Source organism: Trachypithecus francoisi, unplaced genomic scaffold, assembly GCF_009764315.1.
Source record: "Trachypithecus francoisi isolate TF-2019V2 unplaced genomic scaffold, Tfra_2.0 Lachesis_group12, whole genome shotgun sequence".
In the NCBI taxonomy this organism is placed as follows: domain Eukaryota; kingdom Metazoa; phylum Chordata; class Mammalia; order Primates; family Cercopithecidae; genus Trachypithecus; species Trachypithecus francoisi.
In genome coordinates, this window is record NW_022681457.1 from 41,527,943 (window position 1) to 41,672,121 (window position 144,179).

Consider the following 144,179-nt stretch of genomic DNA (forward strand, 5'->3'; position numbering starts at 1 on the left):
TTCTTAATTTTTTTTTTTTTTAATTTTTCTGAGACCGGTTCTCATTGTGTTGCTCAGGGTGGAGTGCAGTGGCATGATCATGACTGACTGCAGCCTTGACCTCCCAGGCTCAAGTGATCCTCCCAAGAAGTTGGGACTACAGGCATGCAGCCCCACACTACCTAATTATTTTAATTTTTTAATTTTGTAGACATGAGATATCGCTACGTTGCCTAGGCTGGTCTTTAACTCTCAGGATTAAGCAGTCTTCTTAAAGTATTGAGATTACATGTGTGAGCCACCACACTCAAACTTGACCTTCTTTAATTCTCCTATTTTGTAGTTATTAGATGTTGTCTCCCTAAGATAAATTTAATATTTTAAAATTAATAGAATCATTAAATTTACATATTGAATGTTACATTTATTCATGTTAGTCATATTTTAAATATAATTAATTAACATATACTTAAAATATAATTATATTGTGTTATAAATATTAGATTTGTTTATTAAATATTAAATTTATAAGTTAATATTACATTAACAAAATATTTTCATTTAACCCTTGTAAACTCAAAAATGTGTCTTCTCCATTACTCTCCATTCATTTTTTATTCATTATCATTTCTCTTCTTTCTTTCTTTCACCATTTATCTGTTTCAGAATTTTTAGAAGAGCTTGTAGAATTTTCACATAAGTCATAAGGTTTGCAAAATCACACTTAACTTAGTAGAAGTGTTGGTCTAAACCCAGACAGTCCTGCTGCCTATACTCACACTTCTTCACTCTTAACTACATTAAGAAAAATTCATGGACTCTTTTTGCTTAGAATTGTACTTCTTCCAGTAGGGAGGAAGCTGATAAAAGGTTCCTACTCATTGCTCATAAATTCCATATTTGCAAAATTTGTCTACTAGCTAAAATTCATTTGTAACCTCAAGATCAAAACTCAAGGCACATTATAAGTCATTTGTAGACATGCACAGGGCAGAGGAAAAATGAGTTATTCAATGTGCATATTCCCAGCTGAGGTCAAATAAGGAGACATTTTGCTTTCTTGTTCTAACTGTCATACTGTAAATGAGTGTCTTTTTCTTTGTCTCTTTGTCACTTATTTTTTATTTGTGCTTATTGTTGTTAATTTTTCTGTTTAAAATGGCCCCCATCACGCTGAAATGCTGTCTAGTGTTCTAAGTGCAAGAAGGCTGTGATGGTTCTCACGGAGAAAATTCATGTTAGGTAAGCTTCATTCAGGAAGAGTTACAATGCTGTTGGCTGTGAGTTTAACATATTAACAACATATATTACATAAGGTATCTCAAGTCTGTAATCCCAGCACTTTGGGAGGCGGAGACGGGCGGATCACGAGGTCAGAGATTGAGACCATCCTGGCTAACACGGTGAAACCCCGTCTCTACTAAAAAAATACAAAAAACTAGCCAGGCGAGGTGGCGGGCGTCTTTATTCCCAGCTACTCGGGAGGCTGAAGCAGGAGAATGGCGTAAATCCGGGAGGCGGAGCTTGCAGTGAGCTGAGATCAGCCACTGCACTCCAGCCTGGGTGACAGAGCGAGACTCTGTCTCAAAAACAAAAAACAAACAAAAAAAGAAAACAGAAACACACATAATACAAAGTTATATATTGGTCAGTTGATGAAAATATGCCCAGAGGCTCACAGGAACCTAACTTGTATTTCCCCTAGGAACAATAGCTCAGCTTTCACTAATTTAGTTTTCACGGAGACTTTATAGAGTGTGATTAAAGTGAGTAATGAGAGTAGACTGTATTCTAACAAATAAATAACTAAGGAAGCACTTGTATAAATACAATACATAGGAAGACAATGAAAGCATGAAAACGTATTTACATATGGAACTGAACTCTTCCGCTTGACAGTATACACACACACACACACACTAATCAATCAAGCAAAAGAAATTTGTACATTATTAGCTTGAAAAACGAAAATTAGAAGAATGAAAAGTTTCTAGGTAGCCTGGGGTAATCAATGGAAATTAATTTCACAATGCATACTTTTTTACTGTTTTATGGAAAATAAATGCTATTGATAGTCTTGTTATGCTGTCTGTATTGAATTATCTTAGCAAATACAAAGTCATGTTTACATGTGCTTTTATAACTTGCCTTAAGTATATTCTCTTAGCAATAAACAACTTGGTGCACATTCTAAAATGAATATTTTCAAAAGCAAAGTGTACACGTTCATGTTTGTATTGCTGTCATTCAGTACTCTACACTTCAGTACATAAATTAGAGGGTAGTTCATCACTCAAATACACCTCTTTAAGAACATAAAGTTTATAGTATTATTCCCCTTATTGATAAGGCATACATTCCAAGACCCTCAGTGGGTTCCTGAAACCATGGATAGTAACAAAACCTACTTAAAATGCTTTTTTCCTATACACAAATATTTACAATCAAGTTTAATTTGTAAATTAGGCACAGTAAGAGATTAACAATAATAACTAATTATAAAATCAAACAGTTATAACAATACTCTGCAATAAAAGTTATATGTGAATATGATCTCACTCTTTTTCTCAGAATATCTTACTGTACTATATTCATCCTTCTCATGATGATGGGGGGTGATGAAATGTATATATAATGAGGTGAAAGACATAGACGTTGTGACATAGTGTTGTTACTATTGTCCTTCTAATGACAGGTCAGAGGGAGGATCATCTGCTTTGGGTGATCCCAGATCATGGATCCATGTCCATGTCCATGTCCATGGTTGGATGTCAGGAGTAGATGATGTCTATGAATAAATGGCAGGTAGTGTATATAATGTGGATACACTACACAAAGAGATGATTCATGTTTTTAGTGGGACAGAACAGAGAAGTGCAAGATTTCATCACACTACTTGGAGTAGCACAATGTAAAATTTATGAATTGATTTTTTCTGTAATTTTTCATTTAATATTTTTAGATCCTGGTTCACTGCAGGTAACTGAAACCAGGAGAGAGAAACTGCAGATAAAGGAGACAACTGTATTCATTATATTATTTACTTGAAAATATATTGCCATGAAAATCTTTTTTAAAAAAGAAAAATTTTGAATCTAGTTAGGATATTTCTTAATCTCCTCACTTTTGCTTTTCATTGTGTCTTTTTAAGGAAAACAACCTATTATATGCATTCAATTTTGACTTGGTTCTTTGTGGCACTTTAAATATTCTCTTAAAAAGTGACATTTGTTTAACCAAATCTCTAATTTATTCAACTAAATCCAATTTTCTTAACTAGACCTCTGAAGGGTAGTTAATAGATAATTACAGGTTATCCCATTACCCCTGACTTGATGGTTTTAACTAAAATTCAAACAGGTAAAATGAAAAGGCAGTCAATTAATAGTGTTCTGTTTTTTGTTTTAGTTTTTGTATTTCTCCAGTGATCTTCATAGACTTAGATACTATATTAGTAAAACACTTTCTAATAGGATGAATACAGAGCAAGAACACTTGCCTATCACTTGGCTCTGTTTTGAATATTTGAAATACAAATGAAATAATTTCTCCCTAGCTCGAATAAGTATTTGTGGCCTTTTCCCAATGGTGTACCTACTACACTTCTCTGTTCAAGGTTAGATTTAATAGGCTCATTGCATTTTTCAACTTTGTATAGCTTTTATTGACTAATATTTATAAAATTCTTTTGTAGAAATATATTTCCCCTTAATTTACTCATAGTGATGGGAGTAACACTTTGGTATAGTATCTATTTAGAGTGGTAAATAGAGACCACTCTTAAGTGAATAGGTGCCATTTCATCACCATGGCATTTAATCTTTTGTCCTTGTCACAATTAAAATGCTAAATAACTATTATGGTATTCACTCTAACCTGTTTTCTGAATCTAATCTATAAATAATTATGGGTTGCAGCAATGTTAGATGAAATTTCGTTATAAATTTTTAGTATCTAAGCATCAAAGTCACTACGAAATACATGCTCATTTTGGGGAGGGAGGGGAAGTCTCCCAAGCTGTAGTACTTTTGTAATATTTATGCCAATGGGATAGAAACAGAGTTGACTCTAGAGACCCATATTAGCAAACATAAACTTCAGTATCATGAATTTCATAACTTAAGTAATATAATTGATAGTCTGCACTCCAAATAAATGTTTAGAGTTACAGCATTTTGCTCTAGTGATTTTTGTTTCTCAAATGTGTTAAGTCATATTCTAACTCTTTGCAAATGCACATCCACTTTGAGCATAATGTGGCATTTTTCAGAACTATGAATTACCATCAGGTGTGAGCAGAAGGTATGAGGGAATCTCAGATCAGGCAAATGAAAAGAAAAATCAGAGAAGGGGAACAGAAATCCAAAATATTTTAGAAGGGCAAGGCTATCAAAAATGGAAATAGGCCATGCTGAATCAGAATGAAATTGAAAAGAGTGAACTACATAAAAATAACCCAAAATATGTTTTCATATAAATGTTCTTTCATAACTCCTCCCGTTATCTTTGATTATTTATGCTGATAGTTAAATCCTTGAGTACCAAGGGGAAATCTATTTCCCAAAAATATCCACTGGCCACCTTTTTTAAGGTACAACTTTTCTCTTACAACTTGAAGTACACCTACTCCTAACTTACTCCATCAACTATTCTATCTCTCATTGGTGTTTTTGAAACATTATCATTCTGTTAACTTCTTTCAATAGTTATTTTATCATATTCATATCACTTCAGTGATTCAAAACAACCTCACCTCCCTTCAACCGTATATCCCCCTTAATTATTCGTTCTGTGTTTTTCCTCACAGATAATATCTGTAGTTATCTTTAGCACATTACTTTCCTGTTTTCACTTAACAATACTTTTCTCATTTTCAGAAACTTGCTATTCGGCCTCTGCCTCCATCAGCTCTATTTCTGCAGTTACTCAGTTTACCAGTGACTACTGTGACACTAATCTATGGGATGCTTTTCAATATATAGTTGTCCTGACTTCTTCTACATTCTTTCTTCTCTTGAAATTCTTAAATGGCTCCTGGAACAAAATTTTCCCTGTTTTTTTGCTTGTTTTGTTTTCTCTTCCCTTGTATGCTCATCCATGCCAAGCTACTTAGAGCTTTAAATAAATTACTTTCTCTTTTACCTTTAGGTGAGTTAAATGTTGCATGGCTATCCATTTGGGTGTTCTGTTGCCCTTTTTCCAGTTGCAAGGATATTCCAAGTCTGACTATTCCAGTTACTTCTGTTCTCTTCTTGAAAGCACATGAAGTATTTGGTTACTATCCAAGTATCAGAAGCATGGGGGTAATTATAAAAGGCCACTGTTACCCTCTTGTTTCCTAGTCGTTTTTCACTGTGTCACACCGTGCACAGAACATTGCAAGACTGGGTGAGGCTTGCCATTACCTTACAAAGAATTGCACAAGTTCACTGCGATTTCAGATTCTTCAAAACCCATTTTTGCTATGCTGTAATTTTTACCTTGTCCCAAGACTCTACCTGGAGATCAGGAGCAAGAAATAAGTGTCTTTCTGAATGCCCTTTCACCTGAGATTCTTTTTACTAACTATCGTTTTTCTTTACTTCTTGAGCTCCAGAATTCTTAATTTTCACTGACTGTTGCATTGTCTCACATCATTCCAGTATTGTTCAGTCATTCTGCTGTAACAGCACTTCCTTGAGACACGCCGTACTGCGAGATGAACTTGATAGATTTCACCTCACCCTGTGGGTAGGGCTTTATAGGTGGGGTGATAGTTAGATCTCTTATCATCTTTTTATCCTTGTAGATATTTTGTGCTTAACTTCTCCAGTCACACAGATTTTGGATTTTTCTCGCCTTTTGCAGCAACATAACAACATTGGATTGTTTGTAAGAGACACTGGAAAACACCTTGACTATTTTTTGAGAAATCTGATGGTAGACGCTTGGGCTCCAGTTTTCAGAACTATGTTCTTTCCATCCTTTAAAGGAAAATGTCAGTGAAGCGGTAGATATTCTCAGTTTGTAAATAGTGACACTTTGCCAATTACCAAAAATAAAGTATTCTTAATACCTCATAAATTTTTTTAAGTATACTATAAGAGTGGGAAAAATTTGAAATTTGGTCAAACCTAAGGAGGTAGATGTCAGTGTGGCTAGAGAATTATGAAACATGGCAGAAACTATAGAAGACATGACCATGTCTTTTAGGGTCTGTTGGCTTCACCTACAGATGAAGTTAAATGAATCCCATGTAGAGGAGCATGAAATTCCAATGTTGGAGACTCTCTAGCCTGGACATATTGATGGTTTAGGCTGCCCATATTATCACATTCTTTCACAAAAACTCCATCCTCCTTGTGTCAGTGGATTCTTTATGCGGTATCTGTCATCCAGTTTCTTTACCCAAGAACATTAAAAATCCTTGATTACAATAAAATAGTTCAGTAGGTTTGAAATGTTTACAATGTCATGATAAACATTTACTTTGTTTGATTTTTTTCCTAAATGAAAACTTTCTGATGATGGGTCTTTGACCTGGCTGCAACAAACTTTTCTGCTTTTCAGTTACAAAGCTGCATAAGAAACAGGTCATTTCATATGCTAATGAAGTACTTACTATCTCTTTCACATAAGGGTGGTTCCAAGGAAGGGACGTTTTAGACAGGGCTGTGGAGGTGCTGGTTTTCAGTGTTATTGTACAGTAAAAAATATTTTTGTCTTGGTTTGCGCTTACCACCTCCTTTCACTATCTTTTTTTCCCTTCCTATGTTTCTGACACTAATGTAGTTTTAATTTAAGATGATGAATGATCCAAGAGATACAACATGAATCACTAGAGGAACATAGAAGACAGACTCTGCTTACTTTAATTCTTTATTTAAACTTTATTTTATTGGTTTACCATTGTCAATTATGAATATTATTATAATGTGTCTACAGTCTAGCTCTGTGGAGGAGAAAGTTACTTCCAGAAGGAGAAAAACAACAGTTGCAAACAATATATACAATGTACATTAAAGGTGGTAAGGAAACAAGTATCTAAGATGAACTCTTTGCTCCATTTGGGGGACATGAATTCCAGCAAGCAAACTGGCTCACGGAAATAAGAAAATGCATGAAAATATCACAGAATCTGTAGTTTATATGACATAAAAGGGGCCAAACACACAGGCAGCCTGTAGGTTGTCTTGGGATTCATGTACTTTTCCATGCTTGAGGGAAAGTAATAATCTCTCTCTGCCAAGTCAGTCCCAGTATTGGTGTCAAGGAGAGTCTTCCCATGTTTGTGGAGATTGTTCAGGTCTGGCTCATATGCTGAAAGGGATGTACTGGCACCTTTACAAATATGAAAGCCAAAAGAAAAATCAGCAGAAAATGCTGAAATGTTGGTATGAGAATTTAGCCTGCTTAGGGAAGAAGTCTGGGCTTATGCCAAGGAGGACAACAAAATACTGCACTACAGTGACAGCAATTTGCAGATTATTTGGGAAAATATCCTTCAAAATGTCTACTTGGGTATAAAGGGGGATGGAGACAACTTTCTGTTTCCTTTACTGAATCAAATGTGAGGTTAATTGAGGAGGGAATTAATCCTTAAAAAAAACAAAAAACAAAAAAACTCCAGTTATATGTGACCCGGTCAAAACTTGATTCAGCTACACAAAATTATCTGTTGTGTTTTATAACACACTCACTTGGAATTAGGTGAGTAATATCTAATTCGCAAATATATAGGTTAAAGTCACTTAACAAGGAACACTTCCAAAATATGTAGCTGTGCTAGAACATCTATTTCTTTTATAGAGAGAAAATGAAGGGCCAGTGAGAGGAAATCTGTACCCTAGAATATATTTTCCCATTCTTTCTATATTATTTCTAGTTCTAGAAACATTTCTAATAACAAAGTGTAAAATTAAAATGCAATGCAGTATAGTTCTTAAGACTATGGGCTTTTGAGTTAAATAGAGCTAAATACAAATTCTAGTTTTGTCATTTACCAATTGAATGAATCTTGGAAAGCTATCGAACTAGCCAATCCTCACATTTCCATTAGTATAATGGGAATAATACAAACTTTATAGTTTCAAGAGGATAAAATGAGAGAATATATGTTAAAATAACAAAGTGACTGGCATTTAATAAATTCTGAAAGATTATTTCATTTACCTGAGTATTCAAAAACATTTATTGATCATTTATGATATGCTAGACAATGGTTCTAGGGATATAACAGTCTTTGATATCAGGAAGTCAGATGAAAAGAAACTTAATAAACACAGAAACAATATGTCAGAAGAAGTGTGGTCTGTGATAAAAAATATAAAGTGCTAAATTGTAGTGACTGATGGGCTGGAGAAATGATTTTTTTATTTTTATTTTCAATTTTCATTTACTTCATTTGTTTACATAAAATGTTATCCTTTTATGACTGGTTTATTTCATTTAGCGTAAAGTTTTCAAGGTTCATCCCTGTTGTAGTATATACCAGAATTTTCTTCTTTTGTTTTTCAGCTTTACTGAAGTATTATTGAAAAATAAAAATTGTAAAAACAGGTATTCAAGGCATACAAGATGACATTTTGATATAAATATATATTGTGAAATCATTACCCCAATTGAGGTAAATAACCTATTCATCATCTCAAATACTTACCTTTCCATTTTTGAGATCTACTCTCTTGGCAAGTTTCAAGTATACAATACATTGTTATTACCCATAGTAACTATGAGGTACCGTATATATCTTACAAAAATTATTCATCTTACAACTGCAAATTTGTACCCTCTGACCAACCTCTGCCCATCTCACCCATATCCTGACCTCTGGTAACCACACTCTGTTTCTACGAGTTTCATTTTTTAGACTCCACATGTAGGTGAGATCATTCAGCATTTTTCTATTTCTGGCTTATGTCACTTAGCATATCTTCCAGCTTCCTCTATATTATTGCAATGGCAGGATTTCCTTCTTTTTTAGAGTCTGAAATATTCCTCTATGTGTGTTTGTGTGTGTGTGTGTGTGTGTGTGTGTGTGTATCACAAGTTTTCTCCATTCACCCATTGATTTGATGGACATTTAGATTGTTTCTATACTTAACTATTGCGAATAATGCTGAAATGAATGTGGGGCTGCAGATATCTCTTCACATTAGTTATTTCATTAGTTATTTTGTTTCTGTTGGATATATAGTCAGAAATAGGCTTGCTGAATCATATGATAATTCTCTTTTTAATTTTTTGATAAATCTCCATACCACCTTCCATTATGGCTGCACCAATTTACATTCCCACCAACAATGTACATGAGTTTCCTGTCCTCTAAATCCTCACCAACATTTACTATATTTTGACTTTTTTAAAATCGTAAGCATCCTAAAAGGTGTGAAGTGATACTTCATTGAGTTCTGATTTGCATTTCCATAATGATTAGTGATGTTGAGCACCTTTTCATGTACCTACTGACTATTTATATGTCTTCTTTGGAAAAATGTCTTTTAGATCCTGTGCTCCATTTTATATAGTGTTATTATTATTTGCTGTTAAGTTACATAAGTTTCTTATATATTTTGGATATTAATTATTTGCCTTATTGAATTTTCTATTGTTTATAATAGAATATCTAAAACAGCAATTTATTTTAAAATATAAATTTATTTCTTATAGTTAAGCAGAGATGAAGAAGTCCAAGGCCAAGGGGCTGCATCTGGCGAGAACCTTCCTGCTGGCAAGGACTCTCTGGAGTGCCAAGGTCATGCAGGGCATCATGTGGAAAAGGCACAGAGCATGTTAGCCCAGGTCTCTCTTCCTCTTCTATTTTGTATTGTTTTAATTTTTTTTAATGTTTTGAGGCAGGATCTTGCTCTGTCACTCAGACTGGGGTGCAGTGATGCAATCACAGATCACTGCAGCCTTGACCTCCCAGGTTAAAGTGATCCTCCCAGCTCAACTTTCTGAGTAGTTGGGACTACAGGTACACACTACCATGCCTGGCCAATCTTTGTGTTTTTTGTAGATATGGGTTTTTTGCCATGTTTCCCAGGCTGATTTCAAACACCTGAGCTCAAGAGATGTGCCTCCTTTGGCCTCCCAAAGTCCTGGGCTTACAGGTGTGAGCCACCATGCCTGGCCTACTTCCTCTTCTTATAAACCAATCAGTCTCACTCTCATGAAAATCCATTAATCCATTAACTGAATAATCTGTGAATGAATTAATTCAATCATGAGGGCTGATCCTTCATGATCCACTCACCTCTTAAAAGCCCTGCTTCTCAATACTGTAAAATTAGAGATTACATTTCAACATGAATTTTGGAGGAAACAAATATTCAAACAACAACATTTTGCACCTAGCCACATAAAACTCATGTCCTTCTCACATACAGATACATCCATTCTGTCTCCATAGCCCCAGAGTCTTAACTTGCATCAGTACCAGTTCAAAAGTCCACAGTCCTGAGTTTTATCTGTGAGCCTGCAAAATCAATACATCTACTTCCATGATGAGATGGTGGTATAGAAATAAGACATTCTTATTCCAAAGGGGAAAAATGGATGAAATAGAAGGAGTAGCAGATCTCTAGCAAGTCAAAAACCCAGAGACATTAAATCTTAAAAAAGCAAATAATCTCTTTTGACTCCATGTGCTACTTCTTGGGCACACTGAGACAATAGTTGAGTCTTTAAGTCCTGGGGCAGCTCTGTCCCCATGTCTTTGCTGGCCACATGGAGCCCACATGGCTACTTGTACAGGCTAGGGTTGAATACTTGAAACTTTCTCAGGCAGGTATTCCAAGCTGCTGGTGACTCCACAGTTCTGGAGTCCCACTGGTCGTCTAGCTGCCATGGCTCCACAGGCATTGTCCTGGTAGGGACTCTCTATAACAGCCTCAACTCCACAGTTTTTGTTTTTCTTCTTTGCTCAGCATTGCCCTAGAAGGGGCTATTGGTGGTGACTCTGCTCTAGGACAATGGTCCCTAGACTTTTGATGATATCTTTTGAAATTTGGGTGGAGACTGTCAAGCCTCTACAGCTCTTGCTTTCTGCAAACCTTTAGAATTAGCACCATGTGGATGTTGCCAGTACAATTTGTACCTTATGGAGCTGCGGCAAAAACCACAGCTGGGGCCACTTGAGCCAGGGCTGGAGTGGACATGGAGTGGTGCACTGGGGTGCAATAAGCAGATTCCAAGGTGGCCCTGGGAAATGAACCCCTGGAGAGCATCCAGGGCCTTCCTCATAAAACTATTTGGCCTCCAAGATCTCTGGGCTTGTGATGGAAAGGGCAGCCTTGAAAATCTCTGAAATGCTTTTGGGAGTCTTTCTTCCACTGTCAAGGAATAGCACCTGACTCCCTTCTATCTATGCTAATCTCTTTAGCAAATTGTCACTGGGCTACACCCAGGACAAAGTATGTTTTACTGAACACACTTTTTTCATTCTTTCTATGGTGGGGCTGAGAATTTTCCAAATCTTTCTGCCCTGCTTCTCTTTTAATTTTAATTTCTGTCTTTAAATTATTCCTTTTCTCCAGAATCTCAGCATAAGTTGCCAAAAGTAACCCTGCAAATTCTTCCATATTTTGCATAGAAATTTCTTCTGCCAGATACCCTAGTTCATCACTCTCAAGTTCAATCTTTCACAAAGCCCTAAGGCATGGACATAATTCAGCCAAATTCTTTGCCAATTTATGACAAGAATTTTTTTGTTTGTTTGTTTTCAGTTCCCAATACCTTGTTCATCAGTTCCAACTGAAATCTCAGCAGAATAGCCTTTAATCTGCATTTGTTTATCAGCATCACAACCACTTAATCAATCTCTAATGAGTTCCAAACCTTCCCTAGTCATCTTGTCTTCTAAGCCTTCACAAGATTCTAGGCTTTTTATAGTCTACCCCCCTAAGTTCTTCCAGCCTCTGCCCATTACCTAGTTCCAAAGCCACTTCTGCATTTTCTGGTATTTATTATCAGCAATATGCCATTTGTTGGTACCAATTTTCTGTCTTAGTCAATTTTCTGCTACTTATTAAAAATACCTGAAACTAGCTATCTTACAAATATAAAAGTACATTTCTTTAATTTTTGGAGGCTGAGAAGACCAAGATCAAAGAATGACAGGTTAGGTCTCACTAAGGTAGGCCTCCATAACTACTGTTTGAATACTGACTGAGCAGTTAAATTAAATATTAAAAGCTAAAAAAGGCCAGTGCTCTTATTCAAAGACTGGAAGGTAACAAAAGTCCACCAAGAATTTTTCTCTACAACTTTCCTGGACCTTAAAGCATAAAATAATGGAGGGATTCTTAATAAGACCCATTTAAGATTAAACAAGTTTTATTGGAGGTCTGAAGAAACTCCCCAGGCCTCCACAAACAAATTTATTGGGGGTCTGAAGGAACTCTCCAAACCTCCCTAATTTAGCAGAAGACAAGATAAGGGTAATCACCCCAGCACCTGGACCAATTTAGATAAGTAAATTTACTGAGGCTCCAGAAGGTCTTCAGGACTCAGACCTTAATTATAAATTAAAAGAAGTTAATCACTTATGTCTTTAGATGAATGCACACTTACACGTAGTCATATAGCTTAGAAGGTATATGCACTCTGGAAAACTGTAATTTTGAGTTGGTCTGGTGGTAATTTCCAGGCCTTCTCCCTGTAACCAGTTGCAGAAATAAAAACTCTTTTCCTACTCAGTTCATTTGCATCTCGTTATTGGGCATGAGAAATAGCAGCCCGATCCTCAGTTTGGTCAGGAACAAAAGGGCCTCATCTTCTGAGGGCCTTCTTGTTGGCAAGACTCTCCATGGAGTCCTGAGGCAGTTCAGAATGTAAATGCAATAGGTTCGTTGCCAGATGTGCACAGTAAGTCAATACGACAAGACACCAATTTGCAGCAGGGAAAAAGTATTAATCATGGGGCTGCCGATTGAGCAGATGGGAGAAACTTCAAATCTGTGTTCCAGAAGAGTTAGAGACCAGGGATTTTAAGGGGTTTGGAGTGGGCCAAAGTTTAGAGATCATCAATTGGCCAATGTGGGCAGGGTGAAGTTACGGGCCAGGGACATGAAGAAGCTGTATTCTCATGCTGATTTTTGTTCCTCTGTTGAGGTCTTCGGACTGGGTGATTTCAGCTATTACACTGAAATTTAGGATGTGAAAAACATATTAAGCAATAATTAAGCAAAAGCCTTATGATTCTAAAATCAGAGATCCTATCTGTAAGAACAGTGAGGATGCAAATTAATTGTTAAAAGCCTTATGATTCTAATGTCAGAAATCCTATCTAAAGGAATAATGGAGATGCAAATGGTATCTAGTGCTACTTGACTTTCACTTACAAGGAAGTGGTCCAAAGTGCAACCTGATATTGCTTAATTATAACTCTATTGCTATCCAGAATTTTGCTTAACTTAGTGAGGATGGCCTCAAGAGCTTTGCAATTGCTATGCATGCTAGCTTGGATCTTTCTTCCTTTTCTTTAAAACCACTAGTTCCACTTCAATGCTAACCCGTTAATCATTAAATCATTAATCCATTAATCCATAAATGGGTCCCAGTCACCTCTTAAAGACCCCACTTCTCATTATTGCCACACTGGAAATTAAATTTGAAAATATGAGTTTTGAAGGGGACAAATACTCAAAGGATAGCATCCCTTATTTGGTATATGGTTTGCAAATATATTTTTCCCATTATATAGGTCACCTTTATATTTTGTTGATTGTTTTGTTTGCTGTAAAGAGATTTAATTTTGATGTAATCCCACTTGCTTTGTTTGTTTGCTTGCCTTTTATGCATGTGCTTTCAATATCATATCCAAAAATCATTGCCAAGACCAAGACCGTTGTAAAGGAGATTCTCCTCCATGATTTATTCTAGGAGTTTTGTAATTTTAGATTTTACATTTAAATTATTAATACATTTTGAGCTGAATATTGTGTATGGTGAAAGCTAAAAATCCAACTTCCTTTTGTCACAAGTCAATATACTGTTTTCCCAAGTTGACATACAGTTTTCCCAGCACCACTTATTGTGTGTATTCTTGGCACCTTTGTCAAAGAATTGACCATGTATATGTGGGTTTGTTTTTGGGCTTTTTACTCCTTTCCATTGGGATGTCTCTTTTTATGCTAATACCATATCATTTTGATTACTAGGGCTTTGTAATATTAACTTAGAATCAGGAAATATGATGAATCCATCTTTGATTTTCCTACTCAAGCTTACTGTAGCTGTTCAGGATCTTTTGTGGTTCCATATGAATTTTATAATTGATTTTTCTATTACTGTAAAAATGTCATTGGAATTTTAATAGGGATTGCATTGAATCTGTAGATCTCTTTGGATAGTATGTGCATTTTGCCAATATTGAGTCTCCTGATTCATAAACATGGTATATCTTTCAATTTATTATTATCTTCTTCAATTGATTTTATCAATGTTTTATTTTATTTTTTTGGTGTATAATCTTTCCCCTCCTTGGTTAAATTTGTTTTCATGTATTTTACTCTTGATGATGTGATTATAAAAGGATTGTTTTCTTAATTTGGGGTGGGGGAGATAGTTCTTTGTAGGTGTATAGAATTGCAACTGATTTTTGTATATTAATTTGTATCCTGTATCTTTACCAAATTTGTTTTTTATTTCTAACAGTTTTTTGACGTCTTTAGGTTTTTCTGTATATAAGATCATGTCATCTGCAACAGGGCAATTTTACTTTTTACTTCTTTATTTGAATGTTATTTATTTATTTACTGTCTAATTGCTCTGGCTAGGTCTTCTACTGTGTTGAATAGAAGTGGTGAGAATGGATATTCTTGTCTTAATCCTGATCTTAGAGAAAAAGTTTTCAGCTTTTCATCGAGTATGATATTAGCTGGAGGCTTGTGATATATGGCCTTTTTTGTGTTGAGGAACACTTATTTATTTGTTTTTATTTATTTATTTATTTATTTTGAGTCAAAGTCTCTTTCTCCCAGGCTGGAGTCAATGGCGTGGTTTTGCTCACTGAAGCCTCCGCCTTCCAAGTTCAAGGATTCTCCTGCCTCAACCTCCAAATTAGCTAGGAATATAGGTGTGTGCCAAAACACCCAGTTAATTTTTGTATTCTCAGTAGAGACAGAGTTTCATCACATTGGTCAGCCTGGTCTTGAACTCCTGACCTCAAATGATCTACCCACTTTGGCCTCCCAAAGTGCTGGAATTGTAGGCGTTAACCACTGCATCCAGCCTTGAGGTGCATTTATTCTGTATCTAATTTTATGAGTGTTTTCATCAGGAAATAATATTGAATTTTATCAAATGCTTTTGTGCATTTTTCAGATGATTATCTTTTTACTTTTCAGTTTGTTAATATCGTTTACCACATTTATTGATTTGCATATGTTCATCCATCCTTGCATCCCAGGAATAAATTTTGCTTGGTCATGGTGAATGATCTTTTTAATGTACTATTAAATTCAGTTAGCCAGTATTTTTTTGAGAATTTTTCTATCTATGTTCATCAGGTATATTGACTTGTAATTTTCTTTTCTGGTAGTCTTCTGGTCTGGCTTTTGTATTGGGTGATGCTGGCCTTTTAAAATGAGTTTAGAGGTATTTCATTCTCCTCAAGTTTTTGGAAGAGTTTGAAAAGGATAGGTGATATTTTGGCTTTTCTTTTAAATAATTGATAGAATTTACCAGTGAAAGTATCTGGTCTTTGTGACATTTTTGGTTACTGATTCAATTTCCTTGTTACCAGTCTGTTCAGAGATCCTATTTCTTCCTATGTCAGCCTTGGGAAGTTGTATGTTTGTAAGAATGTGTCCTTTTTTGTTTTTCTAGTTTATCAACTTCGGGGCATACAGTTTTTCTTAGTAGTCTATGGTCTTTTTGTATTTCTGTAGTATCAGTTGTAATGTCTCCTTATTTATTTCTGATTTTATTTGATTCTGCTCTTTTTTTCTTAGTAAAGTTAAAAATTTGTTAATTTCATTTATCTTTAAAAAAAACTCCTACTGTCCTGTTGTGTTTCTAGTCTTTATATAATTTATTTCTGCTTTCATTTTTGTTATTTTCTTCCTTCTATTAATTTTGGTCTTAGTTTGTTTTCTTTTTTTCTTTTTCTACTTTCCAGAGATGTAAAGTTATATTGTTTACTTGAGATCTTTTTTCTTCATTAAACCGTTATTACTATAAACTTCCCTCTTTTAACTGCTTTTGTTGCATCTTGTAAGATTTACTAAGCTGTATTCTCCATTTTCATTTGTCTCAAGATATTTTTTAATTGTCCCTTTGAATTCTTTTTTGACCAATTGATTGTTCAGGACTATGTTGTTAATTAACATGTATTTATGAATTTTTCAGTGTTCCTCTTGCTGTTGGTTTCTAGTTTTGTACCATCTTGGTCAGAGAAAATATTTGATATATTAACTTTCTTGAATTGGTTAAGACTTGTTTTGTTGCCTAGCATATTATCTATTCTGGAGAATGTTTGGTGAGCAGGGTGCTAACTGGGTGGGATGCAGCTGTTCTGGCTCCAGTGAAGATGTGGCAGCATAGTCTCTGCATAGCTTCATCAGTTGAAGTCAGCGTCAGTGAAGGTTTCAAGAGTCCTCAGCAGCTGAGCCAGTCAGTGTATGCAGTGGTGGTGAGGGCTGCTAGGGTCTTTGGTGGCAAAGGTTATTGGGGTCTTCCTAGTCTCTTTTCTTTTCTCATGAGGAAAGCCTTGGTCAAGGGTATCTCTCTTGGTGTGGGTTCTGGCTCACAGTTGTGCTCACAGTGGCGTTGGCACTGGTGTCTGATATGCAGTGCTGCAGTGTTTGCGGTGTTAACTGCCGAGCCCGTGTCTTGATCTTGAGCATACACAAAACAGGTATGGCTCCAGGATTTTTGGTAAGTATTGGTTTGGGGGGATGGCAACACTGGTCATGTGGCAGCACTACAGTAGTTCCTTCTTGGATGTGGAGGGGCAAAGCAGCATCTTCTTCTCTGGGGGAACTGCAACAGCAGTGGCTGTTGGTTACTTCAGTGGGGAAAGCTGCAGGTGTCCTTTGTGGAGTAGGCTGCTAGGGTCCGTGTCAATAAAAGCTAAGGGAACTTTTGCTGTAAAAGTGAGGAATCCACATATGCTGCATAGGCTGTTGAGATTCTCTGTAACAAAGGTTGCTACAGCCTTCTGCAGAGTAGGCCACCAGGAACCATGGTAGCACCCACTGTATAGCTGATACTGATAGTCCTTACCTTTCTTTGTTTCTAGCTGTTTCCAGATGTGTCAGGTGTGCCTGGTGATCCCTTCTGTTTGCTTTCTCTGTTTTCTGCTCCAATGTTTTGCTAGCCGCTCTTAATTGGACTCTTGAGCCTACCCAAGGTTATTACTATTTGCAGATTAAGTCATTGTTTATTGTAGGATGACAAAGACTGCCAAGATGATGCTAACATCACTCTCTGATTTTTATTTTAGAAGAAATAGTTAGGCAATACTTTTATGAAAATAGGATATTTGGCCATATACCTAATATATTTGAAGAAAGGAGAAATGCACTTTGGGAGACAGTAAATATAATTGTTCTCAGGCAGTAGTGATATATTAGTGTCATTCTTTTATTAATAATTCCTCTATATTGATGGACAAGCAGGCTATATATATGCACCTAAACACATGCTATACTTTTGGACTGGAACACTCTTTCTGGTCATTTACCATTTTTACTAGTTAATTTCTTTTAATTATTTAGATCTAAATTTAAATGTTTCCTCCTACTCCCTTACTCTCGTAGGTAGATCACGTCCTCCTATATTCTCACATCACCACATACTTTTCATTTTTAATATGGTTGATTTTACATTCACTTTTGTATGTATTTGAATAAACTTGGTTTCTGGCAGGAAACTCTGTGTTCCAAGAGGAAAGGATACATGCCAATTTAAAATTGTCACTGTGACTTAGTGACCAAAGTATTGCTGAGAACAGAATAAAGTTTCAATAAATTTTTATTGAATACGAGGGTAACAAAGCAATGAGTGCATAAAGAGAGATAAGCATTTGAAAACTGGGACACACTTCTACATGGAATGTGAAGTAATAACTTATTTGGAAAAAATGAAATAAAAGGTAATGAAATATTTATTTTTTTAATAGAACAAAATGTTTCACTGATTTGTACATGTAACTGCAGTTAACTATATTTCCAGTGTGATCTACAACCTAATAGTTAATGAATAAGAACTAGAGAGCTCAGAAGAAATCTGTTAGCCTCCCCAGAAAATAGTATAAAGTGGATGTGCTTTGGATGGTAGACTGTTAAGAAACCATGCTCAAATACTTAAAATAGCATATTCATTTGCCTAAAATCATTTCTTTGTATGAAATAAGTAATTAATGTTAAGCACTAACAATATTTTAAGTGGTTCATATTAACCATGGCTACTTCCATACCGTAGACCCTACTACTGAGAAAATATAGTAAACCTCCATATTTAAAAAAAGAAGAAAAAAACAGTATTTTATTTCACTATAGATGCACCAAACATTTTTGTCCTGGAGGAAAATCACTATTAAAAAAGGAAGAGAAGAGAAAGTTATTTATTATTTATTTATTTCACCATTGGTAGATAAACCACATAGAATTAGGCTCATTGCATCTCAATATGTTTCTTTGGCAAAACACATTGTATTGATCCCTAAGTAATTTCCTATTAAATGTTTAGACATTTCATGGATCACCAGAAAATTATTAAATGAACTAATTTAATTATTTTACATGGTATTTCTGCATCAGAGCTATTTAAATTACATATATATTTGCATTTAAATGCAAATTGCAAAACATATATATTTATATATTTTTTAATTCATTCATACCCATTGATATACAAAATATGTACACATGAATAGAGAATATACCTAGCATTAATGAATATAAACAATTTTATATTTGCCTCAAAAATTTATTTTTAAATTGCAAATATAGCCGGGCGCGGTGGCTCAAGCCTGTAATCCCAGCACTTTGGGAGGCCGAGACGGGCGGATCCCGAGGTCAGGAGATCGAGACCATCCTGGCTAACACAGTGAAACCCCGTCTCTACTAAAAATACAAAAAACTAGCCGGGTGAGGTGGCGAGCGCCTGTAGTCCCAGCTACTCGGGAGGCTGAGGCCGGAGAATGGCGTAAACCCGGGAGGCGGAGCTTGCAGTGAGCTGAGATCCGGCCACTGCACTCCAGCCTGGGCGACAGAGCGAGACTCCGTCTCAAAAAAAAAAAAAAAAAAAAATTGCAAATATAATACAGATATGCAAATTACTTCTTGCAGTCTCCTTTCTGTTGTATTCTTGTCAGAGGCAACCAAGCTGCTTACATGAATTTGGCATGCATGTAATCTTTAGTGTTTTTGTTTTAGAATTTCACTCAGATACTAGCATACAGAATGCATTATTCTTCAATTATTTTAAAAAAAATTTTGTGATTTGAATATTTAGCTATATATCTAGGTCAATATTTAATTACTTCTGAGGTTATAGGCTATGAATATTCCATGTTTTATTTATCCATTTCACTATAAATAGGTAGTTTGGGATTTTGTTTTTTTGTTTGTTTTTAGTATGATAAAAGGCTCTACCTGACCTGAGCCACTGACACTTCTTTGATTACATTGGCTACAATTCTGTCATTTTCTCATTTTGTTCTTGCCTCCTTAAAATTCTTCAAAAGTTTGATAAGTGATTATAGTTTTAAGTCACTAAGTTTCAAGGTAGTTTGCTATTTAGCAATAAATAACCAAGCAACATGCTCTTTCAAAATCTTTAACATCTTTGTTTACATCAAAACCTTAGATTTAGTTGCTCTTGTGAATGGACTGTGCTAGCATGCTATACCTGGTATCTAGAAATGCTACTGATTTTTCTTTATTAGCCTTGTGTTAGGTAATCTTGCTAAAGTATCTTCTTTTTTCAAATAGATTGTGATTGTTCTTGGGTTTTCTATATAAACAAGTAAATATATCTCTGCAAATAATAGAATTTTCCCTTTTTCCATTCTTTGTATCTCCTATTTACTTTTCTTTACTTATTGCACTAATTTAAACTTAAGTATCATATTGAATGCCAGCAGTGATAACAAGCATTCTTGTCGTACTCTTGAGTTTAATGGGAAACTTCTTAATTTTAGCATCAAGTGCCTATTAAATTTTGGTAGATTTTCTTTATCATGTTGTGGGCCATCCAAAACCTCAAATTATTAATAATCCTAGTGAAGAAAGCTGATGATTCTCAGTCACGAACAAAGAGCCTATTTTCTGAGCCTCTTCAATAAAAGAGGTTATTGGGGCCACCTAGTGAGCCTCTGTGACAAATAAGGAAGCTGTGGACATTTAGGTCGCATCCACCTGTGTTATGTATTTTTAATTTCTTGTGGATTCTTTACATTGTTGGTTGGTTGAAGTGGGAATAAAACAAAATGAAAGTAACCATAGAAGAGAGTAAGTTCTCATTCTGTCCAGCACTGTATCTAGATGAGCATTAGGATCTAGCCTAGCTCACAGGTTAAAAATGATGCTTTCTCTTTCTAGTTTGCCAAGCATCTGCTTTAAATTATTACTAAATTTTGTACAATATTATATCTGCATCTTTTCTGATACTTTTACTTTAATAAACAAGTGAATACTTTTTGCATTACTGAGTTAGTTGTGAATTTACAGCTGATGGAGGGAAATGCCTATATTTCTATATCTATTCTTTAATTTTTATAGCTAAAAATAGGCTGAAGAGCCATCTGAATTTTTGAAAAGAATAAGAATACAGATGCTCCCCAATTTATCATGGCTTGACTTAAGATATTTTTACTTTATGATTGTGCAAAAGCAGCATGCACATCAATAAGTTACCTAAAATATTCAATACTTCATTGTAAAATAAGCTTTGCATTGAACGATTTTGATCAACTGTAGACTAATGTGAGTGTTTTGAGCACATTTATGGTAGGCTAGGCTAGGCAAAGATGTTCAGAAGGTTGAGAGTACTGAATGTATTTTTTACTTCTAATATTTTCAACCTACAATGGATTTGTTAGGAAGTAACTCTGTCAGGAGTGAAGGAGCATCTGTACATGATTTGGAAGAAACTGAAGATAAAATAATTTACTTTTTTACTTCCCGCATGATTTCCTTTGTAGCAACTCCGATTTTCAATCATTTACCCCCAGTTGGAAGTTCTCCACTCACAAAATGGTTATTATTTAAATAAACACATGGGAATTGTAGGCACCTATAATGATTAAGTTCTTTATTGTATTAGGATAAACTATGCTTTGCTTACATTCAATTAACTCAGTCTTCTGAAGTTGTTCAGGATAAGTCTAATCTCTCAACTAAATGCTAGTTTATCAGGTTTCAGAGACAGCTATCAAAAATAGCTATCAAAGGCTCTTAAATTGTGTCTTTTCCAGTCTAAACACATAAGTTTACTATATATCACTGTTTCCAGACATAACTACCCTAGTCACCCTTCTAGACACTCTCATATTGTGAGGCCAGAATGAAGTTCAGTGGTGTCTGCACACTTGGACCAGAAATAATAGCACATTATTATATCAGTCTTTACCTTCACTAGTAAAACTGTAAGGTGTATTATTTATTTTGGTAGTCATGTAATACTGTTGATTCTTATATCACATAGCATTTACAAATTGCTTTTGTCGAGGTCACCAATAATTTTCATGTTTTTAAAACCAGTGGTACTAATTAACATTTTCTTGTTTGGCCTCTGTTATTGGCTGAACTGTATCCTCTAGAAGAAAGGTTGAAATCCCAGCCTCTGAATGTCATCTTATTTGAAAATAGAGTCTTTGAAAATGTAATCAAGTTAAGATAAAATCATACTTGATTAGAGTGGGACCTAATCTGATATCATTGGTGTTCTTATAAGAAGTGGAGACGTGACCCAGATATACACATAAAGAGAGCATCATTTGATGATGAAGGCAGAGATGGCAGGGATACATCTAAAAGTTAAGGAACACCAAGGATTATAGTGTTCACCAGAAGCTAAGAAAAAGGCACAGAAAAGATTTTCCCCTAGAGCCTTAAACATGATCATGGCGCTGCCAATACCTTGATTTTGGACTTGTGGCTTCCAAACCTATGAGGCAATACATTTCTGTTGTTTTAAGACACATCATTTGTGGTAATTTGCTATGACAGCCATAGCAAACTACTATAAATTTTTTTTTTTGTACTGCAAAATGGTGGGGTGTCACTGTAATAAATACCTAAAAATGTGGAAGAGGCTTTAGGATCAGGTGATAAGTAGAAGCTGGAAGAATCTTGAGGTAAGCAGAAAAAGCCTAGATTGCCTTGAAGAGATTATTGATACAAATACAAATACTAGAGTTACTTCTTGTGAAGTCTTAGATAAAAATGAGAAACATGATTTTGGAAACTCCTTTAGAAAGGTGCCTTATTATAAAGTGCACAAAACTTGACTTAATTGTGTTCTTCTGTTGGATGAAAAAGTGGAACTTGTAGGTGACATACTTGCATATTTAATTTGAGGATTTCCAAGTACAGTGTGGATGTTGCAGCCTGGTTTCTCCTTGCTGCTTATAGCAAAATATTAAAACAAAGAAAGAAAAAGGAGGAAGCTGTGAGGCAAATACGAACTAGAACGTGAACATTTGAAAAATTCTCAGTATATCCATATTGCAAATAAATGATAAAGCACACCCTAGAAAGAACACTAAGGACACTAAGGGTGCCAAGGGACTAACTTTTGCTGGAGAGATTAGACTTGTGACTCATGAGTCCACTCAACCATCTCAGTAGAAGCTCTGCCATCTTGGACGGAAAGAAACAGAGATTAGACAAAATGTAAGAAGACAGTCTGATTTCTGGAATTCCTGGGTAGGAAATGGGCTGATAGGACTACTTGACAATGAATACATACCATTTTTCAAGAAAAGGAAAGCCTGATTTTGAGAGTAACTCAGACCAGCAGGGCTGCGGAAGATCTGCCTACACACTGATTCTGGATTTCTAGCCTTCAGAGCTCTGAGATAGTAAATTTCTGAGTTTACACAACCTAGTCTGTGCTAACTTGTTATGGCAGCACCATGAAACAATGAAACCTCTCGGCATCTTTTGATAGTGCTTAATACTGTCTTAAAAGTCCCTTTTACCTTAACTTCTATTACACCAAGACTTTGAGTTTGTTACTATTACTACCTGTTTTTAATGCATTTTCCATGTTGCAACCAGAGTGTTCCTTTAATTGCTTGTATAACAGTTTATTTCCAGTTATTCGGGTCACATGAAACTCCTGCATGGCTATCTTTTTTTTTTTTAGACAGTCTCACTCTGTCACCCAGGCTGGAGTGTGACGGCACGATCTCAGCTCACTGCAACCTCTGCCTCCCAGGTTCAAGCAATTCTCCTGCCTCTGCCTCCTGAGTATCTGGGATTACAGGAGTGCACCACCACACCTGCCTAATATTTTGGTAAGGACAGGGTTTCACCATTATGGCCAGGCTGATCTTGAAGTCCTGACCTCAGGTGATCCACCCGCCTTGGCCTCCCAAAGTGCTGGGATTACAGGTGTAAGCCACTGTGCCTGGCCACATGGCTGTCTTCACAGCAATGATTCAGAGACCCAGGTTCCTGGCATCTTGTTGTTCCACCATTATATAGAACCACAGAGAAAGATGTATTGATGGAGAGGGAATAATAAGTGAGAATGAGGGATCATGTATTGGAGATTTTAATGGGTGAACCTGACCTAGAAGCAATGCACATATATCTCCTCACATTTCATTGATTAGAATTCAGTGGCATTACCACACCTAGATAAAAAAAGAAAAAAAAAAGCCCAGAAAATACAATCTAATTATGTGAGCTGAAGGAAGAAGATATGTGAGCCGAAGGAAGAAGATAAAGATTGTGTGACACAGGTGCCTTCACTACAGTCCATTTTACTCTTCATTAAAGATTCATTTAACTCATTTCACTCATTCACACCCACTTAAAGCACTTAATGACTCCCAAGCAATATAAAGTGTTTCCAGCCACAATATCTAACTCAAAGTTCAGATGACCAGTTACCCAGAAGGTGAACTGTCCTCTCTATCAGATTCAGTTATGGCTCTTCCAGATACGGGAATCTATGCATAAAAAAGACAGGTTATCCACATTCCCAACATACATATTCATTATTATATACTATAGAAGCTGGGACACAGTAACTTCAGTAATTACTTCCATGTAAAATGGGAAGCATAGGAGATATCCTGATGGCTAGACCTTATTAAGATCTTTTACCCTAAGTGTGGGTAAATATTTTGATTAGAAAATGATCCCCATGTTGTCTGGGAATAAACTTTTCCCTCATCTTCTGGGTACTTGATTTATTTTATTTATTTTTTATTTATTTTTATATTTTAAATTGAGACAAAGCCTTGCTCTGTGGCCTACGCTGGAGTGCAGTGGCACGATCACAGCTCACTGTAACCTTGCCTCCTGGGTTCAAGTGATCCTCTTGCTTCAGCTTCCTGAATAGCTGGGATTACAGGCACACACCACCACATCCAGCTAATTTTTGTATTTTTAGTAGAGAGAGAGTTTCACCATGTTGGCCAGTCTGATCTTGAACTCCTGACCTCAAGTGATCTGCCCAGCTCGGACTCCCAAAGTGCAGGGGTTACAGGCATATGCCACCATGCTCAGCCAAGTCTATACTTTAGAAGGTTCTCCCGTCCGTTTTTCTTCATAGTTATATCACTAGGGGGTGTTGGGAAAACATCTTCATTGAGGCTGAAGAAAGTTTGCACATTGCTTTCAAATGGTAAAAATTTAAAGTTTCAAATGAGAGTTCAAGACATGAACAAAGATTTTTAATACAGGCTCATGGTTTCTTTGGCAATAGATTTCTCTTAAAAACTTAGCCAAACATGAAAGAAACTGAAATGCATGTTACTAAAAGACAGCAATCTTAAGAGGCTACATACTATATGAATCCAACTATATGACATGCTCGAAAACTATGGAGATAGTAAAAAGATCAGTGGTTGTCAGGTGTTAGGGGGCAGAGAGGGGTGAATAGGTGGCACACAAGAGGATTTTCCAGGGAGTGAAAATATTCTGTATATTCCTATATAATGGTGTATACCTCTTAGTATATATTTGTCCAAACCCATAGAATATGAAACACAGTACTGAACCCTAATATAAACTATGGACTTTGGGTGATAATAAGGTGTGAATAAATGTAGGTTAATTAATTGTAATACATTTATCACTATGTTGAATGATGTTGAAAATGGGTGAGAATGTGTATGCATGGGAGTAGGGTGTATGGGGGATATTGCTGTACTTTCCTTTCAATTTTGCCATGAGCCTAAAAATTCTGTTAAAAAATAAAAAAGTTAAAAAGAAATCACACAACCCAGCTGGCATAAATCTATTTCATTCTACTTCATATACCAATAACTATGTTCCAAGTTTTTCTTAGACCACGTTCCCAAGCCTGATTCACTTATCTGCTTCCATTCTTTTTTGGTACCTCTCCGATTAATTCTGGCTGTCTTGAGGATGCCTGAGACAGTTTTGCTGTGAAAATAAAATGCTTAATTTGATCATTTTTTAAAATAAAAAATCTTAGGAATATTGTCACTGAAAACATCTCTGGTCTTTTTCTTTACTACCAAGATTTTGAAATTTGCTTTTTCAGTACCTTGGGGCACCCCATTCCTGGACTTTCTGTATTAGCTTACATTTATACCTGAAATAAGTCTTATGTTTTCTTTGTTTTCCTTATGTTTTCTTATGTTTATGTTTTCCTTATGTTTTCTTATGTTTTTCTCACATTTGTCAGTGCAGCAAATGATATTCTATACACATTGTAATTCTGACTCCTTCTAACTACTTGCTATAGAGCTACAACTTAATAAATGTTTGATTATGTCATCAGTTAGTTATTGGTGACTCCTTTACCAAATATTTTTCCTTGAAATAGCAGAATTCTCCATCCCTCCAGGCTGCTATGCTTAATTTCTCATTGTCTTACCAAGAACTGTAAATTAATGTTGCATATATTAAATTTTATTTTATTTTTATACCATGCATTCACCAGTACCCCCGCACCATTTTTAATATCAAATACTATGTCAGCCAGGATTCAGTTAGAAAAACAGAAAGGAATTTAATTCAGAAAATTATGTAATTATACAACTCTCTATGAAATTAAAATCAGGGAAGACTGTACATCAATCAAAAGTCTATGAGATTTTAGGGATTCCAGAAGTTTGTAAGAAGCACAGGAAACTGCCAGCAATGATTATAGTTACCCCCACCTCAAAATGGGTGGGTGGAAAAAAAGTCTGAAAGGCCACTGTGAAATCTCACCTCTGACAAAATCCACATGTCTGCTAGAAGTAAAAATAATAATGGCTTCTGTTTCTTTTCTACCTTTCAAAACTTACACAATTGCTGCTCAGTGATGGATCTAATCCAGATCCTTACTGTAGAAATTCTGGGAAATATAATGCCCAGATATCCAGCCCCTGAAATACAATGGTAAGGGGCTATGGTTCTCAGTTGCTAAAAGCCTGTGTTTCAGCTACCAACACATTCTGAAATCTTAAATTCATTTTCAACGCTCTCTGAGCTCCTGCTCTGCGAACTTCTCACATGCTCTATCCCTGATTTGCTAAGCCTCAGCCATTCTGGATTTATTAACTGAAACACACCATGTTCTCCCTCAGATAGAGGTTTTTCACATATTGTTTTCTTCCTGGAATATTCTCTCTCATTCACATTTTCATTATTTGGCTAATACCTACTCATTCTTCAAATCTCACACTAGGCATCAACTCCCCAGAGTCTCTTTTGGAATCCCTAATACAGCTTAAATCACATTATTGCATGTTTCTACTGCACCATGTTCCTTAAATGTCTTAGTTTTTAATGTGCATCAAACTTGGTAGATTATTTAGCATCAGTTCCCACACTAGATGTTTATCTCCATTAAGTTATAGAGCATATTTATCTTATTTACTACCATTTTCTTAGCAGCATTATCTAGGATAACTCAACCTATTTCAAATTTAGTTAACTTTATGTTATGTGAGAATATTATTAAAATATTTTCCAATGCTTTGCTTAAATTCATATTATATCCGTTTCATCTCTGAAAAGGAGAAAGTAAAGTTAGTGTAACATGACTTGTGAGTAAATATTGTTTTAAAAAAATCAATTTAGAATTAACTATATAAGCACTTACATTATGGATACTTTAGTAAAAGTTATCCAGGAACAGAATGAACAATTGAGTCAGATTAAATAGCATTTATCAAATATATGTTATGATAAAGAGTATCTTACTCATTGCTGCAAAAAAGGCAAAGATTATGAAAAAATCTTGTTTCTTTAAAGAGTTAAAATTTATTTTATGAATTCATTGAAGTAGGGGTACAAAGAATAAAATGACATCAACAACTACAACATTAAACACAATCATTTTATCCAGCTACCATTTGGGACTGATTTTTAAGAGACATTTTGTCAAATGCATTATATTGGAATCCACATGTTTTGCATGAAATTTGTGTGTGTGTGTGTGTGGACAAGGAAGTATCTTTTCCTTCGTGGGCGTTGGGGAGAGGCACAAGTCAACTAACTAAAAGGGTCCACCTTGAATTAGCAAAATAAATATTAGGAATTCAGAACTTCTAAACTGACAGTAGAGCAGTTCTTTCCAGAAGCTAATTTGAGACTTTTTTTTTTTGAGAGAGGCTGTCTTTTGGATAGGTTGATTACCTTTTCCTCCAGATTGTCTAAAGCTCTATCTGTTTTGGGTATTTAGGAATAATATATTTGGATTTCATTATCTCAGCACCGCATAGAAAGGACTGCACTGAATTTCTTTTAATGTTAAAACCAAACCTTTTATAGTTGAACAATGTCCATGTTTTTCATAAGATTGTGTGAAGGCATCAACCATCCATTATATTCTTCAATGTTTTTAACATAAGAAACCACATGTTAAAGTCTCCATTCAGTTTAGAGCCAAGAAAATGTTTATGTATGCAGGCAACCTTGGGAGAAACACATTTTTCCTTTTTGCCTTGGCTGCCAAGATGAACACACATAAATTCGGTGTTTATCTGCAGTGATTGACTCATCACAGGTGCCTGATAACAGCAATTCTTCTGTTTCCTTAAAGTGCTTTTTTTCTTGGCAGGCCCTGGAAGAATGTTTAACAGAGTTGCGTTATACTGCGTTGAAACTGATTCAAGTTCTTTTAAAAAATAGTAAAACAAAAAGCACTAAATATAAATAGTAAATAATCAAATAAACATAATAATTACATAATCCTGATCGCCAATGAATAATGCATTATCAGTAAAGGCTAACCTTGAGTTTTATAAAATGAAGGCAGGTACTTCATTTTATATTTTCTTTTCATTATGACAAGAAAAAAATTCATGTTAGTGTCCTGAATTTTTTCTTCAAGAACAATATTGATTGATTCATTTAATTTTTTTTACATATCTATTCATCAATTCAAAAGTACATTTCAAGCATTTATCATGTATTACTTAGCATAGCAGACATTACTTATAATAGGAAGAGTGGTATCAAATCTAAGAGATTAAAAAAATAGCAAAAAATAATTTGGGTGGGAATTATTACACATCACTTCTTCACCAAATAGACCAAAATTTCTCAGAAAAAATACTGTGACTCAAATAGTAGGCTAGACAATAATATATTATTATAGCAATGGATAGAAAGTAAATATGTAAAATTTAGGGGGTTAATATATATAACTACATTCTTATGAAATAGTAACTGTATCATGTCAGGCATGGATATTTCTGCAGAACTGTTTGGGGCTTTCACTACCTATCACTAATCACAAGAATTTTTAGATCCTTATAAAATTTTTTTTTACAATTGCAAAATCCACAGAATCTTGATCATTTTTAAATAATTAGACAATCAATAAAATGTATCACTTAAAATAAGCAAATTTAAAAACAGTAAAAATAATTATTGGAATACTGTATGTTTGGATGAGCGGAGGCAAGATGGTGCACTTCCGGGTTCTTCATCTCCCCCCCACCCCCAACTTTTCCCGCGCGCGAAAATGCAGCCCGCGATCCGGGAAGGTGCAAACCAACTAGGCATGCGCCAGGTGATGTCAATCCGAAGAGACCAACATATACCTGGTCGCACCTGTGGAACGCCCCCCGACAGGCCTGTGCCCCGCCTATTGCCCTCCCATTTCTAGAAAAGCCGCTCCAGAGGGACGCCACGCGCAGCCTTCCTCAGTCCTTCACTCCTGTGGGGATGTCAGGACTCCAGGAACGCCGTCCCAGAGCCCCACGGGGGGACTCTGTCGGCCTTCTTTGCCGGAGGCCGACAGACCTCTTCCCCACACCTTAGGTGACCAAAATAAACTTGCAGTTTTGCTCCTACACTTGCCTAGTCGCTGGTTCTTTTGTGCCCGCTCTGGTGGTCTTAGAAAAACAAGTCAGTTGGTGCCGAACCCGGGAGGAGACCCCTCCTCAGGGTCCCCAGGGTCTGGGGAGCCTCCTCCTCCTCCTCGTTCCACGCAGCAGACGGACCAGGACCTGAGACCCGCTTCCCTCACTCTCACGGCCTCTCTGGGGTAAGTGCCTTGTCTCCTCTTTACCTCCCTAGGCCAAAATCCTGTGTAGGTCAGAGGTCCATTTGGAGCCACCAAGTGGCTCGGGAGACCCGTTCAGGACGGAGACGTCCGCCTGAAGGTAATCTCCACTTTGGCTCAATGAGCCTCCAGTCTGTCTCTGCTGGTTCCAGAGGACGCTTTGAAGCCAGGCAGGGATCCATTTCCATTTCCATTGTGTCCATTGTGTAAGTAAAGAGGAAACAAACGGGAAACCCCCCCAGTCCAAATTTCCAAAGAGCACCGGCCTCTCTGGGGTAAGTGCCCTTGTCTCCTCTTTACCTCCCTCGGCCAGAAATCCTGTGCAGGTCCGAGGTCCATTTGGAGCCACCAAGTGGCTCGGGAGACCCGTTCAGGACGGAGACGTCCGCCTGAAGGTAATCTCCACTTTGGCTACATGAGCCTCCAGTCTGTCTCTGCTGGTTCCAAAGGATGCTTGGAAGCCAGGCAGGGATCCATTTCCATTTCCATTGTGTCCATTGTGTTGGTAAAGAAGAAACAAACGGGAAACCCCCCAGTCCAAATTTCCAAAGAGCACCCCCTTAGGGTGCCTCCTAGCCAATTTAAAAACCTTACAGCTCGAACAAGACCTTAGGAGGAAGCGGTTAATTTTCTTTTCCACTGTGGCGTGATCGACCTCAGCAATTTCTGCCAGTGGCTAGGCAAGTGGTCTGAAATTAATTACATACAAGGCTTTTGGGCCTTACGCTCTCGTCCCGACCTGCCCAATACTCCTCCTTCTCTCCCCGCTCTCTCCACCCCCTCCCTTCCTGCCCAGACTCCTTCTTCCTCCTCCTTATCTACTAGTAATCCACTCGGTCCCATGCCTCCTTCCGGGCCCCAACTGGCTGTCTTGAGTCCCCTATCTCTGCCCACACCCTCCTACAGTGTTAGCACCTTTGCGAGAGGTGGCTGGGGCGGAGGGGGTAGTCAGAGTACATGTCCCCTTTTCACTGGCAGATCTTTCCAAAATTGAGAAGCGTTTAGGTGATTTCTCAGCTAATCCTACCATATACATAAAGGAATTTAGATACTTTTGTCAGGCCTATGACTTAACTTGGCATAACCTCCAGGTTATCCTAACCTCTACCCTAAACTGACTGAGGTTCTAACCCAATATACCCGGTTGGATCCTTCCTCCCCCACAGGGGCCACCATTTTGGCGTCTTATTTCATTTCTCAATCAGCTCCTGACATTTGTAAGAAACTTCAAAAGGTAGAGGATGGTCCACAGGCACCAATACAAGACCTGGTTAAATTAGCCTTTAAGGTCTGTAACTCCAGAGAGGAGACGGCAAGCTCTCCTTGAACAGAAGTTACAGCTCCTAGCAGCAGCTTTACAGCCCAGTCGTAACCCCAGGCCAGAGAGTACACACTCTGCAGACTCCAAGGCTACGAAAGGAGCCTGCTATAAGTGCGGCAAGGCAGGACACTATGCCAACAGGTGTCCGCAAGGTCCCCGAGCCCCAACGCAGCCTTGCTATAAGTGCAAGGCATCAGGACATTGGGCCAGTAAATGTCCTAACCCTCGTCCACCAGCAACCCCCTGCCCTGCTTGCTAGCAAGGAGGACACTGGAAGTCTGATTGCCCCACCCTGAGAACAGGTGCTGCGTCTCCACGTGACCCCCTTTCCCAGGATCCTGGGAGCTCCTTCCAGCTCCTACATCTGGACGACAACTACAACTGAAAGTGCCGAGACTTGGGGACCCCCATCACCCTCGCCGAGCCGCGGGTAACTCTCCTGGTAGCGGGTAAGACAATCAATTTTTTAATCAACAGCGAGGCTACCTATTCTGTTTTGCCGTCCTTCTCTGGACCTAGCCTTCCACCCAATATCTCTGTAGTAGGAGTAAGCGGAAAGCCATCCACTCCACAAAAACTCCACTCCTTAATTGCTGCCTGGCCAACAACTACTCTGCACACTCGTTCCTCATTCCCAGCTAAAAAGGGCCCCTACCGAAAGCAATCAGTGGAAATCAGTTTGGCTTTTCCCCACTCGCCTCAAACTTACTAAATTTTCTTAACTATCTCATACTCCTCAACCTTGCTGGGACCTTCCTTCTGGGTTTTTCCCCTATTCCAACAAATGCTTCCATTCCTCGTTCCTATACTAATACTGTGCCTTATTTTATTTTTCATCCGTGCGTCCAAATGCCAACCATGGGCCCCGACCTTGACGCCCCTTAACAGCAGGAAGTAGCCAGACAGACCAGGGCGCCCCTTATCACTATTACCAATAAAAGGTTGGAATGTTTGGATGAGCGGAGGCAAGATGGTGCACTTCCGGGTTCTTCATCCCCCCCCCAACTTTTCCCGCGCGCGCGAAAATGCAGCTGGCGACCCGGGAAGGTGCAGACCAACTAGGCATGCGCCAGGTGATGTCAATCCGAAGAGACCAACATTTACCTGGTCGCACCTGTGGAACGCCCCCCGACACGCCCGTGCCCCGCCTATTGCCCTCCCACTCCTAGAAAAGCCGCTCCGGAGGGACGCCACGCGCGGCCTTCCTCAGTCCTTCACTCCTCTCGGGATGTCAGGACTCCAGGAACGCCCTCCGAGAGCCCCACGGGGGGACTCTGTCGGCCTTCTTTGCTGGAGGCCGACAGACCTCTTCCCCACACCTTAGGTGACCAAAATAAACTTGCAGTTTTGCTCCTACACTTGCCTAGTCGCTGGTTCTTTTGTGCCCGCTCTGGTGGTCTTAGAAAAACAAGTCACTGTATTGACATAAAAACATCAGATAATATCTTAATTATTGGTTATGATTTTTAAAAAATAAATATAGACTATAAGGTGACATTTTTGACATTTTTCACTTGGCTTTTTGTTTGCTTACCTGCTTTGGAATAACAGCATAGTGTGATAGACCAGATTAAAAATTATTTTCTGGTCTTTCTTCAAGTAGTAAAATAATAAAAAGGAACATTTTCTTAATATATTATTCTTATATGAATGCTTTTGCAAATTGAGTAATGTTGTGAATTCATATATCAATAAATACTATATATGCCTTGTTTATTGAAGTAAAAGCAAAGATTAAGGAATTATAGCTCCGATCATTTTAGGAGAAAGAATTTTCCTGTTGCTAATTCCCATTAGCTAACATTTATCTCACTTCTGAGCTAGATATTAATGTAAATCTATTCTTCTGCAGTCTAACATTTGAAAGCCTAGGTATTACCAGAGGAAATATTGAATGGCCAATCCAATAATCGTCACTCACGATTTTTATATAGCCTAGTTTCCACTGTGTTTACCTGAAATTTAGTTTTTCAGCCATGGATGTATCAGTGTAAAAAAAGATATATCATCTGTATTAGTCTGTTTTCACACTGCTATAAAGAACTGTCCAAGACTGAGTAATTTATAAAGGAGAGGTTTAATTGACTCACAGTTCAGCATGGCTGGAGAGGCCTCAGGAAACTTACAATCATGGAGGAAGGAGAGGGGAAAGCAAGGCACCGTTTTCACAAAGCAGCACAAAGAAGTGCCAAGTGAAGTGGGAAGAGCTCCTTAGAAAACTATCAGATCTCTTGAGAACTCACTCACTGTCACGAGAACAACATGGGGGAAACAAACCCCATGTTCAGTCACCTTCACCTGGTTCCTCCCTTGACACATGGGGATTATGGGGATTACTGGAATTACAATTCAAGATAAGATGTGGGTGGGAACACAGAGCCTGATATCATTCTGCCACTGTTCCCTCCCAAATCTCATGTCCCTTTCACATTTCAAAACCAATAATGCCTTCCCAAGAGTCCCCCAAAGTCTTAATTCATTGCAGCATTAATCCATAAGTTCAAGTCCAAAGTCTCATCTGAAACAAGGCAAGTCACTTCCACCCATGAGCCTGTAAAATCAAAAACAAGTTAGTTCCTTCCTAAATACAGTGTGTGAGCAAGCTTTGGGAAATACACTTGTTCTAAATGGGAGAAATTGGCCAAATCAAAGGGGCTTCAGGCCCCATTCAAGTCCAAAACCCAGCAGGGCTGTCAAATCTTAAAGCTCCAAATGATCTCCTTTGACTCAGTGTCTCACAGTCAGGTCATACTGATGGGCTCCCATAACCTTGGACGGCTCTTCCCCTGTGGCTTTGAAGGGTACAGCCTCCCTCCTGGCTGTTTTCATAGGATTGTGTTGAGTACCTATATTTTCCAGTCACACAGTGCAAGCTGTGGGTGGATCTTGTGGGGTCTGGCAAATGGAGACTCTCTTCTCACAGCTCACTAGGTGATGCCCCAGTGGGGACTCTGTGTGGGGGCTCCAATCCCACATTTTCCTTCTGCACTGCCTTAGCAGAAGTTCTCAATGAGAGCTCTACCCCTGCAGAAAACTTCTGCTTGGACATCTAGGTGTATGCATACATACTCTGAAATCTAGCTGGAGGTTCCCAAACCTCAATTCTTGACTTCTGTGCACCCATAGGTCCAACACCATGTGTAAGCCACCAAGACTTGGGGCTTGCATCCTCTGAAGCAATGGCCTGACCTGTACATTGGCCCTTTGGCCATGACCGGGACACAGAGCACCAAGTTCTGATACTGTACTAAACATCAAGTCCCTGTGCCCAGCCCACAAAACCAATTTTTTTTTCTCTTTGCCCTCCGGGCCTGTAATGGGAAAGGCTACTGTGAAGACTTATGACATGCCCTGCAGACATTTTCCCCATTATCTTGGTGATTAACATTTGACTCCTTGTTATTTATGCAAATTTTTGCAGTCAGCTTGAATTTCTCCTCAGAAAATGGGTTTTTCTTTTCTATTGCATTATCAGGCCACAAATTTTCTAAACTTTTATGCTCTGCTTCCCTTTTAAACATAGGTTTTAATTCCAGATAGTGTATTTATGAATGTATAAAACTGAATGCTTTTAAGAGTACGCAGGTCACTTCTTAAATGCTTTGCCTCTTAGAAATTTCTTCCACCAGATACCCTAAATTATCTCTCTCAAGTTCAACATTCCACAGATCTCTAGCGCAGGAACAAAATGACACCAGTCTCTTTGCTAAAGCTTAGCAAGAGTCGCATTTATTCCAATTCCTAACAAGTTCCTCATCTTCATCTGAGACCACCTCAGCCTGCAGTTCATTATCCGTATTACTATCAGCATTTTGGTCAAAACCATTTAACAAGCCTCTAGGAAGTTCCAAACTCTTCCACACCTTTCTGTCTTCTGAGCCCTCCAAACTGTTCCAACCTCTGTCCATTACTCAGTCCCAAAGTTGCTTCCACATTTTCTGCTATCTTTATAGCAGCACCCCACTCTCTGCAGTACCAACTTAATTTATTAGTCTGCTTTCACACTGCCATAAAGAACTGCCTAGGACTAGGTAATTTATAAAGGAAAGAGGTTTAATTGACTCACAGTTCAGCATGGCTGGAGAGACCTCAGCACACTTAACAATCAGAGGAAGGTGAAGGGGAAGCAAGACACCTTCTCAAAGCATCAGGAAGGACTAGTGCTGAGTGAAAGGGGAAGAGCACCTTGTAAAACCATCAGATCTTGTGAGAACTCACTATCAAGAGAACAGCAAGGGGGAAACTGAACCCATGATTGAATTATCTCCACCTGATCTTTCTCTGACGTGAGGATTATGGGAATTATCAGGGTTACAATTCAAGATGAGGTTTGGGTGGGGACACAAAGCCTAATCATATTGTCATCAGACAATTTTAAAATTCAGAAGCAGATATGGTAATACTAGACAAAGTAAACATCACAGAAAAAAAAAAAATAGCCAGGATAGAATGATACTGTATAATAATAAAAGGGTCATTATGCCAAGAATACATAGTAATTCCAAATGTTTGTGAACCAAACAACAGAACTGCAAAATATGTAAAACCAAAACTAATATAATTGAAAAGACAAGTAGACAAATGTATAAAGTCAGGGACACCAATACACTTTTTTGAATCATTGATAAAATCACTGAATCTGAAATTAGCAAGAATATAGAGGAACTCAATAGTATCATCAACTATCAACAACAGAATCTGATTGATATTTATAGAATATTATATCCAACCACAATGGAATATGCATTCTTTTTATGTGTCCATGAAATGTGTACTAAGACAGCTGTATCCTGGTTGAGTCATGAAACAAACTTCAACAATTAAAATTATACAAATTGTTCCCTTATGAAAATTGAATTAAACTAGAAATCAAAACTAAAAAGATAACATGAAAATCCCTAAATATTCAGGAATTTAAAAACATACAAACAACTCATTCATCAAATAGGAATTCTCAATGAAAAATTTAAAAAGCATAAGCATTAAACTAAAAATTAAAATAAAACACATCTATATTTGTGGAACACAAAGCAATATCAAGAAGGAAATGTATACTACAGATGCATACATTAGGAAAGAATTTGTTTCAAATCAATTATTTTTCACTTCAAGAACTTAAAAGAAGAACAAAATAAACCACATCAAGTAGAAGGAAGGAAATAATAAAAATAACAGTAGATATCAATGAAACTGAAAACAGAAAACAGTAGAGAAAATACCATAAAACAAAGAGCTGATTGTTTAAATATATTAATAAAACTGACAAATCTCTATCATGACTTACAATAAAAAAGACACAAATTACCAATGTAAGAAATGAAACAAGAGATATCACTACAGCTTCAAGAGACACCAAAAATATAGTAAGAAAATATTATAACAACTCTAAACACAAAAATCTGACCACTTAAATAGACCCACTCAGGTATCACAACTCACCAAATATACTATAAAAAGGTACTTTGAATATCCTTTTAATTACTAAGTGAGTTGAATTACTAATTTAAACTTCCCCAAACAGAAATCTCCAGTTCAAAGTAGTTTCACTGGAGAATATACTAAAATGTTAAAGAACAATGAACAACAATTCTGTGAATCTCTTTCAGAAAATAAAAGACTTGCTTCTCAATTCATTTTGTGAAACTAGTCTTACCCTAATATCAAAACCAGACAGGTGGAATATAAGACAAACACAAATATAATCATGAATATGACACAAAAATTCTTAATAAATTATTCTCCAACAGAATTTATCAATATACACAAACAATTATACATTATGATTAAGTGGATTTATCTCAGAAATTTAAAGGTGGCTTAAGATTGTAAACTTATCATATAATATACTAATGAGCTGAGGAAGGAAAATCATATGCTCTATTAATCAATGCATAGAATGTTTTATAAAAACTTCTAGAACAATAGGAATAGAGGGAAACTTATTCAGTGTGATAACAGCATCTACAAACAATATAAAGCTAACACTAGATTTAATTGGGTAAGACTGAATGCTTTATTTGTATAATTAGAAACAACACAGGGTTTACTTTCTTATAATTCTTACTCAACAGAACACCATGCTATAAATTCTAGCAAGTGCAATAAGGCAAGAAAAATAATAAAGGCACACAAATTGTAAAGGAAGTAATAAAAATGTTCCTATTCATATTTGCAAAGGAAATGATGGTCTACATAGAAAATCCCAAGGAATCTACAAAAACATTCTTAGTACAAATAAGTAAATTCATCACAGTCACAACAATGAATGTACAAACACCAAAATTAAAATCCAGGATCCTTCACAATCAAAAAAAAAAAAAAAAAACTTCGATGTTAAGCTATCAAAACATGTACAGGAGTTGTAAACTGAAACTACAAAATTCTGATAAAAGAAATCAAAGATCTAAATACATGGAGAGACATACTGTGCACATGAATTGGAAAACTCAATGTATAAAATATATAAGTTCCAAAATTGATGTAAAGGTATAATGAAATTGCTATTATATATAAAATATATACACATACATATAAATATGTGTATATTTTACATAAAATATAGTTTTATATATTGTGTATATATAGAGAGATATATGGAGATATATTTCTATCTGTCTATAGATAAATGGTTGGATGGATAGGTAGATTTATCCAAAAATGCATGTGGAAAGAAAGGAATTCAAGCAGCTAGAAAAGAATGGGCTCTGTGACTCCTGCCTGTAATCCTTGTTCTTTGGGTGGCTGAAGAGGGAGGATAACTTGAGATCAGGAGTTTGAGATCAGCCTGGGCAACATAGTGAGACCCTATCTCTACAAAAAAATTAAAAAGTTAGCCAGGTACAGTGGCACATGCCTGTATCTCAGCGACTTGGGAGGCTGAGTCAGGAAGATCACTTAAAGAGCCCAGGAGTTCCAAGCGGCAGTGAGCCATTGCAATCTAGCGTGAGCGAAAGAGCAAGACATTGTATTAATAATAATAATAATAATAATAGTTAAAACACTTTTGAAAACAAAGAATAAAATGTGAGGAATCAGTCTACCTGAAACCAAGACGTTATATAGCTACAATAATCAAGAGTGTATAGTTTTGGACAAGGGATAAACACAAAGATCAATGGAACAGAATAGAAAACCAAGAAGTAGACCCACAGAAATATACTCAACAGATTCTTGAGAAAGGTGCAATAGTAGTTTAATAGTGAAAAGATAACATTTTCAGCAATAGTACTTCAATAATGGAATATTCACAGGCAAGCAATAAATAAATAAATGAGATTCAGCCTAATTATCTCAAGTTATACAAAAATTGATGTGAAAATGGACCATGAAATTAAATGTAGTATATAAAATTATAAAATTTTCAGTGAAACATTTAAGAGAATCTTTGAGATCTAGAATTGGGCAAAGTGTTCTTAGACTTGATTCCAAAAGTAAAATCAATAAAAAGAAAGATTGATAAACTAGACAAAATCAAAATTAAAAACCTTTTATGAAAAGCATTGTTAAGATAATGAAAGCTATAGACAGTGAGAAAATATTTGCAAGCATCATATCTTACAAAAGATTACTATTAGAATATATACAAAGTACTTGCAAAGGTCATAAAAAGTTCTATTAGAAAAAGGGGAAAGACACGTAGAAGCATTTTATTGAAGAAGATATCAGATGACAAATAAGCACATGAAAATATTTTCCTCATCACTAGCCATTAAGCAAAGGCTAAATTAAAGCCACAGTGATAAATCACCATATATCTATCATAATAGCTAAAATAAAAACATGTGACAATAACATCAATTGCTGGTGAAGATGTATAAAAGATATTCACTCATACATTGATGCTGGTTGTGTTAAATGTTATGATTACTTTGGAAAACATTTAGACATGTTCTTTAAAAACTAAAAATGCAACTATCATTCAATCTAGCAAATATACTCCCCACAAAGTTAAAACTTAGGTTCACACACACACAAATCTATACATTAATGTCGATAGCAACGTTATTTACAATAGTCCAAAACTGTAAACTCAGATGTCCTTAAATGGGTAAATGGTTAAACATACAGTGATATCCATTTATACCATGGATTACTACTCTATAATAAAAAGGAACAAGCTATTGATACATGTAATAAAACTGGATGACTCTCTAGAGATTGATGTTGGGTGAATAAAATCAATCCCCAGAAATCACATACCATATGATTCCATTTGAAATGACAAAATTTTAGGAATGAAGAACAGATTCATAGTTACCAGAGTTTGAGAAGGAGGTAAGAGTGGGAGGCAAGTTAAGTGGGTATGTCTATAAAAGAACAACATGAGGAATTCTGATGACCAGGAGAGAATGGAAACCAATGGGTGAAATGGAGAAATTCAAAAGAGAATTAGGAAAGGTAGAAAGAATCAGATAAAAAAATCTAAAATTAAAAAAAAATCTGAAATTAAGAATTCATTAGATGTCTTTAAGAGGAGATTAGATATTGCAGAAAAGTATACTAACAAACTGGAAGTCAGGACAATAAATAATAACCAAAGTGTAGCACAGAGAGCAAAAGTAACTGAGAATATAGCATGCAGCATAAGGGATACGTGCAATACAGTGGGGAAGGTACAATATATGTCTAGTTAGAGTCCCAGAAAGAAAGAGGAATAAAGAATAAGAAAGAAGAAAAATCTAGAGAGATAATAGCTGATATTTCTAACTGATATAAGCCATTTATGCATAGATTGAAGAAGTTCAGAAAATCTGTAAATGCATAATTTATAATAAATACAATACAAAGTAAATTTTATTAGGCACATCATAGTCAAACTGATGAAGAGAAAAATCTGAAAAACAGCTTATTCAAAAACAACAGTGAGACTTAGAACTGACTGATGACAGACATGGAAGACAGAAGAAAATGAAATGCCGTATTTAGAGTAGTGAAAGCTTCATTTCTATGCCTATTGAAAATATCCCCTAAAGATGGAAGCAAATATGTGCTGTTTCAGACAAAGTACTACTGACTGAGATAAAGTATTATTAGTGAATCTGCACAAATAAAATTCTGAATGGTCAAAATATACATAATGGTATAAAATACTGTAAGTTATAATCACTGGAAAATTTGAAAGTAGCAATATATTTTGCTCTGAAAATGGCAGCATCTGCCTTAATTGCTTTTGACTGTGGTTTTGAGTGCTTTTGCGTTTAGATTAAAAAGTTAAGTAAAAATACAAAAACACCTTATTCATAATATGAGTATAAAATTAAAACTATATACAAGTCAAAGAAATTATGCATAATGAGAAACAAGAAGTTTGTTTACTGAAAGCTGTTACTCTTATATCTCTCATAGCATTTGTCCTTTTATCCACAAAAATCTACTACCAAACTATACAAGGCTTGAAAATATACAACTATGCCTAGCACAAAGTGAGTAACCAATAAATGTTTTCTGAACATATTTTTTTGAAATGTAAACATGGTGATTTCATCAGTACAGTTCTAATTAATACCATATAATCAGTTTATCAAACTGAAAATGGATGAAAATGCACAAATATCAAAAGCATACAGAAGTGTCAGAAAGTTTGCCTTGAAAAGTGAATTGAAATTCAACCAAGGCCCAGTCTAGTGGCATTTAGCATTTCTATCACCCGTAAACAACTGCTATATGTGACATAATTATCATCAGTATTTACCCTGGAAACAGTTAATCTATTACTTAATATGTATTTGGAATTGAGTCAAGGAAAATGTCAGCCAGAAAGAAAGAAGTTCCGTGGTGATTTGCAGTCTTTGTCAGTAGCTCATGCTTGTAAACCCAGCTGTATGATTGCCTACATTTAATCTGTCTTTTTCATTTTTAAAAAGCCACCGGTTATCTTGAAAATAAAATAAAATAAGCCTTTTTTTCAAAGATGGAAAATTGTATCTTCGTGTAACGGTAACATAATGCACTGATGCTGATAACAAAATGGAATAAAGAAAAATTAAAGGCATTTAGAGCCTGGCTCTTACAAGATGCATTCACATTCCTTTATCTGACTTTATATAAATGAACACAAAAGAAATAATACACTCCAAAAGGCAAGAAAAGAATACAGCAGGAGGGCTGAGATAGGAAAAATATGTGGAAGGAGGATGGTGGTGCTGGACCAAAGACAGGAAAGTCATAAGCTGGCAAGAATGATCAGAACAAAATGAGCATATAAGGAAGAAACAGTGTGACTCTGGCACTAGCAGGCCATCTCAGATGCTGCATTTGGTGCTTAGGTTATGTTCAGTTAGCTGTTTGTGGGCTTGCAAAATGAGAAGAACATGAAAAGTTCCCATCCGAATGGATATGTGAGAGGTGAGAAACAGATTTTCAGGCTTCTATCCCACATTTGTCTTTAAAATTTGCGACATACAAATTATAAGTAAAAAGAAGAGTATGAAATATGTTGCAGGGTACAAAAGAACCATGTGTCGTCGTCATGCTTTCCAGGACCTCAGAACTGGGTCCCTCTGCAAATTCTTCCCGCGGTGACACAGAATACGATACAGACATGTATTGTTTTCCAAAGTTATGTCTTAGGGTGGAATCAAGTATTGTTTCTCACATTACAATAATCTGAATTAAGAATCAGGGTCATATTTTTATTACTGTTAAATATACATTTTGTCCCAAGAATCATTATGCTGCTTTCGTTGCTTTTATACAAATGTAAGCACACCCACACCACCTCCCCCCCTACACACACACACACAAATTAAACAGTCCAAATGGTAGAAATACTACAGCAGGAACTCTTTTATGGAACTAGGCAAGAAGTAATGCATTACAAAGAGGATCACATTACTTCCCTGCTAAAAACTCTCTTCGATTCCTAGTTAATAGCCTTAGAATAAATCCCAAATTCTTTAGCAAGGCACATGAATGCTTCACAGTCTGGATCTTGCTTATGCAAATCTCCCTCCTCTCACTCTGAGGTATATACGTAATAATACATTAATAATAAAATGTTAAAAGAGCTAACACCTATGGAGTGCTCTCTGCCAACAATCTTTCTAAATAGTAGACATATTAACTCATTTAATTCTTAAGTCATATTAAGATATATGTATCATTATTATTCCTATTTTAATATATTCCATTATTATTCCTATTTATAATTTTGTCTGTAAAATTTCTATTTTATAGATGAGTTAATTGACCTAGAGAGAGGTTGAGTAATTTGTCCTATTTTGTGGCAAAGCCAGGATTCAAACCCAGATCCTTGAAATTCCCCAAGTGTGGTGTGCCTTCTCTGACCTCTGAGGCTTGAACATGAAACTGTCCTCCTCCTACGTGTACCTAAAGCCCATCCTAGGCTTACTCTCATTATGTAAAATACTTGTACCTTAGTGATATTTCCTGCTTATTTTTCTGCTCACAAAAATAAAACAGTACATTGAATACGGCTTTGTCTTTTTCATCACTGCCTCCTCCTATTGGTTAGAGTAAAGGCTCACATTCAAGTTCCCCACCACATTTGATAGATGCAGATTGGGGAGAAATTTCTCAGTAAATTGTAGCTTCCATTTTCTTATCCACAACCACTTGGTAATGATTTCAACTATAGTTCACAGGGTCTAGGTGAATGCTGTTTATAAATATACATGACTGTATTTTAATTCAAGCCTAAAATTAGCCTAGAGAAGAAAAGTGTGCTATCTAAAATTGTGCTTGTTTTATGTTTGAAGCTAAATACATGTTTTTTTTAAGTGAATGAAGAATGCTCATATTGATTACTTACTCTGTTCCACACATACTGTTAGATTATTAGTAGGACTCCATGAATAATGGTGACAAAATTAATAAATGAGTGAATTAATTGAGTGGACAGGTCACTTGCAAGTGTGATGTGACCAGAAATGAACTAAAGCCACGAATTACAATTTCTGATGATTTTTAGTGATGCTTAGAATTTCCATCATTCAATTAATTACTTTAAGTTAAAGACTGTTTCCAAAGATAACTCAATTGGGGATACTGGATCAATCTTTTAGTATTCATTATTTCATCATTTAGTTCTTTGTCTGTCTCCATCCTTCTGCTTCCCCAGTCTCCTTGCTTTTACTGCTCAAGTTGGAAACACCTTTCTGTGTTAGTTTAAAATGCAAGTATTCTGCAAACAACAACAACAACAACAAAATATACATTCCTGTTTCCAGTTTTAGGAATTACAGGATTATTTAAGCATAATGCTGGGTTAAATGCCTTGTCATCTCACATCTATTGGGAGGTAATACATTCTTGCAGAGATGGGCTTTTTCGTGAACTAGAAGGCCTAATCATAGAGCATTTTCAAGGCATATAGATCCAGGATGGGGCACGTTGGAAGTACTGGGTCGACAGAGGAAAAGATGATGTCATGTGAGACACTAAAATGAAACAGAGAATGCCTGTATTAGAGGTGTGCCAAATACTCCTATTGACATCAGAAAAGGCCCAAATTAAAGCTCCTCGCCAGATGTGACAGACTCAGATTTGGAAGAAATTCCTTAATAAATTGGAGCTTCTATTCTTCTATCCACGATCACTCTGTAATGATTTTAACTATAGTTCATAAGGTCTGGGTGAATGTCATTTATAAATATAGATGATTGTATATTAAGTGAAGCCTAAAATAACCCCAGGAAAAGAGAAAAAGGTGTTATCTAAAAAGGCAAACCAGGCTGTGGGGGCTGAGGCCATGTAGGGACAGTGAATGTGAAAGATAATACTAAGAGACAATCACCTGAAAGATGGGGATTCTGGCTTGCAGAGAAGATGAGTGGGAAACCTACGCAGAAGGATGGGGAAGAGCAATACTACAATGATGTTCAACAGAGGGCTTGGTTCATCAGGTCCTGACACAGGATTTGCCATACTGCATCTAAATGAGGATATCAAAATATCAACTAAGCTACTTAAAAAAAAAACAAAAACAAAAAAGAGCTTCACACATTCCCTCTGCCTCAGAAGTCCTAGAGGAGCCCACCTACATTCCCCTTCTCTGCCCTTGAACAACCCAGAGCTGTGATGGCTGATGAAAACAGCCATGGTCATCTCCCTCCTTCCAGGCAAGAATCAGCAAACCAGGAGACTTATGCATTTTCTGTTCATTTTGATCTGGAGCCTATTTGCCACTTGAGTCTCCCTAGCCATATTCATAGACTTGCTGTTTTCAAACATGCCATGGTCTTCCATCCCTCTGTATCGTTTTATAAACGTCACCATCTCCCTAAAATGTCCTCTCTTTCCTAGTCTATTTGCTTAATACTTCCATCTTATAAAGTTTTAGCTTTAAAGTCATTTTCCCTTTGAAGTCCATTTTGATATTTTCCATAAGGTAGATTTGCCTGTTCCCTATTATATGCCCCTTCAAAACCAAATATCCTGTTCTTTGAGCTTAGCACATATAACATCTCATTGTACTTATTTATGTGTATGTCAAACTCCTCTCCAAGCAATGTACTTTAAACAACTTGAGGAGTTTAACAACATTTAGCAAATAATGGGGACTTAACTAAATATTTGACTTAATAATGAATAAATTCATTAATCATATAAAATAATATTTTCTGCCTTTACAATTTTCTCTTAGATGAGCTTGCAGTCAGAACATCTGGTGCATACAAAGGACTCAATATTTCATAAAATGTGGAAAAAAGCTTCTACTAAGAAATAAGGAAGAACGTTTGGATATATTTCCTTTTACAGCAATTAGTCCAGAACCAATTATTTCTGGTATCTGAGAATTATTTAAGCTTTCAAAACATAAACAGTGTCATCAATGGAATGAGCGTAACTAGCAATAGCTTATATATTAATGGAAATGATGGGAATTAAAGAATGTTACTCTATATTACTTACTCTGTGAATTTCTTTTCCCAAGATGACAAGTTTTCTTTGTGTCTTCTAGTATGTTAATTGGGATTTGCCCTGGCTAATATTTGGAGAATAAACAAACACTGCAGACTCAGAATGTAAAAACATAACTGCCATTCAGAAAAAGTGCATTGCAAAGGGAAAAGAGAAGGTAACAAGACCATAGCTTAACACATCAAAATGTCAGGCTGTCTTTTCTCCTTGTGTTAAACCAAAATCCTGTCTGAGATTGTCAGAGAAGGAAGAGCTGTTTGGGGACATTGAGGCAGGGTAGGTTAGATCTGATGCTTAAACAGAAGAAGGAAAGGAAACCGTATATTCTTAGGTTACTTCAGGAGTACTGATAATATTCATCTGAAAGGGAACATAATGTCTAACTGGAAAAAAATAATTCAGATCAATAAAAAGCTTACAAGATTTCTCCAGGATGGTAAATAAGATTCACAAGGATATCAGTGTTTGACATGGGTGGGAAGTTCAGCAGGGAGTAGACGGGTAGGCGAGTGTTTAAAACATTAACTGTTCTTTGAGTTGAGATGTTAAACTCTTATAATATTTGGCATGAAATCCTATTGATTGTGTAAAGGCTAATTTCCTTGTCATTGAATATAAGAGAAAAATATATATTTTACAGTGCCATAGTCAAGACAGAACGCTTATTTTCTTGTCTTGTATGAGAAATACAGATTAAGGACTAATAACGTACACAAATAATTATCAGATTAGATTGGGATAAGGCCCTATCATAGAAAGATTTCATGATAATTTTATTTAAGCCTGTTTTTTATACTTAAAAGTTTATTTCTAGAAAGTCTCTTTTGCGATTTTCTACACATAGTAATTGTTCATTTATTTATGTCAGTTTTAGTGTTATTTTCATAAGCATTAAAAAAAAGCACGTCAAAATTTGGTAGGTGCTACTTGGGGGAAAATACTTTCCCATTTTCGTTTATCATTTTATTTGGTTTATTTATTTTTTAGAATGTACAGAGAGAACATTTTCATAATATTTGAAAATATACTGCTATTTCTGTGTAATTTGAATAATATTTAAAATATTGATTTTTCTTTCTTTTTTTTTTTTTTTTTTTTTTTTTTTGAGGCGGAGTCTCGCTCTGTTGCCCGGACTGGAGTGCAGTGGCCGGATCTCAGCTCACTGCAAGCTCCGCCTCCCGGGTTCCCGCCATTCTCCTGCCTCAGCCTCCCGAGTAGCTGGGACTACAGGCGCCCGCCATCTCGCCCGGCTAGTTTTTGTATTTTTAGTAGAGACGGGGTTTCACCCTGTTAGCCAGGATGGTCTCAATCTCCTGACCTCGTGATCCGCCCGTCTCGGCCTCCCAAAGTGCTGGGATTACAGGCTTGAGCCACCGCGCCCGGCCAAAATATTGATTTTTCCTTGTTCTTATCCAAGGACTGTGGTAAGGTTACCTCTGTTTCTATTTTTTCCTCTTTTTCTTTTATAGCTAATTTATCCATCTGGAGTTTAGTTTTATCGAGCCAATCATCCTTAGGCAACTTAAAAATAATCATTTCTTTGCTTACCTTTTTGAAAAAAAAAAACACTTGAATAAATATTAAATAATGAATTATTATTATTAAATATAATAAACAAGAGTATAAAGCATGTGTCTTGTCCAGTCACCATATGATTATGAGAATTAGCTTTATCCACCTGGCTTTGATAAGATGAACATGTAGCAGGAAACTACCCTTTATTCTATCTGGATGGTACTTCACCAGTTTTTGTGTCTATTTAAGACCAACAGATTATCAAATCAAATGAAATTTCAATCACTTCTTTACTGAGAATAATCATTCCAAGACGATAGTGTGTATGACTGTGGTAGTAGTTGTGATAATGGCTTCTGATCCAGGTGAATCATTCCGCTGTTCAGACTGGAGTAGCATTTCATACCCCAGAATTTTAGGGGTGCTCCCTGTGCTTTCAATGAGTCCAACACACCAACTCTCATGTAGAACTCTCTGTTTGCTCCTCAATTTCTGCAGCCCTGTGCTCCTTTTGTACCTACTTTTTCTTCTTTTCCTGGGATTTCCCATTCTTTACAAAAATGACCAACTCCCAGTTCCTGCCTGGGCTGAAGTGACAGTTTTATTACTTTTTCTTTCACCTTGTGATTCTACAAAGGGAAGAAATGAGCCCTGGTTTAAGGCTTGCAGATCCATTGGTGAGATGGGGAGAAGAATATTCTTTTATCCACAGGAAAAACAGTTGAGGGGGGTTCCTTCTTGTACTGGTCTGCTAGGACTGCCACAATAAAATACCACAGACTGAGTGACTTGAACAGCAGAAATTTATTTCTCAGAGTTCTGGAGGTTGGAAGTCCAAGATCAGGGAGCCTCAATGTCTTTGTTTTTCTTAGAGCCTCTCGCCTTGACTTTCAGATGACTGTATTTTCACTGTGTCCTCACATGGCTGTTTCTCTGTGCACATCCCTCCCCAGCCCCCTGGCTCCTCTTCTTCTTCTAAGGATAACAGACCTATAGGATTAGGGCTCTACCCTTACGACCTCATTTAACCTTATCTCTTTAAAGGTTTTAGCTCCGAATTGACACAATGGAGGTTAGAGGTTAGGACTTCAACATATGATTTTGGGCAGGGGGCAATTCAGTCCATAACACTTCACTTTTGGCAGTTGGAGTCTTCCATATATATATATATATATACATATATATACACACACACACACACACACACACATATATATGTATATTTTACACTTCTAAGATTAGAACTTTAGAGGGGTCTTGATACTTGTTATATTGGATTCATGTTCTTCCTATTAATGTAATTTTTACTTTATAATTTCTGAATGTATATCTTTGATCATATTAGACTTCGTTTCAGTTATTCAAAAGTGATTTTTATTTTTCTCACCTTCATTATGGTGCAATACATATCCAGGACATAACTAACTTTTAAAAAGAAAACCAAAATGTCCAGGGAACTAATTATATTTTTCATACGACATCATTTTGATATTGATGTAGTAACCTTTTCTTCTTTCACTGAATGTGGTACTCAGAAAGCCTGTCCAGCTCTTATTGGTGTCATTACATACATGGAAAATCTTACCTTTTAGTATTAAAACAGAGTAATACTATCATACATTCTGAACAGCTAGGATGCATTTCAAATTGATAAAAGAAATATTCTTACATATTTCTTTTCCTTGAAAATATATGACAAATATCTCAAACTGGTAGTTAAGCAACCAAACTCCATACACAAATTTGTTTTGTTTCTTGCATTTTTTTGTTTTGTTTTTGTTTCTAATGACATAGAAAGCTTTTCACCATAGTAAGCATTATTTCCTTCCACTTCTCCACATCACTTGCCTACCTATAGAGTCATATGATGCTTACATTCTCTGATATAAAAGATAGAAAATATATGATATAGAGATATTTACAAAACATCATTTTTTTCCTACTATTAGGGACTCAGAAACATCAGGGTGGATGATTGGGGATGAGTAATTTTAGGTGAAAACTAATTTTTATAAATACCTTCCATTTTCTAATGTGAATAGATAAATTATCATTTGCATATTTTAAGTAATTATATACAAAATCATGGCCTACTAAGATTTGGCCTAGATGATGTATTTTATTAAATAATAAATAATATGCTTTGCCAGAAATTCAAATTTAGAAGAATTCATATTAAAATTCATATTATTATCTAAAGACCAGAAAAATGAAATTATTGTCTGCATTCCCACAATCAGTATAGCAGAGTGTTGATGTTCCCTGTGGTCAGTCACGTGTTCTTTTATTCACACAGGCCCAGCTCATCCCTATGGTTTTATAACATTCTCAGTTTCTCACTCCTTTTATTTGTGTGATGGTCCTAGTCCCAACAGCTTTTGAGTATGTGACTACTACTTTATGTTCTTACTTAACTTGATGACAAATGAAAAGAATCAAATTAAACAAGATTAAGCAATACAAAAGGAGTTTATTGGCTCAAATAACTAAAAAGTCCAAGGATGAAGCTATCTTGAGGCACAAATCTGGGGACCCAAATAGTTTTGTTATGGCTTTGATTTCTTCATTAGGTTCTGCTTTTCTCTTTGACTTAATTCTTAGTTTAAACATGACTTAAACTAAATTGTTTGTATAGGTAGAAGTTTTAGAGCCAAGAAGGCACTTCTTGCTAATATCTTCAACAAATATCAGGGTTAACCTTCATTGGCTTAGACGAAGTCATTGTTTGCTTTCTTAATGAATATTGTGACTAGTGCTAGGAGTTATCCAATTAGGGTTTGGTCATGTGCCCAACCTAGATTTCATACTTCACTGGGACAATATATATTGATGGGGAGCTTGGCATGTAGAGATTCAGATCAGACAGAACTAATTGCAGATATTCCCCAATCGCTTGCTTCCCAGCATTCACATTTTTTATTCAATACAGAACAATTTTAAAACACCTATACCTAACTTGGTGCAGCGATTTTTCCCATCAATTTTCTCTCAATCTACTCCTTGGGATGGTTACCAAAGGCAAATATCTAAAAGCTTTTAATCTGTATTCCAGCATAGGTGCTGGGCTCTAAGTGGTTTCTGTCTGGGTTTTCACATCTAAAACAATACGATTAATCTACCCCTACCTCAGAGTGAAACTCAATTAACTGCTTATTTTTTTGTGGTGGACTTAATTTTTACCATTTTTAAACAGTTTGTGTAAATCTGAAGATACTAGGGAGGTATCCATGGCCAAATTCTGTCTCTGTCTTGGAACTTATTCTCTTTTGTTTTCAGCTTCCTTCCTTTAGTGCAGGGCTTGGAATGGGACTTGTAAGCAATAAAATGTACATGACTATCATACTGTCAGATATCTGAAAATGATGAAAACTGGGTATATTAATCTGTTCTCATGCTGCTAATAAAGACATACCCAAGACTGGATAATTTATAAAGAAAAGAAGTTTAATAGACTCACAGTTTCACATGGCTAGGGAGGCCTCACAATCATGGCTGAAGGTGAAAGAGAAGCAAAGTCACATCTTACATGGTGGCAGACAAGACAACTTGTATAGGAGAACTCCTCTTTATAAAACTATCAGGTCTCGTGAGGCTTATTCACTGTCATGAGAACAGCATGGGAAATATCTGCCCCCCATGATTCACTTACCTCCCACTGAGTCCCTCTCATGACACATGGGAATTATGGCAGCTACAATTTAAGATGAGATTTGGGTGGGGACACAGCCAAACCATATCACTGGGGGAAAATTCTTTTCTCTATGTTAAGGTGTGTGTGTGTGTGTGTGGTGTGTGTGTGTGTGTGTTTTCCAATGTTCTGTTCAGATCAGATTCTATCTCATTTGAAGGAATTTACTTAAAGTCATGAGTAATCAACTGATTTACATATCGTTTTATTTTTATATTAATTCTCTTAAAGTTCCAGCCAAAATAAACAGTTGGCCTGAGTCACAGTATCCAACAGCTAAAAATTTATCATGTGAAAATCATTGGCTCCTTATAACCTGAGGTATATCATCCACCATCTCAGTCTCTGTAATTGAACATTTGAGGATATTTCATTTGCAAAACACTTTTCTTCAATATTTGTGATACTATATGTGAATCATTGTTTCTATTTGACAGGGTTTTAAAATTTTCACCAAAAAATTAACTTTTAATTTTTCTTTCCTATTTGGCACATAAAATATTGCAAGGTTACTTCTCACAAATGAGAGCATTTAAAAATTGATAGTATTGTAGCAATCAAAACTCTTGCAATTGGCAAAAACAGCTAAGTATTAGCCTGATAAGGGAATGTATTATCTACATACTAAAAAGTATATTGGAAATAGTTGTTTCTAAATACTCAATGTACATAATTAGAGATCTTTTGCATTTCTTTCTTTTTTTTTTTTTTGAGACAGAGTCTCACTCTGTTGCTAGGCTAGAGTGCAGTAGCTCGATCTTGGCTCAATGCAACCACAGCCTCCTGGGTTCAAGTGATTCTCCCGTCTCAGCTTCCTGAGTAGCTGGGACAACAGGCGGCGCCACCATGCCCAGCTAATTTTTTTGTATTTTAATAGATGCAGGGTTTCACCACGTTGGCACCATCTTGGCCAAGATGGTCTCGATCTCCTGACCTTGTGATCCACCTGCGGCAGCCTCCCAAAGTGCTGGGATTATAAGCATGAGCCACCACTCCTGGCCTTACCTTTGAATTCTCAGCTCTACTTTCTTCTGTAATGGTGTCATTATAAATCAAATTTTCTTCAAAAGTGGTGAAGATGGCCACCTTTTGTTTCCTTCATAGCTTTACCCACTAGAAATGAATCTCCTTTGCCTGCCTCAGGTCATGGGCTCCTCACTGTGTCCCTCCACAGTATAAAATTAGATGAGATATACTGGATGGACAGACCTGCTTATGGAGCTCACCTACAGTGCTGGGTGATGAGATAAGTCTCATTAAAATCCTTGGAATGAAATCAGGAAGGGTTCCCAAACAGTAAACAAGAAAGGTAGACAGTTGTCTACCATAGTCTACAATAAATGTTTTCTCTCAAACAAGAAGAAAATTACATCGCAAATTGTCACAAAAAGAGATCACCAAACTGAAGTTAGTTTATGAAGGTATTTTGGACAATGATTACCTTATGCCTTATACTTGGTAAAAAAAAAAAAAAAAAAAAAAAGAAATTATCTGATTCAACTGATAAAAGCAAGACTGGCTAAGAAAAGAATAGCTACGTATATGATGCAAGTTAAATTATGACAGAAGCAATTAAATGAACATTTCTCATTTTCTTTCACAAAAGTTCTTATTTATGGATTAAAGTCAGTTGCATTTTAAAAATATGCCCTCTCATTCCTTCTGCCACATCACTCACTCCAATCTGAGGTCCTTTTGTTACTAAGAGTTTTGATGCTGGTTTCAAGTATAGGGAAGAAAAAATTACTCCACTACCTTCTTAGGGTCTCCAGTTGGACGTAAGCATTAAACTGACATAAGATAGATTCATGGGATAATTGCATACGCACTTTATAAATTTTACATTGACATGGGAGTCCCCACAAAAGAATCAAGACCCAAAGGAGCCGTTAAGAGTTGAGTTTAGGCCAGGCGCAGCGGCTCACGCCTGTAATCCCAGCATTTTGGGAGGCAGAGGTGGGCGAATCACGAAGTCAGGAGATCAAGACCAGTCTGGCGAACATATTGAAACCCCATCTCTACTAAAAATACAAAAAATTATCCAGGCGTGGTGGTGGGCACCTGTAGTCCCAGCTACTCGGAGGCTGAGGCAGGAGAAAGACGTGAACCCGGGAGGCGGAGCTTGCAGTGAGCTGAGATGGCGCCACTGCACTCCAGGCTGGGTGACAGAGCGAGCCTCCATCTCAAAAGAAAAAAGAAAAAAAGTTGAGTTTGTATACTGAATTGAACAAAAAGTGGTAAATTATGAAAATGTGACAAGACAAAGGGACTTGAGATATGGCAGCTAATGGTGGAAAAGTAACAAGGAAGGTCAGGGTTAGTTTACAAGGTTTACACATTTCTCTCAGTCTATACGCGCCATTCCTGATCGTAAGAATGTTATTTTCCTTCTGGTATAGGAACGACAGCTTCCACAGAGTGGCTTTATTTCCCTCCTTCAGGATAAAAAAGGGGAAGTCAGAGTGTCCTTCTTGCGCTTCCTGTTTTTCAAGTGCCTTAGCTCAAAATAATACTTATGCCAAAGTGATATTTTAGGTGGCATGTTCTACCACCCTTCACAAGACATTAGCAATCTTTGTTGTTGTTCTTGTTGACTACCAACTGAGACTGACTAGTTTTATTAAAAATAGATTAGCATTCACTAACATCAGGAAAGAGCTTAAGATAAGATAAATATATTAAGCATCAAACATAGAACATGGGAAAATGTTTGACAAAGCATAGAATACTATTTAAGCCTTTCAACAGTGTGAAAATACAGATTAGGAAATTGCTTTTGAAGTGTCTTATAATGGTTGAATTAGTTCAGGAAGAGTACTCTGCTATTAGCTGTAGTGGTTTTTGACCTCAATATGCTGCTCCTCTAATAAAGACCCATATAAGTCAACAGTACAAATGAATTTAAAGCATAAGGTGTGACAAATGTCTAACTAATGCCAGTGGTTTTCAAACACTGCTACATATTTGAATCTTCTATGCCCAGGCCCAATTTAGGGGGATTCCTATTCAATTGATCAGGGGTATTTAAAGCTCTTCTGGAAATTTTAATATAGACACAGGGATAGATACACTAGCTTCAGTGAACATGGTTAAGATATCCACATTTGCCAGTAACAGTGATGTCACTTTAGAAATAGAGACAGTAGAAGTTTGAGTAAGCAAACAATGTGCTTACTAGGTAAGTGCAATTACCTAATTTGCACTTATTTCACATTTTGCTATTACTTGCATTAAAACCCACAAGAAATCTTTCTGGTAATACAGTGCTGAATAATTGTATAGTTGTTTTACAGAATCAATTTATTTTTGTCAGAAGAACTGTTGAAAAGATACCACTTTCTTGTCAAGGTGTGGGGGAGGGTGGGAGGCTGAATTCAAAGAGTGCATACTCTTCAATAAGTCAGTTCCTTCTTTAAAAAGAAATGTACTGAGGACTAGGTAAGCATGATTATAGACACTAACTTAAAAATTAGAGGTACATGGGTAAGACTAATAAAAATCCTGTTCTCATCAATCTTGAATTGTTATAGTATATATAACTTTATCCTCCAAAACAATAAACACATTTTCTTTTTACTTTTCTTATAGCACAAAACAAATGCCAGCTATATTTGAATCTGAAATAAATTCCTTTGATTTGGGGGCCACTGAGCAAAATGTCCTACTGCTTTAAAACGACTAAAAGAAAGTAACATATGAGGTTAGCAAAGTAAACGGAAAGAACCTAAAGATTATTTGGAATGAAAAAGGGACGTAACTATACAGATGCAAATTATATTTTTTCAATAATAAGAGAAAATCATGGGCAATATTTGTCAATAAATTTAAAGACAAAAAGTACATAAATTCTCAATAAAATATAAATGATTAAGTATTAAAAATAAAATCTTAAATAGTTCAAAACCATTGAAGAAATCAAATTGTTAATTATAAATATCTTCCCAAGCACCAACAACTAAACAGGCAAATCAAAGAACCACCAGACCCAGTTCATTTTAAAAGTCAAACAAAATGTTCATGAAAATGAAAAAAATCATAGACCAATATCATTTATGAATGTGGATGCAAAAATAAAAAATATTAGGACATAGAAGTCACCAACATATAAAAGTAGACAAAAGTAGGTTTATACCAGAAGTACTAAAATAATTTAAGATTAAACAGTCAACATAATTTATTCATTACATTAATATACTAAAAGTGAAAAATATTATTATAGTACTAGATGCAACAAAAGAGTATTCAATAGAATCAGTTATCCATATATGTTTTAAAAATTCTTAGAAAACTGTGAAAAGTCAGACAATGTCAACTGTTAGAAGAAATAGAACAATGGAAGTTTATATTAAATTTTGCTTGAGTTGAAAATTTGTATAACCATTTTAGAAAAACATGTATTATCATGAAGATTTATAAAGTATGACCCAACAATTTCATTCCTAGAAATATACTAGATACCAGTGGTTTTTTACACTTGCAAGTGCATCAGATTCACCTGGACAGGTTGTTAAAACCTATACCCCGGCCGGGCGCGGTGGCTCAAGCCTGTAATCCCAGCACTTTGGGAGGCCGAGACGGGCGGATCATGAGGTCAGGAGATCGAGACCCTCCTGGCTAATACAGTGAAACCCCGTCTCTACTAAAAATACAAAAACTAGCCGGGCAGGTGGCGGGCGCCTGTAGTCCCAGCTACTCGGGAGGCTGAGGCAGGAGAATGGCGTAAACCCGGGAGGCGGAGCTTGCAGTGAGCTGAGATCCGGCCACTGCACTCCAGCCTGGGCGACAGAGCGAGACTCCGCCTCAAAAAAAAAAAAAAAAAAAAAAAAAAAAAAAAACCTATACCCCACTGTCCCCAGAGTTTCTGATTCAGCAGATCTGGAGTGAGGCTGAATTTGCCTATTTAACAAGCTCCCAAGTGATACTGCTGGCCATGGGACAGACTTTGAGTACCATTACTATGAAGATACACTTGTATTTGTGCAGCTACAGACATATGAAAAACTAGAAACAAAAAAAAAATTCCATGAGGAGAGGAGTAGATACATAAAATCCAATGGAATCTAGTACTAGTGATGATGAAGGGTCTACAGCTCATACAACAACTTGGATGAATTTCTGATCTGAAAAAGGAAGTCGCAGAAGAATACATACCAAAACCAATTAGTGTAATTGTCAAATCATGTAAAACACAAACATATTATATAGTGATATGCAGTTTTTTGATAAAACTATACAAAAAAGCAAATGGAAAATATACACATAATTGAATAGTGTTCACCTCTGCTGGGAAATGAAAGATCTAATTGGAGCAGAGCGCACAGGGTTTTAAAGGATCCATCTTAAGATGAACGGTATGAAAGCAGATATTTCTTTTTCCTTTTTTTGGTAATACATTTTAACTCTCCTGTGTGTTATAAACTAATAAATATATTTAATGTTTTATAATAAAAGAGTAATCCCTAATTAGTACTAACCTTAATTCAGACTGCTAATCTCTACTTTCACTATCTTTAATAGCTGCTTTTATAAAACTGTCTACGTAATTCTCCACCCTAAAACAATTCTAGGAAGAGACATTTCTTCTTTATCTCATAAACGTTAGAGGATCCTTTGTGTTTTAGTCTTTAGGTCTACATTTTGTAAAATGATGATAAGTTGTTACTGCCAGCTAGATAGGCTATTTCTCTGTGACCTTCCTTAGAAACTATTCTTTCAGCCAGATATGTCCAATCACCTGCTTCATTCAGTTATGAATAATTTTACAGAAATTCAAAGCAGTAATATTTTGAACTTGGACTTAAAGTTACCTAGTCCAGTCAAATATTTGTTGCATGGATTTCCCTTTCAATGACACAAATAAATGGCTTCCTAATCTCAGACTGACGTTTTATCATCATAGAAAATTGAGTAATTAATGAAAGCATTTCAAAAAAATCATCGCAAAACTAAAGCAAAAATCAAAATGTCTGGAAGAAAAATTTCCCAGACTTCTAAACTTCAAATATTAATACAGGCTTTGGAAGCAGAAAAAATAAGCCTGAATTCTAAATTATGCGAAAGTTTTTCAAGTACTTGTAGTTTTTATTTTTCCCCTAAATATTCTCCCCTCCAATAGGAACATCTTCAGCTCTTTTCTTCTAACAGTCTCCTTTGGACACACTCAAATTTATCTCTAAGACTATGACAACACTCAAACCCAAATACCACCTGTCATTATCAGAATATAACATTTATTAATACTTGCTATCGTAATTTTAATTCATTTTCACGGAAGTGTGGCATTGCTAATGTGTGTTGAGGTTCTGTGACGCTAGTGTTCTTCAGTCTAATGAGCCTCTGTTAATACACAATGTTCACTTTTAGGCATAACCAACAGGCTGTGTAAAAGTTTTGTTGTAATTTTTTTCTATATGTTAAGGTTTAAATTAACTTTGATCTCATCACCATTTACTTTATTAATCTATTGTGTTAGGATATTTTTGGATCTCAGATATGACATCTAACATATCATTATCCCCACAAGTTTTCTATAACCCACACAAGTCACTAACCTATTTTCAATATCTTCATCAAAAGACATTGAAAAAAATTGAATTAAGATCTGGAGCAAAACCTCAAACAATTCCCTTCAGGTTAATATTGATACATTAGTGAACATTTTCTGGTAAGGTTGTTTAAGTAGTTACCATTCATGAAATGTTCTTAGTCTAAATTTCATCACGTTTTCCACCAATTTATTATGACAGATTTCAAGTGCATTATATCTATAAAGCCCTCTTGATTTACCAGTCTCAAAATCCTTTCAAAAAGTACATAAGGATAGTCTGATATAGTTCATTTTCATTGCAATGAACATTCAATGGCTTTTCCTGATTATCTCTGACATTCTTAATGTCCACAAAGCATCTGTGAGCTAATCTGTATAAAAATTTTGCATCAGATCAGTAACAACTTCATATGTCTTTGGTATCCCCTTCTCTGGGATGAATATTTTATTTCGGTTTTCATTGCTTCAGTACCCCTTTCATTATTTTCCTGGTAGCAGAATCACATTATTTTGTGATAGAATCCATAGAATGTCTTCTCAGTGGGATTATTCTGAAAATGGTCTTGTGACTCTGGCTGGAGTGATTGGCTCAAGAATGGATAGATCACCAAACCTGGCTCCATACCAAAACTTTTTGTTGAAAATATTATCCCTTTCTCTTGATGTAACTTAGGTGAGAGCATGTACTTCCCTATTCGGGTCACTGAGGTTAAAATAATGGTGATTGTGTTGTTCAGGAGGACAATACTGACTATAACCAGATGACTGTATAGAAATAAGCAGGGCTGAGAAATGGAGAAACAGTCCTCTGATGTCATTATTTGTGTCCCCATCGCTCTTAAATCAGCTGCATATTTAAGTTTCTCAATGGTATGAAGCAACAAATTCTAAAGTTAACAGTCGAATAATGTATTCTCAAATCTATCCAAAACTGTTTTGGGTGCTTTAGTGACTGAAGACATCCTTAACAAATAATAGAGTTTTGCTTTTGAAAATCAGCATTTGCCGGGCGCGGTGGCTCACGCCTGTAATCCCAGCACTTTGGGAGGCCGAGGCGGGCGGATCACAAGGTCAGGAGATCGAGACCATCCTGGCTAACACGGTGAAACCCCGTCTCTACTAAAAATACAAAAAAATTAGCCGGGCGCGGTTGCCGGCGCCTGTAGTCCCAGCTACTCAGGAGGCTGAGGCAGGAGAATGGCGTGAACCCGGGAGGCGGAGCTTGCAGTGAGCCGAGATCCGGCCACAGCACTCCAGCCTGGGCGGCAGAGCGAGACTCCGCCTCAAAAAAAAAAAAAAAAAAAAAAAAAAATCAGCATTTGTCTACTTCCTCAATGTATAAGCAAGTATTCTGATTTCTCATAGATATTGTTTTATATGTTGGCTCAAAAATAAAGTGAAACATTGAGAAATTTGTGTATGTTAGTGGACATTTCACTTCTTTCATATTTCCTACTGTGCTAAAATTATCTTTGTCTCTTTCATTACTCTGCTGCTTCCTTTCCTCTATACTCACCAAAATATGTTTAATAATTTTAGGACACATTTACAGATAATTGACTTTGATTTCCCCAGTTTTTAGAGGAAATGTATTTAAAACAGTTTTTAAAAAATATCAATTGCATTTTAAAAACAATCTTTAAAAAAGTTTTATATATTTTTTTCTACTACCATACAAAGGCATTAAAATAAAATTAACATGTCTGTTGTATGATATGTGGCCAGAAAACATATTTTTATGTTACTTCACATTATCAATCACCATAATTTGTTTTTTTTTTTTATATGCGGTCATTTGATTTATCTTTCTCATATGAACACTGAGAAAATACACCACAATTTGAAGACATAAGGTCTCCCTCTAGGCTTTCTATGATTGAGGCTGCTTCCTGCAGTACCCAAGATCATTTTGAAAAAATTGAGCTTCTAGAGCATTCTAATGAGAACACCATTTGGAAAGTGAACCAATGAGCTGCTGCAATTTAGAGGGTGCTATAAGTCTGACGATGGTAATAGGAGAGGTGCAAAGTTCTTGAATTAATCTCAGTGGACTAATTATGGTCACTTAAGTGTCAATGTTGTTAACTTTTTTCATTGCAATGAAAAGAGCTAACTCCTTTGCTTTTCTAGGCCAGCAGAACACCCACCATAGCAGAAGGTGGCATTCATTTGAAATAATGTGCTGTAGGGAGAGCCTTTATGAACTAGATGTGCAGAAACTTGAGTATTTTTTTGATTAATTGGTTAATTGAAGTGCTGCTACTATTGTCTTTAAAATTAGAATGAAAGTAATCATTATAATGTTGTCAGCTAAAAAGTGGCTAGACTCCAACCGTGAAGTTTATAGAATTCTGTATTTTTAGCTATAAAATATTGTCCACCGGCAGGGAAGACAGTTTACCTTAATAAGGTAATAAATATTTTTGAGGAAATATTTCTGCATCTTATAATACTACCTGATATTAAAACCCAAAGAACATCCTAATAAAGTAGTGAGCAACTGATGAATCTTTACTTTATTTCAAAGGATACTTGGAAGTTTTGTGTTTTAAACAGTATTCATGACTACCTTCTTTCTTGGCTAATGCTAGGCTGTAGAGTACACAAACTAAAATGATACCGATAATTAGAATAAAATTGCATCGTGAAACTAACTAAAGCACTCTACTGCTATTATTCATTTTAGTATTTCTTTCTTCATACAAATGCAATAAGGGCCATAATTGATAGGGAAACAAATCAATAGGTTATATGTCATAATAAAAAGATAATATAAGGAATTTTCACAAAACTAACAGTGAAATGTGATTTTTCTTTAGATATAAAAGGAGAAAGAAAACACACTACATCTCACAAAACAACTTTCATTTTGATTTCACATTCACATCCTCCACCTACAAAATGTTGAAATCACAACTACATTACCATATAAAAATAAATTTCATAAATTCACATAAATCATTTGGAAATGTGCATCCCTATGCAAACTTGTCATTATAATTTTGTATAAAATATTACCTCTTTCAAAGCATATTTGATGAAGTGGTCATGTTCTAATATTCTTTTAACCAGAACACTTTAATCCCAATTATTATTATTTTTTTAAACAACTTTAATTAAATAAAGGAGGAGTCTGGAATCACAAAACAATCTTTGCTTTGTTACTCAAAATTACTGCCTCAGAGTCCTCTAATTTTAAACTAGATTAGAATAATCAGATTTCTATAGAGTGCCTTTTCGATCATTCATCATTCTTGAGTATAATGGAAAAAAAGTCTGTAATTATAATCAGTTAGATCATAAAAATCTTGATATCAAAAGAACAACACTTTAAAGAATTCTTTATACAAAATATTAAAGTGTATATTTGACTACTTAGTCCATGTATGATGAGGCCGATAAGTTAGTTTTCCTTCCAAATTTCCAGACTGAGATTACTAAAAAAGAGAGAAAATTGATGGCCCTTAGAGATTCACTCAGCAACTACTATAACTACTGTCAAGTCAATCAACCAATTAATCATAACTCAATAAAATATAAGAAATGCTCTCAAAATAATAAAGTAAATATCTCTAAAGTTATTTAGAGACATATGTGACACACATATAATATGGATTGTATGTATCCATATGTATATTACACACATATTAATGTATACATGTGTATATATAAATATATACATGAATAATAAAATTTTAAAGTTAATAGAAATATAAAATTTAGGATGGGAGAGAAACAGGATTATAAGAAAGGGGAACACAGGGATCTTCAAAGGCTTTGTCAATGAACCCTTTCTAAATGGAGCGGTGGGTTCAGGTCACTATCTTTTACTTTATAAATTGCTTTGGGTGAACAATCTATATTAGAGAAGGTAATTATAAAATAACTAGATTTATAGGCTTAATAGCATTATAGAAACAGCTTCTACTGTTAGGCACTCTGAAATAATGTAAAAATTTTTAAATTTCAAAGACCAAAGCAACTAATATTTTCTCATTTACATGTCAGTTCATTGTAAACTAGTCTTACGGTAACTGGTAGAATCATAATAGAGCAAGTCAAAACAAGTGAGCACATTTCAATCCTTTGTTTATTTCACATCCACTCACATTGCTACTACTAAAGAAAATCTCTGTGCTAAGCTGAAAGTCACTATGGCTGCACTGCATGCTTTGCCTGTTGTGGGAGTAGGACCTCAAAGCCACTTGAGAAAAAGCACAGATGTATATCAAACATCTACCATAGGGAAGAAATGAAGAATTAGGACAAATAAATTAATCTACCACATTACTAAATAAAAAATTTGTGTTCTGGAAGTTACCAGAAAAAGAAAAAAAAGTGGAAGTATTAAGAGAAGAGTTGTTTAATCAGATTTCCAATTATTCCAATATAACTTTACATGCAAACAGGGATATTTGTTAAAATAATAAAAATATAATTTATAATTTAAAAACTGTAGTATTTTTACCATTGAAACTTATGGGAAAATATTATAAAACTAGAATTATAATATACCAAAACATACAGAATATGTATGTTTTATATAATTATATATGCATATGTTTATTAAGCACATAAATAGAATAAGAAAATGTAATTCAGGTAACAAAAGATAAAACAGAAAATAAAAAAATGAAAAAAATTAAACATCTAACGTTTAAAAACATTAGATGATATAATAAGTGTAAATATAACACCAATTACAATTAAAAATGAATTAACCTATAATTCAAAGTACAGAAATGCTATTTGAAAAAACATAATATATAATATATTGTCTACATTTAAAATAAAATAAGAGAGTTTGAAAGCAGAAGTTAATTCAAGACAAAAAATCAAAATAAATAATTAATTATTATGTTAATAGTCAAAATTAAAATGAAAAAAATAGAAAGAATGTATTCTTTAAAAATAATTTCTTCATACAAATACAATAAGGCCATAACTGATAGGGAAACAAATCAGTAGGTTATACGTCATAATAAAAAGATAAGGAGTTTTGACAAAACTAACAGTGAAATGTGATTTTTCTTTAGATATAAAAAGAGAAAGAAAGCACACTACATCTCACAAAACAACCTTCGTTTTGATTTCACATTCACATCCTCCACCTACAAAATGCTGAAATCACAACTACATTACCAAATAAAAATAAATTTTATAAATTCACATAAATCATTTGGAAATGTGCATCCTTATGCAAACTTGTCATTATAATTTTGTATAATATATTACCTCTTTCAAAGCATATTTGATGAAGTGGTCACGTTCTAATATTCTATTAACCAGAAGACTTTAATCCCAATTATTAAATTGTTCTGTTCATTGTTAACTAGTCTTATGGTAGCTGGTAGAATCAATCCAATCCAAAGATTAACAAGGTATAATTAACAGAAATTTTCATATGCTTAATAATTTAGCCTTAGCTATACAAAACTACTCTCAGAAATGTGGAAAGAAATAAAAAATTTCAAAACATGTAGTTTCTGAATTTAACATATTTATTTTAAAACATGCATTTTAAAATTATTTGTTTGTTGTTTGTGAAACAAAGTAAATAACACATCACGTAACATCCATCATCTTAACCATTTTTAAGTGTACAGTACAGTAGTGTTAACTTATGCAGGCATACCTCAGAGAGATTGTAGGCTGAGTTCCAGACTACCACAATAAAACAAATATTGAAATAAAGTGAGTCACACAAATGTGTTGACTTCCCGGTACACATAAAAGTTATGTTTATATGATACAAAAGTCTAACAAGTGTGCAATTGCATTATGTCTGGAAAGTGTACATACCTTAATTAAAAATACTTTATTGCTAAAAATTACTAAAAAGCATCAGAACTTTCAGCAAATCATCATCTTTTGGCAGGTGGAAGGTGTTGCCTTGATGATGATGGTTGCTGACTGATCAATGTGGTGGTTACTAAAGGTTGGAATGGCTGTGACAATTTCTTACAATAAAACAATGAAGTTTGCTGCACTGATTGACGCTTCTTTTTATGAAAGATTTCTATGTAGCATGTGATGTTGTTTGATAGCATTTTACCCACAGCAGAATTTTTTTCAAAATTGAAGTCTATGTTCTCAAACTCTGACACTGCCTTATTAACTAAGTTTCTGTAATATTCTAAATCCTTTGTCATCATTTCAACAATGTTCATAACATCCTCACCAGGAGTAGATTTCATGTCAAGAAACCACTTTCTTTGTTTATCCATAAAAAGTAGGTCCTTATTTGTTGTAGTTTTATCAGAAGATTGCCAGAATTTCATCACTTCTTTAGGATCCACTTCTAATTCTAGTTATCTTGCTATTTCCACAGCATTTGCAGTTACTTCCTCCAGTGAAGTCTTAAACTCCTCAAAGACATTCATAAGAGTTGAAATTAACATTTTTCAAACTCCTGTTAATGTTAATATTTTGACCTCTCCCATGAATCACTAATGTTCTTAATAGCACCTAGAATAATAAATTTTTTCCAGAAAAATTTCAATTTGTTTTGCCCAAACTTATCAAAGGAATCACTCTATCTGTGGCCACTATAGCCTTACAAAACGTATCTACTAATAAGAATCGAAAGTGAAAATTACTGGTTGAACCATGGCTGCAGAATGGATGTTGTGTTATCAGGCATGTAAAAAACATTAAGCTCCTTGTACATTTCTGTCAGAGCTCTTAAGTGACCATATACATTGTCAATGAGCAGTAATATTGTGAAAAGAATTTTTTTGTCTGAGCAGTGGGTCTCAACAGTGGGTTTAAGATACTCACTAAATTATGCCGTAAATAGACGTGCTGTCATATAGACTTTGTTGCTCCATTTATTGAGCCCAGGCAGAGTAGATTTAACATAATTCTTAAAGAGCCTAGTTTGGAACAGTAAATTAGTATGGGCTTCCACTTAAAGTCACCAGCCACACTAGCCCCTAACAAAACAGTCAGCCTGTCCTTTGAAGCCAGACATTGATTTCTCCTCTCTAGCTATGAAAGTCTTAGATGACATATTTTTCCTATGGAAGACTATTTTGTGTAGTTTGGCAATCTGTTGTTTCATATAGCCACCTTCATCAATTATTGTAGTTAGATCTTCTGGATTACTTAATGCACCTTCTACATCAGCATTTGCTGTTTCATCTTGCACTTTTCTGTTATAGCTGCTTTTCTTAAACCTCATGAACGAACCTTTGCTAGCTTTGAACTTTTCTTCTGAACCTCTCACAGCCTTCAATAATTGAAGAGAGTTAGAGTTTTGCTTTGAATTAGGCTTTGACTGATGGGAAATGTTGTGGCTGTTTTGATCTTCTGTCCAGGAAAACTTTCTCTACGTCAGCAGTAAAACTAGTTTGCTTTCTTATCATTTTTGTGTTCACTGGGTTAGTACTTTTAATTTCCTTTAAGAACTTTTTCTTTGCATTCACAATTGGCTGTTCCGTGCAAGAGACCTAGCTCTCAGCTTATCTTAGTTTCCGACATGCTTTCCTCACTAATTAGACATTTCTAGCTCTTTAGTGAAAAACATGTAGCTCTTCTTTTCACTTAAACATTTAGAGGCCATTGTAGGGTTAGCAAATGGCCTATTTTCAATATTGTTGTGTCTCAGGGAACAGGGAGAACTGAGGAGAGAGAGAGATGGGGGGATGGCTGGTTGGTGGAGTAGTCAGAACACACACAACATTTAGTAAGTTTGCTGTCTTATATACATGCAGCTTGTGGTACCCCCAAAACAATTATGATAGTAGCATCAAAGATCAATGACCAAAGGCCACCATAACAGATGATAATAATAATTAAAAAGTTAAAAATATTGTAAGAATTACCAAAATGTTATATAGGGACACAAAATGAGCATATAGTGCTGACTTGATAGCACATAGGGCTATCATGGGTGAAAGGCAAAGGCTTTTTTTCTTTTTTGTAACAATTTGAATGCAGCTGTTTGTGGCTTTTCATTTGCTTAGGGTGCTGCAACCTCTTAATTGGTTTCAGAGTTCTCATTAAGGCTTTTTGGACTATATATTCCTGTTAAATCAGTGTCTTTGTAGGGGAAAATTGTCTGGGGATTTTTATTTTATTTTATTTTTCTCTGATGGAGTCTCCTTCTGTTGCCCAGGTTGGAGTGCAATGGTGTGACCTCCACCTCTTGGTTTGAGCAATTCTCCTGCCTCAGCCTCCCAAGTAGCAGGGATTGCAGGCGCCCGCCACCACACCTGGCTAATTTTTGTATTTTTAATAGAGACGGGGTTCGCCGTGTTGGATAGGCTGGTCTCAAACTCTTGACTTCAAGCAATCTGACTGCCTTGGCCTCCCAGAGTGCTGGGATTACAGTCATGAGTCACCACACCCAGCCTGTCTGGGGATTTTTATTCAACTGTTCTGCTGATGTCACTCGGAAGACATATGACTTTTAAGAACGTGTGAAATAATGATAGAAGTTTATTGTCCATGAGGCCACAAAAGAAAGTTTCAATAAATTTCAAAAAATTTACAAATAGACTGAGTTCTCAGACATTTGTGCGTGCGTGTGTGTGTTTATGATGGAATAATAGTTAATAGCCTTAAAAAATATTTTGTTTCAAGAAACTAGAAGAAGCACCCTTAAAAATAACCCATGGTTTACACAGGAAAGTCTCAAAGAAATTTAAAAATTATCAGTGTTAAATAAAAATATAAGCGCTTGTCAAAATATGTGGAGTTTATTTAAGGTTGTCATCACAAGAACACTTTTAATGTAAAGAAGCACAAGATAGCCTAAATGCAAGCCTATGTAGTTAGAAAATAATCACCTGATTAAAACCAAACATAATAATAACAAAGTAGTAAAGTACTTAGTAATGAGAATAGCAGAACTTAATGAAATATAAAGCAATTAAAAATATGACAGAAAAGCAATATAATAAATGAGAGTCAATATAATATGACCATTACTTTTAATGGCAAAAACCACCATTACTTTTGCACCAATCTAATAAAAAGGAGACTAAATATAACAAATATAGAGGTAATTGGCTAAACCTCAAGACAAGTACTTCTGGAACACTTGTACACCTAGCATACTAGGAAGGAATAATGTGCTGTAACTGGGATAACATCCTGTCACTTTTTTTTTTTTTTTTTTTTTTTTTTTTTTTTTTTTTTTTTTTAGATAGACTGGATTTAAAATGCAACCCTGCATTCTTCAATTTTAGTTTTGGATCTTACTAGCTTGTTACCTATAGCATGAACTTTAATCTCTCTATGGCTCCATTTTCCCATCTGTAAAATTCTCTCTCTGTTTGTACATGGGCTTCAGAAACAGACAGAGGAAGGTTGAGTCAATGCCCTTAAGCATTTATGACTAATTGTCAAATGCGGATGCACAGTAAATATTGAATTTTAATTGATTGCTCTGGTGGAAGACATTTTGTTCCTTTAGTGAGAAGAATGTGTTTGAGCCTTAGATCAGCTACTTGCAAGGTGTATGACTTCAGCAAGTCTGTGAGACTTTCTTTCATAATCTATTAAGTGGCAATATTAATTTCTACATAATAGGGGTTGTTTTAAGGCGATCATGTATATGGAAGTGCTTAATAAGAAATCTCAGTTTTATAATTAGGTTTAGTGACTGATTCTTCTTAATCCTCCTTAAGGATCCTTTCTGGGATTCATTGTATGAAAACAAAATAAGAATTCTAATAAGTTTTTCTGGAGGGGATATGAATAGTAGCATTATAAAAACTAATACTCAACAAGAAAAATAACTTAGCTAGGTAGATAAATTCTTTAGCATAATTTGTTAAGTTTTAAGTTATTATGTCATTTTATTCTACTTTGAAAGATGAAGCTGAAATAAAAACATAATATTGATACTAAAACTGGGTTATTAAAAAGAATAAAACAAGACTAGTGTATAGTACTATTTGTGACACAATTTTCTGAAACGTTAACTATGATAATATCAAATGTATTGATTTGTAGTCCATAATCCAGTTATATAGGTAACAATTTATATCTTTGGAAATTGAGTTTTGTTTGCAAATAAAATCAAGGTTAGGGAATAAAAATTTGATGATGTCGGACAGATTAGATTGAACTTTTCATATACCTTAAAAAATACAAAAGGATTAGAAAAGCAATTTGTTTATATGACACAACTTCAGAACACAAGGCATATAATGCTCAGGAGACTAGAAATTTGATTTACTCAATATTAAAAATATTGAGTAAATATTCACTAAAGAAGTCCTAGCCAAGAGATTTCAGTTTTTTTTAATTGAAACAATAAAAGTAAAAATGCTTGAGCTTATTGTATAGAAATATATTTTAGTTTTTAGAAGTGGTGAATTTCTCAGCAAGATCGAAGTTTGCACCAGTTATGTCTCCGCTTCTCTCTGGGGAACTCCATTTACCTGAATCTAAGTATCTCAACACATTCACCTGTGTATGCCTTCAAACCGTCTGAAGTGCCATGGGTATATTAAGTGGAAGTAAGAGTAAACATTGTGTTTTTTATTGCATTGTATATTTTAACGATTTCAATATGTGATTGGAGTTTGTGCTTTCATTACCAGGTAAGGAAGAGTAAGTAAAGTAACACACATTAAGACAGTGAAGTATGGCCGGGCCGGTAGCACTTTGGGAGGCAGAGGCGGGCGGATCACGAGGTCTGGAGATTGAGACCATCCTGGCTAACACGGTGAAACCCCGTCTCTACTAAAAAAAAAAAATACACAAAAATTAGCCGGGCGAGGTGGTGGGCGCCTGTAGTCCCAGCTACTCGGGAGGCTGAGGCAGGAGAATGGCGTGAACCCGGGAGGCGGAGCTTGCAGTGAGCTGAGATCTGGCCACAGCACTCCAGCCTGGGCGGCAGAGCGAGACTCCGTCTCAAAAAAAAAAATACAAAAAAATAGCCAGACGTGGTGGCGGTGACTGTAGTCCCAGCTACTCAGGAGGCTGAGGCAGGAGAATGGCGTGAGCCCGGGAGGCAGAGCTTGCAGTGAGCTGAGATCCGGCCACTGCACTCCAGCCTGGGCGACAGAGCAAGACTCAGTTTCAAAAAAAAAAAAGACAGTGAAGTACTTTATATTCCAAGTTCTGTACTTTTATTAAAGTCATTACACTAACGATATTGACTCGGTTTAAGTAATGAAATGTATTGCAGAATGCATACTGCTTATTTATGTCTAGGCTATAGTTTAACATCTTTTAACCCCAAATTTATCTTAATTCAGAAAGTAATAGCCAAAATGTCTCACTTAATTTACCTTACTCCAAAGGAATAATGGCTATGTTGCTCTCGAATCATAGAAACAAGTTAGCTGATTGTTCAAAAGTACATAAAACAATTTTCAGGAATGCTTCATTGCATAGTAACATTAGAAATGTATTTTAAGATTATGATAATTTTTCACAATCTATCAAGTTTAATTTCAAAGGACTTTAAAATAAAATACCCAGCTAGGCACAGTGGCTTACACCTGTAATCCCAGCACTTGAGGAGACTGAGGTGGGAAGATTGCTTGAGGCCAGGAATTTGACCTGACTTGGGAAACAGAGGGAGATGGCATCTAGACAAAAAAATAAAAAATAAAAAAATAAAATAAAAAATTACACCCCTAACTATTCAGGAGGCCAACGTCAAAAGATCTCTTGAGGCCAGGAGTTCAAGGTTATGGTAAGCTATGCTCGTACCACTACACTCCAGCCTGGGTGACAGAGTGAGACTTTGTCTCTAAAAAAAAAAAAAAAAAAAAAACTTTAAGAAATCTGTATTTCTGAAAAGAAATTTAAGCACAAATTTACCAAACAACACATATGCCAGTAAACAACTAGAATTTTGATTTCAAGGTCAGTGACCATCCTGTCCTATCTCATTATCATTATGTTTGGGTCAAGAAATGTATACTTTCTTTAAAAGTCATCCTTTTAATTATTCACAAAGTTAAAAAAGTTTTTTTTAAAGTCAGTGACCAACCAAACAAAATCTCCCACTACTTCTTATTTGCTGTATTTGGCTCTCATATGCACAGTTTCGGGTGTTTTTTTTTTTTTTTTTTTTTTTTTTTCTGGATCTATGAGTATGCCCAGTTTTTTAAAAGTTGGGACTTAAACTTACTATATCCTCAGGCCCATATAGGTACTTGCTGAAATTCCTAAGATCAAAGATGTTGCTAATACAATCTGTAGATTTTTAAGTTTGCTTAACATCAAAGTCAAACACAAATTAAGCAAACACAAATTAGAAGCAATGTCAAGTTGATGGAAATGAGTAAAACTACTCAGTATCTAACCTTGTTGCTGCATGAGTTGTGCTGAAGAACATTGAGGTTCAAAATGATTTACACAAATAGTGTCTCTTTTTCAGAATGTTTATTCTAGTAGACACATGTGTTCATATTGTAGGACATTAACATTTGATTTCATTAGTATATTACAAAGTTGTGGATTTAAATTTATCGTATAAAACCGCACAGTTTAGCAAAGTAATACAGAGTGACTGCTCAAATTCAAATAAGACCACTTCATAGGCAGCCTATTTAAGACCTTTAATTATTTGGGAATCTATAACCAATCTTATTTTTCCACTAAGTAGAGTCATTAAAGGAAAATTATACACCTCATCTCACACTAAAAATGCAGAAAATATATGACTACACCCTTCATAATGTATCTCAATAATTCTGTTTGAAATATGCCTTTTTACTATAATTTAATATAGCTAATTTAGTGATAATATTTAGATGCATCATCTTTAATGTGCAATAGCTATAATAGAATCTTAATTTTCTTCAGAAATATAAATATTAAAACTCTATGTGTATACCTATATACACATATACACTTGAATATATACTTATATATTATACATATATACACACATTTATATATATATATATATACACTTAAAAATGCATACTTAAAAGTAATAAACTAAGAATTTTGGTCATCTAGACATGTTTGGAACAAAGTAATATGCCTCAGGTGGCCATAGCATTTCCCTATTTGTTCTCTCAGCGTAAACTATATGCCAAGTAATGTATTAAATATTTATATTACTCTATCATTTAACTCTTAAAAGCCTATAATAAAGATGCTATTATAACTTTCACTTAAAAGGTATGAAAAATAAAGTTGATTGAGGTCAACTGACTTACCAAGGGTCACATAACTAGTTATCATTGGTGCCTGTGTAGCCTTACTCTAGAATCCATGTTCTTAAATATTAGTGTATACCCTCCTTTCTGCCACTAGTTTCATGACATCATTCATGCATGCCTAGTGGATAGGGGGATGATGTGTGGTTCACCCTGTATCGACAATTGAGAACACACTTTCCCACAGAATAAATGGCATAATAGATGATTAAGCCCCTAGGTGAAACATACAAACATGAACAAATATGTAGCTTGATGAGCAGAAAGATTCAAAGCAACCATAGGTCAATAACAGAAAATTTTCTTGAATTTATGTTTTATAGAACATTTAATGATATATACAGAGAGCACAGCAATAGGCACTCATAAAATGCCTATCATGTTTATGCATATTTAGGATAGAAAAAAAGGGACACAGATTAACTACTACCAAGAATTAATTGAAATGTGATTTTTATCATTTGCATTTTTATACCCCTCCCCAAAAAAACATTTTAAGTAGGTTAGAGTTATTTTAAGAATAAAAAGAAAAAAATAAAATGGAACCAAATAAAATCAAGTGATCATCAAATAATCAAAGTACTTCAAAATGATGGTTATTAGGTAAAAGATTAATATGAATTTATAGCAAGATTTTAAATTATATATATTCATGAATTTAAATTACACATTATGCCTTACCTAATCTTCACAATTACATTTCTTTCACAATTAACTGGATTTTTCTTACATATATTAATTAGTTACAGAATGTAGAACACTAACCTTTTACTATCTATTAAATTTTTCTGAAATACTTGACTATCCAGCAATAAAGATTGGGAAAGTAACTATCAGATAGATCAAAGACATAAATTAGATAAATAAAAAATTACTTGGAGTTTTGAGTTATTTAATTATCTAGCCACCACATGGTCAACATGGCAAAACTCCATCTCTACTAAGAATACAAAAGTTAGCCGGCCATGGTGGTGCACTTGTAGTCCCGGCTACTCAGGTGGCTGAGGTGGGATCACCTGATCCTGGGAAGTCAAGGCTGCAGTGAGCCGTGATCACACCATGGCTCTCCAGCCTGGGTAATGGGAGTGAGACCCTGTCTCAAAAACAAAAAAGAAAAAGAAAAAAAATGTACTCTACACTCATTTCAAGCATGTATCTGAAAAATAAGATTTTATATTACTTATTTTTTTTTTTTTTTTTTTTTTTTTTTTTTTTTTGTTGAGACGGAGTTCGCTCTGTCGCCCAGGCTGGAGTGCAGTGATCTCAGCTCACTGCAAGCTCCGCCTCCCGGGTTTACGCCATTCTCCTGCCTCAGCCTCCCGAGTAGCTGGGATACAGGCGCCACCACCTCGCACTAGTTTCTGTATTTTTTTTAGTACGGGGTTTCACCGTGTTAGCCAGGGTGGTCTCGATCTCTGACCTCGCGATCCGCCCGTCCGGCCTCCCAAGTGCTGGGATTAGGCTTGAGCCACCGCGCCGGCCCACATATATTACTTATTTTCTAAGTTTGCAATATTATACTAGGTCATATATATCATTCATCACAGTTTCCAATACACAATAAGCTCCTTAGAAATAGTTATTTTTATTATTTTATTTTTTATTTATGTAACTCCATTTGTAACTTGAGAATGCCTTACTACTTGTGCATTAGGTTTAATAAGATATACATTTCCAGTTAAAAATAAATACAGTTTGTAAAACTAGCATACTAATTAAAAAGTTCTTATGTCAGTAAAAAATAATGGAAGCATTCCTGTGTTAAGTACCTTTATGTTTTAAATGATTTAATTATAACAACTATATTAAGATACTGAATGGGTGTAGAAGTGAGGAGTCATGTTGAAGGATTATACTTAACTGTTCATAAATCAATTGCTCATAGTTTTTAAATACATGACAGTAAAGTTTCCATTGATCTCAAATCTTCAGTTCTTAATCCACAAAGGATTTTAGAACAAATTCTATTTTGTGAAGATAAATGGAAGACCTTAAATGATTTCAACAAGACACTACTGGTGGGCATATGAGCACTATTGTAAACCATATTCTCATGTTCAGAAATACAAGACATCCTTTAAGTATATCATACTGCTTCTAATTTTTCCTTTCTATGAGATTATTCTCATTAGCATGCAAGCATATCCTAATTTAATCCATATTAAAAACAAAATCCTATAAGCGAACCCTTATTGACCCCCAATTCCTTCCAGCTGTCTCTACATTTCTGTTATCTCCTTATAGCTAAAATGCATGGTAATCATATTTATTGCATTTTAGCCACATTGATTATAACATGCAATTAATGTAGGTACCATTAAGACAGAAAAACTGCTAAACTATGACCAAACTTTCATATCACATAGAATTTTCATTTTTGTATATTGAAAGAGCTTTTTAATTTTATTTTTATGTAACTGCAATGAAAATTTAAGCAACTATGAAAAATTTCATGAAAAAGCAGGCAATGACAACTGCATTGGAAGAGCTGCCTAGGTAGTCATAAGCATAAATGTTGTATTTTTTTTTTTTTTTTTGAGATGGAATCTGGTTCTGTCACCCAGGCTGGAGTGCAGTGGCCAGATCTCGGCTCACTGCAAACTCTGCCTCCCGGGTTCATGCCGTTCTCCTGCCTCAGCCTCCCAAGTAGCTGGGACTACAGGTGCCCTCCACCACACCCAGCTAATTTTTTGTATTTTTAGTAGAGATGGGATTTCACTGTATTTGCCAGGATGGTCTCGATCTACTGACCTCATGATCCATCCTCCTCGACCTCCCAAAGTGCTGGGATTACAGGGGTGAGCCACCGCTCCTGGCCAAATGTTATAATTTTAATCTACATCCTAATTTCAGAGATTTAAAAGATAAAATAGTACATTTGTTAGAACTAATGAAATGTAGGGTCTATACTCTGTCTCTATGAGCTGTCCTTTCTGTTTGCTCTTAAATCATCTCTAATTAGACTTTTATCTATGCAACATCAAATGTAAATGCTTTTGTAAACTTCTCCAGTTATCATGTGTTTAAATATTCAATTGGCAATTCTCAGTTATTTGTTTTAATCTATCAGCAGCATTTGACACAAGAAATTACTCCCTCCTTCTTGAAATGCCTTATTTTCTTGGCTTCTAGTGTGTGGATTCCCCATATTTCTCCCACTTCTTTTTTATGCCCTGAGTTTTTTAGTTTGTTTATTTTTGGTTTTGGCTAGTTCCTTTCTCTTTAACTCTAAATGTTGAAGTAGCTGTGATTCAGTTTCTGGATCTTTTCTGTCTTTGCACTCATTCTTTTGTGATCTAACAGTATTGTGTGGTTTTTTTAAAAAACTAGTAAATAACTCTAACTGGAGATTACCACATATTAATTTTTCATTCAGACTTCTTCCCCAGATTTCAGGATATCCAGTTACATACTTGAAACATCCATTTGCATGTCTCAATGACATTTCAAAGTTAAGATATTGATCATTCTTTTAAACTCAGTGCTTCCATCTTTAGTCCCGTCTCAGGAAAAAATCAATTTCATCTTTCCAGCAGCACAGGCCCACAAAGCCTCCATTTCACACTTGGCTTCTCTCTTCCACACTCTACATCTATATTATTAAAAAAAAAAAAAATCCTATTGTAGCTACTTGAAAAATACATTCAAAATCTGACCACTTCTCATCCTCCCTCCCATTCTCACCACTATGACAATCCTGGCTGAAACTGTGATCTTCTTACCTGCTTTGGTAGTACTTGACACTAGCTGGTGTCCTTGTTGCCACTCTGGTTCCTTTACAGTCTTCTATTAACACAGAAGCCAAAGTGATCCTTTGGAAATAAAGTCATGTCATTGCATTCTTCGTAAGGTCCTCTGATGACTTCCTATCCCACTACAAATACAACATTATAATGGCCTCTAAGAACCCTACAATTTGTATCGCCACCGCCACCAGCACCATGCTTCCCTTGCCTTTTTGCCTTTCTTTCCTCCTGTGTTGCCTTTATCTTTATATGCATGTGGTGATCTTCTTGATGCTCCTTTGACCAGGTAAGCTCTAGCCTCATGGCCATTGCACATGGGGTCTTCCTATGTATAACATTCCTGCCTCAGGTATCCACATAGTTGTACTTTCTCATCTTCTTTAAGTCTTTGTCCAAAGTCCACATTCTCAGTGAAGAGCTTAGTGACCACTCTATTTATTTATTTAATTTAATTTTACTGTTTTTGAGACACAGTCTCACTCTGTCACTCAGGCCAGAGTGCAGTGGTATGATCTCAGCTCACTGCAACCTCCAACTCCCGGGTTCAAGCGATTCTCCTCCCTCAGTCTCCCGAGTAGCTGGGGTTACAGGCACCCACCACCACGCCCAGCTTATTTTTGTATTTTTAGTGGAGATGAGGTTTCACACTATTGGCCAGGCTGGTCTCGAAGGGCCCACTTTCTAAGTCATAGATTATAACTTTTCACTATGTCCTTAGATGAACCAGTTGCCTAAGGCCTATTTTATAAAGATGCTAATCCCACTCATTATGGTCTCTGACCCAGTCACCTTCCAAAGGCTTCACTTCCTAATTTCATTACATTGGTAATTAGGTTTAACCATATTAATTTTTCAGGAAAGCAAACATTCAGACCATAGAAGCAATAACTTCACTAAAAATAATAGAGTAAATTAAAATTTTTTTATTACTCTTGAAGCATATTTTTAACGTGAATTTATAACTTGACTAATTAAAACTGTCATTCAGAATCATCACCACTGGATTAATGAGCGTTCTCCAGAGAGACACACCAATAGAATGGATAGATGGATTAATAGATAGATTATAGATAGATAGATAGATAGATAGATAGACAGATAGATAGACAGATAGATATTAGGAGAATTGGCTCATGCAATTATGGAAGCTAACAAATACCATGACAAGCTATCTGCAAGCTAGAGACCCTGGGATAGTGGTAGCATGACTCAGCCCCAGTCTGAATCCCTCGGGACAGGGAAGCCAATGCTATCATTCTAAATTGGAGGACAAAGGCCTGAGAACCCCAGGACTGTTGTTTTAAGTCCTGCAATCTGAAGATTGGAGAGACTACAATTCTGATGTCCAAGGACAGGGGAAAAGGAGTGCTCTAGCTCCAGTAGAGAGAGAAGGAAAATTGCCTTTCTTCTGCCTTTTTTGTTCTATCCCGTTCCTTCGATGGTTAGGTGGTACCTGCCTACGTTGAAGGAGCATCTTCCCTACTCATTCCACCAACTCACAGGCCAATCTCTTCTCTGCGTGCCCTCACAGACAAACCCAGAAGCAACCTTTTACCAGTTCTCTTAGGTGTTTCTTAATATAGTCATGTTGACACCTAAACTTAGCTACCACAGGCCCTTATTTTGAGGTTAATCAATCAAAAGTGGTGATAGCTCTAAACCCATTTTCTTTACTTAAGAAAACCAAGATGATATGAATTACTAGCAAACCACCAAATTAAGATGAAAATATTTCCCTAATTAATTATTGGTCCATTATTTTCTGACACTACAGAGTGATAAATCATCCCAACAGATAAACACTGAATCCCAGTACTTCTGAGGTACTATGATTCTTATTATATTAGAGATGTATTTGTTTACTATTATTCTAGGGATATTTTAAATACAATTGTTCCAGGTACCAAAAGAAGATAATTTTTAAAAGGAGACCAATCCATTTAAAATACACATTTAGAAAGTAAAACAGTTGAAATATCTTTGGTTTGTATGTTACAAAACCAATGTTATGAGAAAGAAAGGAAAGTGAGTCCTATTGCATTTGCTAATATTATGACAAGGTATACTATGATGAAAAATATTGATTGACTTTTTTCATGTTAGTGAAATGCATCATAAATGCATTATGATTTAGCAACTCAGAGTAAAATTAAGTCAATTCTGGAAACAAAAACCTTTGTGAGTAAAGCTTTATGAGTAAAGCTATAAGGCTAAATTCCTCAAGCTTCAGCTTTTTGAGTAAAACTCCCTCCACTTTTCTGTTAGAATATTTAACTACTCTCACTATGAATTTTTGGTGTTTCAATGATTGCATTTTTAGATGCATTTTTACCTGCTTCAACAAAGGTAAATCAACAGAGAGACAAACGTCTTAAAAAATGTATTTAATTTTATGTGTCATGCTATTTTAATCACAAACATGAATGTTAGCTAAGAGTAGTATATCATTTATCTAAAGTTTTAAATATAAATGTTTAATTTTGGAACTACTTTCATGAATAGGACTAAGCTCTGAACACCATTTTATTTTTCTTGATCTCTACCAAGAATAACATAGAAATGCAGAAAAAGAAAAAAAAGATACTTGAAAGTAACTGTTGGACTTAATTATTTTCTAAAATAGCACTTTTTTTTTTTTTGAGACAGAGTCTCGCTCTATCGCCCAGGCTGGAGTGCAGTGGCACGATCTCTTCTCACTGCAGGCTCCTCCTCCCGGTTTCAAGCCATTCTCCTGCTTCAGCCTCCTGAGTAGCTGGAATTACAGGCCCCCACCACCACACCCGGGTAATTTTTGTATTTTTAGTAGAGATGGTGTTTCACCATGTTGGCCAAGATGATTTTGATGTCCTGACCTCCTGATCCGCCTGCCGCGGCCTTCCAAAGTGCTGGGATTATAGGCGAGAGCCACCGCGCCCGGTCGTAATTGTATCTTAATCTCTTAATAATGGTAACAGTAAAACTAGAGAAAGTCTAGGTATCAAACACCTATTGTGCACTGGATGTTGTATGAATATTATTTCAAGCATTCCAACAAATCTCTCAAAAAACTTCGTTATATAGATGAAGAAACTGTATCAGACCAAATAGTAGATTGCATCATTATTTTCAATTCTTTAGTCCTTTCTTCATTCATAAACTTTGCCTTTTGGCCAGTTCTTTCAAAATAGGAGCCGAGTATATTTCTCCATTCTTTGACTGTAAATGGCTTATGTTGGAAAATAGAGTGTGTCCAAATTTTTAATCTAGGCCTTAAAAACTGGGATGTTTCTACTTTCTTCATGCAACATAGCCATTGCAAAATTAAGTCCACACTCTAGTTTGCTTGCGAGTCTGAAAATAAGAGAAAATCATAGCAGAGCTGGCCCACCTCATATACAGACCAGCAGAAAAAGCAGATCCATCCGCCTATTGCAGGATGATATAGAGACTCACAGCTAAATCCGTTCTAAATCAGATAAACATCAACTGTCCTGTAGATGCATGAGTAAAAATAAATGATTGTAGTTTTAAGCCACTGAGTTTTGGGAAAGTTTGTCAGGCACGAAGAGCAAACCAATGCAGAAAGTTTAATAGCTTACTCAAAGTATCACAGCTAGCATGTGGTGGAACTAGGTTTAAACCTTGAATAGTCTTGCTATAGAGCTTGAACTCTTTAAGCATTATGATTCTACTCATATCCTTCACCCTTTAAACCATCAAGAGTTAGTAATGACAAATATGAATCTATTTTAGGCCTATATTTCAAGCTACAATTCATAATCAATAGAGTGATCATACATTCAGATTTACCTAAGATAGATCCAGTTTTCCTAGCATGCTTATTAATAGTGCCACCTGTGCTCTAAAAAGTTCCATTTATTCACCAAATGAAACTAGTGAAGAAGTTGATGCTAGTGAATACTAGTTAATCTAATCATTAATCATTCTGTATTGTCTTCATTCTGATAGCCAAAGAGAAGGAGCCAATTGGAGAACAAAAGTGTAATTTGTAATTTGGGTTGAGGATAAAAAAAGAGAGACTGTTGGCAACATGACTCTCAAGATCATCGTTCCATCAACTGTGTTGGAAAACTGAACTTAGAAAAGATAATCAGTTTCACAACTATTGATTTTTGGGTACCCAAGGGGGTTAAAAGGATTGGGTCATTTATTTAGAGTTGTTTTAATTTTGGAATATCTATAATATCCTGTGGATTTTCATACAAAAAAAGAAATCTGGGAGTCTGTAAGGAGAAATGGAATACAGTCTCAGCCTTGAATTAATAAACTGTATTATATTAGATATTTTAGCTATGCTATGTAAATCTTCATTAGTCTTCCATAAACTAGAAAGGTAATAGTACATTATCCAACTAACAGGGTCATGAGAATTAAATGAAATAGCATTTAAGGAAGTGTTATATAGTTATACTGTTAATTTTAGCTTTAAACATGATATCACTGGAGTACTGAGAGACATTTTGGTTTAGCAGTAAAATTTAGAATAATATATTTCATTTTTGGATATTATATTTAATTTAAAAATGATTAAAATATTCATTTTTTCCTGCTTTATTGATTTGTAATTGACAAAAATTACATGTATTTACAACATACAATATGATATTTTGATATATATATACACATAGTGAAATGATTAATATAATCAAGCTAATTAGCATATCCATCACGTGACATAGTTAGCATTTTTTTGTATGTGGTGAGAACATTTAAGAAATATTATTCTAGCACGTTTCAAGTATAAAATACAGTATTATTAACTGTAGTCATCATGTTGCTCATTAGATCTCCAGAACTTACTCATTCTGCATTACTAAAAGTTTGTACCTTCTGACCAACATCTCTTCATTTCCCCTACTCCTGCACCACCACCTGGCAACCAACATTCCACTCTCTGCTTCTGAATTTAACTCTTTTAGATTCTACATTTGAGTGAGATAATGCAGCATTTTTGCTTGTTTGTTTGTGCCTGGCTTATTTCACCTAGCATAATTTCTTCAGTGTCCATCCATGTTATTGGAAATGATGAGATTGTCTTCTCTTTTAAGGCTAATATTCTATTGAATATATATATTCATATATTGTATTGAAATATATATATATACACACACACACATAACACATATTTTTTTTCTGATTATTCATGGCTATAAGACAAAAAAGTTGTCTTTTATACCTAACATTAGCACTCTGACTGCAATCTCTAAAAAACTATACTTAACAAGACTTACAGTTAATAGAATTGAAGAAATATCATTTGGATGTAATTCATGTGGCTCCCTGAAGATTCTTGGCCTGTACTTTGTGTACATTTTTTTTTACATGTTATGTGTTGTGATACCTCTAATCTCATTAGCCCATAATAATTAAAATACTATCATTAATGACTTCTGTTACTGGCCATGAGGAAATAGCTGTATCACATCAACCATTTCACTTAGAACAATTTTGAAACTATATAACATTTTTAACAATTAAATATTGGAAAACAACAAAGACATTCAGAACTTGAGGGGACACTATCCTAGGAAGAATAATGAAATACAAAGAGGTAAGGACAACCATTTCTATAATTTTTCCAATAAGATAAATCCCTGATTTCCAATTTCAGATGTAGAGGCCAAGCAGAAAAATGAGGATTTTAAGCTTTTAGCAGCTTCATTGTGAATTCCTAAACTGAACTGGCTTCGGAGACCAAGAAAACAAACAGAAAGTGACTGTTAACAGGGCAAAAACAAACAAACAAAAACACTAAACAGAGCTTTCTAAATTTAAATAAAGGGAAACTGGAATTCAGGAACTAGTAAGAAAAAGGAGGTTTGGTAAAAGCACAAGGCTTCCAGTTGTGACCCTTAAAAGATTATGTTTTCTAGGAGTAATGCCAAATCAGAAATAGTCAAATCCCTAGAAACTTGAAAATCACACCATCTGTCCTCTTGACCAAGTCAACTTGATCTGCTTTTATTACAATTTTGGGGCGGGAGAAGTTGAATCTTATCCAAAGGAAATTAACATCATTCTCATCTTTTATAATATGCACACAACTCACAGAATTTAATTTTCTAAAAAAATAGCATACACACCTCTTTGAAAAAAAGTTAGCAGTGTTCACTAAAGTCAAATATATGCAATCCTATGGACCAGAATTTTTCAACAGAATTGCTATTTGTGTCAGAAGACATGCACATGAGTGTACATAGCAGAATAATTCAGAGCAGCTCCAACAAAACTATAAACAACCCAAATAATCATTAACAAGAGAAATGGTTAAATAATTTTTGTGTATTTATTTAATGGAATGCTGTAAAATAGTGAAAATGAACTAGCTATTTCTACATGCAACAACATGCATGAATCTCACAGAACTCATGCTTGAGTAGAAGAAGGTAGACACAAAACAGTAGTGCCTATGTGATTCTACTCCCAGGGACTTCAGTAACAGCAAAAGTGATCTACGATAAATAGAAGTTACAACAGTATTTAGGGAGTCTTCCAAGATTCTGTTGATGCTCTGTTTCCTTCCTGGGTGATGGTCTACAAACATGTTCAAATAGCAAATTTATCAAATTGTGTGTTTAAGATTTATGCACTTTTCTGTATATATGCACTTTTCTGTTATGCTTCAAAAATTCACTAAAAGTATACGTAGGATAGTGTTTTCACTAATCTATTTGTTGTATTATTATGTAAGTGATATTCGCACATTAGTAGGTGAAATGGAATGGAGCATTCAGGTGCATATAAGTTTGAATCTATTTTATTGTAAAGAAGACATTTTGAATTAGATGGTAAAGTGTGGTTCATTAAATTGGGTATGGAAGTTTTGATGAAGAAGATGAGATAAGACAGATAAGTAGAAGTTAGCCAAGTGAAGCACCCAGAATTAAAAGAGATTATCTGAAAATATCCTGTAATCCATAGAAGTTAGCCAAGTGAATGACCAAGAGTTAAAAGAGATTATCTGAAAAAATCCTATAATCCAATCAAGTGCACATTGGTCAATCTGGTTATCTAATGAAAATAATGGCTTATTTTCTGTGTTGTTGATTTTGAGACCACAGCAAATGTTTACTAAATTCTTCCTGGGTCTTTATGCACTTTTTGTTTATTTTCAGTGGACTCTTCTGATGCTTTTACCTTTTATTTCTGATGGACCTATAACAAATTATTATTGCTCTACTTTATATTTGAAACATCCGCAAGATTCTCACTTTGCTCTACGTGCTATACCTATTGTTTACCTATATTATCTAATTCAATCTTAACAGTAACCAAAAGCAAATATGCATGTAAACATATATTATAACAGCATATATAGACATTTACATATGTGTGTATCTGTACATTTGTATATATGCATCTATTTGAATGTGTGTGTGTGATAATTGTAAACATGTGTGAGACCAAGGACAATGACATTTCTCTTTAACTTTCAGGTAAAAGGGGATTATGACATATAATATTCTTGCATTGTTCTTTTAGTTTATCCTTTAGATCCCAACTTAAATGTTTTCTTCTCTGAAATATTAGTTTTTATGTCAAATGACATTTTTAGTTTTATCTTCACACTTAATCACAGTTTCAAATTATTGTATGTATTTTATAATGTATTTATATTTCTGTATTTTTTGTGTAATATCCATCTCTTCCAAAAAGGCGAGGGACTTGGTTGTCTTATTCAACTCTATGTACCAAGTCTAGAATTTTTTTTTTTTTGCATAAAAGTAGTACTCAATACTCAATAATTTTTATTGAATGCATAAATAAGAAAAAAGAAAACAAAGTCAAGACAGAAAACCTGAAATCTCTTACAGAGAGATCGAAGTTGCTCAGACATCTGTTCATTATCTTTTCAGATTCAAGCACTTAAATTTGAGGAACTCTGCCATAGGAAATCCCAGAATAATCATATTACAGTATATTTTCTATTGCTCATATATCCAAAATACTATCTGAAAAGTAATACATTTATTATTTAAATAAATTTAGGTCAAGTGTTTTCCTCAAGACATAAGATTTTAAGCAGAATCATGCTGAGAGATGAGATTTCTGAAAATAGTCTTTATGAATAGCTAATAGAAGCAGATACTGCCCAGAAATACACCATGTTAGAAGATTGTTTGAATGTGGTGACCTGAGCACAGCTACCTAATCTTCTCTCTCAATTTTAGTCTTTCTTTTAGTCAGATGGCTCCTGCAGGCAGTGATCATCTGTGTTCAAGAAATGCTTTGGGTTCTGGTGAGACTTGACACAGAAAATTGTGGAAATTCCTCCTTCTTCCCCTTGTGCTAGACAAAGACCTAGAAGAAAATTCAAGACTCTTGAGTAGAACATGAAAGAGGCTAAACATAGAAGGACATTGTCCCAAAGATATAGGGGAGGGGAAAAAAGGCTGGGAGGCTGTCTTAGTCTATTTCTGCTGCTGTAACAAGACACCCCAGACTGAATCACTTATGAAGAATGCAAGTTTATTTGGCTCATGGTTCTGGAAGCTGGGAAGTCCAAGAGCATAGCACTGGCATTTGGTGAGGGCCATCTCATGGTGGAAAGCAAAAGCAAGCATGTGAGACACAAGGTAGAAACTGGACCCAATTCCTTTTTGTGTCAGGAGCCCACTTTTGTGATTCCTAACCCACTCCTAAGTTAATGGCATTAATCTCTTCATGAGAATGGAGCCCTCATAACCTAATCATCTCTTAGTTCCTGCCTCTCAACCTGTTTCAGTGGTAATGAAATTTCAACATGAGTTTTGAGGGGGCCTTTTAACCATAGCAGACACCTATGAGAATATATTAAAATATTTTACTGATATGAAAAAAATTTAAATATAGAAATAAATGATTGTTCTAGAAAAAAATGTTTAACACAAATGGCAGAGGGTTAATGTCTTTAATATAGAACATTTTCTTACATATTCTCTAAAAATGGAAAAATTATACCATAAAAAGTAAACATAATTCATTCAGTGAACCTTAATTCTTGAAGAGCAAACCCAAATGGATGTAAAACTTAAATAAGATGCTCAAATTTAGTGATATTTAAGGAAATACAAAATAAAGTACAGTAATCCCTGTGTGCTTTAATATCCATGAGAGTTTGGTTCCAGGACATCCCACAGATACCAAAATACATGGATGCTCAAGTCTCTGATGTAAAATGGGATATTCCTTGCATATATCTACCCACATTTTCCCATACGCTTTAAATAATTCTATGTTATTTATAATATTTAATATAATATAAATAGTTGTTATATTGTATTGTTTAGGAAATAATGACAAAAAATCTGCATATGTTCAGAACACAGGTAACCATTTTTTTTTTTTCTGAATATATTTAACTTGAGATCGGTTGAATTCATGGATAGAGAACCCATAGATATGAAGTGCCAACTGTAAATGATGTATCATTTCATGCTGATCAGAATAACTAAAAAGATTTTTTAAAATCAGTTTCTGGTATAAGATGAACCTTATAAGTTGAGGTGGACAATAGTATATAAACAGTTATCAACGTTAAAATCAAAATTATTGCTTATAAACCCATTTCACAGACTGGAAGACATCCAATCTCCAGATAGAAAAGCATCAGCACACATTATTAAATGCAGATGTAAAATATTTTTTAGTGAAGCATTATTTGAGTTGGCAAACTACTCAAGGAGTATGCTTACTGTTGGAGAAATGATGAATAAATTTTGGTACAACTCTATGGACTATTCTAATTCTATTAAAAGAACGAATTGAACTGTGCTAGTTTCACTTTTTTTGAGATGAAGTCTTGCTCTGTCGCCAGGCGGGAGTGCAGTGGAGCGATCTTGGCTCACTACAACCTCTGCCTCCTGGGTTCCAGCAATTCTCCTGCCTCAGCTTTCACAGTAGCTGGCATTACAGGTGCATGCCACCACGCCCAGCAGGTTTTTGTGTTTTTAGTAGAGACGGTGCTTCACCATGTTGACCAGAATGGTTTTAATCTCTCTTGACCTTGTGATCCACCTGCCTCAGCCTCCCAAAACGCTGGGATTACAGGTGTGAGCCACTGTGCCCAGACTTGCTACATATTTTTTAAGGAGGAAAACAAGCTACATAAATATGTACATAAATGTATTTTTTTTTGCTAAATTTGTATACATCTATACATCTATCTATTTTTCTATTTCTCTCTATATAAATAAACTCCAGTATACAAATTGAGAGAAAAAGAGTTGTTCTTGTGTTGATGTGGATAAAGAAGAAAATAGTGAGAAGCCAGTGATAAAAGCAACATAAAAGTAAAGTTTAATAAAATATAATAAAGACCCAACACACGAGAAACTGCCAATGATACATGATGTTTGCTCGTATTCTCTGCTTTTTGTCTTGTGCATTTTCCAAGCAATGGATAATTTCGTTGTCAACAAAATCCTATCTTCTCTCAAATATGCAAGAAAGCACACTACCATTTTTCTACCATTATCGTTTTTCCCCTTTTCCCATTCTTTTGAGACTGCTTCTATATCTACCTACACCCAATTTTGTGTTCACATTTAAAGCAAAATTTCACAAGGACCTCTTTATATCTTCTAGCACATAACTAAGTATGCTCTTGTTAAATTCAAAAATGTCCTTTATGTTACTAAATCCAGTGGTCAAATTCCCGTCCTCCTCTTGCTTGATTAATTAATTAATGCCTTTTAACTTATTAATTTTCTCTTCCTTCAAGCACCTCTTCATTTGAGTTCCAAGACACTCAAATCTGATTTTATCTTTAAATTTCCTAATGGATTGTTTTTTGATTTTGTTACTCCTCCTTCCTCATCTACCCGAGTGTTGAATGATGGAGAGTCCCGAGCTAAATCTTTTTGACCTCTTCTTTTTTCTACGAATACTTATGCTCTTGGTTATCTTATTAGTCCCAAGGCTTTAAAAAATTTTATATCCAGCAGATAAAGACCAGCTTTCTTTATCTCCTGAGACTAGTGTAGATTTTGGAAAGAAATAATAATAATATTAATAAAGAACTTTATCTCAATCAATAAATAACCCTATCTTGTTATCCTTGATTTCTCTTTTTGTTTTCCTTAGATACCAGGTCTAATTTATGAGTAAATCCCATGGACCCAACCTCAAATATACATTTATAATCTGACCACTTCTCACATCTCTACTACCACCAGGCTAGCATAAACCAGTATCATGAGTTGTCTGTATTATAAGAGTTTTCATAATAGTTTGCCTTTCTTCCATACTTCAAGTCTATTCATAGCATAATAAATAACTTGTTAGGTATGTGACTGTTTAATTCCCCCCATAGACTTCCCATCTGAATAAGTACAAAAGCCGAACTCCTAGCATTGACTGACTATTGTCCTTTTATTTCTCTTTGTCTACCCTCTTTAGTTCACTTGCTGCATACTCTGCTACTCTGCCTCACTTGCTTTTCCCCCCCACTTTAGGTATCCCCATGGCCAACTTTCTTGTCTCTTTAAGATCTTTTCTCAAATTTCACATTTGAGAGGTCTTCCCCATTAACTAACCTCTTAAAATTAAACCATAAGCATCACCCTAACATCTGCCCCTTATCCCAATCTACTGCATTATTTTTCTCCATAGCATTTTTATTGCCATCAATATACCTGTGTTTCCCTTTGGTTTTCTTTAGTATCTTCCACACTAGAATGTAAAGGCAGGCATTTTTGGCATGTTTTGTCCTGTGTAGTTAAACCAGTCCTGGCACCACAGTTAATACTTAATAAGTATTTGGTTAATGAATAAATGAAGAAGTAATATGATCTCATTTATGATCTTCATAAATATATATATGCATGTATAAATATGTATTCTTTAGACACATGTATAAAGAAATGTTAAAAATAAAATTAAAATGAATGTCTATGTAGAATCTGGTATGATTTGAACATACCAAAAATCTGTTGGTCTGAGGAAGACATTTCTAATAGTTGAACAATTTGTAGGAATATTGAAGATAGATGAACTTTTGAGAGATTTGATATAAATATAAAGAAGTTATTGTTATTTCATGTTTTTAAAGGACTATGAGGTTTTAAAGTTTTTAAAGTTTTAAAAGAGCTATGCATTAGATAATTTTAGAATATTCTTGCTATTTTAAAGTTGGCTTTAAAATATTAATCAGCACATTCCCCATGTTCTTCATGTGTGGTAGAGGTAACCAAAGTTCTTTTTCCCTATATCTGAAAGCTTGAACTATCCCAAATTAAATAAAGGAAACTATTTGTATTGATATTAAAAATAGTATAAAATACCTCTCAAAACACACATTTTTTATTACATTTTGAAAGCATTTCTATGCAAAACATAAATTTTTGATTTGCTTTTCAAATAGACAGCACTAAAATTTTTAATTTAAAATGATCAATAAGTAATAGGAACATTATATCAACCTTTCACTTCTTAAACTGACACTCAAAATTCTTTATGATTCGTAATAAGTGTGAGAACAAAAAAGAGGATTAAAAATTGATTCCCAATACATTGAAAGGATTAGTGTTTTCTTTGGCATAGAAACTTACGGAGAAAGTCAAGATAGAGTGGTACATTTTAAAATGGTAATTGATGTCTTAAAAACACACAATGTTGTAGGTTTAAAAATGAAGGCTTGTAGAAGAAGAAAAAAAATGGACAAAATAGCTTCTCTCTGATACCATCTTTCACATAGCTGAATAAGTAATGCACATTTTTTAAATGAGAATTGCTGATGCAGTGACAATATACTTTCTACTAAACTGAACTATTTGCTTATTCTATTCAAAGAACAACTTGGTTCATTTCAAAGCATTTTGAGGCTTCTTCAGAATGAAAGAATGTGGCAGCTGTAAGAATTTTCTGCATATACAAATGCATGCATTTTTTCCATATACAATTGCATAATTTAGGAGACAATCACCTACCTGCACAGGGGCTTTGCTTTCTTTTGGGGTGTTAAGCCCATAGTAAATACAGGCTTGATTTGGAATTAGTTGGACTATCAAATCATAGTCAATTCTACAAGTTGCTTTATAAACGAATGAATTCTTGTAGTGAAACCTGCTTAATAGGTGGATATTATGGCATGGCTTTATTTAGTCATCCTAAGTAAGAAGATGAGAAACTATTTTAGAGTTTCTGGTTATCACAGATGGAAATTTTAGATAAAAATTATTACCCACTAGGTTTTCAGAAGGCTGAGAAGTCACACACACTTGAAGTTGAGGGCCTTGCCATTCCACACGTGTGTGATCTTGGACAAATCATTGATCACATCTGAGTTTCAGTTTTCTCATTGAAATACATAACAATACTTTATTCAAAGGGGCTTTAGATAATGAATGCAAAAACTCACTATAATAAGCAAAATGTTTGTTCTCATATGAATTATTACAATGAAAGAAGGTGATTAAAAATAGGTAAGATTATTGTGGAAATGATTCATGAAACAAGGACATTAAGGAGTTGAGAATGATGGTTCATGTGTCATTGGCTTATGTGGTGATTGCTATCACTGAGAATTTAAAAAATAGTTTTAGAGATCAAAGGAGGTAAAAATGGTTTTTTGAACTTAGAGCCTTGGGGCTACGTCTAGACTATGTAAAGCACTCAGCTGGAAATTGAAAAAAAGATTAGTTTTGGTGTTTTCGTCCCCTCCTAGTTTGGGGCATTTTAAGGATTCCACAAATTTCACTTGCTTATTTAACCAATACCAGTCAACCATTTCAAGGGAATTTTTCACTCAGACTGGTTGATTTTCTGGCCCATTAAGACAGCTGATTCAATTCAACTGAGATTATATAGCTTAATCCCCCATGCATGTTGATTGTCCTACCAAGTGGCAGCAGGCCACAGCTATAGGTAATCTTTCATGTAACTTTTATCTACATTTGGGTATTACTTTGGCTTTTAATGTGGTGGCTAGGGGTTGGATCTCAAGTATTTGGAATTGCGTCATCGATTCACATGCTGAAAATGATAGCTAGGAAGCCAAAAACTTAATATATTTTGCCTTTCATGAAGGCATCTCTCTTAGTGGAGAACTGACTGAAGTTTCACTGCTAGACTCTGTTTCGAGGAAGTAAAGACACAGAGCTGCAAATCTTATCTTCAAGTGCTTTGGATTTTGAAAAAGTTATCTTTTTTAAATGTTACTGAATTTGAGAAGACAATAGAGGTCTTTAGGTCAATGATTCTATTTAGAATAGATCAATATTATTTAGTGATTTGTTGATTATAGTAAATATGTCCAGAAAAATCTGATTAAACTATTTATAATACCTATTTTCCTTGATGTAGATTTACAGATCATAGTAAAAAGTTTGAATTTTATGCTAAGTGCAATAAGAAGTCACAAGCAGATAAATGACATAATTTTAATTACATTTATGGAGGATTACTCTGGCTATGGTGTAGAGGATGGGCTGTAAAAAGATGATGTGAATGGAAGTGAGATATTAGCTAATAAGCTATTGCTCTAACCTAGATGGGAAATGAAAGTGGCTTTGACTGAGGTTGGGAGCAATGAAGAAAGTAAAAGTGCTTAAATTCTACATATACTTTGGAAGCGCAGCTGTGAGGAGATCAGAATAGATTAATTTTAGAAGGCAAGAAAGAACCGTGGTTGAGCTTGAGCTATTTTGATAAAGCAAATCAATAAGAGATGGAAAAGATTGCAGGAGAAGCAGGTTTGGAGATAGAAGAATAAAATGTTCTCTTTAGAACAAGTTAGTTTTAGAACAAATTATACTAGGGACAACCAAGTGGCGGTGTTGGGTGTACGATTGGCTATGAGTCTGGATTATGAGGAAGAGTCTGAACTTCAGATAGAAATTTTCACCTTAAGTATTTTAATCCACGGAGTTGGATAAAAGTCTATTTGTCTATCTATTAATATCTATCTATCTATCTATCTATCTATCATCGATTGATCTATCTACCTACTTACTTGACTTCATACCTACCTAACATACAGAGAGAGAGAGAGAGAGAGAGAGAGAGAGAGGAAGCTATTTAATGAAAAAGGGCCAAAGTTCTATTCCTGAAATTATTCAATATTTAAAGTTCAGACAGAGAAGAAGCTAACAGAGGAGATTAAGAAAAAAAATAGAGAAATAGTAGAATTTATTTTCATTAAGATCAAGGAAAAAATACTAAGATAAAAGGAGAAACGTAGGGATCATGTGGTTCAGATACTATGAAGAAGTTCTTAACGTATGGGGAAAGTAATAATTTTGGATTTTCAATATAAATTCACAAACATCAATGGAGTGGTGAGAATGAAAGTCCTTTTGGAATGCGAAGAAGATAGAGTGAGAAGTAAAGAAGTAAAGATTGAAAGGATACACTATTCTTATGAATTCTGATGGACTTTTCCTGTTAGAAATATGAACAAAAAAGAATAACTGCAAATTAAATATTCTTTGGAATATTATACAATAAAAGTAACATTATTGAGACAATATTTAATGTTTGTAAATTATAATTTGATTATCATGACTGCATTCTAATGAGAATAGATCATAGTATAATTGGTGGGCACTTTTTCATGACTGTGGTTATTAGAGACTGGCTCTACAAGGGATAAGAAAATACAGGAAAACTCCTGATTAAAAAACATGTCAATGGCAGACAACAAAGTGTGAAACTATGAGGTGTAAAATACAAAATCTTTATCTCTCACATACAACAATTAGTAAAATTGACTTTGCTTATTAATGCCATGGAGAGTGAATTTTCTTTTGGTCATATGTTAGCCATTGGGCTTATTTGCTTTTATCTCTATTTTTGCACTTCTTTTTCTCTTCTTAGTATCAGAGCTGGCCCCTACAGGCTACCCTTTCACAGGCTCCAATTTTATCTAGTTTCTGTATGCTTTGTTCAATGGGGAGCAATAACAAGGACTGAGAAGATGGAGGGAAGGTATTCTAGGATATCCCTCTCCAACTACCCTTTTCAGGGGGATTGTGTCCAGCAGTGGATCTATCTCGTCTATAGCATTTGTTTCAACCATGTAGGCCCCCCGTGAACCCGTCCGGGCCCATCTGCTAACACTGTCTCAAACCTTTGCTTTCCAGATTAAGAATGGTAACACCTACTTTCTTCTTTGGGTTCTCAGCTATTTCATCAACGATGTAACACATTCACCGGATTGAATTCCTTCTTTTTGAAGTATTTAGAAAAGTTTCTTTTTGTCTGCTTACCCTTACTGATAAAAACATAAATATTATATACAATATATTGTTTTTATACATTAAAATAAATATATTTATAATTATATCATTTATTTATAAATACATTATATTTATAATATATATGTAAATTATAATCTAGGTGGGAAATGAGGTGGCTCTGACTGAGGTTGGGAGCAATGAAGAAGTTGAAACTGCTTAAATGTTACACATACTTTGGAAGCACAAATATACAAATATACATGTAATAAAATATATATATTTGTATATTTTGTAAGCAGACTACATATATATATATTTATCAGTCAGAGTAAGCAGACAAAAAGAAACATATATATGGCAGAGTTCTGATTCTTGTTTTGTATGGGATGAAAGAAGAGGCTGACTGCAGCAGACAGTAGCTTCCATATACTCTCACAACAAATAACAGTGTTAATACAGGACTATTTTAAGAAGCAAATCTTCAAACAGTTTTACTACAACTTCTGCACTACTCTGGATTATCAGATATAATGGAATCAGAACTTACAAGCTAATTTTTGTTTTCTCACTGATTTTTAAGACTTCTTTCTTTCATAGCTGCAATTTTTATATTATCCATGATGGTTTAGTGGTAATATCCTTAACAAAAGTGCAACAATATAGTTCTACTCCTATTCTTATTAGATATTTACCCTAGCATTCTTTTTTTTTTCTTTTTTTTTTTTTTTGAGGTGGAGTGTCTGTCGTCCAGGCTGGAGTACAGTGACGCAATCTCAGCTCACTGCAACCTCTGCCTTGCAGGTTCAAGTGATTCTCGTGCCTCAGTCTCCTAAGTAGCTGAGATTACAGGTGCAAGCCACCATGCCAGGCTAATTTTTATATTTTTAGTAGAGATAGGGTTTCATCACGTTGACCAGGCTAGTCTCGAACTTCTGACCTCATGTAATATGTCTGCCTCAGCCTCCCAAAGTGCTGGGATTATAGGCGTGAGCCACCATGCCTGGCCTACCCTAGCATTCTTGATAAAACTGTTTCTCTTTTCTTAGTTCCCCTCCTTAATCAAACTTCTGTGATATTTTCCTTCATCATTAAAGCTAGAGTTTATTTTTCTGTCTCCTCATAATTAGTTCCTTCTGAACATATAAAAGTTAACTACCTTGATAATATTCTTTTTCCAGTGACTTTTTCCTGTAATCTGGATCAGATTTATCTCAGTGCTACAGCAACTAACATTTACAACTAACTCAACCTGTCCCTCTGTTCCAATTAACAGTAGAATAATGAAATATTTTTTCCAATTTTGACACCTCAGACATTTGCTTGTAGTTTTAGCAGCTTTGCTGAGATAACTTTAAAACAAGGATATAACCTTTTATTGTTTGCAAATTTTTAAGAACATTTTTAAAAATTATGGCTCTTGACCAAACACTGTAGTGTTTATTTAATACAAATGGGACAGGGAATAATCTGTTTCAAGGGTAGAGCTAGAACCTAAATAAATTTCAGCTTAACAGAAAAACAAAACTATCCAAAAGTAGAAAGAACTGACTCTGGAGATAGCAAATTTTATAGTCTGGTAGGATGGGTAAAGATCAGTAGGATGACTGCTTGGCATATGGATTGTAGAGGAGAATTAGCTATCGGGGATGGGCAGTGGAACATTATGATTAAGATCACAAGTTAGAGAAAGAGAGAAAGAAGGTGAGTGCTGAGCGCTATATTTAAGTCCAAGTTAAGACATTTAGTAGCCTTGTGACCCTGAGCTAAATACTTAATATCTCTAAACCTCAGATTTCTCAACTATAAAATGAAGATAGTGACTTTGGTGTACGTTGTGAGGGTTAAATAAAATTCAACAAGAAACTATATGTTAAATAATCATAGTGACTACCGTATAGTTAGCTCTAACACTCAGTAGATGCTTTTACTACTTTATTATTATTATTAGTCAGTTGGATTGTTTGATTTTATGGGCTCTACCAATTAGGAAAGTCTGTGATTAATAATTCCATTAGAATAGCAACCTCCTCAAAACTGACAGTTGTATTTTAAGTCATGGCAAAGAAAATGCAGTGGTGTTTAACCATTACAAATAAAGTTATAAGGAATGTTATCACTCGCTGTGATGTGTATAAAGACCCAACTTTCTTATCTATATACATATCTAGATTTAGCTCTACTTATGCGGAGCCTAAATACCTCCTACAGTTCTAAAAATTAATATGTAAAATAAAGGGGGAAGAAAAAACCCTCTTTTTATGATTTTTTATTCCTTAGAGTTTATCAAATAAAAACTAGAAACTTGGAAGTATGGGTTAAATTCTATTTTCCATAGAATCATATCAAAAGATGGACAAGAAATATTAGTGAAGTTAATACTCTCTAATTTGCTTCTCTTATGGATAAGGCAATACACTAAGAATTTAATAAACATTATAGTAAAGCCTCATAGCCACAATCATTCTGTTTTATAGATGAAGAAACCCGTGTTTAGGAAGGCTAAGCAAGTTGTGCAATGTCAAAAACATAATATATGAATGGTGTCAAATGAACTCAGTTCTCAGCCTTTAAAATCTAGGCACTCATTTTATTCCTTCATAGTTCTATACTAAAGTTTTATTCTAAATTAGCAGAGTCTGCATTCGTAGATAAAAGGCTAATTCAAGGAGCTGAAAAGTCACAATCTTTTTACTACTATTTCACAATTTAGAAGTTAGCACTCTTTCTGACTTCTAGATTGCATTTTCTAGCTAACCCCAAAAACATCTGAAACAAAGTAATTTAGTGTTGATTTCTTGTAACAGATCTTACCCTGACAAGACTTATCCCTCCATCACAGCCCCAGTGGCTATAGGATGAAGATACTTGAAAGGCACAGGGTTTCCAACTAAAATGCAAGCATCTCTGTAAACTATTTTCTTCTTTTTTAAAAATAAATTTTATTATAGAATAATTTTATGGTTACAGGAAAGTTGCAAAGATAACACAGAGAGTTCTCATATATCTCACACCCGTACTTTTTATGATTAGCATCTTACATTAATACCATACAGTCATCATAACTAACAAACCAATAGTAATACATTATTATTAACTAAAGTCCATACTTTACTTAGCTTTCTTCAGTTTTTACCGAAAGTCCTTTTTCTGTTCCAGAATCCCATTCAGGATACCACATTACATTTAATTGTCACATTGCCTTAGACTACTCTAGACTAAGTTTTTCCAACTTTCCTTGTTTCTTATGACCTGGAAAGTTTTGAGGAATACTAGCCAAGTGTTTTGTAGATGTTCCTAACTGGGGTTTGTCTAATGCTCTCTTCGTTATTAGACTGAGTTAAGGGTTATGGGGAAAAAACTCACACAGGTAAAGTGTCATTCTCATCACATTACATCATAAGCTCATATGTCTCATCATATTGGTTTGTTGATGTTTAACATGGTCACTTAACTGAAATAGTATTTTCAAAGTTTCCCCACTATAAAATTCTATTTTTTTCCTCTTTCCATAATGCACTCTTGTGAAGGCGTATTAGTCCATTCTCACACTGCTATAAAGACATACCTGAGACTGAGTAATTAAAGAAAAGTTTAATTAGCTCATGGTTCCTGTGTACAGGCTTCTGCTTCTGGGGCGGCCTCAGGAAACATAATCATGGTGGAAGGTGAAGGAGAAGCAGGCACATTTTCACATGACCAACAGGAGAGAGGGGAGAGGAAAGGTGCTGCATACTTTCAAACAACCAGATCTTGTGAGAACTCTATCCCAAGACAGCACTAGGAGGATGGTGCTAAACCATCAGAAACCACCTCCATGATCCAATGACCTCCCACCAGACTCCACCTCCAACACTGGGAATTATAATTCAAAATTACAATTGGGTGGGGACACAGAGCCAAACCATATCAGAAGGCGATCAGTATGTGTAGCCCATGCTTACGGGATTCTCCTGCATACTACTGAGTTTTAATACCCAAACTTAATAAAACATATATGTAGATATATCTTTCAAGATAACTTTTTTGGCCCATGGATATACAGAAAAATTTATACCCTAAGCTCTTACATTTTAAACAAACAAAAAAAATGTGCAAATAAGTCTCAAGTTACATACAAATGCAATTTGTAGAATGTCCTAATCACTTGGACACACTATGAAAAATTGCTAAGGCTCGAAGGTGCCATGCTCACTGAGCTATTCTCTGCCACTGTGCACTTTTCTGTAACACATTTCTATAGTGTCTTTAATGTTTAGCTCTTGATTTTACCTGGTTTTGTAAAGAGTTCCCAATATTTGGAAAATGATTGAAGAAAATAGTGGAGAATGAAGCAAAATGAACAAAGAAAGCTGGTATAATGGAAGGAAATGTATCAGCATAAAAACAAATCCTTTGTTAACAACCTTAGTCCTTTTAAGCATTTTGCTCTCTAATAGGATGATTTATTTACATATATAATTTGTTATGGCTTATTACTTTTATATTTTAGAACTTAATTGAGGAATTGTAACGGACATAAACATTAGAGTAACAGGAAACACCAAAAAGTGAAAAGGAAACTGGCTTCCTGTTAGCATATTTTCAAAGAACATTTGCTTTTCAGGAATGGATTACCAAAGTAAGTGGTATATGTATTAAGTATGATGTCAGCCTCTACTGGTCTTTTGGTAGTGAATGTATAGTCAAAAACTATGGTGAGTATTGAAGAAGTTGTCCAGTCAGGAGACAATTTTGACCTATGTCACAAATACTGATCGCCCCCTCTGGAGATGCTGATGCTTGAATCTGTGAGGGACAGAGTTCTCCAAATGAATGTTATTTTTAAGAAAGTTTAGAAAACTTTTGTAATTCTCTTCAAATTGCCTGCCAGGCCAATATTACACTAAGGTCCTAAGAAATATACATACCCAACCAACTCTTTTCAGCAAAAGGATATCCATACAGACATTTAGGGAGGGGGGTGATAAAAGATAAACTTCCAAAACGTGGACACTAACATTGTTTTAATTCACATGTTTGACTTTTTAGTGGTTTCACATGAACTCAGTATTTCCAAATAAATTTTATTAGAAAATAACCATTGCATTAGTCTAACATTACATGAACTACTCTACTGATATGTATAGTTTGTAAAAAATCTGCCACACCTGATTTCTGTGTTTTATTCTCTGACTGCTTTCTCAGACCTAAATGCTGTTTTTCCTCTTTTGGTAGAAAATTCTTCCATCTTTCAACTTTCATCTCAAGCATTGTTTTTTCTCTAAAGTTTTCTGATATCCCTTTCCAAAGTAAGCTCGACTAGTCTATTCACTATATTCCAACTGTGTAAATATTCCATCACTGTACTGATAACATGAAGATGTACCTATTTTAAATATCTGCTTATATTTTGCTTTATGATATGCCTGATTAAAAAAGCAGGGGCTGGGATCTTATTTATGTAGTGGCCTTCGTGCCCTCTATACTTTTTGAAACACAGTAAATGCTCAGTACCCATTTATTGAATACGTGAAATGTGAAAATAATGCTAATGCACTTTTAACATTTACGTTTATTTAGTTCTTTTTTAATTAAAAATTCTACTGAGGTCCCTGTAACTAGTTCAGCAGTGCATGCTTTAGCAATTTTATTCCTTTATAAAATGTATCACTGCATAATGTTTTAAAATACAGATTCACATAGAACCAACATCTGAAGCCTATTCTTTAAAATAAATTAATGATGAAGTTGTTACACTTTGTTTCCAGTCATTTATGAATTTTATTATCAAACTGGGGAAAACAAAATTTCCCTGGCCCTCTTAGATGATTTCTCTAAACCCTGGAGCAAAAGGATTGATATATGCTGTGGCATCTGAATCTAGTGTAGATAGCTAGTGTAGCTGCAAATGTTATTCATAGTCATATAAATACCTAATCCCTGTGAATCGTGCTGAGCTATTTGCCTCAATGATTTACTTCACTAGTGAATTACAGATTGATTTTGAGTTATATTAAAGGTATTGCAGTTAAAATGTAGATTTGAGTTCCCCCAATGTCATCTTATCTTCATATTTTAGTAGTTATTGAAAAGAATGTCTAAAGAAGATTTTTGCTGAACCACCCATTAATTTTTGTGCCTATTAATACTGTGTCTTGCTGCTATTGTATTCCTAAACAAATACACAAACTATTTGCTTACTTTTAACTTAACAATGGAACACATTGCCAATGATTTCTTAGCGTTTTCTAATAAAGTGCCTAAAATAAATACAACCCCGTATGAGAACACCATTGATTGATGTAATTTCATGTTAATAGTTTTCATATCATTCCACTTGCTCAAATTATTACCTAAAAGTGTGCTATTGGCCACTTTAAATGCTTGTGCACATTCAGCAGCTTTCTCATCGAACTCTCCGTAATGACTTCTAAATGCTTTCCCTAAGAGGTTCAAGCTAATTCGGAACCTATTGGTGTGGCTGGAAAGTTTAAATTATGTTTCCTAATATGCATTACCCTGCACTTATCAGCACTAAATTTAATCTGTCATCACATTGTCCAATCATCCAGTTTAATTAGATCCTTCTGGATTTCCTCATAATCTGCATGTTTTTTCACTAACCTAAATAATTCTTGGTGATCAGCAGAAATGTAACACCTCACTATCTACTACATTCTCCATATCACTAACGTGGTTTAACAGCCCTCAGCCTGCTATCAGCATCTTGAGCATCCCGCTGTGAAGTTGCTTCCTCTGGAGAAATATGTACTCTTCATTTCAAACAGCTTAATCCGTATTTATCCTTAAGAAAGCATATCCTTCTGATTCTACCAGTTTTATGGGAGCTATCAATATATTTTTAAGGAATTTCACATTTAAACGTATTTCCACAAGTATGTTTTGAAAGCTTAACCAGGTTGGAATAGTGGATGAGTGGTGTGTTGGGAGAAGTTAAAGAATGAAAAGAGTGACTGAGTTCTAAGATTTCTTATCAATGTAAGAATATCATGTGCTTGCAGTACTGAGGGCAAGAAAAGAGGAAGTGAAGATTTACCAAGTACCTTGTAGTAGTGGCTGCCACACATGATTAGCATTAGCCAGGTGTGGTGACATCTGCCTGTGGTCCCATCCACTTGGGAGGCTGAGGTGGGTGTATCACTTGTACCTGGGAAGTCAAGACTGCAGTGAGTTGTGATTGCACCACTGGACTCCAGCCTGGGTAACAGAGTGAGAACCTGTCTCAAAATAAATACAAAAATAAAGGAAAAGATGCTGTCTAAGTCTTTGTAGTTGTGGAAAATGCATTTCTATGTTATAAGCCAATATAGTATCTATAGCATGTATTTAATAAAAATAAAACAAATCCAATTAAAACATACCCAGCAGCAAGAAGTAGATATAATCAGTGCTTTAAACACCCCTCAGTGGCCCTTGATCCCCAATGCCATGGGTAACCATTATACTCAATATTGTATCAACAATTCCCTTGATTATCTTTCTGTTGTATGCTGATATTTTATTGTTTAGTGGTATATATTCTGAAATTTAAATAAGCGGGGAATCATACCATATTTATTTTTCTGTGATTTGGTTCTTTTGTTAAGTTATTTTTCTTTTTGAAATTCATCCATGTCAACACAATTGCAATTTATAGATTTATATCACTTTAGAGCATTTTTAAAAATTATATGATCTTATTTATTCATCCTTTTATTCCTAGTTTATCGTTTTTGTTTGGTTGGGTTTTTTTGGCTTTTTTTTTCTTTTCGGACAGAGTTTTGCTCTGTCACCCAGGCTGGAGTGCAGTGGCGCAATCTTGGCTCACTGAAACCTCTGCCTTCTGGGTTCAAATGATTCTCCTGCCTCAACCTCCGGAGCAGCTGGGACTACAGGCACACACCACCACACTCGGCTAATTTTTGTATTTTTAGTAGAGACAGAGTTTCACCGTGTTGGCCAGGCTGGTCTCAAACTCCTGACCTCAGGTGATCCGCTCACCTCGGCCTCCCAAAGTGCTGGGATTACAGGTGTAAGCCAGTGTGCCCAGCCTTTGGCTTAGTTTTGAATGACAATTTAAAACATTTAAAATTTCTCCTGGAACAGCTTAAGGTGTGCCACTTGCAAAAACTGTGATTTGAATGATACCTTCGGGAGATGCACATATAATGGTTATATCAGTTAAGTTCTACAAGGAGTTAATATACTCTGCTAGGATTTGCAATCGATTTGTTTTTTATTTGATGTCATTTTTTTGAGACGGAGTCTCAGTCTGTTGCCCAGGCTGGAGTGCACTGGCGCAATCTCGGCTCACTGAAAGCTCCTCCGCCAGGGTTCACGCCGTTCTCCTGCCTCAGTCTCCTGAGTAGCTGGGACTATAGGCGCCCACCATCACGCCTGGCTAATTTTTTTTGTATTTTTTTTAGTAAAGACGGGGTTTCACCGTGTTAGCCAGGATGGTCTCCATCTCCTCACCTCATGATCTACCAGCCTCAGCCTCCCAAAGTGCTGGGATTACAGGCATGAGCCACCGTGTCCGGCCACTGGAAAGGATTCATAATGAAGGTACAATAATAGAAGCGTGGGCAGTGATGAGGGAACAAATCAGAGATATTGAGAGACTAAAGAAGTAACAATAGGAAGCCATTAGAGGTTATTGGCCTGAGGATTCCTAGGAAATAGGGTTCTCAGAGTTGATTGGCAGTCAGGGCTCTGAGAAACGGGCAGCTGACAGAAGCTATGGCCTGAGAATGAAGCAATCAATCACCAGAACAGCTAAAGCAGGGTGAGAGTGGGAGGATAAATATCTGACCTGTTTCTCCTTTTCTTCTTTCCTTCCATCTCAACTTCTAAAGTGAATGAGATTTGTTTGCCATTTCCTTTGATTCTGCTCTTTTAGCTTTAATATTGTGCAATTGAATTTTATTTTTTTCCTTCCTTCCTTCCTTCCTTCCTTCCTTCCTTCCTTCCTCCCTCCCTCCCTCCCTCCTTCCTTCCTTCCCTCCCTCCTTCCTCTTTACTTCTGAGAATAAAAATTTAACACGTTCACAGTGTGTTCAATTCCTCTCCTTTTCATGAAAGAAAGCTTATAATTCTATTTAGCTTTAAAATTATAACTTAACTAAAAATAAATTTTTAGCTTTAAAATTATAACTTAACTAAAAATGTGTTCCTTTCTCTTTACTCCTGAGAATAAATTTTAACACGTATGCAATGTATTCATTTCCTCTCCTTTTCATGGAAGAAAGCTTACAATTCTATTTAGCTTTAAAATTTTAACTAAAATGTACTGTTACATACATGACATTTTTCTAATGTAGTCAATGTATCCAACAAAAATATTAATGACCACCTTTCCATTTTTTTCTCGTCCTTCTTGAAAACTAATAAATGATCATCCTTTATTTAACATTTAGGTTGTTACTGTTTTCCTTTCTCATACACACAAAAACTCTAAACTTTCTGTACTTTAGAAAATAATTCAGCCTTAATATAAGAATATGTAGTTGGAGATTTCCAACAGGAAGGCTTCAGTTGATACTCCGTGCTATGGAGCATGTAGAAAAAGACTTTTTTTGTTGTTGTTAATTGGTCAACACAAGAAACAACCTCACAAATAAGTCTGTTAGATATGACTCTAGGGCAGCTACTAGTACCAGTTTACTCTGAACTATTCTTAGCAATAAAATACTATGAAGGTTAAGAAATCTTGGAAAATTCCTTGAAGTTTTGTCTGTTCCAGGTGGATTGTGTTGCTCCTTCATCATCACTTCCTACTCTTCCTTCCATCTTGTCTACCCAAATCCATCTGCTACCGCTATATTTTGCCTGACATGACTAGTTCTATAATGCATCTCCCTAATAAGTCTAAGAATACTGTAATAAAATGGTATCTTCGTGCTTTTTCCTGGTTTCCAGTATCACTTGCAAGAACTTTCCTATCAGCAAACTAGACTTTTCTCTCTAGGCTTTAAACCTTTATCATCTTTATTACATAATTAATACATTTACATAACACTAGTTAAAATGAACTTTCATAGATAAATGTTCTGATGTTCACAAACACATAAAGAGACACAAAATAATTAAGATTAATTCTATTCCCATTATTCAGGTAGAAAATTTAGTCTCATAGTTGATAAATAGCTAGAGTTAGTGTTGCGGTTTGTACAACCTGCAGCATGGACTAGAATGCAGTTCTTGAAACGAACCCTGTGTGCTTTCCACTACAGCATTCTGCTTTATCCTGTCTATATACATTCAAGGATTTTATACTCTCATTTAGAGCAGACATTGTTTAGCTTTTTGCTTGCTAATTACCATGTCTGTCATTGACTACCTTAAATCATTTTACATAATTGTTCATGTCCTAATCATATGTCTACCATAACATTTAATCACTCCTTTATTATTAAATATAAGGTAATATTCCATTTTTTTTGTTCCCACAAATAACAGTCATGAAATTCTTTGTACATAAATCTTTGCTCACATCACCTTAGGAAAAATTATGTTAGAGGGAATTGCTGGGTTAAAGAGTATGAACATTTTAAGGTTTTTGAAATGTAATGCCAAATTGCTTTCCAGAAAGGTTGTATCAATTTATGTTTCTGTTGGTAGTGAATGAGAATTGCTGTTTTAATTTGCTTTGGGGTGGGGTTGGAATTAGGGACCAATAGTATCATATTTTTACAACACTTTGGAGGAAATTTTTCTTCCTTCTCTCTATGTTACTTTCATGACTAAACCTTTTTTTTTTTTTATGATAAAGGAAGTGTTGAATCCATTGCTTAACTAAGAGCTTTCCTGAGTCTCTCATAGATTAGCTGAAAGAGAAAAGATAGAATAAAAGGAAAAATATCAGAGTAAATATAGAGGTGTACCTAAAAATGGGATTTTTAGGGTGCTGAATGTTATTTCAAGCTTTTCTCCCATTTTGCCATGAGCCTTCTTTTTTGCTAAATAAAATGCATGTGAGAGATTCCATCAAAGTAGATTGCACACTTGCAGAGACTGAAGCTGGGTCCACAATGCCCACCACCCCTGAGCTGGCTTTCTGCATCAACAATGCAGGAAGTACAGGGCACATCAAAAAAGCAGTCAGCTAAACATATAACCCCCATTCAGCTAATATCATACACACCATGGTAGCTTAAAAGGCTGTTTCTAGAAGCTCCTATTTATTTTAATACACCTAGGATGGCTCTCTCAATAAGCTCATGTTTCTGAAAGTATTGTCTCAGGCCAACTAGCATTCTAATCAACTAGGGTGTTTGTTTGATTGCAAATTCCCGGACACTACTGGGGATTTATTGAATTAGAATCTCTGGGTGTGCAGCTCAAAAACTGAATTTTAATAAGCTCTGCTTCTTAGACTTTAATGTACATACAAATCCCCTGGATATCTTGTTAAATGTAGATTATGACAGAATATATCTGGGTTGAAGCCAGAGATTCAGCATTTCTAAAAGGCTCCCAAATGAGGCCAATATCCCTGGGTCATGGGCTCCACTTTGAATAGCAAAGCACAGGAGTTTGAGAATCACAGCTTTAAACCATTATCTATTTTCAGTTTGAATTTCTTTATTTATGGTTAGCCAATCAGGAGGAATTGAGCTAAAAACAGGTTATCCTGTGAATGAAGCCTAAATGGGATGCCACCAGCAAGAAATCAATCCATCATAGAACTGGCTATGAAGGCACCCAAATGTGGAGCAAAATTTGTATAGGATAAGAAAGGAGAAAAATATTAACACAAATGTGGCCTGTTTTATATTCAGGGTCAGGCCTGGAATTCATAACAATGACAAGGTCATTTTCCTACCCTTTCTTCACCCTGCACATCCAATGATTCCTCATGTCTCTGCCTCACTGCCTCCTTGATTTTCTTATCCTTGTCATGGACCTTTTGCCATGTTTTTTGTTGTTGTTGTTGTTGTTGTTTATTTTTTTCTTTGGTTATTGGAGTAAAATCTAAACTTTAACTTTAGTAAAGATTTAGTAAAATCTAACTTTATATTATGTGGCAAATTCTGGCCCAATTTATAGATACTCCTTGGTTCTCCTTTTGTCAGAATAGAGAAGTCTTATCATTCTTTTCATTAAAAAAAATGGTTTTCCTACCTAAAATTTTACTGACTAATCAAGTGCATCATTTTATGGTAAAACACTTGATAGACTATGTTACTTAAATTCAAGTGATCTTGAATTATCTTCAATTTAGTGCTTAAACATTGAGGGAAACAAGATCTTTGAAGGATTTTATGAAGGGTAAGTATCTATCCATTTATCTAGGTGAGAAAGTTCTAATGTATTCTAAGAACTTCTGTTCTCTTTTTTTTTTTTTTTTTTTTTTTTTGAGGCGGAGTCTCGCTCTGTCGCCCAGGCTGGAGTGCAGTGGCCGGATCTCAGCTCACTGCAAGCTCCGCCTCCCGGGTTTACGCCATTCTCCTGCCTCAGCCTCCGAGTAGCTGGGACTACAGGCGCCCGCCACCTCGCCCGGCTAGTTTTGTATTTTTAGTAGAGACGGGGTTTCACCGTGTTAGCCAGGAGGGTCTCGATCTCCTGACCTCATGATCCGCCCGTCTCGGCCTCCCAAAGTGCTGGGATTACAGGCTTGAGCCACCGCGCCCGGCCTGAACTTCTGTTCTCTTAAACACTCTGAATAAAATGAACTTTTGAACAGAAGCTACATGTAGGAAATCTGTGCATATACCACAGCTTCTCTGGAACATCTGTAAGCACATTAGTACAATAAGACACTGAGAATTCAGCAACCAGCAAAATAAAGAAATTATTTTTAGACACTGTAAATACCATTCTAGGCATTTAAAAATCTACTTTGGTATTAAGTTAAATCATCAGAAATCTACATGCTTGTTCTAAGTCACATTAGGTACTGCCTAAACACATATCGAACAGTAACTGTTAACCAGATACTACTCTAAGCATTTTATTGTGTTATCTCACATGCTTTTTATTTACTTTTCTCAGTAAAACTAAAAGGAAAATGCAATTATTTTTCAATTTTATAGGTAAGGGAAACGAGGTATGTAGATGTCAGTCAGTTTGCCCAGGGGTGCATAGGTGGGAATCTAGTTTGTCAGAATTCAGAGCTTGTGAAATCAAATAAAATACTTAGGTATATTTTTTCCCATTTGTTTTGTTTAAAGCCAGCAGGTTATTTTGTTATATTTTTTAAACAGTCTAGGAATGCTAACAGAAATATTCATTAAATTACCCCTTGTTTCTCTACCCACCTCCCAGAAAGAGGCATTGAATTAAATTAACTTATCTTTCAATATCAGTAAGGATTATGTTTTTCCTGAATGACCATTTTTATTTTTATCTTATGGAAACTATGAGGCAGGACATTGATAGCGTTTCCATTTTCCATGTTGGTGCTGGAAGGATTAGAGCTAACAAGCGAATAGTACTGCATATGCTGTTCTAAGAATATTCTTGGAATCTTCAGTGTTTTTGCATTGTAAGTACAATGGCGAATAGAGAGAAATGGACTGTTTTGGCTTGGATAAAACTATAGTCACCAAACTGCAGCTAAAGGAAAATAAGCTAGCTGGAAAAAACTGTTAGATTCATAGATTTTAGAGTTGTTGAAGTTGTAGAAATTTTTAGCCTGAATACTATATTTCATTCAGAATAAAACAGATTCTTTATTTTCTTTTAGAGAGATAATGACAGCAACATCACAGCAAAACCAAGTCTGTTTAAATATCTTTTCAATTAAACAAGTATTATTTGTCAGATGTGTCAGGAAATGTGGTATATTCTGTCAAAACTCAAATATAACAAGGTCTCTGGTCTCAAGGACTTTAGAGCTTATTGGGAGATATGAACAACTAAATCAACAACTATGCATAGTGAGAAACAAGGTGAAAAATGCAACGTCCTAACAGCTGGCACCACAAGTTATTTCAGATCACTCTGCTTTTGTTTAGAAAAATACCTAAGTAATAATTTTAGGGTTGAAGATGAGATACAAGCACAGTAAAGGAAAAATCAACTTTTCTACATTAGAAATAATAGAAATGTAAAAAGAAGAAAGAAAAATGAAGAGAGAGAAGTGAGAAATATGTATAGACCTTGTTAAATATGGAAATGACTGATCGAATTTTTATGACAAGAGTATGCAGCAATGAATTTAACTTATTTCTCTTGCTGAACTATGCATCTCTATCAGTTAAGACTTTTGTAGGCAGGGGTTTAAGCTAATTTTTGCAAAAAAGAAAAAAGAAAAATAAAAGAATTTGTTGGTTCATAGAAATGAGAAGCCCATGGGTTGACTTCAAACATAATCTGACCTCAGGGGCATTAACAACATCATTAGTAACATTTTCTTCTGCTAGGGCTCCTTCCTTTCACCTCTGTTTGTGCCTGTCCTCTTGCGAGCTAGGTTAGAGTAGCTCGATTCACAGTGTCTTAGATTTAAATCCAGTAGGAAACAGGAATATATGCCTTGCAGCTCCCACATAAATCCTAAGATTCACTCTGATGGTCCACTTCTGAAGCCAACACTCTGAAGAATTTTCATGCTCTCATTTGCTCAAGAAACCAAATGTAAATGGTTAAGTTTATTTTTTAAATGGAAAATATCACTTGCAAATGTATACCAGTTGCAACCTGAGGACTTCTGGCCTGACTTTAATGCTCAAATATTTGCAATAATGATTCAGATACATTATTATAGTAATCTTTATAGAAGGAAACTACAGAAAGTGATATTTTCATGGAATCTTATTAAAATAACATTTTTATTTTAGACTGGTTTTAGATTCACAGAAAAATTGTGAAGCTAGTACAGAGACTTTACATACCCACAAACACCTATTATTAACATTTTATATTAGTATGATACATTTGTTATAATTAATAAAACAGTGTCAATTTATTATTATTAACTAAAGTTCACACTTTAGTTTTTACCTAATGTTCTTTTTCTGTTCCAGGATCCCATCCAGAATTCGTGACATTTAGTCATTATGCTTCCTTAGGCTCTTCTTGGCTGTGACATTTTCTCAGAATTTTTGGTTTCGGTTTTAGTGACTAAGACAATTTTGAGGAGTACTAGTAAGGATTTTTGTGTTTGTTTGTTTTTTACATTTTTAAATAGAATGTTCCTCAATTGGAATTGGAATTTGTTTGTTTTTAGAATGGGGTTATGGGTTTGGGGTAAGAAGATCCCAAGGGCTAAGTGTCATTCCTATCATAGTGTGTATCAAGGATACAAACTATCAGCATGACTTATCTCTGCTATTAATGACCTTCTTTACCTGACTGAAGTAGTGTTTGTCATGTGTCTCCACTGTAAATTTGTTTCTTCTATAAACAGATACAGGGATTGGGGAGGGGGGGAGTGTATTTGGAACTAACATTAAAAGAGATACGGTTTGGAAAGTGTTTCAAGTAAAATACAACGCAAAAAAAGAAACTGAGGCTTAATAAGAAAGGCTAAAATCCTTTTTTTAAGTTTAAATAATGCTGCATACCTGAATACAAATTTTTTAAAAAGGGTTCTTCAAAGAGCAGTTATATCATGTAAGTAATGATCATTGATGGCCATCTGGATTTTAACTTCAGATTATCAAAAAAAAAAAAAAAAGACAAAATAGAAATACAAATTCTGCAACTTTGGAAAAGTACAGTAGATTGAAGAAAAAAAGTGATTCAGTTTTCTTATCTTATAAAAATGGAAACCGATGACAGCATTTCACATTTATTTAGATAAATGCATAATTAGGAAGATAAAGATTTGGGAAAATTGGAATAAAAGATTGAGACCAGGCATGGTAGCTCACGCCTGTAATCCTAGAATTTGGGGAGGTTGACACGAAAGGATTGCTTGAGGCCAGGAGTTTGAGAGCAGCTTGGGTAACATAGCAGGACTCCCTTCTCTACAAAAAAGTTTTAAAAATTAGCTGAGCCTGGCAGAGTGTGCCTATAGCCCAAGCTTATTCAAGAGGCAAGAAGATACCTTGAGCACAGGAGTTAGAGGCTGCAGTGAGCCATGATCCTGCCACTGCACTCCAGCCTCTGTCTCCAATAAATAAGTAAATAAATAAATAAAATTCAGAACTAAGATTTCTGAGGGGGAAAAGAAAGACTGCTATTACAAGAAAAATATGATACAAAAGCTGGTAAAGGTTTTTAAAAACAAACTGAATACATTGTTGATAATCATTGTCACCATAACATTTCCATGAGTGATACTACATACTAGATCATCCTAAGACCTTTTACTAGATCACAACAACCAAATAAGATAAGGTCCATGATCATTTTTACTATAAAGATGAAGAAATTGAGACTGAAAATCACAAAGCAACTGTGGATGGCATTATAGTGTCTCCCTGATGAATTTTCTACCCTGCCTCAGGAAGTAGAAGCCATGAGATTTGGCTGAAATTTATTCCATCCTTAATCCAGGCTGGGCTCTGATTCATTTAAAGTTAATTAGTGTAACCAGACCCATTTACAGCTGTTGTTGATTCAAATATTCCTCCTTGCCCAAGCCAATCAGTTAATTCTTTCACCTTGGTCACAGAAAGTGATGACCCAATTATTGAAAAAATTATGAGTTTCATTTCATTGTGATTGGAAGAGACACATTCCATAACTATCTATGCAAAGGAAAACATGAAGATCTGATCCCCCTGGAAAGCTTTGGTAGCTTTAAGAGAAGCCACTATGAAGGTAGAACCAAAACATGCAGGGAGACAGAGTTGAGAGAATCCTGGAAAATGGAAGCCAAGTCCATGATGGAACATGCCTGAAGTCTGCCCTATCTCTATACTCCCTAGTTACACCAGCCAACAAATCCTTTTTATTGTGTAAATCAGTTTAAATTGTGTTGTCTCTTACTTGCAGCAGAAACATTTCAGAATGAATCAACTACTAACTGGTCCAGCCAGGATTCTGCCTGACACCAAAGTTTGCTACAAAAACTATGTAATAAAATGCCAAAACATAGAAAAAAAAGGAGATCTAAGATCATAAAACATAAAAGAGACAAAAAAAGAAAAACATCAGTTATAATGATATCTTATGACTCTATAATTGATATATGTATTTGTGTAATTGTGTTAGATATTATTTGTGTATAAAATATGACTGTCCACATTAATTATGAGTTTCATAGTCAGAATGTGCTCTGAAGCACGATGTGTAGTTTTGGATCCTGGCTGTATCCCTTTCTAGTTGTGACCTTGGGAATGTTACTTAATACATCTAAGCCTTGATTTGCATCTTTAATATGAAAAATGTAATGGTACTAATAGCAATAAGAGACAAATTCCTAGACAGACAGGGATACGTCCTTAATGAAACTCGACCTTCAAGCCAAGGACAGTCTAATGCCTGGAAACAGAGCTACCATTTGTGGATAGAATCCATGGACCAGAGTGAGAACTTCCATCCCTGTCTTACCCGCTATCTCTTGATTTGATTTTTCTGAATGGTACCCTTTAACTATTGGAGTGGTACCTTTTCCAAGCCCATACATACACCAATCAGAACACACTCCCCGATTCTAAGTCCATAAAAAAACCTGGACTCAGCCTCACAGATGGCTACCCACTTTCAGGTCTCCCCTAGTTGTCGAGAGCTTTACTTTCGCTCAATAAATTCTACTCTGCCTTAACTCTTTTCCAGTGTCCACGTACCTTCTTCCTCTTGGTCACTAGACAAGAGTCTGGAACTCACTGAACTGTGGGAGGGGAGTGAAAGAGCTGTAACTCTCCTGCTCTCTGATCTATGGACAGGAGGAATAAAAGAGCTGTAAAATTCCTGCCTCACAAACTACAGGAGCAAAAAAAAAAAAATACACAACAGTGCCATCAAAAGTTTCTGGTGAAGACTGAATTACCTAAAACATGTAACATGCTTAAAACAGTGCCTGCAACGTAGTAAGAGCTCAACAAATGTTACTCATTTATGTTCATAATTTGGATTGATAAATTACCCTACCAAAAAATAAATACTTTCAGATTGAATTTAAGAGCAACAATAAAATATCTTGATGTTTACAAGAGATGAACAAGACAGCAAATAAACTTCAATGTTGAAAATAAGAACAATATACAAATTCTTATAAAGGACATCTCAGGGATCCTGTAAACAGTTGTCTGTTTATATTTGTTGTTATTGTTTCTTTACAGGAAGGCATCTAGGCAATAAGAGAACTGGAATGTGAAATCTATCTACTCTTCTGTTTCCAAAGCTCTGAATTATGTTAATTTTACTGATCCAACTAACAGCAGGGGTGACTTTTTGTCACTTATAGAAAAGCATTATAAGTAATATTCGGGAGATTAACTGAAATAGCAAGACACTATGTCCAATTGCCTGTTGGTATTTGAGTACCAATGTAAAACCTAAAATCATTTGTGTAAAGTTAAAACAGTAAACAGCATGACTCTAAAAGTTGTTACCTCACATTCCAAGATCAGAGATGCTACCATCTCTGAGGCCTGCCAAAAGTTGATGATACAGTCATTTCAGCAGAATCATTCACTTGATTACGTAAAGGGAAGACTGGGAAATAAAAGATGGTGACTTTTGAGGAGAGTGCAGAGTGCCTGAAGAAAGACCATTATGCTTCCTTACCTTCTGTGATAAAGGGGAGAGAGGGACACTTCCCTCTATCAAAAGATCTGCGTCGTCTGGGCCTTGGATACAAGCTAAGGAAAGAATTGACAGAGCTGATAGAGAGTGTCATTAGCAGAAGCATGCGGTTCCACCATGTGGTTTGAAAAGTACCTATGAAACTTTGCTGGGTTGGATGGACACCATTAGGGGAGCCTGACTTGAAGCATCTTACTACTGCCCCTCCTGGAATCACTTTGTGCATAGGAATACTCAACTGATGACAATGAGTGATTAAGAGAGAAGGAATAAGTCGAGTCTATGCTGGGAATTCTATGCCCAGAGTCTGCATAGTGTACAGCTTTATAAAACCCCTAAATGTGTCTGACACAGAGTTTTCATTTGGACTCTCAGTCTTAGGAAGGAGCAACAGCCTGCAGAAATTCTTGTGATATTTTCAACATACTTTGAGACATTGATAATTGCTACTCTCCCAATAATATTATGAATTATGAAGTCATGACTCATCTTTTCCATTACATAGCTTTATGAAATTCACTCAAAGATAATTATTTAAAAGTGTATTTAGTTGGTAAGAATATACAAAGAAGATATTAATAAACAGTTTAATTATATCATAAATCCTTCTATAGTTTAGGAATTGTTATTTTTTAATTAGCAATTCCTAGACATGACTGGATGGTGAGAACCAAGATCATAATGCCAGCTGTGTTTGGCTAGCATTAGATGTGATCTTCTGTTGATCTTGGTTTGAGTCTTAATCTTATCCTCCTTTGTTGCTATTGGATAGTAAAAGCACCATAATGTTGATTGTGCCAAAAAGGAATATTTAAACACTAACACTGCTCAAAGGTCTGAGAACTTAAGCTAACAAAATTATGGTTTTTTTTTCCTCCCTTTCTGGCATTTGGTTAAATAGCTTCTAATTATCCAATTTGGGAGAAGTTCTGAAACCATGTCCCAAAGAGTTAAAGCAACCAGTGACTAATAGAAATTCTTGAGTTTGCAGAATGGTGGATAGGAAAGGAAACAACTTGCTAAAACACTGAAACTCCGTCCACTTGAGATAAAATAACTGGCTGAAATCAGTTTGGCCAACTGGAGTTTGTGCAGAAGTAGCTTGCTGACATCGTAGCTTGAATTTTCATTGCATGTTCCATACCAACTCCCTCCAGAATTTGCACATGCAAACGAGTTAGCATAAAAAATGTAACTGTGCCCGCACAAGGACTTTCCAGACCTCTCCTTTCCTTCCACCAATAACCTGATAATCTCGGAATCCAACCCCTGAACACTTTCTAATAAAAATGCAGTCTTGAAGCCAGCACAGGGAGACAGCTTGGAGCTTGACTCCTGTCTCCTTGGAAGTGGACTTTGAATATAAAGCTTTTCTGTCCTCAAAAACCTGGTATAGTATTGGCTTCTAGCATATTCAGCAGCAAGCCCCTTTTGCTTCATAAAAGTTCCAGGATTCTTCCTGCCAGAGGTTTTACATGTCCCTCTTTTTCCACTGCATCTCTTAGTCCCTAAAATCTGTTCATCTCATTAACTCTTACTCTATGTTTTAATTCCAAAGCAATAATATCTTTAAAGAAACATTCCTAACCTTCTCAAATGCATTTGTTTTTCTAATGCATACTTTAATAGAACAACATACTTCTTCCTCTCATCTCTCTCACAGGATAAATTCACCTTAGTGTGATTTGTTGATAAATATCTGTCACTATACTAGATTGTATGTTGAAGTCATGTGAAGAATGTGTGTTTCCGTTCATGATAGTATCTACATTAAATAATCCAATGTGACAAGAAATATTTGTTGAATGAATGAATGGATAAAATGATGCTCTGATATACATGAATGTTGATGTTAGACACATTTATCAATTATATGTACTGTAAATAGCATGTAGTAGCATTTCAATGAGTGTTTGCTGATTGACAGATTTGACTATCAATCCCTGTTCTGATCTCCTTTTTGGATTTGATTACATTCTTTTTACCCCTTCCAGCTTTATTAAAGTATAAATGACAAATAAAATTGAATGTATTTCTGGTGTACAATTTGATGTTGCAATATATATATATATATATTGTAAAATTGTCAGATCAAGCTAATTAACATATCTATTATCACACATACTTGTTTGGGGGGTTGAGAATATTTAAGATGTATTCTCTTAGCAATTTTTAACTATATAATGAATTATTATTAACTATAATCATCATGCTGTGTAATAGATCTCCAGAACATCTACATTCTGTCTAACAAACTTTGTACCCTTTGACCAACATCTCTCCATTGCCCCTCACCCAGACCCTGGTAACCACCATTTCATTTTTTGCTTCTGTGAGTTCAACTTTTTCAGGTTCCACATATAAGTGACATCAGGCAGTAATCGTTATTCTGTGCCTGGCTTATTTTGCTTAGCATAATGTCCTCCAGATTTATGCATGTTGTCTCAAATGGCAGAATTTCCTTCTTTCTGCATACTGGATACAAATGGCAGAATTTCTATATGATGTCTCAAATGGCAGCATTTCCTTCTTTCTATATGCTGGATAGAATATATAAAGAAGGAAATAAAAAGATAGCATGTGTATATATACATATATATATATACACACACACTAGATTATCCATTAATCCAACAATGAACACTTGGGCCAATTTCATATCTTGGCTATTGTGAATAATGGAATAATGCTGCAATGAATGTCAATATGGAAATATCTCTTCAAGATCCTGTTTTCAGTTCTGTTGAGTATATATCCAGAAGCAGAATTGCTGAATCATACAATTATATTTTACATTTTCTGAGAAACTTCCATACTGTTTTCCATGATGGTTATATTGATTTACATATCCACTAACACTATACAAAGTGTTCCCTTTTCTCCACATCCTCATCAACACTTATTTTTTAATAACAGCCTCTCTAACAGGTTTGAGGTGATATCTCAATGTGGTTTTAATTTGCATTCTCTGGTGATTAGTGATGTTGAGCCTTTCTGTTGGCCATTTTTGTGTCTTTTGTTGTTGTTGTAGAGAATTGCTTATTCAGGTCCTCTGCCCTTTTTTCATTGTTATTTATTTTCTAACTGTTGAGTTGTTTGAGTTCTTCGCATATTTTTAACAGCAACCCTAGTCAGATACATGGTTCACAGATATTTTCTTCTATTACATAGATTGTCTTTTCACTCTGTTGATTGTTTCCTTTGCTGTGTAGATGCTTTTAATTTTGATGCAATCTTTTTTGTCCATTTTTACTTTTGTTACCTGTGCTTTTGGGGTTATATCTGAAAAATCATTTTTTCTACACCAATGTCAAGAGTTTTTAAAATATTTTTTCTTGTAGTTTTATATGTTCAGGTCTTACTCTTAACTCTTTAATAAATTTTAAGCTTTTTTTTTTTTAACATAGTGTGAGATAAAAGTTCAATTGTATTCTTCTGCATGTTGGCATCTAGTTTTCCCAATACCATTCATTGGGGAGACTCTCCTTTCCTCATCTTGGCATCTTCCTTGAAATTCAATAGACTGTAAATGAGTGGTTTTGTTTTTGGACTTTCTATCCTGTTTTATTGGTTGATATATCTGTTTTTATGACATTACCATGTTATTTTTAATACTATAGCTACTATAGCTCTCTAGTATATTTTAAAATAATGTAGTACAGTGCCCTGACTTTGTTCTTTTTGTTCAAGATTGCTATGGCTATTGGGTTCTTATATGGTTCCATATACATTGCAGTATTTTTTTCTGTTTGTTCTCTTTTTTCTGTTTTTTTTTTTTTTTTTTAATTTTTTTCTCTGTCACTGGAATTTTAATTGAGATTGCATTGAACCTGTATTTGCTTTAGGTAGTTTGAACATTTTGGCAATATTGAGTCTTGCAATCAATAATCCAGGAATATCTTTCTATTTATTTGTGTCTTCTCAATTTCTCTCATCAATATTTCATAGTTTTCACTGTCTAGATCTTTTATCTCCTCGATTTTTTCCTAAGTATTTTTTAGTTAATTAAAAATGAGATGGTTTCTTGATTTTTTTTCGTCTAGTTTGTTGTTAGTGTATAGAAATGCTACTGATTTTTTATGTTAATTTTGTGTCTTGCAACTTTACTGAATTTATTAATTCTAGCTGTTTTCTGGTGAAGTCTTTTTTATGCATGAGAAAATGTCACTGGCAAACAAAGACAAATTTGCTTCTTCTTTTTAAATTTAGATGTCTTCCCCTCCCCTCCCTTCCCCTTCCCTTCCCTCCACTCCCTTTCTTTCCTTCCTTCCTTCCTTCCCTTCCTTCCCTTCCTTTCCTTTATTTCTGTCTTGTCTTTTTTTTTCTAATTGCCCTTGCCAGAACTTTCAGTACTCTGTTGAGTAGAAGGAATGAGAGCAGACATCCTTATTTAGTTCTTGATCTTACAGCTTTCAGCTTGTCATCATTGAGTATGATGCGTGAACTTCTCATATATAGCTTTTATTATGTTTATGTACATTCTTTCCATATTTAATTTGTTGAGAGTCTTTATTACAACAGGATGTTAAATTTTGTCAAATGCCTTTTCTGTACCTATTTAAAGATTTATTCTTTATTGTGTTAATTTCGTGTATCACACTTATTGATTTGCATATACTAAACCATCCTTGTATCTCAGTGACAAATCCCATTGATCATGGTGTATGATCCTTTTAATGTGCTTTTGAATTCAGTTTGGTAGCACTTTATTGAGGATTTTTGCATTTATGTTCATCAGGGATATAAACCTGTAATTTTCCTTTTTCGTAGTGTCCTTATCTGGTTTTGGTTTCAGGGTAATGATGGCCTTGAAAAATGAATTTGAAAGTATTCTCTCCTCTTCAGTTTTTGGAGAGAGTTTGAGAATAATTGGAGTTAATTCTTCTTTAAATGTTTGGTAGAATTAACTTATGAAACCATCAAGTCCTGAGTGTTTCTTTGTTGGGAAACTTTTGAGTATTGATTCAATCTCCTTACATGTTATCAGTCTATTCAGTTTCCCATTTCTTCATAAATTGCTTTTAGTAGGTTTTATGTTTCCAGGAATTTATCCATCTCTTCTGGATAAATTGGGTTATCCAATTTGTTGAAATATAATTGTTCATAATTGTCTCTTATGATCCCTTGTATTTCTGTGTTATTATTACAGGAAAGGGTTCTTGGATCTCGTGCAAGAAATAATTCAGGGTGAGTCCATATAGTAAAGTTAAAACAAGTTTATTAGGAAAGTAAAGGAATAAAATAATGGCTACTTCATAGACAGAGCAGCCCTGAGGGCTGCTGTTTGCGTATTTTTATGATTATTTCTTGATGATATGCTAAACAATGGGTGGATTATTTATGGCTCCCCTTTTTAGATCACATAGGGTAACTTCCTGATGTTGCTATGGCATTTGTAAACTGTCGTGGCACTGGTTGGAGTGTAGTAATGAGGATGATCACAGGTCACTCTATTGCCATCTTGGATTTGGTGGGTTTTAGCCAGCTTCTTTACTGCAACCTGTTTTATCAGCAAGGTCTTTATGACCTGTATTTTGTACCAATCTCCTGTCTCATCCTGTGACTCAGAATGCCTTCACCATCTGGGAATGCAGCCCGTTAGGTCTTGGCCTCATTTTACCCAGCTCCTCTTCAAGATGGAGTTGCTCTCGTTCACAGGCCTCTGACAATATCAGTTGTAATGTTTTCTTTTCCTTTTATAATTTTATTTCAGTCTTTGTTCTATGTTTCTTAGTTAGTCCAGGTAAAGGTTGGCCAACTTTATCTTTATAAAAAACAGTTTACAGGTGCTGCCCTGGGGGTTAGGATTGCAGGGGCTGCCCTGGAGCCTGGGCCACAGGGGCAGGCCTGCCACTGGGGTGGGCGTGGAGGCTTAGTTTGCAAGGGGCAAACCTGGACCCTGGGTCTGCTGCAGTATGTAAGGAAGGGAGTGGCTAGCTTGGATCCTGGGCTCACAGGGGCCAGTTTGGTACTGAATGGATCTGGAGCTTATATTCATGGAGAGTGGTCTAGAGCCTGAGTTTATGGGTGGTTAACTGGAGCTGAGTTCTGTGGGGGCTGGCCTGGTGTTGAGGTGGGCCTGGAGGCTAGGACTTTAGGAAACAGCCCATCACTGGGATTTTTTTGGACAAAGCCGAAACCCTGGAGCATGGGGCTGAAGAGGTGGGACTGAAGCCTGGAAATACAGGGGCTGGCCTACAGATGAGGCCATGGGTGCTGGCCTAGAAAATGGGGTTGTGGAGGCCAGCCAGGTGCAGGGTTTCATGAGGGCAGGCCTGGTGCTAGGATCCACAGCAAATTCAGGTTCCCACTAACTTCACTCTCCTTCCCCTACAGCACAAAACATCTCTCTCTTTGAGCTGTGCCACCCAGGCTTGGGGGAGGAGTGACACTGGTAATATGAAACTCTTTTTCCTATCCTCTTCAATGAGTCTTTTCTTATGTCTGTGCTCTACTCAAGTGTTGCAATCTCTCACCATTTAGCTCTTGTGAAGATATTTTCACACATAACTTGTACAAATTGATGTTTCTCTAAGGAGACACTGAAAGTCCAATTTGGCTACCTTACTCTAATTACATTCTTAGTTGGATTTTATTTTCCTTTCTATTATTTGTCTCATAAATATAAGCATCACCTCACCACCAAGTCTTACATTTGAAAAGGCCTTGTGATCTGCTGATGACTAGAGAAACATCAGGGTCGTCTGTGTCACGCAGATTAGGTAAACAACATGGACGTACATGAAGTGGTTTTAAGGAGCGGAAAGTTTAATAGGAAAGAATGAAGAAATGCTCCCCCTTGCACACAGGGAGAGGGTCTCCGAACAGAGAATAACCCCAAGTGCTGTGGGAAGCAGTCATTAAATTGGGAGGCTGGAGGAGGTGGTCTCTAGTTTGCATAGAGCCCAGGGCATTGGGTTGACCAAGTGTGTCATTCACATAGCCCAGGAAAAAACTGGCCCTCCCTTAGCAGCCTTTTAATATGTAAATGCGGGTCACCATGACGGTGTTATCTGGAGGCTGCTATGATACTGGGCCCTACAAAGGACGTAAACTCATCCTTTTTTATGGCTGCATAGTATTCCATGGTGTATATGTGCCACCCCACAGGGTGACAGGGAGAAGAGGGCTGCCACCATATTGGGTGGACCTGATTTTCTAATCACCTGCATTTGCATATCAATGCTTGCTGGTCTAGTTTTTCAAACTGCTTTCTGTTAGTAAAGAAATGTTCTGGGAGCTGCTTTGATTAAAAGAAAAAGCCTTACCAAGGACTCATTTTACCTTCTCTATCTACCTAAAATAATTTATTAATACCTCTGTAATACTACTACTCCAAAAAGTGCTTACTGAATTATATTAAATTGAATGATCACATGTTTGTGGTTTCATTTACCTGTTTTTTTTCTGCCTCTGTCATTTCAGTTTTTTTAATGCGTGTAAATTACATTACTATAAAGAAATACAACGTTTTTCCTGAAAAAAAAAAAAATTCTTCTGCATTTGACCCTTCTGAAGGTCTTATAGGCTTTATGAAACTTTTAAGATTAATATCATTGTTTTTTCATACTGGTTTTCATTTTCATTCTCTTCATAACCACTATAAAACAAGTAGAGTTCAATTAAGGAAAGTATGTTAAATCTGAACTCTGACAGCTTTCAGAACTATTCAGGTTAAAATAAATGAATAGAAGCAAAATAAATGTTGCACTTAAAAAACCCATGTTTTGATCTGAACTCAACATTTTGCACTTTTACAGCCAGTTTAGTATAAAAACTAAAGTTTTTCTAGATATGATTCTCTTATGCATAAAAATTCTTGCTTGAATATTCATTCATCTTACTAAAATATAATCAAATAAACATCATTCATTTTCACCATAAACTTTAAATAATACAAAGATATTCATCAGATATATTTCATAGCTACAGTGAAAATGTCTGACAGTTTTGCAAGCAAAATACAATGCTGCATATAAATTATATTACTGCTCATGTTTTATTTAAAATATTCATAATATGCATTTTGTAAATACAATATGCAGTACAAGAAAATGGCAATATTGTAATTGGACTTCTATGAAAAAGTTTGTCTCTGAAAATTTTAGATGAAATCAATCTTTCCTGAATATTACTGGAGGTTAAGAAGACTAATTTGCTCATCTTCTTTCTTATTCTGGGAAGTGTATTATGAAAGACATTACTGTCACTCTTTGATTTCACTTTAATCAATAACCTGGTAAAAAAGTATAGCAAAATTATAAACAAATATTCTTTACTTTTTAGCAGACCTCCTCATGCTATGAGTAAGTCTACACAAATATAGGTACTTCAGTGTTTTCTATTAGATTGTTATATATTATCATTTCAACTTAAATAAGGTGGTTTTAATGTAAAGATTGTACAAATATTGTTAGAATATGATGTAAGCTTTAAGTTTGAGGAATATATCATTACTCTATAAATACGTGTTCATTAATGATACCTCACCATAATGAAAATATTATCATAAAGTTGCCTTTATGTGAATAATAGAGTAAAATGAATCTTGGGACAACAAGTAATTTAGAAGAAATAGTATTAGAATGTACTGGGTCATTAAAGGAGAACCAAATTAAATAAGATTTTCAGTAGTTTTTTTCCTTGCCATTAGTAACCTTTGTAGGTCCAGAAGCATGATTTCCAAGTGATAAGTCTATTATAAAAACTATTCACATCTGATTGGCAGGTGTTTATTTTTTTGATTCAGTGAGTCAGATGATAAGTAGCAATACAAATGCTTTTGAATTTTTTTGCAGTGTTTTGAAAGAAAAACCAAGTAGATTTTTTGAAATTAAAGCCAGCCTGTATTGTTAGATGTTCTTAGTAAATTTTCAAAATATCAGAATTGGGAATATTCTAGCATTTGATATATTTTTCCTAATGTTTTACAACTAAAACATCAAAGTGATAAAAAATGTTCCCTTCTAAATGCTTGAATTATCTTCTTAAAATAAATAAAACTTTAGAGAATGCCTATCAATTTAGAAAGAATACAGTCTATGAGACCTGGAAAAAACATAGATAGTATATCTGCCCAGACTTTTGAAGCAGACTATTCATGATTTCACATCACATATGAGAAACATTACAGTGCCCATTTATTCTGCCAAACCACAAATAGTTTGAAGCATGAAGTTATGAAATCATAAGAGAATAATTTGCAACATGACTTGATATCACCTATACAATTTGAGATCAATGAGTTACTACCTTTATTGAGTGAAGTTTGTTACCCAGCCCAATCAACTTATCTTTATATATAATGGTAAAATATAAAACATTTGGAGTGTGTGATGGCAAAAAAGACCCCCGTCGAGATTTTTAAAACTAGCTTTTGTTTATAAACATCTGCAGCTAAAGAGGAATGGAAAGGAGTATTCACAAACTGAAAACCTGGTGATCGCCACAGTCCAAATACTTAATACAAAGACACGATAGGCTTTCTTATACTTCATTCTAATTTAAAGCCTCCTTCTAGAAATTCCTTGTAGTCAGTGAGGTAGAGGCACCTCATAATGCTCAGATAATACTCAGGCAAGAGAGCAGAGACTTGTGATACTGAGAAGGGATGGGTGGATCTGGCAATCATATGTTAACAAAGTTTATAAAAACTATTCAGGAGAAGTGCAGAGAACCAATATTTGAAAGAGTTCAAGTTTTATAGTAAAATATCAGTGTTTTATCATTTAATTGAGACTTGAGGATTCTTTATCTAATTATTATTACGTTGAATGTATGTAAGAGTTGAATTCTTCATTATTTGCCTTCGTTCTCTTCAACTGAAAACCTTAAATAGCCAAAGAAAACCATGATCTGGAGTGTTATTTTTCTGATATGGCCTTCTTAGCATGTAGTTGAAACATAAAACTAGCTTACTGAAATTTGTAGTATCATGAAATGGTAAAAACAGGTGAAAGGCCAGGCACGGTGGCTCAAGCCTGTAATCCTAGCACTTTGGGAGGCCGAGATGGGCGGATCACAAGGTCAGGAGATTGAGACCATCCTGGCTAACACGGTGAAATCTCGTCTCTACTACAAATACAAAAAACTAGCCGGGCGAGGTGGCGGGCGCCTGTAGTCCCAGCTACTCCGGAGGCTGAGGCAGGAGAATGGCATAAACCCGGGAGGCGGAGCTTGCAGTGAGCTGAGATCTGGCCACTGCACTCCAGCCTGGGTAACAGAGCGAGACTCCGTCTCAAATAGTATATAAATTACTTGTTAATATAAGAGTTTTCAAGATAAAACTAGAAATAGACTCATGTATTTCTGTCTCATGTTATTAGTATGTTAAACATTGCATTGAACAGTGTTTCATTCAAAGTAGAAATTAGTGTGACTGTCGGAAGCTCCTTTTCTTTGCATATATTGTATATTGATAGCTAATTAAATCAAATTTATCATATTTTTACAGTGCCCCTAGAAAAACACAGTATGTAAACATAAATTTCTCCTAAGCAAATAACACTAAGATATTTGTTCATGCTTGTAATCTAACAAGTATAATCAAGTGAAGAAAAATATCAGAAACAATCTGCTCATTTACCCATTTATAAAAGTCTTATTTGTAAGAGTATTTTGAAAAGGAGTAGAATTTTTCTATTAGAAAATATTAGGAAAATAACTCTACTTTTAGATAACAATAAATACACAAAAAATGTAGCTATTGGATGGAAAGTTGGCCAGCTTAGAAGTTTTATTATGTGTAAATAAAACCAGTCCTTGGTAAGCTTTAGAACTTCCTTTCCACCTCTCAAAATCTATGTGCCAAATATTCTTCTCAGCATTAGGACCCAAAAAGTAAAAAGACAGTTTAGCGACACTAAAGTGAAACGATCTATAATGTAATGTACCAAAAAACATGAATCAATAATTTTACAATAATATAATCAGTTAGGATTGTATGAAAACATATGCATATATATGCAAATCACAACAAGAAACAATATCTGCAGCTATGAAACTGCGTAACAGGTAGGGGTTAGGCTTAATTTATAGGGGACAGGGAGAACTGAGATCTCAGTAAGTTTTATCAGCAAAGAAGAGGGAAGTTATAGTAAGGTCAGAGCTTCTAAAGAGAGAATTTCAGGTGCAAAGTCCTGAAGTTATAAGAGAGTTTTGTACGTTGAATAGTAGATTAAAATATTCTGTGGAATATTGAACAGCATCACAAGAAGCGTTAAGATAATTAGAAATAACATACATATTGACATTTCTAAACAAACAAGGTATCACTCATCAGATACATTTGTGTTGATTTTACTGCCTTAATTTTGCCACATCCTTCTCTGGCTCTCGGTTTAGTTATCTTCTATTGCTACTTGTCAAAGTCAGATTCTAGAAAGCCCAGTGGATCTAAATGGTAGAGGACACTGCTTCCTTTACTAAGCATGTGCACTTTGATTAATCAAATCCCTTCCTTACAATAAGCTCCTAAGAAGAGTTTTCTTTCCTGGGATAGAACAGAAAAACCCAAGAGATCTGCACAAATTGATATGTACATGTTCTTTTTCCACATTTATTCAAAAGCCAGTATTTTAGCAGATATGTAATTCAGAAAAAAATTGAGGACTAGATTATTGATATTGTACCTATTGGATCGTAAATGTATACTGTTTCCCTTTCCTCACTCTGCAAAGCTTGAAAATCCATAGGAAAAAAAATATATTTATTAATCTCTGTATTCCCCAGGACCCAGCATGGTAGTTGTTAAAAGTAACTATGAAGTGGATGCCTAGAGCTTGTTACATGTCTGTGCCAGAGATATGTTCATAGACATTATTATGTGGTGGCTAGCAACTGGGCAGTGGTGACACAACTTTTTTTTTTTTTTTTGGGACAGAGTCTGACTCTTGTCACCCAGGCTGGAGTGCAATGGTGCTATCTAGGCTCACTGCAATTTCTGCCTCCCGAGTTCAAGCGATTCTCCTGCCTCAGCCTCCTGAGTAGCCGGGATTACAGGCTTCCACCACCATGCCTGGCTAATTTTTGTATTTTTAGCAGAGACGGGGTTTCGCCATGTTGGCCAGGCTGGTCTCGAACTCATGATCTCAGGTGATCCACCCACCTCAGCCTCCCAAAGTGCTGGGATTACAGGCATGAGCCACCGTGCCCAGCAGGTGAGGCGACTATTACACCAAGAGGAATGAGTATAGAAAGCAACAAACTCATTTCAGGAAGAAATGTGTTTGAGAATGGCTTTTTCAAAGGACAATCCAGTCTCCATTGTATGCCTCCTGGGACTGTACTTTCACACTTTAAAGGGAAACTATTCCATATTTGTATAGCCAAGTGTTACACTGATCTAAAATCTGTGCTCTTGTGTCTTCTGCCCATGGATGCAGACTCTGCTGCATAATGCAGCCCATAATTGCCCATAATGCAGTTCTCCAAGCATTTATAGGCTCCTCTCAAGTTTTGTCACTGCATTGCCCTGGACTCATTTGTATAATGTTTTCTTATAAGAAGCAGATTTTATATCCATCCTCATTCTTGCACCCTGCTATATACATTATGTGAGTATTAAATACTTTCATAAAATGGTATCTATAGTTAAATTCATCAGAAGTAAAAAATCTGTTAAGAATAGTGAATATATTAGGAGAAAGAACACATATGGAAAAAACAAAGCAAAGAAAGACAACACGAGAAACACAGCCATGTTAATTTATTACACAAACATTTTTTGTCAAGCAATTATATATCAGACTGAGATTTAAAAAAAGAATAAGATACATTATTTTCTCTGAAGAACTTAGTGTCTAAATGAGAAAGATGGAAACATAACCAAATAATTTCAATTCAGTGTGATATTTGCCATAAAAGAATAATGTATTCCAAAATTGTTACTTTATTTTTAATTCATGAATGTACTCAAACCCAGTTTCTTTCAGAGTTCTAAAATAATGTGAAAAAATATTATTCTCTGGATTCTTTCTCTTTTTCCTAGTAATTGCCATATACCAAAACTTCGCTGCCTATCTAAAAACTGACCACAAGTCTATCTACCACTTCCTAGTATAAATCTCTACAGCAACAAAGAAATTAGAACTAGAAATGGCTAGTTCTACAGAAGGTAATGGCACTTCAAAGACCACAGAGCACACTCCAAACAAAAGTCTCTAGGCTATCTCCTTTCACCTCCTCCTGCTATTTCAAAAGAGCTAAGATTTCAGTCTCTTCCACATACAGCTGCTTTCTTCCTCTAGGTCAGTTCCTCCAAATTCATTCCAAATGAGCCTCCAGTGGGCACGTGATGTATTGTGCTGACTACACCTTTCAATATGATCCCTAAGAAAACCAGATATTTGCTCCCATCCCCTTTAGTGAATGGATTATTTTTGATTTGATTTGCTGGGATTTGGGGCAGAGATTTGTAATGAATTTAATTTTATTAAATTCAAAAGAAGAACATACTAAGGGAATCATGGGACTTTGTTTTCAGTAGGTTCAATCGATGTGAAAGTAGGTAAGTGAAAACATAATCCATAAAAACAAACTGTATTGCTTGGGGTTTTATAACTGTAATTGTATTCCCCTTTGTCTTTCTCTTCCATCCCTTTCATACAAATCATCTGTTCCAGAGTTCATTTAAAAAAACAATTGTTTAATGATGAACCTTGAATCAAGAAATAAGACTTTCTGGTGATAACTTCATCTTTAAGTGAAAGCGGCAATTTATTCACTCAGGTACATTTCAAAACTGAACATCTATTTCTCAGGAGACTTTTTAGCAATTATAAAATGAAATATGTCTTTTTTTTTAAACAATACACTTACCCCGTTTGGGACAAATTATGTAAAGGATTAATACATCTACTAATAATCATAGGAGAGTAGTATACATTACAATCAATCAGATTCCTACTTTACAAATAATTAGGGGATGATCAGAAAGCATAAAAATTGGAAAAAAAAGTTATTTGTAAACTGGACCTTTAACCTCATCATTTAAAGATTAATCCAATAGAGATGTTGTTACCTATTCGTTAGAAGTTTTCTCTCTGTGCCTCCAAGCAGATATGTTGATATTTTTGGCATAGATATGCAGTCAGGCAAACCAATTACCTTCTTCCCTGTCTGCTAAGGATAAAACATAAGTTATGAGGTTTAGCCTATAGGTGACTTACACAGCAGTTCAAGGGAAAAAAAATAACTTTTAATAAAGTTTTGAGCCCATGCTTTTTTTTTCCCAAGGCACAATATAGCTGTTATTTATAGTTTCACTGAAAAAGCTAGTGGTGAGTTTTCAGCACTTCATGTAACTAGCTTTCTGCTTGGGAAGCCAACATTATATTCTAAAACCAGCTAAGAATTTGTCTCTGACAGCAAGATTTTGAAGGAGAGAAAGGAATCTTTTTGAGAAATCCATAATTAAACAATAACAGTGCTGGTATGAAACCAACTGCAGTTTTGTAAAATGTACATTTTTACTTTAACTATTAAGAGAGCTTATTTCTTTATAGTAGTGCCATATCTAGGCAACTGAAGTAAGGTAAAATCTTCAATAAACCACTTCATTAATGGATATATTAATTTCCTTCAAAGACTGGATGAAGCAATTCTTAACCTAGCAGAGCCTGGGGTATTCAGAAGCATGTCCCATCATTTGATTTTATTTAGAGAGCTACTTAACCCAATCCCTGCACCCGTATTTCAAACATTATCCATTTACCACCTGGGTTATTTTACTTTCCTTTTCCTCTCACTTATAGTGCAAAACTGGTGGTAGTGTCAAACTGAGAAGGTACTGACTACCTGATAGAATCTTCCAAACTATAATTGTCTTTTTTTCAATGTGCTTTAGACTGTACATATATCCTTTCAAGCTTACCTACAGAAGGTATTTCTCAGCTGTTCTTCCGTGCTAAACTCCCAACAGTACCTCAGAGCTCTAAACCACTCTTTCTTCAAAAATGTAGAGGTCTCTCCCCTTCTCTTAATCTTGAGGCTCTCTCTAGAGACCTTCCTATTTCTTGCTTTCAGTTCATTGGCAAATGTCTTTCTTGATTGGAAATGTGATACTCATTTTCAAGACTATTCCATCTTTAATATCTCTGCAATCTTATTTCCATTATTCTACTAAAAATTCACTTTCCAATATCTCAAAAGATGTCTTCTTATAAAATCCAGTGGCTTTTTGTGACTCAACTCGCAGCTATCCCTCTGCCTTTCTTTCAAAGTAAAAGAATCTTATTTTTAGCTAAACCTATGGCAATCTAGAATAAAGACATGCCCGGATCTCCTTTTAGTTAGGAGTGAATAGAGCACTCATTCTGGCCAATGGGATTTAATCAGAAATGTCCTCACATATTTTTAAAATATTTTCTTCAAAGGAGAGGTCACCGTCTGTTTCATCCTTTCTTCCTTGATACTGGCTGTAATGTGCACATGATAGTGGAGTTCTGGCATCCACATTACATCATGATTTGGAAGCAATAGATTGTGAGGCAGCTTAGTAGAAGGGGCCTTCATCTTTCACAACTTCATGTAACCACCCTACCCCAGAAGCATTATTGACATAAGATTCTTTTGGTTGCTGCTTCACCAGTCAGAAATTTCTGAGGCCAGCAGCGCTCCTACCTGGGCTTCACTTGGCTCCAGGCTCGCCACTTGACTTGCTCCGCCCACTTGGCCCAGCAGGCTGCGCTCAGCTCTCACTACTGGCCCGGGTCTCATACCTGCTGAGGATGAGCCAGGTGTGCTGGCTTCTGTGGCAGGATGGGCAGCTCCAGGAGCTGACACAGGTGCCGGCTCCATGCAAGGGTGTGGCTGGACCAGGCATACCACAAGCGGCTTCCACCCTGGGCTCTGGTGTCTAGACGAGGGGAATGTGGAGGGGCCCAAAAAACTAGGAGACACCAGCAACCATGGAGCTTCAAGTGACATGTTAAAACATGTCACAGTTCTGGGTCGGGGAGTACTAAGGTCTGGGCCCCAGAAGGGTTGCAGCTTGTTCATATTACAGTTCATTAGTTCCCACCATCCACACGCTTTGGTAAATGGCGGCATGTCTCAGCTCATTTGGTCCCTCCACCCCACTCCAGCCCACAGCTCTTGGGCTGGCCTGGCCCTGGTGCTACCACTTTCTGTCATGTGGGACAGCGGCCCAGTGCTGGGGGAAGGCAGGACAGCTGCAATGGTACAGCTCCTTTCATACAAGCTATTTGGCATGTCCTGGATTTTTGTCCTGTATTCAAGAAGAATGAGGTAACATAGGCAAGTGGAGAGTGAGCAAGGTGCAGAAGAGTTTTATTGAGCAAAAGAACAGCTCTTAGTGGAGAGGGGACCTGAAGTAGGTAGCCCCTACCTGAAGGCAAGTACTCCTGAAGTGTGGCTAAGTTCAGGGTTTTTATGGGCTCAGAATGGGGGAGTGTGTGCTGATTGGTCCATGGCAGGCCTGGCAAAAGCACCATTTGATTGGCTAAAAGGCATTGAGAAAGTTCTCACTCCGGTTCATGGACTTCACCCGGAACTGGCAGCCTGGTTTTCAGACTTCGGGCTGTTTTGGGCTTGAAGATGGGGTTTCATTGGGGACTCGCCCCTTGCTGCCTAGGAATTTGTCTGCCTCCTGCCTCTTATCATTATCTCTAAACTTCTTTTATGTGAGATTGAAAATAAACCATTTTGCTCATCAGCTAAATCTTCTTAAAAGAGAACAGTATGACATTGATTCTACACTAAAGCAGTCTTTTTAGTCAGGCATTCTCACATCTTTGTTTCTTCCTATGCTATTTATTTTCTCCAGAAGACAATTAAATTCAACACAATGATGTAGTAAATTTGACACACTACCAGGCAAATATTTGATAATTTCAATGAGCAGCTAGGTTGATTCCTTGTCTTTGCTAGTGTGAATAGTCTGTGATGAATGTATGAGTTTCATCTACTTTTTTAGTAGATAAATTTATTTTCTTCTCAATATATATACCCAGTAATGCGATTTTTGGGTCAAATAGTACTTCTATTTTAAGTTCTTTGAGAAATCTCCAGACTGCTTTGCACAGTGACTGAACTGTTTTACATTCCCCCCAACTCTGTATATGTGTTCTCTTTTCTCTGCAGCCTCACTGGCTTCTGTTGTTTTTTGACTTTATAATAATAGTCATTCTGACTGATGTGGGATGGTATATCCTTGTGGTTGTGATTTGCATTTCCCTGATAATTAGTGACGTGGAGCGTTTTTTTGTGTGTTCATTGGCTGTTTGTATGTCTTCTTTTGAGTAGTGTCTGTTCATGTCTTTTGCCCACTTTTTTTTTTTTTTTTTTTTTTTTTGAGACAGAGTCTTGCTGTGTCGCCTGGGCTGGAGTGCAGTGGCCGGATCTCAGCTCACTGCAAGCTCCACCTCCCGGGTTCATGCCATTCTCCTGCCTCAGCCTCCCGAGTAGCTGGGACTACAGGCGCCCGCCACCTCACCCGGCTAGTTTTTTGTATTTTTAGTAGAGATGGAGTTTCACCATGTTACCCAGGATGGTCTCGATCTCCTGACCTCATGATCCGCCCGTCTCGGCCTCCCAAAGTGCTGGGATTACAGGCTTGAGCCACCGCGCCCGGCCTTGCCCACTTTTTAATGGGGTGTTTTTTACTTGTATATTTGTTTAAGTTTCTTATAGATTATTGATTATAAGACCTTTGTTGGATGTATAATTTGTGAAAATTTTCTTTCATTCTGTAAATTGTCTGCTTATTCTGTTGATAGTTTATTATGCTATGCAAAAGTTTAGTTTAATTAGATCCCACTTGTCAATTTTTGCTTTTGTTGCAATTGCTTTTGAGGACCTAGTCATAAATTCCTTCCAAAGGTTGATGTCCAGAATAGTGTTTCCTCGATTTTCTTCTAGGATTCTTATAGCTTGAAGTCTTACATTTAGATCTTTAATCCATCTTGAGTAAATTTTGTATGGGATGAAAGATAGTGGTTTCACTCTTCTGCATATGGCTAGCCAGCTATCTCAGCCCATGGATTAAATAGGGAGTCCTTTTGCCATTGCTTATTTTTGTCAACTTTGTTGAAAGTCAGATGGCTGTAGGTCTGTGGCTGTACTTCCGGGGTCTCTATTCTGTTCCACTGGTGTATGTATCTGTTTTCTGTTTTCCTACCAGTATCATGCTGTTTTGATTACTGTAAACTTATAGTAGTTTGAATTCAGGTAATGTGATGCCTCTAGCTTTTTTTTTTTTTTTTTTTTCTTCTTCTTAGGATTGCTTTGGCTATTTGGACTCCTTTTAGGTTCCATATTAATTTTAGTATAGTTTTTTCCTAATTCTGTGAAAAATGAGATTGGTAGTCTCATAGGAATAGCATTGATTCTGTACATAGATTTGGACCATATGGTCATTTAAATAATATTGATTCTTCCAATCCATGCGCATGGAATGTTTTTCCATTTTTGTGTGTGTCGTGTATGATTTCTTTCACTAGTGTTTTATAGTTCTCATAAAGATCTTTCACTCCTTGTTAGATGTTTTCTCAGGTATTTTATTTTTTGTGTGTGGCTATTTTAAGTGGAAATGTGTTCCTGATTTGGCTCTCAGCTAAGACATTCTTAGGTTATAAAAATGCTACTGATTTTTGTACATCGATTTTTGCATCCTGAAACTTTACTAAATCAGTTATCAGTTCCAGGAGCCTTTTGGTAGAGTCTTTAGGGTTCTCTAGGTGTAGAATAATATTGTCAGTGAAGAGAGTTAGTTTCACTTCTTTTCCTATTTGGATATCTTTTATTTATTTCTCTTGTCTGATTGCTCTGGCTAGGACATCCTTGATATTAATTTTTAATTAGATTTGTACTCAACATAAACCTTGACAACCTTTGAGTAGCGAGGTGATATGATTGGGGAATTGTTTAAAAAAATTTAACTTTCAATGATGAATGAGAAACCTCAGAGAAGTCTGAGGCAAGAGATAAGGAAACCTCTGAGGAATCTACATGTTTTTCATGTAGGTAGTCTCTTTTTTTTATTTCTGCAGTTAGATTGTAATATCCTTGAAAGCAGGCATCATATCATTGTGATGTATCTCAATGATCATAATATACTTCAAGATAAGTATTTTGCAGTGTATTGTAGGCATATATTTTACAATATAATAGCATTTCAATACATTCTTATTATTGAGTTGAAAGAGTTTAAATGCTCAAGTATAAAAGCTATTTGGGAAAAAATATGCTGAGTTGCCAAATCTGAAATGGATTAGCCTCTATTTTACAGCAAGACATAAGCTATTAAGGGGTTATTTTCCTATTCTTTCTAAAAGCTAGATGCTGGTATTTATAACCAAGAAATATTTCTTGTATGTGTGCTTATTTGAGCATAAAGTTCATGTATATGGGAAATACAATATAACAAATAGAAAACTGTACATACTTAAGTATTTATTATACCATAGCTTAAAAGTAAGTGATACAAAAGACATATTCACCGAGTTGCAAATGAGAACACAGTGCAACTGCATAGTTCAGTTAAGTAAATGAAGAAATTGGAGAAATATTCTACAATATTAAAAAATTATAAACCAAGAGAAAATGTCTATGATTTAAAAAGTATGAACAGTTAGGTGAGTCTACTTGTATTTTTATGTATCAATCTCGTCATCATTCAGCTGACAGCATGTATTTAGCATCTTCATTCGCCAACCATCTTGATTTATAGAAATCCTTGCTCTCAAAACTCTCACTTAATATAACTTCAACAGTTCTCCTTGATCAAAAATATGTCCTTTTGTACTTGGACCCAAACATTGCCAAGTTTTTGCTGATAAATCATTACATTAGATGTAAAATTAAGATAGAATCATATTTTACAATTGACTAGAATGCCCCTCTGTGATGATTAATATTATGTATTGATTTGACTGGGCCATGGAGTGCCCAGACATTTGGTCGAACATTATTCTGAAAGTGTCTGTGAAGATGCTTTGGATGAGATTGACATTTGAATTAATAAATTGAGTAAAATGGATTGCATTCCCTAATGTGGGTAGCCTTCCTTAAATCAGCTGAAGTCCTGAATCAAACAAAAAGATGACCTTCCCTTGAGGGAGGGGAACTCCTCCTGTCTGACTGCTTGAGCTAAGACTTTGTTCTTGTCTCTTCCTGCCTTCTGACTGGAATGAAAACATTGGCTGCTCTTGGGTATCAAACAAGAAACACCATCCAGCTACTCCATTGCCTCTCCTGGGTCTCCAGCTTGCCAACTTCAGAGCTTGGGACTCCAACTTTCATATCCACATGAACCAAATTCCTTATAATCTACACATGCGTACATGTATACATATATCCTGTTAGTTTTGTTTCTCAGTAGAACTCTAACACATCCTCCTCAACCTTGGTCAGAGAGATTATTTTACCTAGAAAAGGAATTGGTATTTAGGTACAAGTTACATGGTTAAAGCTCTCAAATACAATTTTAAGATGTTTAAAGGAGAATGGTCATCAAGTTGACCTTTCATATGTGGACTGATCCAGATCTAACTTCAATAATATTATCTAAAAACAAAACAAGCAAAATATTATTTAACCACATTTTTGAAGTGAAAATACCTAATCAATGGGTGTGCATTTTTTGCATTATTCATAGAATCCACAGGTTACCAGCTGACTATTGAATCCTAAATATTTGGGTAATTTATATACTCTCTAAAATGATATTATTTTATCAATCAGTTTCATGTCCTTAACATGTATACTAATATTATTTAGCTTACTGAACATCTTTTGTGCCAATAGTATAAAATTATTAAGATAACTGTTCTCTTTTTCAAAATCACTGATTAGAAAGGTGCAAATATCACACAAACACACACATACGAAACACACCATAAAGAATGCTGGCATTCAGTTGGAGTTGTATTTTTCTTGTTTGTAGATTACATTAAGCCATTAATTCCTGTCTATTAGAGATTTCAGAGTAAAGAGGGAGAAAAAAGTTCAGCATGGTTTCGAGAAGAAGTGGCCTTAGTATGTGTCAGTAAATTGATGATAGCTTACTATGGTTCTCTAGGCAGATGTTAAACATCTCATGGTACTTGGGTGTCATGCACTTAATAAAGTAACTCCTGATAGCATTATTAATGATTTAAGCATTCTTACAGTGCTTCATCTCTTCGAACACATTTTTTATAATGTCTAATGCTGTTTCTGTCTTGTGACTAAGTAGATAATCATGGCCATTTTTATTCAGTCAGTCACTTCTTGAATTGTTCGTTGTTGCCATGGGTATAAAAAACATCATGTAAAACACAGTTCTATCCAGTAAACATTTGCTCTTTTTTTCCCCTAAGAAAAACTAATTTGTAGAAAAAAAGACAGTTGAACTGAAGAGGCTTTCAGTGGAATGATGGTTCCAAAACTAGTGTTTAACTGCTGCACAGACATTTCATATTCTGGTGTACAACAGATGTAGTTAAAATAGTGGATTTACTGTTATTTCTGGTGAAATTATCCCTAAAAATGACATAGTCATAAGTATTACAAAGAACTTTAGCTGGCAGATTTATGAATTGAAGTCATTATTCTTAAGTGTTCATAAAAACTTTACAAATTTGAAATTAACATCTTTGTTGATTTTGGTGATCTTTTGATTGAAAGCATATGCCTAAAAGAAAATGAAGGGGATCTTCTTCAAACAATACTCTGCACACTGAAAAAACAACCAAATATCCTTAGATTGGGACTGAAAGCCACAAGCTGAGCCTGGAAATGATGTCTAGGCAAGACCTGGCTTTTTTCAGTACCAGTTGTGTAAAACATCAAACCCAAGACGTCAAGTTATTGCTATCTTTTAAATTTGGAAACATATTCTCACATCAATTGCAATTCAATATATAAGTTTAATTCATTCCATATTAATAAATACTTATTGTGTGTCTACTATGTGCCTGTTATTGCACTAGACTAAATTTAAAAATAGACCAGTCCTCTTCTTTTGTGAGATTTATGTGCAATCATGAGATTTATAATTATAGTTTGTGCTAATTCCTATGATAGAAAAGTATACAGCATCAACTGGAGCTCTTGCATATTGCTGGTAAGAATATAAAATAGTACAACAACTTTGGAAAACTGTTTGGCAGTCTCTTATAAAACTAAAAATACACATAACATATGACCCATCAATCCTACTTTATCCAAGGTAAATGAAACCCTGTGTCTATGGAAAGCTATATGAATGAAATTCCTAGCAACATTTTATTAATAATGTACAAAATATGTACCTCAGTGGGTAAATGAACAAGGAAGTTGTGGCATATCATTAAAATAGGATAGTTTTCAGCATTAGTAAAGAACCCATTGCTAATACATGGATGAATCGCAAAAAATCTGAAAGAAGCCAGACACAAAATAAGACATATTTGTATGAAATTCTGGAAGAGAAAATTATAATCTACAGTGCCAAAAAAAAAAAAAAAAAAACAGACTAGAGGCAGGGACAGAAGCAGTGGCATTCACTGAAAACAGGCGCAAGAAAACTTTCTGGGTGATAGGAATGCCCTACCTGTTGATTCAGTGATGTTATTTATACAGGTGTATAAATCAGTCAAAACTCACAGAACTGTGCATTTAAAATGGATACATTTTATTGAATAGATGTTATATCTCAATAGTCTAGTTTAAAATGTGTATGGTGATATAGCAGTGACTAAGAAGGGATGTATCTCAGTTTGGAAAGTCAGAGATATCTTTCTGATGAAGAATTTGTTAACGGAAAATAAATCTGGTGAACTAAGTCATCAAAAAACATAGAAGTAAGAGGAGGCCTCTGAGAGACAGCCTGCTATATAGCCTGCTGTAGGTGAAGGACTGGTGTATGCCTGGGCTTTAAGGCAGTGGGTAGTATACAATGTTTCAAAAACTGAAAGAAAATTGAAGTTGGAATTCAAAGGCTAATGGGAAAGTGAAGGTGAAATGAGCCCGGAGAAGCAAGCAAGTGCTACATCAGCCATGTATGCCATCTTAAGGATTTTGCTGCATCTGCAAGACAGCTTGATTAGAAAGGCTAGGATAAAGGCAGAACCACCTGTCTCTACTTGCTGACTTCCTTGTGATGAATTCGGTAGCTACTAAGTATCTTCCATATATTACTGCAGAGCTGCTTATTCTTAATCAACTTTAGAACTTCAGTGGCTTGTAGATTCCTGTCCTGTAATCCGTATGAGTGCCCGGAAGGGTGTCCAGCACATAGCATGTACTCAATAACTACACATTTCATAAAAAGAAATCTTAAAATCTGTGAGAGAAAAAAAGAATGTATACAACATATGTCTATGTGGGTGATACTTGTACAAAGTATAAAATGAGAAGCATAGAACAAAAGCAAAACTGCTCACTAATGAAAAGGTTGAGAAAGAGCTAATTTCTTTAATTTACCATGTGTTCATAAAAAGCAATAAAAATGTTGCCTGCCAGAGAAACAGACAAAATTGAATTTAAAAAATTACAGATATTCAGCAAACATTAGAAAAATTTCCATATCAGTTATAATTTAAGAAATGCAAATAAATATAAGGTTTAAAAATTTATCAGATAGTGAAACATGCAAATGTTTGGTAATATTCATAGTTCGTGAAGGATTGGGGAAATATACAGTTTCAAATACAATTGCTGCCAAATATTTGGAAGAAAATTTGGCAATATGTCTCAAAATTAAAGATGCAAGTATCAACAGACCTAGATCTCATTGCTAGAAAGTTACTCTACTAGAATGCACATAAATTATATCAATATATTTACCACCAACATATAACATTTGTTGAATTATACCTATGAACAATGACTATTCTTGAAGCTGATGAGAATGAGCTAAGAAAGGAAGATAAGGTCTTTGAACATAATAAGTATCACTAACTGAGGAGTTAACATCCTAGTTAGAAGCTTGTAAGAAATGTATAAGAGTGGTCATTGAATCAGTAGAGTACTTGTTAGTTAAGTGTTGACATATCTACCCAAAAGAACATTAAGTAGCCATTGAAAAGAACCTTGTGGACATATTAATTATTCATTAATTAAAAATGGAAATAATATGTACTTATATAAAAAAAAACAAGATGTGGAATAGTGCATGTCGTAATGGTATGATTCCTTTTATGTCTAAAAAATATTTATCCTAAAGATTCACACAGAAATTTGCATCTTTTTTGGAAAGAGAATTAACTTTTTTTTGGGAAAGAGATAGGATGAGGAAGACAGTTTTCTATTGATTTGATATGTCTGTAATGTCTGAATTTTTAAACCATGTCCAAACAATGTCAACAGAGATTAATAGAACCATTTACAAATTTCTTCCTTATACTTATATAATTAATATTAAATCCTAAAATTTTTTGCAAAAAAAAAAAAAAATTCCAGAGGAAAAAAAATAATAAATGTTGACTTCCTGAGACCATAGCTGGATGGAAAAACCCTTTCTTTTTACAGTCTGAGGGAACATACTCTCTCAAAATTATTATAAAAGGAGAATACTTCACGTTTTCAATTCTCCCAGAAAGCTGGCCCTAAAAAGCATGGTTTGCTTATTGAATTCTAAGTTGGAATCTGAAATAAATCTTTCTGATTTCATTCTTGGAATCAACAGAAGCAGGAATTGTTGAAGTGCTGACACCTTGCAAACTCTAGTCCTGTGCTCTAGTCCTGAACTGTAATAAGTGGGGCTCCTCATGTCCCCCAAGGCATGGACTTTTTATTTATTTATACTTTGTGAAGTCTTATCAGGTTGATGGTCTGTATCACTTGCACTATACAAGACTCAGGATGAAATATTTTACGTGTTTGCTGAAGACTTTAGGAAATAGAAAATGTGTAAGCTTAATTTTACAAATTAATCAGGAATAAAAAATATCTGTCAGTCAGGATTCTCCATCAAGATGCTGGATGTTGCTGAAATTTATTTATTTTTTCTAATGAGATGTTTTTGATAGCCACTGTCTCTTCTCTGTAGTTCATGGAAGATAGATGTTATCTGCATTATTTATTATTGAAACGGTGGTATATCTTGGTTAGATTCTAAACTCAAAGCAGTTCTTATGACTAACCCTATGTCTCTCATAAAAATAATGAATTATGTAATGTTCAAATTTCTCCACTATAACATCACTGTTTCTGGCAAGCTAGTTGGCTATTTTTATTAAATGTTGCTCATCTGCCATATGGACTCCCATTTTGAAGTTAATTATGAAACAGAGATGAAGACATATTAAATTTCTAAAGTAACTTTCCAATTAAAAATATTTTAGGAGACCACATCATACAAAATGGTTTCTACACAGTTCTATACCTTCTATAGTTCCTTTCCCTAATTACATGTAAAATGACACAAACTGCTAAAATGTTTTATTCAGGTGAAGTCACCAACCGTTGGCAATGCACCATTACTTCAAATGGAAACAAAAACCTTGCAGAATTCGGTAGTATACAGAGCATATAGTACTTTTAATTGTCTGTAGTCTTTAAATTATCACTTAAACTGTTGTCAAATGTTTTTAAGTTTGAAAATGTTGTCGTATTGTTTGTTAAGACAGTATCAATATGAACTTATGGTCATTATAATGATCGCTAATAACTTATCATTTATCGTCTTTGAAATCCCACTAATTACACCTTGTTTATCTTAAAACCTTCTCCTTTAATTGCATACATCCTCTGAGCTGACTTTCATTATTCTACATAACCTTTCTTTTCAGTTTATATCTAGACTGTGTTTCCTAAATTAGAACTCTCTCCTTTACGGATTTTTTTTTCTGACAAAGCAGTGTTGATCTTTCCAGCCATGTAACTCTCATAAAAATCATTCTCTCAAAACTGCCTGAGTTTTCTGTGTATACATAATTACTTAGTTATATGTTAGGGTGATGAAAAAGAATATCTATTTTTGCTAAAATAAGGGTAAAATATTGGATCTTTTTTATTTTATCAGTTTACAGAAGTGTTAAATAGGAAACAAACTCTCTTACTTGTTCTCTAATTACTACCAATAAAAAAGAATAAATTAAGCCAAAAAAAGGAGAATCTGAAGTCAAGTGTGAATTTCTCAGATCAGTTGTGAATTCTTAATGTGAGAGTTAACCAGGATCTCTACTATCAAGATCATGGTTGCTAATAACATTTCTTCTTAGGAATCAACATTATTTATTTATTTAAATCAGAAAAAATTTAGTTAGTGCTGTGGCATGCAAAACACTGCTAGACACTTTTGGGGCTCGAAGATAAAAGTGATTATTTCTTACTTTCTGTAAGTTCTCAAAGAAACTGACATAATTATTTTAAGTAAATAAATGCATATTGAATGACTACTGTTATAATTATGGCCAAATATTGTTACTATATCCTCACAAAAAAGCCCAAATAACTTCCCTAAGTCACATAATAATGATTGATGGAGTAAATACATTTGATTTGAAAATCCATTCCTTGTGTCCTTTTTAAAATATTTTGTTTCTAAAATTAGAAACAAAATTATCAATGCTTGTGGTTTTATCCTACCATTCAGTTTAGAAAACATCTTAAGAACCAGCGTGGAATCTGTTCTGAATAGGAACTCACTGAAGCATGAGTATCAGGACCTTTTATCCCTGCTTTACAGGCAAAGAAGTTCAAAAATGGAGAGTTTAAGGGACTTGCAAGAAATAGCACATTAAATTAACATAATTCTATCTACTATAACACATCTCATCAAATATTAGCTGTTTAACCCCCCCCAAAATATATTGCTTTGTTTAAGTTACTGCAAACCTCAGATGTGTAGATAGTGGAGGCTTACTTCTGTATAGTTCAAGGACCTAGGCTGACTTACTCTGACTTCTTCACCATGTGACTTCTAGAGTCACTCTGGGCATCAATCTCCAAAAAATGGAAAGAGAATGGGTATTGTATTACATGGAATTTTTTTAATGCGCTAAGATTGGGAATAGTGTTTAACATGTTCAGTGCACGTTCCATGGGCCAGAATAGTCATATGGCCTGAGTCATAATTACATTAGAAAGGAGGTTGACTCTATAATTGTTTTGGTTATTTATTAGTGCATAACTAAAAACTCCAAATCTTAATCTTTCAAAGAAGAATTAATTGTTCTCTCTTGTGGTTCTGAAGTTGACCGGACTCAGCGGGATGCTTTTGGTCTCTTGTGGTTACAGTTTGAGACTGGCTGAGTCAGTAATCATAGGAAGGCTAACTGAACACTTTCAAATCAAGTAGGCTCACTCACATCACAAGATTGACCCTGTTTGCTAACTGGTAGCTCAGCTGGGGCTATTGGCCTTCTGGAGTAGCCTTTTCAAGTGATGTAGGTTTCTTACAAGATGACAACTGAGTTCCTAGTGGAAGCATCCTAAGAGCAAGCATTCCAAGGAACAGGAAGAGGCTGCCTGTTAAATTCGGAATTATGCTGGGACTGACACAGTGCCACCTCTACCATAATCTATTGGTCATAGAGCTCACTCTGTTTCAAAGGAGTAAAGAAATAGACATTGACTCTTAGATAGGAGAATGACAATATCACATTGAATGAGAGCATGGGAGATACAGGAGAAAATGTTGCAACAATCTTTAGAAAACACAAGTTGCCACTATAAAGTAACTATATGCCTAGTAAGGCAGGGAGACAGATTTGATGAATAGCTAGCCCATACCTACCATATTCAGTTGATAAGATAATATACCAAGGACATAGACTCAACAAGCCTGATTACCCAGTATAAACACTGAATAATCAAGTTGAAATACACTTTTATGATTATTTTGCTAATTATTCATCTCTACTAAGAGCCAAAGAGTAATAACATTGGGCTAATCATTTGTACTGGATGATCTGCTACTTTTTTACTAAGCATTGGAACTAGTCAGCTACATGGAAGGCAAGTTAATCAGACCCCTCCATTATAGAGAGAACTTCTTTTCCTCACTGGGAAATACTTAGTCTGGATATAGATTTGCTTTGTCTTCCTGCAAAGCTACTGTTAGAACACATGTCTATATTTACTTCATCATTATAGTTTTGCACACAAAAAATTTTGATTTCTGCTCAAGGAACTAATTTTAGAGCAAAATAAATAAGCAGTCATCTCACCTCATATGATGTATGGGTGGGTCTTAACAATGACCACATTACTCAGATGCAGGTGGCCTTAGAGAACATTGAAATAAGCTATTGAAGACTCAGTTAAAGTCCCAGTTGGGAAAAAACATTGGAGAGTCAGGTGTTATTCTGAATATATTTGATGGAGTAATCAACATATGGTGCTCTTTCTCTTATAACTAGACTATATTTGTCTGTGAGTCAAAATAATGGAAATCAGTATAGCTCTAACACATAACTCAGTAACGTTCTGCTTCATTTGGAGTTTGCTTTAGTTTGGACTTTTCTGGGTTAGAGTTTTAGTCATCATACTAATTAATTTTATGCAAAGAACAAATAATCTCCAAAATCTTAGTGGCTTAACTCCACAAAGCTTTATTTTTTGCTTATGTAAAGTTTGGTGGAGTCTCTCCTCTATTGTGTGCATAGGCAGTGTGGTTACAATCATCTTGTAGCACTTCCATCTTAAAACATGACTTCCAATATCTGACTGACCAGGAAAAAGAGGGTTGAAGAAAACATGTCATCTCTAGAGTGCTACAGTCCTGCTGTGGCGCATCTCCATTCACATTTCCATTGGCCAGAACCAAATCACATGACTCTATGTCAACTTCAAGAAATGCAGGGAGGCCACTAATATTTGTTGATCCCTAATTCTGTCTGCCACAGACATTTTAATCAACACAAAATTGGTGCTTGCTTCAGAAGATGCAGGAATGCTCCCACTGAAGTACAAATTGAGATTGTCACCTTTTGGGCTCCTAATGCCACTGAGCCAACAGGCAAAGATGAAAAAATATGACCCTATTTGTTGGAGTAATTAATACTGATTATCAAGAACAAATAAGGCTTTTACTATACGATGGCAATAGGAAGAACTAAGATACTCCAGGGATGCTCTAGGGATGCTTGTTAATATTACTATATCCAGGGGAAGAGTGCAGGTAAAAAATAAAGACTACAGTAGCCACTGTATTAGCTTTTGCTATATGACAGTAAAAACCACAACCACCACTAAAACAAACACGTGAAATTTCAGTGGCAAACAAAAATATATTGTCACAATTACAGGCTTGCTGCTGTATGACTCAACTAATGTTAGGCTGAATTTGGCAAAATTCAGCTGAGCAAGGCTAGATTCCAGGTTTCTGAAATGGTTCAGATCTGCTCCAGAAGTTTTTAAAGTCAGGCTAAAGAGGCAGAGTGACACTCTATCCCTGCCTGGAACATGCCCTTCTCACATCAGACCACAGGAGAGCAAATCACAGTTAAGGCTCCTCCTCATATCACATCTGTTAACATTCTGCAGGTCAAAACAAGTCACGTGGCTAAGCTCAATACCTGTATAGCACAAAATATACCCTGACTTTTTTTGGTTGTACAAAGTTACATGGCAAAGGATGTTACTGAGTAATCTAACAGGAAAGAGTGAAGATTTGGAAATAATACATTTACTTAATACTACTTATGTAATAATGCTACCATAAGTAATAAAAGTTTCAATTTGTTACAACACCAAGTCATGAGACTCTGGCTTAGGCTAAAAGGAATATGGAATTGGAAGTGAAAGAGAACAGTAAAGGTTAACTTTTTTAAGGTATAAAAAGAGTTAGTTTCATGGAAACTAGCTGGTCTCCAATAATTAAAGCATTTAATCTTGGTCAACTATAATACTTGCATTCCAGTACCACTAGTTACATTAGGAAGGACTTTGGTAGTCACCCAGTCACATGAAGATAATGAGTAAGGTCATTAGTTCAACATGTTTTGGAACTGCAATCACAAGGCATGGGCACAGCCTCTTGATCATGTCAGGGAAGGGGTTGCTATTTCGTTTCCTAATATGCAGAGCTAGAAGGAAGAGGCTACAGCCAGGATTCTAACACGTCATATGGCTCTTGTATCCCTGTCATTAATCTTGCCACTGACTTTCTAATCAAAAGCCTCTAGGCCGGGCGCGGTGGCTCAAGCCTGTAATCCCAGTACTTTGGGAGGCCGAGACGGGCGGATCACGAGGTCAGGAGATCGAGACCATCCTGGCTAATACGGTGAAACCCCGTCTCTACTAAAAAATACAAAAAACTAGCCGGGCGAGGTGGTGGGCGCCTGTAGTCCCAGCTACTCAGGAGGCTGAGGCAGGAGAATGGCGTAAACCCGGGAGGCGGAGCTTGCAGTGAGCTGAGATCTGGCCACTGCACTCCAGCCTGGGCGACAGAGCGAAACTCAGTCTCACCAAAAAAAAAAAAAAAAAAAAAAAGAAGCAGCAGCAGTTAGAAAAAGCAGATAAATGGTGGCCACATTGATTGGAATTTTGTGAGCCTACATGTGAATAGTGTAGAAGTAGAGCTAATGATGCAATACTTTAGAAAGTTTGAGTTATTACAATGAAGAACTTAAAATCATCTTCACACATATAACCATTTAAAAAAGTTATTCACACATAAAACATTTTTATGGGTACTTACGAAGAAGGATGGAAATGATACAGAATTAAAATCCTAATTCTGATTTCTTAAATTTCTCTCTTTCGTATTGAGATAGGATAGGTCCCTTGGCCCCCTTCACGGGCGGGAACAGGAGCGGCTCGTTTCACTCAGCCCACCGCTAGCTACTCCTCGAGAGGGACCGTGTGAGCGAGCGGGTGTGGGAACTGGAGAGAAGAAACGCTGGAACTGGCCAGTCGCTTTTCTCTGGTGGGAGCAGGCTCTGTCCGGGCCCCATAGCAGCGTCCAAGCATGTTACAACCTATGCTCTTTCAGCTCTGCCATCTGGGGATGGCCAAGTGCCAACCAGCTCAGTGGAGGGTCAGGGTGGCAGCCCCTGCCCTCCCAGCATGCAGGTTCTTTTCCGGCCTCCAGAAAGAATCAGGTCACATGAACTGTTTGAAAGATGATGGATGCAGACTTTATAGGGCGGTGGGTTGCTCTCAGTGCAAAGAGAGGCTGGAAAGTGTATGAGAAAGTGCTTTTTCCCTGAAGGCCAGCCCTCTCTGTCCTGGACCCTCTCTGAAGCCGCACCATCTGAAGTTAGCCACGTCTCGCCGTGGTTTCCGACATTCAGCCACTTGTATCCTGGACGTTCAGCCACTCGCGCAGCTCTCCCAGCTGAAGTCTTATATGGGCACAGGATAGGGACGGGGCAAGCCAAAAAGGCAACATTTGGGCAGAAAGATGGGGTCAGTTGTTTTCACTTAGGGCCATGGTTCCAGGCTTAAGGGTGGGGTTTTAACCGGGACCCCATCCTTTCTGTATCAATATCACAACTTTCTGAAATATCTGGACGGGACGGTCCTTTACTATTTGCTCTTTTCTTGCCTCCAAAATTGAACTCACTAAACATCTGTTAAGTGCTTACATGAAATCATCATGTTATTATAAGGAATACATAATTGAGTCACACAACGTGCATAAAGTCCCAAAAGGGCTTAAAATCTAATGAAGGAGATAGGTACACCTATTAATTTATTAAAAGCTACATCTTTAAGTGCTGAGTGAAAGAGAAGTCCATTGTACTATTGTGCTACTTATGAGTTTAAATGAAGTAGCGTGTACTTTCAATTGTGGATATATGCAAGAGTGCATAGGGGAGAAAAAACTTAGGTAGAATTTGGAAGATAAAACTAATAACATGATAAATTATTTTGAATAACATTTCAATATCAAGAAACTTATTCCTCATAATCTTATAATAAATTGAAAGTGATTTAAGAGTGATTTAGTAGGGGGAAACATATTTGTTTCATGTAAATGTACATGCATTACTCTCTTTAAACTAGTCTGGCAATATATTAATGGACTGTGAAATCATTCAGTAGGTTTCCATCAACATTTTAAAAAATTAATAAGAGAAAATATCAGAGTTTATTGCTTATGTGTAGCATAAAAATTTATGAAATATTGTTTCATTAATGTGTGTGCATGTTTATGTGTCTACATAATGAGTCACTGTATAAACTACTCCTGTTATGTTCAAAATGTTTAATCTATACATATACAATATCTATATGTATACTATATGTATATGTTATAATCTATATTTATACTGAAAATACATCAATCATAAGATTTAAATAATTCAAAAGTAATTCCATTAGGATGTCTCAATAATGAAGCTTAGTGTCTTTGTTTTGTAGCTTTCTATTGCTGTTCTCCAGAACTATGGTGTAATATTCTCTATTATTTTGGAGTTTTGCTATCATCATTCTGGGTGCTTATTTTGAGCATATGATGAGGTTGTTGAGCCATTCTATCTTGACATCTGTCTTTAGCTATTTTTCCTTCCTCATCTTCTGTCTCCTCTAAGTGTTTTACTATCATTGTTGTTGCTTTATTCATGATGGATTAAACAGAAAACATGAGAAACAAAGACGTAATACTTCCCAATCTGGATCAATGAGAACCGGTATAGATTTAAAATTTTTTGGTTCCCCAGGCTGAATTTTTGTCTCCTGTTGTCATAATTTACTTGAATCATTTAATATAACTTTTGTAGGCATCAGAAAACATAAAATTTGATTAAAAATAATTTTATTGAATATTTAAAAGAGTAGAAAAATTTTACTTATCAAATATACCTGATTTCTTTGAAACTTGTTGAGTACAGATTTTTACTTAACACTTGACCTACTAGTTTTCAAAGAGTTATAAAGTTCTGCATTAGATAGCCTTTGCTACATTTGATAGTGATAACAGAAACCTAGTCAAACCCAAGTTCTTCTCCTCAGAGAACACACACACACACACATTCAAAGACCTTTGAATTAGGAGATCATAAGGATGGATCTTAGGTCAGAGACTTCTATATTCTCACAGGACAGATTGTGGGGATCAGAAACTGACCTTATGACTTGGTCGCCTTTAATAAGCAATATTATTATATATTCACAATAGTAATAATAATATTTATACTTACATTTATGTTTACTCCAGAGAACTCTCAATTAGCTTTTTTCTTTCAGGAGATTTTAGATAATAAACAAAAAAGTTCCACTCAAAAAAAAGTGGAATAGTAAAATCTGTAAGACACACCTTTTGTGTGAGATGATAGTATTCAAATTTGTTATTACCTAAGAGGAAATCAATATGTGACTGTGTGTGGATATGATTTAAGTGTTTCCTATTACTTAGAACTCTAACAATGACAATATTGTTTTATAGATCTTGCAATTATTATTATTATTTTATATAGACAATGACTTGAAAATCTCTTTCAACTTCAAGTCTCCATGATAGGAGATTATAGGACTATAAGATATCTGGAAATACTGTAGAGTTTGTCTTTAATGCCACTAAGCTAATATGTTGGCTAGTATCTGCTTGAAAAGCAAACATGTTATAGTGATTATAGAAATATTAACAAGTGAGATATAAAGCGAAATACCAAATACTAGTTAAATTGTAGATGTGAACTTCTAATTTTCCTTTTACTTTATCGTAAGAAAAAGTAATACATAATAGAAATAATTTATAAATCTGGGGACCTAGTTTTTAAGAACTATCCCAATTTATTTTACTACTCTGGACTTAGTTTTACCTATGACATTTAAAAAAACTGAACTTAATAGTCTTTAATATTTTATAAAATATATTTATTTTAAGGAGATACAAAATATGTGTATTTGTGAATCACTCACCTCCATTCTTCCCTTGGCACAGGAAGCATAATCCATTAGAGTTGGTATGAAAACTCTTGGTAATCTTGGAGTTTAATATAGATATTATAATGAATTGAATGTATTATGCTTATATAATAAGCTAGTCTCACTTTTTTCTTTAAGAGCCAATTCCTAAAGGAATTCCAATTCTTTTAATAACAGTGTACATTCATTTTTGGAAGGAACACATTTTTAAAATTGTGGTAAAATATGCATAAAATAAAAATTTACCACCTTAGCTATTTTTAAGTGTACACTTCAGTCGTGTTAAGTCTATTCACATTGTTGTACAACCAATCTTCAGGACTTTATCATCTTACAAAACTGAAGTTCTAGACTTTAAATAACTCTATTTTCCCTTACCTCAACTCATGAAAACTACTGTTTTACTTTTGATTTCTTCGAGTTAGACTACTTTAGATATCTCATGTGAGTAGAATCATACAGAATTTCTCTTTTTGTGACTGACTAATTTCACTTAGCATAATGTCCCCAAGTTTCATCCATGTTATAGAATGTGTTGAAATCTTCTTCCTTTTAAAGGCTAAACAATGTTTCATTGTATCTATATACCATATCCATCCATTGACATTGGAATTATTTACATATTTTGGCTCTTATGAATAATGCTGCTTTGAACATGACTGTACAAATATTCTTTGAGACCCTGTTTTTAATTGTTTCAGATATATATCCCGAAATAGAATTGTCAGATCATATAGTAATTCTATTTTTAATATTTTCAGGAAACTCCATGTTGGTTTCCATAGTGGCTGTGGATAGAACACCTTTTAAAAATTGAATTGTCGGCCGGGTGTGGTGGCTCAAGCCTGTAATCCCAGCACTTTGGGAGGCCGAGACGGGCGGATCACGAGGTCAGGAGATCGAGACCATCCTGGCTAACATGGTGAAACCCCGTCTCTACTAAAAAAATACAAAAAAAAACTAGCCGGGCGAGGTGGTGGGCGCCTGTAGTCCCAGCTACTCGGGAGGCTGAGGCAGGAGAATGGCGTAAACCCGGGAGGCGGAGCTTGCAGTGAGCTGAGATCCGGCCACTGCACTCCAGCCGGGTGACAGAGCAAGACTCCGTCTCAAAAAAAAAAAAAAAAAAAAAAAAAAAAATTGAATTGTCTTGTTTAACACAGCTTGTCATCTTTCCAACTATATTGAGATTTTCATGTTTTAGATAAGGCTTAATTATGAAACCATTTTGACTGTTATAATGAAATAAATAAGTCTTAACAGCAATAAGTAACTACTGATTTGATCCCAATCTATTCATTTGATCAGCATTTATTGAACATTTACTATATGCTAGACATTCTTTTAGAGGTTAAGGATATATGAATAAACCAAATACAAAATCTTTGTCTTCCTTTGCTGTGGGGGATGAAAGAAAAATTATATAATATATTGTCAAGTGAATTATATGGAAATAAAAATAATAAGAAGATAGTGAATAAATACAAAACTTTGATGAGATAGGCAGGCAAATAATCTCTGGGTGGGTGTCATTTGAGCAGAGAACCCATGAAGTTGACCAATTGTAAAAGTTGTAAGTCTCTAGAGATGGGATTAGGAATAGCGGTTTTAAGGAATAGTTTAGTCATTCTTATCAATGTATTTGCTTTTATTGGACTATTTTCTGCTATGTAAATGAAGAAGTTCATTCTAAATACTATTCAAATCATAGAATTAAACTAGCAACATACATTGTATAAAATTTGTATTTTATAATTTGCTTTCATTTTCTGCCGTGTTGAACATATAGCTGCTTAATAACAACTATTCTGAAAAATATCAGCAATTTCCTGCTGTTATATGTCTGATAATTTTAGGCATCTCATTAAATTTCCTCATTTCTTCTTTGAGATATGACTAAATTTAACATTTTACTTAGTTTATTAAATAATGGACTTTAATATAACTTGCAAATATTTAATATTCAAAAGGTATTGCACAAATGAATTGGCATTCAGCTACCAAATATTTGACATATATAACAATGCTTCATTCTTTGAAAATAAACTCTCTCTTTAGTATGTATTGCCATTTGCATGCCACAATGCCCTATGATCAATAACTCCTTGTACTCCAAAACATTTATTTTAGACCAAGATGAACATCTGTAAAATATTTGACCTATTTATCCTAACAATAATTGGTGAAAAATCATAATCACTAGACAG